This window comes from Stegostoma tigrinum, chromosome 32 (assembly GCF_030684315.1).
Source record: "Stegostoma tigrinum isolate sSteTig4 chromosome 32, sSteTig4.hap1, whole genome shotgun sequence".
NCBI lineage: Eukaryota > Metazoa > Chordata > Chondrichthyes > Orectolobiformes > Stegostomatidae > Stegostoma > Stegostoma tigrinum.
The window spans coordinates 434,118-538,872 of record NC_081385.1 but is presented as its reverse complement, the minus strand read 5'-3'; the positions used below and the strand labels follow the sequence as shown (position 1 = coordinate 538,872).

At 46.1% G+C, this 104,755-nt stretch overlaps 2 protein-coding genes across 9 annotated transcripts; one reads left to right on the top strand and one right to left on the bottom strand.

Annotated features, from left to right (window-relative positions):
* The first annotated feature begins 5,089 nt into the window (after positions 1-5,089).
* Positions 5,090-79,593, top strand: LOC125466940 (T-cell surface glycoprotein CD3 gamma chain-like). 8 transcript variants are annotated; one of them, XM_048562144.1, is made up of 7 exons: positions 5,090-5,257; positions 6,112-6,169; positions 14,688-14,708; positions 16,051-16,242; positions 17,962-18,093; positions 20,770-20,819; positions 22,260-23,476. In XM_048562144.1, exons 2-7 carry the CDS (start codon positions 6,115-6,117, stop codon positions 22,311-22,313), a joined length of 504 nt encoding a protein of 167 aa, XP_048418101.1. In that variant the 5' UTR covers positions 5,090-5,257; positions 6,112-6,114; the 3' UTR covers positions 22,314-23,476. The 8 variants fall into 8 exon arrangements, with proteins under 8 accessions (XP_048418101.1, XP_059494938.1, XP_048418100.1 ...); XM_059638955.1 differs by lacking the exons at positions 5,090-5,257; positions 14,688-14,708; positions 16,051-16,242; ... (1 more) ...; positions 20,770-20,819; positions 22,260-23,476 and adding exons at positions 5,902-5,991; positions 40,572-40,592; positions 42,456-42,644; ... (1 more) ...; positions 44,751-44,803; positions 46,324-46,465; XM_048562143.1 differs by lacking the exon at positions 5,090-5,257 and adding an exon at positions 5,902-5,991.
* Positions 79,594-90,118: 10,525 nt separating this feature from the next.
* LOC125466982 (T-cell surface glycoprotein CD3 epsilon chain-like) lies at positions 90,119-96,085 on the bottom strand. The gene is made up of 5 exons (XM_048562243.1): positions 95,860-96,085; positions 92,997-93,203; positions 92,428-92,556; positions 91,755-91,843; positions 90,119-90,334 (listed from the first exon to the last, which is right to left on the bottom strand). The coding sequence occupies exons 1-5, from the start codon at positions 95,924-95,926 to the stop codon at positions 90,287-90,289; spliced, it is 540 nt and encodes a 179-aa protein (XP_048418200.1). The 5' UTR covers positions 95,927-96,085; the 3' UTR covers positions 90,119-90,286.
* Between the last annotated feature and the right edge of the window lie 8,670 nt (positions 96,086-104,755).

The window sequence follows — 104,755 nt, the reverse complement described above, 5'->3', positions numbered from 1 at the left end:
TGTATGGGTTGAGTTGAGAAGTATCAAGGGACAAAAACATTAATGGGCCCTGTATACAAACTCCCAAACTATTGGGACTAGCATTAAGGAGAGGCGATGGCCTAGTGGCATTATCACTAAACTATTAATGCAGAAACCCAGGAAATGTTCTGTGGACGCAGGTTCAAATCCCACCACAGCGGAATTTGAATCCAAAGGAAAATCTGGAATTAAGAGTCTAAAAATGACTGTGACTTCATCATTGATTGTTGGGGGAAAGCCCATCTGGTTCAGTAATGCCCTTTAGGGGAGGAAACTGCCATCCTGATCTACATGTGACTCCAGACCCACAGCTATGTGGTTGACCTTAACTGCCCTCTGGGCAATTAGGGACAGGCAATAAATGTTGGTCCAGGCAGGGACACCTTCATCCCATGAATGAATTTTTAAAAAGCAGGAAGTCAAAGTCGCGTGCAATAAAATACTTACAAGAAATAAAGTTGCAATTATGGGTGACTTTAATCTGCATATAGCTCAGGCAAATCAAATTACTAACAATAACATAGAGGGAGAAATCCTGGAGTATGTACGCGATAGTTTTCTGGATCTATATGTTGAATAACCAAATAGAGAACATGCCATTCTAGACTGGGGATTGTGTAATGAGAATGGAATAATTGGCACTCTAGCTGCATTCTGTTGGGGATGAGTGACCATAATATGTCAAATTTCCTCACCAAGATGGAGAGTGATAATAGTCAATTCTGAGACTGGGGTTCTGAATCTAAATAGAGGAAACGACGATGTAATGAGGCATGAGCTGGCTGATGGACTGGGGGTGTTACTTAATGGATTGATGATGGACAGAAAATAGCAAACGTTCAAACAGCACATTGGTGAGTTGCAATAATTGTTCATTCCCGTCTGGCACAAAAGTTAAACGGGGAAGGTGGCCAAACCATGGTTCACAAAGGAAACTAGAGAGTAGAGATAGTATTGGTTCCAAGGAAGAAGCATACAAATTGGCCAGAGGAAACAGGAGACAGAGGAGTGGGAGCAGTTTAGAATTCAGAAAAGAGGACAAAGGGATTGAATAAGAAATGGAAAATAGAGTATGAAGGAAACATTAAAAATTGTCAAAGTTTCTATAGATTTGTGAAGAGCAAAAGATTGGAGAAGACAAATGTAAGCCCTTTACAGTCAGAAACATACATTTATAATGGGGAACAAAGAAATGACTGACCAACCAAAGAGTTACTTTGGTTCTGTATTCACAGGGGAGAACAGGAAGAACATCCCAAAAATGTTGGGAAATGGGGTTAATTGAGAAGGAGGAACTTTGGGAAATCATTATTACTAGTGAATGGTTTTAGGGAAATTGATGGGATTAAAGTCTGTTAAATCCCTAGGGCCTAATAATCTATATCTCAGAGTATTTAAGGAAATGGCCCAGGATATTGTAGACAATAGACAATAGGTGCTGCAGTAGGCCATTCGGCCCTTCGAGCCAGCACCACCATTCATTATGATCATGGCTGATCATCCACAATCAGTATCCTGTTCCTGCCTTATCCCCATAACCCTTGATTCCATTATCTTTAAGAGCTCTGTCTATCTCTTTCTTGAAAGCATCCAGAGATTTGGACTCCACTGCCTTCTGGGGCAGAGCATTCCATATACCTACCACTCTCTGGGTGAAGAGGTTTTTCCTCAACTCTGTTCTAAATGGCCTACCCCTTACTTTTAAACTGTGTCCTCTGGTCCTGGACTCACCCATCAGCGGAAACATGCTTCCTGCCTCCAAAGTGTCTAATCCCTTAGTAATCTTATACGTCTCAATCAGATCCCCTCTCATCCTTCTAAACTTAAGAGTATACAAGCCCAGTCGCTCCAATCTTTCAACATATGATAGTCCCGCCATTCCAGGAATTGACCTCGTGAATCTACGCTGCACTCCCTCAATAGCAAGAATGTCCTTCCTCAAATTGGGAGACCAAAACTGCACACCATACTCCAGGTGCGGTCTCACCAGAGCCCTGTACAGCTGCAGAAGGACCTCTTTGCTCCTATACTCAATTCCTCTTGTTATGAAGGCCAGCATGCCATTAGCTTTCTTCACTGCCTGCTGTACCTGCATGCTTGCTTTCATTGACTATGTACAAGAACACCTAGATCTCGTTGTACTTCCCCTTTACCTAACTTGACTCCATTGAGATAGTAATCTGCCTTCCTGTTCTTGCTACCAAAGTGGATAACCACACATTTATCCACATTAAACTGCATCTGCCATGCATCCGTCCACGTCACCCTGTATTCTAATAACATCCTCCTCACATTTCACACTGCCACCTAACTTTGTGTCATCAGCAAATTTGCTAATATTACTTCTAATGCCTTTGTCTATATCATTAATATATATCGTAAACAGCTGTGGTCGCAGCACCGAACCTTGTGGTACCCCACTGGTCACTGCCTGCCATTCCGAAAGGGACCCGTTTATCACTACTCTTTGCTTCCTGTCAGCCAGCCAATTTTCAATCCAACTCAGTATTTTGTCCCCAATACCATGTGCCCTAATTTTGTGCCCTAAGATATGTTGGTAGCCATCTTCCGGGATTCTGTAGGTTACAGAAGAGTTTCTGTTGATTTGAGGAGAGCTAATGCAACCCTGCTATTTAAAAAGGAGGAAGAGAGAAAACAGGGCATTATAGATCACTCAGCATGATGTTGGTAGTGGGGAAAATGCTAGATTCCATTATAAAAGATTTAATAGCTGAGCACTTGGAAAACAGTGACATGATGTGATGAGTTAGCACAAATTTACAAAAATGAAATATTTAGAAACTCTACTGTTTAGGAGCAGGCCATTTGGCCCATCAAGTGCGCACTAATCCTCTGATGAGCACCCCACCCAGACTCCCTTCTCTGCATTTCCCATGGCTAATCCACCTAACATGCATACTCCTGGACACTATGGGTAAATTAGCATGGCCTATCCACCTAACCTGCACTTCTTTAGGCTGTCAGAGGAAACTGGAGCACCCAGAGGAAACTCCATACAGACAGTTACCTGAGGGTGGAATCAAACCCAAGTCCCTGGCTCTGTGAGGCAGCTCTCCTAACCACTGAGCCACCGTGCTTCTCCAATTCTTGTTAAATCTACTTTGAGCATTTAACTAGTAGAGTTGATTGGGGGAACCAGTATTTGAACTTTCAGAAGATTTTCAACAAAGTCTCATGTAAGAGATTAATGTATAAAAGTAAAGCACATGTGATTGGAAGTACTGTATTGAAATGGATAGAAAACTAGTTGTCAGTCAGGAAACAAGCAGTAGGAATAAACAAGTCTTTTTACAAATGGCAGCCAGTGATGTGGGATACTGCAAGGATCAGTGCTAGGATCCCAGCTACTCACAACATATTACTGATTTGGATGAGGGAATGAAACATAATATCTCCACATTTGCAAGTGTCACAAAGCTGTGAGGAGGGTGAGCTGTGTGGAGGGTGAGCTGTGTGGAGGGTGAGCTGTGTGGAGGGTGAGCTGTGAGGAGGATGAGCTGTGTGGAGGGTGAGCTGTGTGGAGGGTGAGCTGTGTGGTGGATGAGCTGTGAGGAGGGTGAGCTGTGAGGAGGGTGAGCTGTGAGGAGGATGAGCTGTGAGGAGGATGAGCTGTGTGGAGGGTGAGCTGTGTGGAGGGTGAGCTGTGTGGTGGATGAGCTGTGAGGAGGATGAGCTGTGAGGAGGATGAGCTGAGTGGAGGGTGAGCTGTGTGGAGGGTGAGCTGTGTGGTGGATGAGCTGTGAGGAGGATGAGCTGTGAGGAGGGTGAGCTGTGTGGAGGGTGAGCTGTGTGGAGGGTGAGCTGCGTGGAGGGTGAGCTGTGTGGTGGATGAGCTGTGAGGAGGATGAGCTGTGTGGAGGGTGAGCTGCGTGGAGGGTGAGCTGTGTGGTGGATGAGCTGTGAGGAGGATGAGCTGTGAGGAGGATGAGCTGTGTGGAGGGTGAGCTGCGTGGAGGGTGAGCTGCGTGGAGGGTGAGCTGTGAGGAGGGTGAGCTGAGTGGAGGGTGAGCTGTGAGGAGGATGCAGAGATGCTTCAGTGTGAACTGGACATGCTGAGTCTGTTGGAAATGCATGACAGTTGGAGTATAATATAGATTAATGTGATAAAGGCAGATTATTATTTCAATAGCTGTAAATTGAGAGAGGGGAATGCAGTGAGAGCTGGGTATCGTAGTGCACCAGTTATTACAAAGGTGCAGGTACAGCAAGCAGTAAATAAGGCAAACTGTAGATTAGCCTTCAAAGCGAGAGTACAGAACAGGGATGTCTTGCTGCAATTGTACTGGGTATCAGTGAGGCTGCACCTGGAGTGGTGTGTGCAGCGTTGGTCTCTATAACTGAGGAAAGATGTTCTTGCTATAGAGGGAGTGCAGTGAAGGTTTACCAAATAGATTCATGGGATGGCAGGACTGATTTATGGAAGAGAATGAGTCAGTCAGGATTGTATTCATTGGCGTTTAAAAGAATGAGTGGGATCTCATAGATATCGATAAAATTTAAAGACCAGTCAGGGTAGAAACAAACAAAAATATTAATTGCTGGACAATCTCAGCAGCATCTGTTGAGAGGGAAACAGAGTTAGAGACTTTTACTTAGACCTCAAACATTCACATTGGATTTATTCTCTTGAAAGAAGATTCAGGGAGTGTTTAGGATCGATGTCAAAGAGATGTTCTCATTTACAGGGGAGGCCAAACGTGGGCCATAAATAGAATATGGTTTCTAATAAACCCAATCAGGAATTAAATAGGTCAGAGATAAGGGGAACTGCAGATGCTGGAGAATCCAAGATAACAAAGTGTGAAGCTGGATGAACAAGCCCTAAGAGAATCCCCCCTCGTCTTCATATACCACCCCACCACTCTCCAGATACAATGCATCATCCTCCGACCCCACCACCCAAGACATTTTTCCATCCCCACCCCTGTCTGCTTTCCGGAGAGACCACTCTCTCCGTGACTCCCTTGTCGGCTCCACATTCCCCTCCAACCCCACCACACCCACTTGTGGAGTGGAAAGCCCAGCATCGGGCTGGGGGCCCAAACGGCCTGTCTCTGTAACCAATACTTGCTGGATGCTGGCTCTATGGCAGGTGAATGAGTCAATGGCTGCCGTACTACGTGAGCACAGTTGGATTTGACTGAGTCTGTTGGATTATTCAGTGGGAAATAAGGCGGAATGAGAGCTGGTGTAACTGCAGTTCCGGCTCTGAACGGTAAGGGGCTCCAGAGGCTGTGACTTTGCTGCATGAATGTTTTTAAAAAAACCCTTTCAGGGTCAGAGATCATGGGAACTGCAGATGCTGGAGAATCCGAGATGACAATGTATAGAGCTGTATAAACGCAGCAGGCAGGCTGACGTTTCTGAAGAAGGGTCTAGACCCGAAACGTCCGTTTTCCTGCTCCTATGTTCATCCAGCTCCACATCTTGCTATCCATGGGAGAATGTTCTCTGTAATCCTTGCTGGAAATTCATCAGCTCCCAGTTGCTGTCCGTCCCAGACACAGGCTGCAATCCATGTTAAATAATCCAGAGATGGTATTTTAAAATAAAATGAAGCAAGAAACTGCGGATGCTGGAAATCTGAAACTAAAACAGAAATTGCTGGAGAAACTCAGCAGCATCTGCGGGAAGAAAGCAGAGTTAGTATGATGAGAATGAAGAAGGGTCGCAGGACGCGAAACATTTACTGTTGTCTCTCACCACAGATGCTGCCAGACCTGCTGAGTTTCTTTAGCTATTTCTGTTTTTGTCGTTAACAGTTTATGCTTCACTTCAACATCTTGTAGATTAAAAAGGTAGTTTCTGGGGTTTAGAGAGAGGCTGTATCTGCAGGGAAACAAAGTGCGGTTCTGAGTGATTGACGTTGGAGTGAAATGAGAATCATCTTAACCACTTTTTCCTGTTTCTATGTTTGCGACCTGTTTCTGGACCCAGCGGAAAAATTGAGTCAGTCTTTTTTTTTAATCAAAATTCACCTACCTTCCTTAATTGAAGATAGTCTTGGGCATCTTTTTAAAAGAAACTAACATTTTAATTTCATTTTAAATTTCTCCAAAAACAATTCAGAAGATGAAGTGTTACATTCTCCTGGTAACAGTCACAGCTGTGGCTCTGCAGTTATGCGGTGAGTTAAATATCTTTCAGCGACGGCTTTTGCATTCTTTCGTTAAAATTTGCCAAATTGCGCCGTTTCTTTCATGTTATTGGCTTCAATGCACCAGCGCTGAGGAAAATAACACTCAAAGTTACAATTTTTGCTCTCACTGCCGATTGCGTTTAATTATTTACCAAAACACTTGAGTCCACTGTGCCCTGAAATGGTTATAATTGTAAACAGGTGAGGGGTCTCCTGATAATTCGTGTAAGAAATAGTATAAATTCCGAATGAGATTAAAGAAGCCTTTGCAATTTAACGCCACCTTGCAGAAACTAAACATGGGCGCTACAGGTTTTCTACAAAATCCCACATTTATATCTTTAACATTTGTCTTGAGGGACGGGAAGAAACACTTTCAGAAAAAAACGTCTGGAGTTCGAGGCTGGGGTTAGATCCCGAGCGCTGGGAACACTCCTCCGCCTGAGATTTAACAGCAAACACAATTTCAATCCAAGGGTAAAGAAAGTTTTCAGCTTCGAGGGGAAAATAGAAATGTATTACTGGAACTCTAGGAGCGAGTCTGCATGAAGTTCTGAAGATGCTAAATCCATCACTTTCCAAATGGGGCTGACGTTGATCCCAATTGGTTTAAAGTTTGAACAATTTAAAAGTGACTTTGAGAGCAGGAATTGAAATATTCCCCAAGTTGGGAAAGTGAGGAGAGTTTGTGCAACTTTGTCACGAGTTTCAGCTCCGAGCCCGCGGCGGCTCGGCCCCCAACTCTAACCCTTTACCCGCGTACACGTCCCACGCCGCCCCTCGGCGCGCACTCCGGCGCCGGCCGCGTCCACGATCCTGTGCGCGCTCCTGAGGCCGGCCGCCCGGCGCGCGTGCGCAAACACCACGAGGACGTGGAGCGGAAATTGAAACTGTTGGGGGTGTGGGAGGATCAGTGACACTGAACTACCCCCCCCCCCACTGACCCTGCACTACCCCCCCCCACTGACCCTGCACTACCCCCCCCACTGACCCTGCACTACCCCCCCCCTTACTGACCCTGCACTACCCCCCCCCCTTACTGACCCTGCACTACCCCCCCCCTTACTGACCCTGCACTACCCCCCCCACTGACCCTGCACTACCCCCCCCACTGACCCTGCACTACCCCCCCCTTATTGACCCTGCACTACCCCCCCCCACTGACCCTGCACTACCCCCCCCCTTACTGACCCTGCACTACCCCCCCCCTACTGACACTGCACTACCCCCCCCTTACTGACCCTGCACTACCCCCCCCTTACTGACCCTGCACTACCCCCCCCTTACTGACACTGCACTACCCCCCCCTTACTGACCCTGCACTACCCCCCCCTACTGACACTGCACTACCCCCCCCCTTACTGACCCTGCACTACCCCCCCTACTGACCCTGCACTACCCCCCCCACTGACCCTGCACTACCCCCCCCCACTGACCCTGCACTACCCCCCCCTTACTGACCCTGCACTACCCCCCCCTTACTGACCCTGCACTACCCCCCCCTTACTGACACTGCACTACCCCCCCCTTACTGACCCTGCACTACCCCCCCCTACTGACACTGCACTACCCCCCCCCTTACTGACCCTGCACTACCCCCCCCTTATTGACCCTGCACTACCCCCCCCCCCTTACTGACCCTGTGCTCCCCCCCAGCTATGCAGGAATTACCTTCCCTTACTGACCCTGTGCTAATCAACACACACCCCCCCACCCCGTAGCCCTGTAGGATTACCTCCCCCTCCCATTCTGACTGACCCTGCGGTAACCCCTCCCAGCCATGCAGCCATGCAGGAATTACCCCTCCTTACTGACCCTGTGCTAAACCACTCTTCCCCCCCCCCCCCCCAGCCCTGCAGGAATTACCCCCCACTGACCCTGTGCTATCCAACCCCTGACTGACCCTGTGCTAACCAACCCCCAGCCATGCAGGAATTAACCCCACCCCTCCCTTACTGACCCTGTACTACCCACCCCCCCAGCCATGCAAGAATTATCCCCCCCTTACTGACCATGTGCTACACCCCCCCCCCCCCAGCCATGCAGGAATTACCCCCGCCATACTGACCCTGCGTTAAACCCCCCCAGCCATGCAGGAATTGCCCCCCCTTACGGACCCTGCGCCACCCCACCCCAACCATGCAGGAATTATCCCCCTCTTACTGACCCTGCACTAACCGCCCCCTTCCTGACCCTGCGCTAAACCACTCTTTCCCCCCCCCCAGCCCTGCAGAAATTACCCCCCCACTGACCCTGTGCTAACCCTGCAGCAATACCTCCCTGACTGACCCCAATCCTCCCGCAATCCCATTTCCCACGTGATCCCACTCAATTTCCCGTTCACTTGGCCAGTGGGATGTATGGCCTCCATGGGATCTTGTGTAAAATTGGAGAATTTTTGTCACGATGAGGGAGACGGGTCTCCGGGAAAGGGGAAGGATTTTGGGGTTTTACAGTTTGTGCCTATTTGAAAGCTAGACACAACAAAGATAGAGAAGCGATATGGGCTAAAAAGAGGGTAAGGCATGGACATTTCCAATGAGAACGTGGGACATCCCAGGCTAAAGAACAGGCTCTGTATACAAATGGAATCCTTGGGGGTAAGAGATGACTCCTTCCAGCCAGCTCCCAGCTGAATTCAAGTTCTGACAGATGCAACAGGACAGCCACGTGGAAGCAATCGGCATTTTCCAGACATGACCTTTGGATTTTTTTCCCATCTGGGATTGGGTGCCATGGATTCCCAACAAACGTGTAGTTTCATGAAAAATATTTAAGCTCGTGACTAGTCAAAGGAGGAATGTGGGGGACATTGTAAAAATACAACTAACATCCAATTGTACATTCTTGTTTTCTACAGCACATTGTTGTTGAAAATATGAGTCAGTGAAGGAGACGGTTTGGGGCTTGGGAAAGGTTGCAGGTACCTGGTTGCAACTCAATGGGCTCTGAGAGCGATGAGGATATTTCTGGGGATTCTGTGGCTGGAAACTGGCCCTCAGTGAGTAGGAGTAACGCTGAGAGGCAGCAGGATGGAGATTGGACCGAAGCAATTACAAAGATTCACGTCCCAGCCTTCGCAGAGAGAACAGGCCCTCAGCATCAGCTTGCCAGCACAGCGGGCCCCCTTGATTACTTCACTTTACTGTGGCCTGACAGCGTGTTCGACATAATTGCAAAGGAGACCAACCGTTATGCTGCTCAGTGCCAGGCCCGAGATGGTAAAGAGGATTCCTCCTGGATTCCCACTGATTCCCGTGAAATCAAAGCTTTCCTGGCTATCAACATAATGATGGGTATCAAACAGCTGCCTCGCATCTCCCTGTACTGGAGCCAGGACACTGCCCTGCGCTGTCCCTGGATTTCCTCGGCTATGTCCAGGGATAGGTTTTGGAAAGTGAACAAATATCTGCACTTGCGAGACAACACGGAGGCACTGGAGAAATCCCACCCCGACCATGACCCAATATTCAAAGTGCGAACTCTGATGGAGATTGTGCGCAATCACTTTGGCCAAAGATACCGGCCGAAATGTGAGCTCAGTGTGGATGAGGGCATGGTCGCTTACAAAGGGAGGCTGTACTTCAAACAGTACTCCCCTGCCAAGCCAACAAAGTGGGGCCTGAAAGTTTGGATGTTGTGTGAGGCAGCAAGTGGCTACTGCCTGAACTTTAACATTTACACTGGGCGGCGGCGGATGGCATCAAGGCACAGCCTGGGCTATGACGTGGTGACCGAGCTGTGCCACCCATACCTCCATCACAATCACCATGTTTACTTTGATCGGTTTTTCAGCAGCCCTGCCCTCCTGCAATATCTGCAGCTCTGTAACACGAGAGCATGTTCCACCATTCACCTGAACCGCAAAGGACTACCCTCAGCAGTCAGGAAAATTCAACTAACTAAACAGGGAGATATCCGCTTCTTCCAAAAGGACTCCTTATTATTAACCATTTGGAAAGACAAAAGACAAGTAGCAACACTTTCAACAAATCAAAATGCCACAGTGGTTGAGTCTGCTGGGACAGTCAAACCTCAAGCTGTAGTTGAGTACAATAAATACATGGGTGGCGTTGACCTCTCTGACCAAATGAGGAGCTATTACCCTGTGGGTCGTCCTTCTAAAAAGTGGTGGAGGTGTGTTTTGTGGTATTTAATGAACATCACCATTGTGAATGCTTGGCTGATTTTCAAAAGGTCATCTCATGACCCTCCGCTTCCAAGTCGCTACGATCACCTCAACTTCAGAACGAGTCTGGCCAAACTGTTGCGAGGAGATTATTCAGCAGGAGCCAGTAGGAAAGGCAGATTGTCAGCATCGTCAGACACCAGATACCCAGTCACCTTCTGTAACCCTAGCGCACACAATCTGGTAAAAATTCAGGGCCGTAAGAAAGTGTGCCGTCAGTGCTCGAAGCAAAAACGCAAGACTGCATCTGGAAGATCAGTGGAAACATCGTTTCAGTGTGAATTCTGTGAAACTCCGCTCTGCAGGGTCGGCTGTTTCAGCAGTTACCATCAGTCACTGCCTTAACTCCAGAACAGTAGATCCAAAGTCAACTCATAATAGACTTGAAACATTAACTGTTTCTCACTTGACAGATGATCCCAGACCCGCTGAGTTTCTGCAGCATCTTCAGTTTTCTGATTTCCAGCATCACAGGTTTTTGCGTTTAACCAGGATTAAGCTGGAGTTTCCGGAAATTCCAAATGAATTTAGTTTAGATTATTTTGGAATTTAAAAATTGGTTTTCTTCAAAGCCTTTCATCCAAGATTTAGCAAAACAAGGTGTGTTGAGGGGTTAATTTGATTGTGAAGTGAACAGCCTCCAAAGATATGTTCACCCTGAGTTGGGTGTACTGCAGTCATATGTTTTAATCTGCAGTTTGAGAGGGAGAAGGGAGAATCGGAAGTGTCAGTATTGCAGTTGAACAAAGGGAACTATGGAGCTATGAGGGAGGAGCTGGCCAAAGTTCAATGGCTCACTACCCCAGCAGGGATGGCAGTGGAACAACAATGGCAGGTATTTCTGGATATAATGCAGAAGGTGCAGGATCAGTTCATTCCAAAGAGGAGGAAAGATCCTAAGGGGAGGCAGGGCCGGCCGTGGCTGATGAGGGAAGTTAAGGACTGTATAAAAATAAAAGACAAGTATAACGTAACAAAGATGAGTGTGAAGCCGGAGGACTGGGAAGCTTTTAAAGAGCAACAGCGGATAACTAAAAAGCCAATACGCAGAGGAAAAAAATGAGCTATGAAGGAAAACTGGCCAAAAATATAAATGAGGATAGTAAAAGCTTTTTTAGGTATGTAAAAAGAAAAAAATGGTTAAGACTAAAATTGAGCGCTTGAAGTCAGAAACGGGTGAACTTATTATGGGGAACAAGGAAATGGCAGAAGAGTTGAATCGGTACTTTGGCTCTGTCTTCACTAGGGAAGACACAAGCAATCTCCCAGATGTAATAGTGGCTGAAGGACCTGGAGTAATGGATGAACTGAAGGGAATTTATATTCGGCAGGAAATGGTGTTGGATAGTCTGCTAGGCCTGAAGGCTGATAAGTCCCCGGGACCTGATGGTCTGCATCCCAGGGTACTTAAGGAGGTGGCTCTAGAAATGGTGGACGCATTGGTAATCATTTTCCAGTGTTCTATAGATTCAGGATCAGTTCCTGCGGATTGGTGGGTGGCAAATGTTGTCCCACTTTTCAAGAAAGGACGGAGAGAGAAAACAGGAAATTACAGACCGGTTAGCCTGACGTCAGTGGTGGGAAAGTTGCTGGAGTCAATTATAAAACATGAAATTACGACTCATTTGGATAGCAGTAACAGGATAGGTCAGAGTCAGCATGGATTTATGAAGGGGAAATTGTGCTTGACTTATCTTCTGGAATTTTTTGAGGATGTAACTATGAAGATGGACCAGGGAGAGCCAGTGGATGTAGTGTACCTGGACTTTCAGAAGGCCTTTGATAAAGTCCCACTTAGGAGATTGGTGAACAAAATTAGGGCACATGGTATTGGGGGCAAAATACTGAATTGGATTGAGAATTGGCTGGCTGACAGGAAGCAAAGAGTAGTGATAAACGGGTCCCTTTCGGAATGGCAGGCGGTGACCAGTGGGGTTCCACAAGGTTCGGTGCTGGGACTGCAGCTGTTTACAATATCCATTAATGATATAGACGAAGGCATTAAAAGTAATATTAACAAATTTGCTGATGACACAAAGCTGGCTGGGAGTGAGGAGGATGTTATGAGAATACAGGGTGAATTGGACAGGCTAGGTGAGTGGACAGATGCATGGCAGATGCAGTTTAATGTGGATAAATGTGTGGTTATACACTTTGGTAGCAAGAACAGGAAGGCAGATTACCATCTCAATGGAGTCAAGTTAGGTAAAGGGGAAGCACAACGAGATCTAGATGTTCTTGTACATCAGTCAATGAAAGCAAGCATGCAGGTGCAGCAGGTAGTGAAGAAAGCTAATAGCATGCTGGCCTTCATCACAAGAGGAATTGAGTATAGGAGCAAAGAGGTCCTTCTGCAGCTGTACAGGGCTCTCGAGTATTGTGTGCAGTTTTGGTCTCCAAATTTGAGGAAGGATATTCTTGCTGTTGAGGGAGTGCGGCGTAGGTTCATGAAGTCAATTCCCAGAATGGCAGGACTATCATATGTTAAAAGATTGGAGCGACTGGGCTTGTATACACTTGAGTTTAGAAGGATGAGAGGGGATCTGATTGAGACGTATAAGATTATTAAGGGATTGGACACTCTGGAGGCAGGAAGCGTGTTTCCGCTGATGAGTGAGTCCAGAACCAGAGGACACAGTTTAAAAATAAGGGGTAAGCCATTTAGAACAGAGTTGAGGAATAACTTCTTCACTCAGAGAGTGGTGGATATATGGAATGCTCTGCCCCAGAAGGCAGTGAAGGCCAACTCTCTGGATACTTTCAAGAAAGAGATGGATAGAGCTCTTAAAGATAATGGAATCAAGGGTTATGGGGATAAGGCAGGAACAGGATACTGATTGTGGATGATCAGCCATGATCATAATGAATGGTGGTGCTGACTCAAAGGGCTGAATGGCCTACTGCAGCACCTATTGTCTATTGTCTACTGTCTATTTTCCCCTCGGAAACTCCTTTGCCACTGTCTCAAAAGGATCAGCTGCCCATTGTTTACAAAGGTATTTGAATTTTTAGTAGATGATCTGTGCCATTCCTAATGGCTGTGTCTTGTTGTGACTCTGTTGTGGTGTTTATATGCTTAGGCTAAACATTGAACACACAGAACAGTCCAGCACAGTACAGGCCATTCAGCCCATGATGTTGTACTGACCTATTAAGCTTTTGCTTAGCCATTGCTTTTCAATGCTGTACCCACATGGGGGAAGTGACACCCAGTAATGTGTAGTGAGACATTTCTGTAACTGGGTTGATGCTGTAAATCACTGACTTCTGGTCTTTGAGAGTAGTTTGTGTTTGATTTGTATTAGTTGTAATTGTCTTTAATGAGATGGAGGTATTATTTACAGCAGCTGCATTTTCTGCCGGTGCCTTATTTTCTGGTGTGGAGAATGGGCGGTATTGTGTGGGCCCTGGTTGCTGGTGTATTTTTAACCAGACAAGAACAAGCATCTGATAATCTCCAGTGACTGAAATGGAGACCCTTTTGAACGGAATTTGTGCTTCAGGCCATTATATCTGCTCACTCAATAACTACTGGATTGGAGAGGATTTTAAATTAATTCATCACTGAATTCTGCATGTTCCATGATGTGCTTTTTGTTGACACTTGTATATCTGGGGTCTCATTCTGTGAACAAACTTTCATTGACTGGTTGCTGGATTCAGACAATGCAGTAATGAAGTTGGATGGATAAGTACCGGAAGATGATCTAACTGAAAATGAACAATCAAAATCACCAAGACATCTGGCAAGAGTGTCTAATTAAATTGTACCAAACTTATAAAGTGCTAGCTCTAAAACAATTGTTTAATAAAAATTAGTTGTGATCAAGGTGTGATTGGTTTACTATGATTGCCTTTAATGTTTTTTAACCACAAATTTTTCAGCTCAGGTGATGATTTAGTCTTTAGCACTGAGTTTGTTTACTCAGACCCCACCCTCAGCTTCTTTCCTAAACTTCAGTCCAACTTTATGGAGATTTATCACAGAATCATGCAGTTTATAAAGACATTCTATCACTTCTAAATATTACTTTTAAAATTGCTCGAAGTTCTTGGATCAATATGAAGTGAGAACTTGAACAAGGAACTGTTGAATTGAACAGAAGATGTGACACTTTCACAATGATCTGACAAGATGAAGAATTGGTTTTTGCTGAGATTCTGTGATTAAACATAGTCACTCCTGGCCTTATTGTTCCATCAGTGTGTGTATAAACACACTGGCACCAGAGTTCACTATTACTTTGTAAATTAAACCTCAACTCTAAAAGCTTTTGCAATTCTAATGCCTGATTTTCTTGTTTTTTTTCAATCCAGGCGTTTCTCAAGCATCACTTGGTAAGCGAACTTTTGACGTTTTTGTTTTTTGTCAGGATTTGTAATGTTGATAAATGTGAAATCTGAAGGTTTGGATAAAGATGAGAAACTCTGACCGTTTACTGTTGTGTAGCTGCATTTCCCTGCCCATCACTGAGCTCCCCTATTGTCAACAACCTAGAGTCTACCATCAACCAGAAACTGAATAAGACTTACGACATAAACACAGTGGCTACAAGAGCAGGTCAGAGACTGGGAATCCCACAGCAGTAACTCACCTCCTGACTCCCCAGAGCCTGTCCACCATCTACGAGGCATAAGTCAGGAGTGTGATGGAACACTGGATGGGTGCAGCTCCCACACTCAAGAAGCTTGACACTATCCAGGACAAAGCAGCCTGTTTGATTGGCACTATGCCTACAAGCATTCACTCCCTCTACCACTGACGCTCACTAGCAGCAGTGTGTACTATCTACAAGATGCTCTGCAGAAATTCACCGAAGATCCTCAGACAGCTCCTTCCAAACCCACAACCACTTCCATCTAGAAAGACAAGAACAGCAGGTACATAGGAACTTCTCTATCAGCAAATTCCTCTCTTCCAAGACACTCATCATCGTGAGTTGGAAATATATCGCTGTTCCTTCACTGTAGCTGCGTCAAAATCCTGGGGTTGTTCCCCCTAATAGCATTGTGGGTCAACCCACAGCAGGTGGACTGCAGTGGGTCAAGAAGGCAGCTCACCCCCACTTTCTCAAGGGCAACTAGGGATGGCAGCAATGCTGGTCAGCCAGCCTCACCCATATACCATAAATAAATATTTTATTAAAAAGCTAAGTTTAAATTCTTCCCAACCTCCCTGGAAATTTGAATTCCGTTTTGAAAATTCTCAGCTGCAAAGCTGATTATCAATTGGTCTGAGTAATGAAGCTTCTCAAGTGTTTGGGCTGCACTCATCCAGGCAAGTGGGGAGTATTCCAGCACACTCCTGACTCATTCCTTGTGGATGGTGGACAGGTTTTGTGGAGTCAGGAGGTGAGTTACTGCTGTGGACCCAGGGATTTAGGGAAGCAGTGGGATGTTGATAATTTCAGCAGCTTCTCTCATCATTCCATCATAATCTCAGCAGATTTCATGAAATAAATTCTCAACATGTCCTGACTCACGGTTAGAACTTCCAACCTCAGAGAAGCTTGTTGAGTGCCATAATCATTGCCAAATGGCAGTAAAACATTGAGGTTTCTTCATTTTCTTTCTGTTCTTAACCTTTCCTCTTGATATTTAACGTGAGCCTTGAGCTAGGATTCAGGAGTTAGAGCAGCTCAATCTTGGTGTTGCTCAGTTGCTGTGCTTTGTTTCTCAGTGATCAAGGAGCAGACAAATGGAATCATTTTGGAATGTCCACACAGTAAATCATGGAAAAAGGATGGGATAACGTATGATAAGGTGATGGACAATGGGAATGTCATACTCTCGACGCTGTCAGACAGTGATTCCGGGGAATACAGCTGTACAGGTGATCATGGAACGTCTTCAGCTTTGGTGTTTGTCAGATGTAAGTTGTATGTTATTTTTTCTGAGCAGAGTTTTGAAGCGATGTAAAGGGTGCTGTTTGTCACTGTGTAACACTGACTGCGTCACCAGGCTTGGAGACCGTTCCCCAGGGTGAGACAGTTCTTGATCCCACGCATTGCTGGCTGGAAGGTGCAAGCCAGGCCCCAGAAGTTAGGGTTTTAGTGATGGGGTGTGGGGAAAGGGAGTGTTCTCTGGTAAAGGGAGGCACTGAATGAGGGAGGGGCGGGGCCGCCCAGTGTGGGTCTCGGCCGAGTGGAGAGTGCCTGCCGGCTCTAGCTCTCTGCTTCGGTTTAACTATTAACGGGAAATCAGTTACCGCCCCCACCCCACGCATGCTCCCCTCCTGCACGTCTTCTATGCCCCACCTGAGCTAATTACCTTGTGCCCCACACTCCCTTGTAGCCCCTCATAGCCTCCATGCCTCTGTACAGCCCCGTTATCCCCTCAGGACAATTCACTCACTGTCCACCCTCCCACCAGCCACCTTTTGCCTTTACACTAATTATTATCAACTCAGCACATATCCACCATGGACAAACTGCAAGTACCCAATTCTGGCACTAAATAACATGAAGTTCCAAATGTCTATTGCAGACTTCGTTTAAAAAAAATTAATTTATACAATCCCATTCACAACATTTACCCTTCTTCCTCTGCAGAATCCTTTCTGACAACAACTGACATTTTAATTACCTAATCTCTAATAAAACCAGGTTTTGGAATTTATATAAAAGCAAATTACTGTGGATGCTGGAAATCTGAAACAAATGGAGAAAGTGCTGGAGAAGCTCAGCAGGTCTGGCAGCATTTGTGGAGTGAGAAACAGAGTTAATGTTTCAGGTCTGATTCTGTGAAGAGTCACACCAGACTCAAAGCCTTAAATGTCTTTCTCTGTCCACAGATGCTACTGGACCTGCTGAGTTTCTCCAAGTTTATTTGGAATTTATAGTTATGGACCGTCTTAATTGGAACTACTTGGAGATGTCAATTAAACAGAGAAATGGCATCCTACTGTGTTAAAGGAAGGTTATGAGATCAGTCACATTAGCTGCCATCAAGTAATGGTAGCCCTTTACCTAATGTTGAAGGAATGAAACAGCAATCAACTTTTTCCATAAACATTTTACAAAGTTTGTCCCAAATATTTAAAGGCAGGAGTTTTAAATGCCTTGACAATCCTTTTGCCATTGTTAGAGCTGTGTTTGACTGGTTTCACTGCGCGATTCTACTCTAGTGATTCCGTGCACTTTTTACACACATTCATCTTGATTTTTAACAATCCTGAAGAATACATGACCTCTCCCAGAGCTGACCCAGGACCATAGCCAATAGGCCACCTCACCGCTTCAAGTGATACCCTGGCTATGAAAATGAATCCACAACATTCTCACCTGATCTCCTTTCGCACTCAACTTCCCAGTTTCAGACACAAGTAGAGACAGCTTTCTCTGAGAAATGTAATGTGCTCCCATTTCCACTCCTCTCAAAATCAGTGTGGGTGGGGTTTGGGGAGAGGGCTAACCTCCATTGCTGTGAGGAGGGGAGAGGCTCCCCTTGTGAAAGTCCAGCTCGCAGCTTCTGATGGTTTTGAGAATTAAACAGTTGTTGATAACTGTCTGAATTGTGGAGCTGATTATTCTCTCAGACAAAAAGCAACAGAGAAGTGAAGATGATATGTGTTGCCTGTTGCTGATTTCAGTTTGTAGGAACTGTGTGAAGCTGGATCCTGGTACCATCTCAGGGATTGTGGTTGGGGACATCATTGCCACCACCTTGATCGCTCTGGCTGTTTACTTTGTGCTATCTTCCAACAAGGACAAAGCTTCCAATGGTATGATCTTCTTATTAATTTTTCCAATTTCCCCCATTCTGCTGCTGAAAACATTGACTTCCATGTCCCTTGTTGTGAGAGCTGATTATGTTCCCCAAGGGGCCTGTCCTTGGTGATCAGGATCAGAAAACTCTGGCTATGGTCTCACTTCTCTGAGTGAATCCTTAGCCACTTTCTCCAGTCACATTGGGATTGGTAAAACTGCGCAGTGGGCAACCAAATCCAGATCCTCTCCATTATCACCCCCACCCCACCCTGTGTTTTCAAAGCCAACAGGAACAGGAGGCCATTCCACCCGTTGAACCTGGAACATAGGAAAGGGAGGTGATGGTCTTGTCGTATTATCGCTGGACTGTTAATCCAGAGACCCAGATAATGTTCTGGGGACCTGGGCTCAAATCCCACCACAAATCCCAGCAGATGATGAAATTTGAGTTTAATAAATATCTGGAAATGAGAGTTTAATGATGACTGTGAATCCATTGTCGATTGTTAGAAAAACCCATCTGGTTCACTAATGCCCTTTAGGGAAGGAAACCGCTGCCCTTACCTGGTCTGGCTTACATGTGACTCCAGGCTCACGGCAATGTGGTTGACTCTTAAATGGCCTCTGGGCAATTAGGGATGGGCAATAAATGCTGACTTATCCAGTGAATGAATAAAGGAACAGGAAGAGGCCATTCTGCTTCTCACAAGACTGCTACACATGCACAGGAGGAGGCCATTCGACCCTTCTGGACATTATTACACAGGAACACGATTAGGCCATTCAGCCCCTCAAGCCTCTTACATAGGAACAGGATAAGGCCATTCAGCCCATTTGGATTTGTATTTGTACATACATTCATATTTATGTGAAAAACTAGAACTGTTTTGACACTTAGATAACAAAGTGTGAAGCTGGATGAACACAGCAGGCCAAGCAGAATTTTTGTGCTCCTGAGATGCTCCTTGGCCTGCTGTGTTCATCCAGCTCCACACTTTATTATCTTGGATTCTCCAGCATCTGCAGTTCCCATTATCACTGTTTTGACATTTAATGGAATAGACAATGTTCTATTGAAGAATGTTTAGCTGTGAGCCATCTGCTGAATACTGAGTGAAATGACTTTGGGAAAATAGTCAACCAAAGCTTTGTGTGAGACAAGAGGTGGGTATGTCACCTGTGCTGATGCCTAGCAATCTTTTCTGGTTGTTGATTCTGTTTCAAACCCTAGAGAGTTGAAAGGAAGACAACGTCAACATTTGCAAATCTCTTTCTCTCCTCTTGGTTGAAATAGTTGGGAATCTGATGAAGTTTCCATACCTCAGTATTTTGACTACCTTGTTAACCCTGCAAAGCTAAACTGTGAGCACTTTTCAGAGATTTAAAACCCCCCAGTTTTCCAACTCACCTGCTTGGTCTGCATCTGTCAGCAATTTGATTTCAGCAACAAGAAATTCAGTGGACTACAAGAATTCATCAAATTCTAGCTTATGTTTTTAAAACCTTTGGTCAATAGGATGTCTTTCTTTTTCAGTCAGCCCTTCTGTTGCACATTAACAAGAAGAGGCCATTTGGCCCCTCGAACCTGTTGGATCATTCACTATGAGAGCAGGTAGCGGGGCTGAGGTCAAGCCCATAACAGGGGAGTCGAGCCCTTGTGAGGGAATGCGAGCCCAGCATGGCCAGGAGCATGTGCTGAACTATTAGCTGTTTCTTTGTTTTTTCACTTTTTAGTAAGAAGGACTGTAATTTATAACTTTGTTTTCCTTAATTTTCTGTTTTGCACCCTCAGTTTTGTTCCTAGGTACCTTTGGACCTAAGATGGTGCAGTAAGTGGCGATTTGTAAACCTTTCACTGTACTCACATGAGTACATGACAATAAAGCTAATTCAATCCATTTACCCCTTTGCTCCACCGTCTCAATTCCTTTATTCAACATAAAGTTACCCATTTCAGTCTTAAAAACCCCAACTGCCCCTCATCCTGCACATGGGGCAGAACTCCTGATTCCATTCCCTTTGTGTGAATCAGTGCTTCCTGACATCACCCTGAGCGAACAGTCTCTCGCTCTCTTTCTCTCTCTCTCTCTCTCTCTCTCTCTCTCTCTCTCTCTCTCTCTCTCTCTCTGCCCTATCAAGTTCTTTTTAACCGTCTCTATTAGATCACCCCCTACACCGTATCAAACTAATCAGGAATAAGAACTTAGTCTGTGCAGCCTGACCTCATACATGACTGGGATTATTCTGGTGACTGTGCTGTGTGCCTTCTTCTTGAGCTAGTGTATGTGAGGAACTCACCAGTGAATCTTTCTAATCAAGATGAACCTGAAATTGAAATGAACAGTAGATCCCACTTGTCTGTAACACAGCTGCTTTGAGAAAAAGGCCATCCATTTGACAGTGAATTGTCTCTGACCCTAACTCTGAAACATCAGAATCCTCAAGAATTTGCCATTTTGTCTGATTCCCTGACACTTGGTGAGGTGCAAGGTTGAAGTATATTTCTGTCACAGACTGTTGCATAGCGAGTTTTGAGAAGATTTGTAGCTCAGGTTGAGGTTCTGGATGTGAGTTTGCTCGCTGAGCTGGAAGGTTAGTTTTCAGACGTTTCGTCACCATTCTAGGTAACATCAGTGAGCCTCCGACGAAGCTCTGTTGCATCGTTCTCACTTTTTGTATTTTTCTCTTAGAGTCTGAGAAGCAGAACCTCGTTCCTCTTGATCACAATGATCTTTATCAGGTACGGACAGAAATAGCTTCAATCTATAAATCAAAGACTTGAATTAGCTTCTTAGAGTCACAGAATCCCTACAGTGCAGAAAGAGGTCAATTGGCCCATAAGCCCACACCAACCCCCAAAGAGCATCCCACCCAGACCCATGCCCCTACTCTATCCCTGTAACCCTGCATTTCCCATGGCTAACCCAGCTAGCCTGCACATCTCTGGGTAGTTTAGCATTGCCAATCCACCTAATCTGCACATCTTTGCACTGCAACCCAAATAGACAGTCACCTGAGGCTAGAATCGAACCTGGATCCCTGATGCTGTGAGGCGGCTAAGCACTGAGCCACCCTGCTGTCCTGTTAAAGTGCAGCATCTCATTTCGCCAACCTTTGAGCATTGTTTGTGAATTTCTCCAACGGTCCCTATCCCAAACAGTTTGGGTTTCATTAGCACCAGCACAGGCGCTACACTCTGATCCCAATTTGGGAACCAGTTGATGGTAATGGCTGCAGGATTCACCTAGACCCAGTGTTGCTGGGACTACTGATGGTTGTTCTTCGACTGGTTGTGTTGGTACCCGTTGCCGTGTCAATTAACAAAGTCGGGTTTTGGTAATTAGCTGGCATCAGGTTTGGCACATGTGGGGTGTCTGTATTCAGCTGCTCCTCCCCACCCTGAGAGAACAGGTGAGAATAGGCCTGTGCCAGACACACCACATCTGCTGACAGCGAAGTCAGTTGATAGAACTCGCAAGTTTGTGTCCAAATAACAGAGCTTCTGATACGGACACAAGATGAATTAAGTGATTAAAATGTGATCTGTGTAGAAATTGACCAACTCAGATATGGGCAACCAATAAGCATTTGACATTGGAACAGATGTTCTACTGCACAGTGGAATCAGTTACTGTCAAGTCTGACAGATAATGCTAACTGATTCTCCCAAAATGGAGAACCCAAACCGTGTTTCCACGTGGAAATCAAGTGAATTAATGAGTATTTCCTGTAAAAAGCAGTCAGGGCCTTGAATTAATGGTCCAGGTAATTGCAGCTGATGGGGTCCAATGTTATGAAAGGACCCTGTTCCCAGGCAACTGCAGTGCCTTCTCCAAGTCCAATGCAAGATTGAAATAAACACAGAAATTGCTGGAGAATCTCAGGAGATCTGGCAGCAGCAGTGGAGAGAAATGTTTTGGGTCCATTGACCCTGCAGAATGAGGGATTGACCTGGGCTGATCTTCCTGCGCAGAATCTTGGTCCTGGGCTGGGAGCGGTACGATGGTCCACGTGACAGAGAGTTGCCTGTTGGAGGGATTGTGCTCTGTTGTTGAATACTATGGGCTGATTGTGAAAGAACAGCTGTGTAAAACTGTCGCTGCATCTCAATGTGAGGTAGCACTCTTGCACACTTATCTTTGAATTCTGAGTTGTAACACTGTCTTTCCTATTTTATCAGGATCTTGGGACACGAAGGGGAAGCTGTGAATACAGCCAGCTTTCCCCCGCCTGAAAATCTAACCCACTCTCCTGAGACTGGCCCAACAGCAACGCTTCCCACCTCGATCACTGCTTTTCTGTTACTCAATAATGCCTTTCATGTTATTCAGTAATGTTTTTCTGACCTTTGGTTGTTGTTAATGAGTCTATATAAGATCAATGCAAATTCAGTGACTGGTTCAACTCCCAGCCTTATCCCTGTTACCTCTCGTCATATAGCACACTGACAATTACAAACAGGTTAATAGTTTGCTAAGAGCTTTTGTGAGCATTCTGTGGGGTAAACAATTGTTTAGGTTTCACTTCCAGCAATCTCTCATTCCAGCTGTTCATTTGATATTTTTTGAGAGAGTATAGAATGCTTTACCAAGAGTGAAGGTCTGGAAGAGGAGTAATGATGGGGGAAGACATTAGACAGGGTGACCTTCAGAGGAAATAACTCTACTCTATATTTCAGCACAGCAGCTGGTTTCAGTTTCCTCCAGATCCTTTTAGTCACTTGATTTGATGGAACCCAGGTCTTGCTTAAAACAGAGCTATGCTGTTGAAGCTTTTCACCTTATACTCATCAGGACAGAATCACAAGAATACTAAATCCCAAAGGGAACACCAATTTATACTGCATGAGGAAAAGTTGCTGATTGGTTTGCAAATCAGCTCTGCCAATGCCTTGACTTATCAAAGGTAACACACTAGTTAGCTCTGATTCTGCATTTGGACAGCACCTGCTGGACAATCTGGAGTGTGCCAAGAATTTTACTCACAACCAACTGAAGATTGGTCACATTGTAGCTCATGTATACTTGCTGCAAGCTGCATCTATTCATACACAGTGACTTGCCTTTTGCAGGCAAAGAGATTTTGTCCAGAGATTGCAGTTTTTTACAATTAAACAAAGGGGTGGGACAGTCGTTCTCTGGTGCAGTCTGTGGCAATGTCTCAATTAACCTGATTTAATTTGCCAGCCCTTCAGCACTCTCTCATGCAGTATGAATTGTTGTTTACTTTGGGATTTGGAATTTTTGTGATTCCGTCCTGATAAATAAGAGATGAAATACTCTTAACAAGGTGGTTTTTTTCAGCACTAAAGATGCATTTCATTTTCAGACAAGTTTAGGATTTTAGCTTAAAAAAAACCAAAAGAACTGCGGATGCTGTAAATCAGCAACAAAAACAAAGTTGCTGGAAAAGCTCAGCAGGTCTGGCAGCATCTGTGGCGGAGGAAAGAGTTAATGTTTTGAGTCCGGTGACCCTGCTTCAGAACTGTTCTAAGGAAGTGTCACTGGACTCGAAACATTAACTCTGTTTTCTCCTCCACAGATGCTGCCAGACCTGCTGAGCTTTTCCAGCAACTTTGTTTTTGTTAGGATTTTAGCTTGCTGCAATCAGCACTGTTTTTTATTTGTTGCTTCATAAACACAGTCTGCTCTTTATTGACTTAATTCCATGGACTGAGAGGCAGCTTTCTGAAATGGAACATATGTTTAATTCTTTTTGACTAATGACTCGTATATACTTCCTTTTAGAATAAGCAGGGAGCAAGAGCTATCCATCCCTAACAGCATTTAAGATTTGATTTGATTTATTGTAGTCACATGAGCATAAGTACAGTGAGAAGTTTTGTTTTGCGAGCAGTACATACAGATCACAGGGTGCTGAGACAAATGAGGCTTACAGGTTACACTGCACAGGACGTGCACAAAGCAAGATAATAATTAGATGTGAAATTAGAGAGGTTGTATCTAAGTTTTGCTTTGAAAAGTTATTTTGGATTTTTTGGGCCCTTTTAAGATGCTGAGAAACATGTGGATTTAAACAGTCTATTCAGCTTAAACCATAAACCTATTGACAAGGAGATAATGGTTTGTGCACCACTGTCCCGCAGTCCTGATCCTAACTCCCTCTGCAGTCGTCGGGGGAGCAGGCCAGGATTAAAACTGTCAGGGATTAGTGAGTGAAATTGACAATCACAGCGATCAGTGGAGGCAGTGAGAACCATTCCATTTATTCCACATGACATGGATCAATGGCCAGTGAAGTACACAGGACTGTGATCAGGGTCCCATCCTGGAGGATTTTGGAAAAAATAAACATGGCCATTAGGGCATCTCGTGATAGTTAGAGATCCTTGCTCTCTCATACACATCCACCACTGGAACATAAGAACTAGGAGTAGGAGTAGACCATTCAGTCCCTTGAGCCTTTTCATTCAATATGATCCTCGCTGATCTCCTGTCATCCTCAACTTCACTTTCCTGCTCATTCTCAAAACCCTTTAACCTGTTACTGCTTAAAAATCTGCCTATCTTCTTCCCAAATTTACTCAATCTCCCAGCATCCACAACACTCTTGGATAGTGACTTCATGGATTCATGGCCCTTTGAGAGAAATAATTGCTCCTCGTATCTACTTTAAATCTACAGTTTCTGTACAAAAATAACTCCGATGGCTGGATAATCAACTACTGTTGTACTTACCCACTGGTTACACACCCATCTATTACAGCACTACCCATTACACACCCATCTATTACAGAACAACCGATCCATTACATACCCATCTGTTATAGCACCACCCATTACACACCCATGCAGTACAACACCACCCATTTCAACACCGTCCATCCATTATAGCACCACCCAACCATTATACACCCATCCACTATAGCATCACCCATTACATGCCCATGCATTACAACACCATCCATTATAGCACCACCCATCCTTTATACACCCATCCACTATAGCATCACCCATTACATGCCCATGCATTACAACACCATCCATTATAGCACCACCCATCCATTACATGCCCATCCATTATAGCACTATGCATTACACGCCCACACATTATGACGCCATCCATTACAACGCCATCTGTGTTGGCTTCACCCAAGATCCATTCAGTAGAGTATGAGATGGGCAGTTGATCTGAAATTGCTTGATGTCATTTATTGGCGATGTTTATCCTCCTGTGTGTCTGACTTTCTGAATTTGTTCAGGCCAGCAGTGGATTTTCCACCCACACTTACTGCTTTTTTATTTTATGTTGCTTTGTCATGGATTTGCTGCAGTTAATTTGTAACTATGTAGATTATGCCATTTCTGAAATAAATAATTTGAGACTTGCACTTGTTGCCTCTGATTTGCGTTTGATTTATTTAACTATTCACAAATAATGTGGAATCAAAATACAAGATACTGAAGGTAGTGTATAACCCTTGAAAACCTCAATTTAAATTTGTCTGTAACAGGTTCCAGAGTGCTCATGCTCTGTTAGAAAACAGGCTGGGATCCTTCAGAATGGTCGGGTTATGACACTGAGTCACTGAAACATTGGTTCTAACCTGAAGGTCACTCAATGGACACAGAATGCTGGAGAAACTCAGCAGGTCTAGCAGCATCTGTAGAGAGAGAAGCAGATTTAATGTTTCCAGTCTGGCATGACTCTTCTTCAGAACTGAACATTGGACTTGAAACATTAACACTTTTTTTTTCACGACGCATGCTGCCAGACCGAATGTGTTCCTCCAGCACTTTGTTTTAACTCCTATCTTTAGCATCTGCAATACTTTGATGTGAGCAAACAGTACATTGAGTGAGTCAGGACTGAGTGATCTCTGCTCAAACAGGAAGCTGCTCAGCGAGTACCGAGATGCGGCTGACTGTATGGGAGGTAAACCGCTCGAGAGAAAGCAAGAAAAGTCGCATCCATCCGTGCAGTCAGTGCAACTTCAACGAAATCAAGTACAAAAAAAAAAGCCAGGCCCAAACTGACACCTCTGGCAGAGACCAATCAGGAGGTCTGCTCTCAATGGCCGTTATCAGTTGTAGAACATAGAACATTACAGCACAGTACAGGCCCTTCGGCCCTCGATGTTGTGCCGACCTGTCATATCGATCTGAAGCCCATCTAACCTACACTATTCCATGTATGTCCATGTGCTTGTCCAAAGATAGAGAGGTGGAAACAGGGGCACTTAGTTAAACAGGACACACTAGAAAGGAGATTAAAAAATGTGAGGCTGGATGAACACAGCAGGCCAAGCAGCATCTCAGGAGCACAAAAGCTGACGTTTCGGGCCTAGACCCTTCAACAGAGAGGGGGATGGGGTGAGGGTTCTGGAATAAATAGGGAGAGAGGGGGAGGCGGACCGAAGATGGAGAGAAAAGAAGATAGGTGGAGGGGAGAGTATAGGTGGGGAGGTAGGGAGGGGATAGGTCAGTCTAGGGAAGACGGACAGGTCAAGGAGGTGGGATGAGGTTAGTAGGTAGGAGATGGAGGTGCGGCTTGGGGTGGGAGGAAGGGATGGGTGAGAGGAAGAAAAGGTTCGGGAGGCAGAGACAGGTTGGACTGGTTTTGGGATGCAGTGGGTGGAGGGGAAGAGCTGGGCTGGTTGTGTGGTGCAGTGGGGGGAGGGGACGAACTGGGCTGGTTTTGGGATGCGGTGGGGGAAGGGGAGATTTTGAAGCTGGTGAAGTCCACATTGATACCATTGGGCTGCAGGGTTCCCAAGCGGAATATGAGTTGCTGTTCCTGCAACCTTCGGGTGGCATCATTGTGGCACTGCAGGAGGCCCATGATGGACATGTCATCTAAAGAATGGGAGGGGGAGTGGAAAGGACCAGTTTCTTAGCCTCAGCCAGACACTGAAACATTACCGACTATGTCCTGCTAATAGAAGTCATGTCAGACGGTCAGTGCTGAGGGAGCACTGCGCTGCCAGAGGGTCAGTGTTGATGGAGCACCGCACTGTCGGAGGGTCAGTGCCGAGGGAGCGCCGCACTGTTAGAGGGTCAGTGCTGAGGGAGTGCTGCACTGTTGGAGGGTCAGTGCTGCGGGAGCGCCGCACTGTCAGAGGGTCAGTGCTGAGGGAGTGACGCACTGTCAGAGGGTCAGTGCCAAGGGAGCGCCACACTGCCGGAGGGTCAGTGCTGAGGAAGCGCCATGCTGCCGGAGGGTCAGTGCTGAGGGAGCACCGCACCGTGGGAGGGTCAGTGCTGAGGGAGTGCCGTGCTGTCGGAGGGTCAGTGCTGAGGGAGCACCGCACTGTTGGAGGGTCAGTGCTGAGGGAGTGCCGCATTGTCAGAGGGTCAGTGCCAAGGAGCGCCGCACTGTTAGAGGGTCAGTGCTGAGGGAGCAGGCACTGTCAGGTGGTCAGTGCTGAGGGAGTGGGCACTGTCAGAGTGTAAGTGCTGAGGGAGCGCCACGCTGCCGGAGGGTCAGTGCTGAGGGAGTGCCACGCTGCCGGAGGGTCAGTGCTGAGGGAGCACCACACCGTGGGAGGGTCAGTGCTGAGGGAGTGCCGCACTGTCGGAGGGTCAGTGCTGAGGGAGAGCCGCACTGTCGGAGGGTCAGTGCTGAGGGAGCGCCGCACTGTTGGAGGGTCAGTGCTGAGGGATCGCCGCACTGTTAGAGGGTCAGTGTTGAGGGAGCCGGCACTGTCAGAGGGTCAGTGCTGAGGGAGTGGGCACTGTCAGAGGGTCAGTGCTGAGGGAGTGGGCACTGTCAGAGGGTTAGTGCTGAGGGAGCGCCGCACTGTTAGAGGGTCAGTGTTGAGGGAGCCGGCACTGACAGAGAGTCAGTGCTGTGGGTGTGGGCACTGTCAGAGGGTCAGTGCTGAGGGAGCCGGCACTGTCAGAGGGTCAGTGCTGAGGGAGTGGGCACTGTCAGAGGGTCAGTGCTGAGGGAGCGGGCACTGTCAGAGGGTCAGTGCTGAGGGAGCTGGCACTGTCAGAGGGTCAGTGCTGAGGGAGTGGGCACTGTCAGAGGGTCAGTGCTGAGGGAGCGGGCACTGTCACAGGGTCAGTGCTGAGGGAGTGGGCACTGTCGGAGGGTCAGTGCTGAGGGACCTGGCACTGTCACAGGGTCAGTGCTGAGGGAGTGGGCACTGTCAGAGGGTTAGTGCTGAGGGAGCGCCGCACTGTTAGAGGGTCAGTGTTGAGGGAGCCGGCACTGACAGAGAGTCAGTGCTGTGGGAGTGGGCACTGTCAGAGGGTCAGTGCTGAGGGAGTGGGCACTGTCAGAGGGTTAGTGCTGAGGGAGCGCCGCACTGTTAGAGGGTCAGTGTTGAGGGAGCCGGCACTGACAGAGAGTCAGTGCTGTGGGAGTGGGCACTGTCAGAGGGTCAGTGCTGAGGGAGCCGGCACTGTCAGAGGGTCAGTGCTGAGGGAGTGGGCACTGTCAGAGGGTCAGTGCTGAGGGAGCGGGCACTGTCAGAGGGTCAGTGCTGAGGGAGCGGGCACTGTCACAGGGTCAGTGCTGAGGGAGTGGGCACTGTCGGAGGGTCAGTGCTGAGGGACCTGGCACTGTCAGAGGGTCAGTGCTGAGGGAGTGGGCACTGTCAGAGGGTTAGTGCTGACGGAGCGCCGCACTGTTAGAGGGTCAGTGTTGAGGGAGCCGGCACTGACAGAGAGTCAGTGCTGTGGGAGTGGGCACTGTCAGAGGGTCAGTGCTGAGGGAGTGGGCACTGTCAGAGGGTTAGTGCTGAGGGAGCGCCGCACTGTTAGAGGGTCAGTGTTGAGGGAGCCGGCACTGACAGAGAGTCAGTGCTGTGGGAGTGGGCACTGTCAGAGGGTCAGTGCTGAGGGAGCCGGCACTGTCAGAGGGTCAGTGCTGAGGGAGTGGGCACTGTCAGAGGGTCAGTGCTGAGGGAGCGGGCACTGTCAGAGGGTCAGTGCTGAGGGAGCCGGCACTGTCAGAGGGTCAGTGCTGAGGGAGCGGGCACTGTCACAGGGTCAGTGCTGAGGGAGTGGGCACTGTCGGAGGGTCAGTGCTGAGGGACCTGGCACTGTCAGAGGGTCAGTGCTGAGGCAGTGGGCACTGTCGGAGGGTCAGTGCTGAGGGAGCGCCGCACTGTCACAGTTTTATTTATTCATTCAGTGCATGTGAGTGTCATGGCTAGGGCAATATTTGTCCTCCGTCCCTAATTTTAGGAGTCATGGAGATGTGCAGCATGGAAATAGGTAGTCCAACTTGTCCGTGCTGAACAGAGACCATAAATTAATCTAGTCCCATTTGCCAGCATATTTCCCAAATCCCTCTAAACCCTTCCTATTCATGTACCCATCCAGGTGCCTTTTAAATGTTGTAATTGTACCAGCCTCCACCACTTCACCTGGCAGCTCATTCCACACACGCACCACCCTCTGTGTGAAAAGAAAATGCACCTCAGGTCCCCTTTAAATCTTTCCCTCTCACCTGAAACCTATGCCCCTCTAGTTTTGGACTCCCCTACCCTGGGGAAATGACCTTGATTATTCACTGTATTCATGCCCCGCATGATTTTATAAACTTCTATAAGGTCACCCCTGAGCATCTGACGCCCCAGAAAAAATAATCCCAGCCTATTCAGTCTCTCCTTATTGCTGAAAGCCTCCAGCCCTGACTACATCCTTGTAAATCTTTACTGAACCCTGTCAAGTTTCACAATACCTTACCTACAACTGGGAGACCAGAACTGCAGGCAGTACTCCAAAATTGGCCGAACCAATGTTGTGAAAGGCCACAACACGTCCTCCAAACTCCTATAGTCAATGGCCTGACCAATAAAGGCAAGGCAAACAAACACCTTCTTCACTATCCTGCCTACCTGCGACTCCACTTTCACGGAACTCTGAACCTGCACTCCAAAGTCTCCTTGTTCAGCGACATTCCCCACGACCTTACCATTAAGTATATAAGCACTGCCCTGATTTGCCTTTCCAAAATGCAGCATCTCACATTTATCTATGATTTGATCCGAGGCTCCCAGAACATATTTTGGGTTTCAGGATTAATAATTTCGTGATGATACCAACAGAACACCCCCTCCCTGAGAGAGCTGCACTTTGTTGGAGGTGCTGCTTTTAAGATGAGAACTGAAACTGAAGCTATTTCTGTTTCCTTTTGTTGATGTGACAATCCTGCAGTAATTTGTTGAAGAAATCAGGGAGAGTGCCCTCAACAGTATTTGTCAGTCAAACAACAGCTTATTAAACAGTTTATCAGAATCATTATCATATGGTTGCTTTTGCAATCATTCTCCATTGGCTGTAAAATGCTTTGGGATGCCCGATAATATGACAGGAATAAACAGCTGTTTGCTTTGACAGAGCTAGAGCGTTGCTGAACACAGAGACAAACTATCTGTCACTTTTTATGTTGAACTCATCAGGACACATTGCAAGAATAACAAATTTCAAAGGGAGCAACTATTGATTCTGCATTAGAAAAGGTATATTGATTGGTTGTCTTATTGATGTCTTATTTGTGTTTAACTTGGAAATGCAATTGACCATTTACATACACAAAATAAATACTGGGGACTAACCAAATAAATATGAAATAGCTGTGATCAGAGATAATGGGAACTGCAGATGCTGGAGAATCCAAGATAACAAAGTGTGGAGCTGGATGAACACAGCAGGCCAAGCAGCATCTCAGGAGCACAAAAGCTGACGTTTCGGGCATAGACCCTTCATCAGAGAGGGGGATGAGGAGAGGGTTCTGGAATAAATAGGGAGAGAGGGAGTGGCAGATCGAAGATGAAGAGAAAAGAAGATAGGTGGAGAAGAGAGTATAGGTGGGGAGGTGGGGAGGGGATAGGTCAGTCCGGGGAGGACGGACAGGTCAAGGAGGTGGGATGAGGTTAGTAGGTGGGAAATAGAGGTGTGGCTTGAGGTGGGAGGAGGGGATAGGTCAGAGGAAGAACAGGCTAGGGATGTGAGGACGAGCTGCGCTGCTTTTGGGATGCAGTGGGGGAGGATCATCCTCCGACACTTCTGCCATCTACAATCCGACTCCACCACCCAAGACATTTTTCCACCCCCACCCTTGTCTGCCTTCCAGTGAGACCACTCTCTCCACGACCCCCTTGTCCGCTCCGCATTCCCCTCCAACCCCACTACACCCGGCACCTTCCCCTGCAACCGCAGGAAGTGCTACACTTGCCCCCACACCTCCTCCCTCACCCCCATCCCAGGCCCCAAGATGACTTTCCATATTAAGCAGAGGTTCACCTGCACATCTGCCAATGTGGTATACTGTATCCACTGTACCTGGTGTGGCTTCCTCTACATCGGGGAAACCAAGCGGAGGCTTGGGGACTGCTTTGCAGAACACCTCCACTCGGTTCGCAATAAACAACTGCACCTCCCAGTCGCCAACCATTTCCACTCCCCCTCCCATTCTTTAGATGACATGTCCATCCTGGGCCTCCTGCAGTGCCACAATGATGCCACCCGAAGGTTGCAGGAACAGCAACTCATATTCCACTTGGGAACCCTGCAGCCCAATGGTATCAATGTGGACTTCACCAGCTTCAAAATCTCCCCTCCCCCCACTGCATCCCAAAACCAGCCCAGCCTGTCTCTGCCTCCCTAACCTGTTCTTTCTCTCACCCATCCCTTCCTCCCACCTCAAGCCACACCTCCATCTCCTACCTACTAACCTCATCCCACCTCCTTGACCTGTCCATCTTCCCTGGACTGACCTATCCCCTCCCTACCTCCCCACCTATACTCTCCTCTCCACCTATCTTCTTTTCTCTCCATCTTCGGTCTGCCTCCCCCTCTCTCCCTATTTATTCCAGTTCCCTCTCCCCCATCCCCCTTTTCTGATGAAGGGTCTAGGCCCGAAACATCAGCTTTTGTGCTCCTGAGATGCTGCTTGGCCTGCTGTGTTCATCCAGCTCCACACTTTGTTATCTTAAATATGAAATAACTGTTTTATTCTAAGCCACTCAGCTCAGAAAAGGCAGGAATCAGGGTGGTTGCTGCCTCTTGCTGGTTCTACCGAGTGATGAAGGTGGCCACTAACCAGAACAGTTCACCCACTGATTGAGATAATGCTCACCCATCAGTTTCAAAACTCCTCTACGCAGTCACCGAACAAGCACCTTTAACCAGCCTTCAGAAAAATTAGGCTCGTCATTGGTACGATCGCTAGGAGGGAAAAGGTTAATTACCTTTGCTGGTTTCTTTTCACTTAAAAGCGAACATCTAATCTTCTAATCAGATTATCTCAAATGTTGAAGTGTTTGCTTCTTTTAAATATTCTTTAATGATTTTTTAAACTGAAATGTCCTGTTTAACAGCAGTAAATACATCTCAAAAGAAAGCTTCATTAATTGTAGAACACCTTGGGCTGTCTGGAGATTGTGAAAAGTCTTTCTCTCCTTTTGGGTAACATCGTTTTCTCTCCTGGTTCATTGATTGCTGGGTCTGCTGTACTCGAAGATTATTGTGTGTTCATTCCAGAGCAGGATGTAAAATTGATGAATAAATAGCTAACTCTCCAGGTAGATTATATCAGAAGTTTGTGGAGAAACTTTATATCCTTTCTGTCTAATATTTTTGAATTACAAATTCTTTGTGAAACAATTGTGACAATGTATTAGAGAGAAAGTGCTACAAGGGAAGCAGAATTGTTCAATATACATCTGGGAATTTCTCTATGGAATGTATGAGAGAGAAACTGTCACAGAGTCCAATGCACGGAACTTTTAATCAACCTGTTCAAAGCTGTCATTACACACCCCTGGAACAGTGGGACCTGATACTGGCTCTTTGAAGTGAGTGGCAGAGTGACTGCAGAAGTGACAGTCTCATTACTCCACTCAGTCAATGGGAATGTTCTGATTCTAATGTTCAAAAGCCTGTGAGTTCAAATCCCACTGTGGCTATTTGAGAATTAGAAATTCAGAATTGAAAGGTTGATTTTGGTAAAGAGTGAAACTGTTGGATTGTAAAACCCTGAAGTAAAAGCAAAAAGCGCTGGAGAAAGTCAACAGCATTTGTGGAGATTGAAGCAGAATTAATGCTTCAAATCTGATATGACTGTTTTTTTCCAAAGGTTCTGAGAAAGACTCATCCCAGACTTGAAATGTTAATTCTGTTTCTCTCTCTATCTACAGATGCTGCTGACTTTCTCCAGCATTTTCTGATTTTATTTCAGATTCCGGCACCTGCAGGATTTTTGTTTTTATTGAATTCGCTTCCAAACATCCTTTCTGTCCATATCCTGTCTTTGACTCTGATGTCCTTTTCCAAAATTTCAATCCACAGTGGTCCAGAAAGCCAGTTCTATTTTCACAGAAATCACTTGAACCCTTCCATTGTTATCATTCAGTCTGTCTCACATTGCGATAGATCCATTAACTGTTACACGTTCATATAAATAAAGCGAAAAAAGCCAGTCTGAAATATCACTTGTTTTGCAACCATGACCAGCACTGAGTTGCAAAGAGGCCATTCAGTCCATCAACTATGCATTGGTGTAAAGTACATTTTATCTTTTGCATTGAGTCTTTTTGAGGCCTAAGGGAATCTAGGCTTTATAAATTGAGATGGCAAAGTGTGGAGCTGGATGAACACAGCAGGCCAAGCAGCATCTTAGGAGCACAAAAGCTGAAGTTTTGGGCCCAGACCCCGAGGTAGAGAATGCAAAAGGAAAGTGGACTTTTAAGATAAAAACAGAGGCTGTGTCTCATCTGATGGACTGAGCCCAGTTCTGGGCATCATCCTTTAGCAAGGAAGCTGTGGTGGAGAAGGTTAATGAGAGCTAGATTTCAGTCCCGAAGGATAGATTGGAGTAATTGGATTGTTTGTCTTGGAGAATGCTGAAGGAAGAGGTGAGAAAGCTGATTGATGCCCTGAGCTTGTCACTGGCAGAGAGATGGAGGACCAGATGTCACAGGAGGAAGGAGGTTTTAATGTAGTAAGTGGTTAAGAGTTTGAATGCACTGCCTGAGCATGATGGCTTTCCAAAGAGATAGAAACTAAAGGACTACGAAGAAAGGACTGGGACGTGAGGTTAGTTACTGTGCTTTTGCAGAGCCGGCCAGACAGAACGGCCTCTTGCTGTACTGTACTATTCTTGAATTTATCTTTTTAATTAATTCAAGCTCATGCAACATAAACTAGTTTGTATTTCCTGTCAGTTCAAATGCCTCCCTTACATTTATGAGCATGTGTCGAATGCCATAGCAAGTAACTCACCTCCTGGCTCCTCAAAGCCTGTCCACACTCTACAAGGCACAGATCAGGAGTGTGATGGGATACTCCCCACTGACTGGATGGGTGCAGCCCCAACAACACTCAAGAAGCTTGACACCATCCAGGGGAAAGCAGTTTACCCGATTGGCACTACGCCCACGAGCATCCATTCCCACTACCATCGACGCTCAGTTGGAGCAGTGTGTACTCTCTACAAGATGCTCTGCGGAAATTCACCAAAGATCCTTAGACAGCACCTTCCAAACCCATGACCACTTCCATCTAGAAGGACAAGGGCAGCAGGTACATGGGAACACCACCCCCTGCAAGTTCCCCTCCAAGCTACTCACCATCCTGACTTGGAAATATATTCCCTGTTCCTTCACTGTTGCTGGGTGAAAATCCTGGAATTCCCTCCCTAAGGGCATTGTGGGTCAACCCACAGCAGGAGGCCTGCAGCGGTTCAAGAAAGCAGCTCACCCCCACCTTCTCAAGGGCAACTAGGGATGGGCAAGTAACAAGCCCCTTGTTGGGCCCAGCTAGCAATGCCCACATCCCACAATGTGAACAGATAAAAATAGACCAGACAGGCAATGGAATACATGAGACTTATTGATCCGGGACAAACTGGGGATGGTCACTTACCCCAGCTGCTGGTGTTAGTCAATCTGGCTTCTGCAAGGCAGGACTTTTCTCTTCCATATAAGCTTCAAGAGGGTCAGACAGACTGCATTTTGTCAGACTGGTACTGCACCATTAAAATCTAGATGTAGTATTTTTGTTTGTGGCTGGTGGTCTCTTTCTCTTTTCTGCATTCACAACGTGCATTGTGCAAGGAAGATGTGATCATGAACCTGTAACTGCAAATTAGGGGACCAGCTTTCTAAAACCAGTCCGAGATTTATGAGAAATCTTAGCAATCTTTTGGAGGAGGGGGAGTGTCTTGTTGGCTTTTTCTAATTAAAAGATGTATTTGACCATCATCAATAACAAGGTGCATGGCACACAGCAGGTGCCTGGCTCATATAGTGTGATTGTCCTGTTTGCCGAGCTGTAGCTAGTAGGACACTTGGACTTTGTTTCAAAACTAATGATCAAATTAGTTGTGATTTAGTAGAATGTGATTTAGTTTGCAGGATAGTCACAGGTTTTTGTATAGTAAGAAGGGCATTTTTTTTATTTGCCTATCTTTCTGGCCAGCCTTTTCAGGGATGTTATTACACACCTCTGGAGCAGGGAGGACTAGGACCTGGGCCTCCTGGGCCAGGGTTAAGGACACTACCACTGTGCCACAAGAAGGTCAAAGAACAGTATTTTATTCAATCACTACAAAAGAAAGCCATGTGTTTGGTTCTTGGTTTAGATTTTTTAATGCTGTCTATTAAGTGCTATGAACTTTCTAGTTAAGTGTGTTTTATTAATTTTCCATTGAATGAAGTATGTTTGCGATGTGTATACAGTAATGTCACCTATCATAGCACAACATCTGGAATTAAGAGTCTAATGATGTTCATGAATTCATTGTTGATTGACAGATTTCACATGTAACTCCAGACCCACAGCAATGTAGCTGACTCTTAACTGCCCTCTGGGCAATTAGAGATGTGCAATTAACGCTGGCCCAGACAGCAATGCCCTCACCCTGTGAAGTAATTTAAAAAACCTGATTGTAAGCTACAAATTCTCAGCTCAGGCACTCACTCACTACAATCCGACCCCACCACCCAAGACATTTTCCCATCCCCACCCTTGTCTGCCTTCCGGTGAGACCACTCTCTCCGTGACTCCCTTGTCCGCTCCACACTGCCCTCCAACCCCACCACACCCAGCCCTTTCCCCTGCAACCGCAGGAAATGCTACACTTGCCCCCACACCTCCTCCCTCACCCTCATCCCAGGCCCCAAGATGATTTTCCACATCAAGCCGATGTTCATCTGCACATCTGCCAATGTGGTATACTGCATCCACTGTGCATGGTGTGGCTTCCTCCACATTGGGGAAACCAAGCGGAGGCTTGGGGACTGCTTTGCAGAACACGTCCGCTCGTTCGCAGCAAACAACTGCACCTCCCAATTGCAAAGCATTTCCACTCCCCCTCCCATTCTTTAGATGTCATGTCCATCATGGGCCTCCTGCAGTGCCACAATGATGCCACCCGAAGGTTGCAGGAACAGCAACTCATATTCCGCTTGGGAACCCTGCAGCCCAGTGGTATCAATGTAGATTTCACCAGCTTCAAAATCTTCCCTCCCCTCACTGCATCCCAAAACCAGCCCAGCTCGTCCCCGCCTCCCTAAACTGTTCCTCCTCTCACCTATCCCTTCCCACCCCAAGCCACACCTCCAGTACCTACCTACTAAACTCATCCCGCCCCCTTGATCTGTCTGTCCTCCCTGGACTGACCTATCCCCTCCCTACCTTCTCATGTACACTCACCTTTACTGGCTCCATCTCCGCCCCTTTAACTTGTCTGTCTCCTCTCCATCTATCTTCTCCTCTATCCATCTTTGGTCCATGAAACGTCAGCTTTTGTGCTCCTAAGATGCTGCTTGGCCTGCTGTGTTCATCCAGCTCCAAACCTTGTTATCTCTGTCAATGAGACTTATAATTAAAAGTGTGGTTTTGGGCTCCAGTCAGTTTAAACCAGATGAAGGACATTTGGAGATAATGGGAACTGCAGATGCTGGAGAATTCCAAGATAATAAAATGTGAGGCTGGATGAACACAGCAGGCCAAGCAGCATCTCAGGAGCACAAAAGCTGACGTTTCGGGCCTAGACCCTTCATCAGAGAGGGGGATGGGGAGAGGGAGCTGGAATAAATAGGGAGAGAGTGGGAGGAGGACCGAAGATGGAGAGTAAAGAAGATAGGTGGAGAGAGTATAGGTGGGGAGGTAGGGAGGGGATAGGTCAGTCCAGGGAAGACGGGCAGGTCAAGGAGGTGGGATGAGGTTAGTAGGTAGCTGGGGGTGCGGCTTGGTGTGGGAGGAAGGGATGGGTGAGAGGAAGAACCGGTTAGGGAGGCAGAGACAGGTTGGACTGGTTTTGGGATGCAGTGGGTGGGGGGGAAGAGCTGGGCTGGTTGTGTGGTGCAGTGGGGGGAGGGGACGAACTGGGCTGGTTTTGGGATGCGGTGGGGGGAGGGGAGATTTTGAAGCTGGTGAAGTCCACATTGATACCATTGGGCTGCAGGGTTCCCAAGCGGAATATGAGCTGCTGTTCCTGCAACCTTCGGGTGGCATCATTGTGGCACTGCAGGAGGCCCATGATGGACATGTCATCTAAAGAATGGGAGGGGGAGTTGAAATGGTTTGCGACTGGGAGGTGCAGTTGTTTATTGCGAACTGAGCGGAGGTGTTCTGCAAAGCGGTCCCCAAGCCTCCGCTTGGTTTCCCCAATGTAGAGGAAGCCACACCGGGTACAATGGATACAGTATACCACATTGGCAGATGTGCAGGTGAACCTCTGCTTAATACGGAAAGTCTTCTTGGGGCCTGGGATGGGGGTGAGGGAGGAGGTGTGGGGGCATGTGTAGCATTTCCTGCGGTTGCAGGGGAAGGTGCCGGGTGTGGTGGGGTTGGAGGGCAGTGTGGAGCGAACAAGGGAGTCACGGAGAGAGTGGTCTCTCCGGAAAGCAGACAAGGGTGGGGATGAAAAAATGTCTTTGGTGGTGGGGTCAGATTGTAGATGGCGGAAGTAAAAACCTGATGGGTGTTTACAATAAGCAACAGTCCTTAACTCGTCCCTGTTAGACTATCTTTTCAATTCCATATTTTTTGTATTGAATTTGTGCAGGGCAGGTCATGTCTTATTAACTTGATTGAATTTTTAGGAGGTGTTGAAAGTGATCAATGAGGGTACAGCAGTGAATGTTGTTGACATGAATTTTAATCTGGCTTTCAACAAGGTCCCCCATGGTAGGCTAACCCAGAAGATTACGATGCATAGGATCCGCAGTGACCTGGCCGCGTGGATTCAGTATTGGCTTACCCATAGAAGACAGAGGGTAGTGGTGGAAGGGTGTTTTTCAGGCTGGAGGTCCATGACTAGTGGTGTTCTGCAGGGATCTGTATTGGGGCCTGTGCTGTTTGTGATATATAAATGACTTGGATGAAAATATAGATGGGTGGGTTAGTAAGTTTGCTGATGATACAAAGATTGGTGGAGTTATGGATATTGTAGAAGGTTGTCAAAGGATACCATGGGATATAGATCAGTTGCAGATATGAGCGGAGAAATGGCAGATGGAGTTCAATCCGGGTCAATGTGAGGTGCTACACTTTGGGAGATCAAATTTTAGGAAAAGTACTCAGCTAATGGCAGGACCCTGAACAGATTGATGGACAGAAGGATCTTGGGGTTCAAGTCCATATCTCCCTGAAAGTGGCCTCACAAGTAGGTCGGGTGGTAAAAAAGACATAAGGCATGCTTCCTTTTATTGGTCAGAAGACACAGGGTGGTAGTTGATGGGAAATGTTCATCCTGGAGACCAGTTACTAGTGGTGTACCGCAAGGGTCGGTGTTGGGTCCACTGCTGTTTGTCATTTTTATAAATGACCTTGACGAGAGTGTAGACGGATGGGTTAGTAAATTTGCAGACGACACTAAGGTCGGTGGAGTTGTGGATAGTGACGAAGGATGTTGTAGGTTGCAGAGAGACATAGATAAGCTGCAGAGCTGGGCTGAGAGGTGGCAAATGGAGTTTAATGCAGACAAGCGTGAGGTGATGCACTTTGGTAGGAGTAACCGGAAGGCAAAGTACTGGGCTAATGGTAAGATTCTTGGTAGTGTAGATGAGCAGAGAGATCTCGGTGTCCATGTACACAGATCCTTGAAAGTTGCCACCCAGGTTGACAGGGCTGTTAAGAAGGCATACAGTGTTTTAGCTTTTATTAATAGAGAGATCGAGTTCTGGAACCAAGAGGTTATGGTGAAGCTGTACAAAACTCTGGTGCGGCCGCACTTGGAGTATTGCGTACAGTTCTGGTCACCACATTATAAGAAGGATGTGGAAGCTTTGGAAAGGGTGCAGAGGAGATTTACTAGGATGTTGCCTGGTATGGAGGGAAGGTCTTACGAGGAAAGGCTGAGGGACTTGAGGCTGTTTTCGTTAGAGAGAAGAAGGTTGAGAGGTGACTTAATTGAAACATATAAAATAATCAGAGGGTTAGATAGGGTGGATAGGGAGTGGCTTTTTCCTAGGATGGTGACGGCGAGCATGAGGGGGCATAGCTCTAAATTGAGGGGTGAAAGATATAGGACAGATGTCAGAGGTAGTTTCTTTACTCCGAGAGTAGTAAGGGAATGGAACGCTTTGTCTGCAACGGTAGTAGATTTGCCAACTTTAGGTACATTTAAGTCATCATGGGATAAGCATATGGACGTACATGGAATTGCGCAGGTTAGATGGGCTTGAGATCGGTATGACAGGTCGGCACAACATCGAGGGCTGAAGGGCCTGTACTGTGCTGTAATGTTCTGTGTTCAATGATCAGAGAATTGAGTGCAAGAGAAATCATGTTGCAGCTTTATAAGGCTTCAGTTAGGCCACACTGGGCTGGAGTGAGTGACTGAGTATGTTCAGTCTATGTAACTGTGTCTCAGGAAGGATGTGGAGGGTTTAGAGAGGGTGCAGAAGACGTTTACCAGGATGCTGCCTGTGTTAGAGGATATGAGCCATAAGGAGAGGCTACAAAAACTCGTGTTGTTTTCTCTGGAGCAGCACAGGCTGAGGGGAGAATAGAAAGAAGACTATAGAACTATCAGATGCATAGATAGGGTTGATGGTCAGAATCTTTTTCCCAGAGTCAAAATGTCTAAAACTAGGAGGCATGCATTTAAGGTGAGGAGGAAGCTCAAAGAAAACGAGTGGCGCAAGATTTTTTTTTAAAACACACAGAGTGGTAGGAGTAAGGAATACTGCCGGGGTGGTGGTGGCAGAAGCAACAGGGTCATTTAAGGGACTTTTAGACAAGCAAATGGGTATAACAAGGAATGGAGGGATATGGACTAAAGGCAGGCAGAAGCGAATGGTTTAGTTTGGCGATTATGTTCAGCCCAACATTGTGGGCTGAAGGGCCTGTTCTATGCTGCACAGTTGTAAGTTTCATGTTCAAATTCATGCATCACCATCTGCCATGGTAGGGTTTGAGCCCCTGTCCCCAGAACATGTGCCGAGGGTTGGCGATTACTGACTCCGTGGTAATCCCCTGGGCTCCTCCACCAGGATAGGTATCACAGCGAGACTTCGAGGGTGTGACTCCACATCTGTGACTAATTCTCTGCCTTTTATTTACAGGAAATGCAAAAGCAGAAATGAGTAAGTGTCATTTTCTGGCTCACTGTTGGTCAAGTTCAGAATTAAACTCAGTGCCAAGTAATTCACAGGTAAAATTCTGTCACAAAGAACACTGACTTCAGCAGATTGCACGGAGAGAGACAGAGAGAAAGACAGAACCAGGCAGAGCCCTCGAGCAGAGATAATGGGAACTGCAGATGCTGGAGAATCTGAGATATCAAAGTGTGAAGCTGGATGAACACAGCAGGCCAAGCAGCATCTTAGGAGCACAAAAGCTGACATTTCAGGCCTAGACCCAAGATGCTGCTTGGCCTGCTGTGTTCATAGAATCCTCGAGCAGGGCCTGCCCTGCCCCTGCTCGGGATCCATCACAGATTGGGACAGGGATCCCCCACTGACTGGGCTGGAGTGAGTGACTGAGTATGGGAGAGAGTTGAGAGAGAGTGTGTGAATGTGAGAGAAAGAGTGTGTGAGTGTGAGAGAAAGAGAGTGTGTGAGTGAGAGTTGAGAGAGTGTGTGAGTGTGAGAGAAAGAGTGTGTGAGTGTGAGAGAAAGAAAGCGTGTGAGTGATAGGGAGAGAGAGTGTGTGAGTGAGAGGAAGAGAGAGTGTGTGAGTGAGGGGGGAGAGAATGCGTGAGAGTGGGAGAGAGAGTGAGTGTGAGAGTCGGTGTGTGAGTGAGTGGGAGGAACAGTATGTGAGTGTGCGAGGGAGGGACAATGTGTGAGTGAGAGGGGGAGGAGGAATGTGTGAGTGTGAGAGGTAGGGAGAATGTGTGAGTGAGAGGGAGGGAGAGAGAGTGTGCAGGTGTGAGGGAGTGTGAGAGTGGGAGAGAGAGTGAGTGTGAGAGTGGGAGAGAGAGTGAGTGTGAGAGTGAGTGGGAGAATGAGTGAGTGTGAGAGTGAGTGGGAGGGAGGGAGAGTGTGTGAGTGTGTGAGTGGGAGACAGAGTGAGTGAGTGAGTGAGTGGGAAGGAGGGTGTGTGAATGAGAGGGAGGGTGTGTGGGTGAGAGAGTGTGTGAGTGTGAGTGGGAGGGAGAGTGTGTGAGTGAGAGGGAGGGAGAGTGTGTGAGTGTGAGTGGGAGGGAGAGTGTGTGGGTGAGAGAGGGAGGGAGAGTGTGTGGGTGTGAGAGGGAGAGAGTGGGTGTGAGTGTGAGTGGGAGGGAGAGTGTGTGAGTGTGAGTGGGAGGGAGAATGTGTGGGTGAGAGAGAGAGGGAGGGTGTGTGGGTGTCAGTGGGAGGGAGAATGTGTGGGTGTGAGAGGGAGAGAGTGGGTGTGAGTGTGAGTGGGAGGGAGAGTGTGTGGGTGTGAGAGGGAGAGTGTGGGTGTGAGTGTGAGTGGGAGGGAGAGTGTGTGGGTGTGAGAGGGAGAGAGTGGGTGTGAGTGTGAGTGGGAGGGAGAGTGTGTGGGTGTGAGAGGGAGAGAGTGTGTGAGTGTGAGAGGGAGGGAGAGTGTGTGGGTGTGAGAGGGAGAGAGTGTGTGAGTGTGAGAGGGAGGGAGAGTGTGTGGGTGTGAGAGGGAGAGTGTGTGAGTGTGAGAGGGAGGGAGAGTGTGTGAGAGAATGTGTGTGGCAGTGAGTGGGAGTTCTCAGTGAGTGAGAGTGAATGAGAGTATGAGCAAGCATGTAAATTTCAGAGCCCCTCAGTGGAGAGTGCTGCAAGAGGGTGGGGAGGAGAGAATTTGGCGGGGGTGGGGGGGCGAGATCGCTTGGGTCAAAGTGGGGGAGGGGTTGCTTGGGGTTGAGGTTGATCCCCTCACCTTTGCTGTATGGCAACAATAATGTGAAGGTCAACATCGTTTCGGATGTGACAACAGTGAGAAAGGCCTGATTGGCTGTGAAGCCCTGAGTGTGAAACGCTATTAAAATGAAAGTCTGTTTTTGTCAGCTTTAATAACCTGGAGTGAGGTCATTGGGATCCAGTGCACAGACAGTACCATAAGACGTGGACCCACTGAGGATCAATTGACAGACACCTCCTTGTCTTCCTTGAACATCTCAAGGCTGGAGGACAGTCACTCAGACCTGTTTGACTGTGGCAGAGATTCCAAAACCAAGGCTTACATCTTCATCAGAAGTACGTAACTAACTCTTCTCTCTTTCTGAGCAAGTTATATTTCAGAGACTTATTCAGAACACAACGAGGTTACTCACGGGTCTCTGCCCAGTAGGGGATGCTACTGTGAAGACGCTGTCCCCATTGTTAGTGCTAACAACTTGGAGCTTCGCTGCTCACCCAGGCCCTTACATCCAGACCAAAAACAACCCTGTATCCCAGGGAGGGTCAGCACCTTCAGGAAGGGAGAGAGACCCCGTACCCAGTGAGAATCTGTGTGTGTGTGTGTGTGTGTGTGTGTGTGTGGCCCTGTACCTCAGTGAAAGTCAGTGTGTGTGTGGGATACAGCAGAATATAGATGGACTGGAGAGTTGGGCAGACAAATGGCAGATGGAGTTCAATCCGGGCAAATGCAAGGTGATGCATTTTGGAAGATCAAATTCAAGGGCGAACTATACAGTAAATGGAAAAGTCCTCGGGAAAATTGATGAACAGAGAGATCTGGGCGTACAGGTCCATTGTTCCCTGAAGGTGACAACGCAGGTCAATAGGGTGGTCAAGAAAGCATATGGCATGCTTTCCTTCATTGGGCGGGGTATTGAGTACAAGAGTTGGCAGGTCATATTGCAGTTGTATAGGACTTTGGTTCGGCCACATTTGGAGTATTGTGTACTGTTCTGGTCGCCACATTACCAAAAAGATGTGGATGCTTTGGAGAGGGTGCAGAGGAGGTTCACCAGGATGTTGCCTGGTATGGAGGGTGCTAGCTATGAAGAGAGATTGAATAGATTAGGATTATTTTCATTAGAGGGACGGAGATTGAGGGGGGGACCTGATTGAGGTCTACAAAATCATGAGGGGTATAGACAGGGTGGACAGCAAGAAGCTTTTTCCCCCCAGAGTTAGTGACTCAATTACTAGGGGTCATGAGTTCAAAGTGAGAGGAGGAAAGTTTAAGGGAGATATGCATGGAAAGTTCTTTACACAGTGGGTGGTGGGTGCCTGGAATGCATTGCCAGCGGAGGTGGTGGACGCAGACACATTAGCGTCTTTTAAGATACATCTGGACAGGTACATGGATGGGCAGGGAGCAAATGGACACAGACCGTTAGAAAATAGATGTCAGGTTAGACAGAGGATCTTGATTGGCGCAGGCTTGGAGGGCCGAAGGGCCTGTTCCTGTGCTGTAGGTTTCTTTGTTTCTTTGACCCTGTACCCCAGTGAGAGTCAGTGTGTGTGTGGGACCCCGTACCCCAGTGAGAGTCAGTGTGTGTGTGTGTGTGTGTGTGTGTGTGTGTGTGTGTGTGTGTGTGAATGTACCCAGTGAGTGTGAGGATGTGTGTGTTAGTGTGGGTGAGTGTGGGTGGGTGAGGGTAGGTTGTGGGTGGGTGGGTGAACGTGTGGGGGTGACAGGGTGGGTGAGGGTATGATGTGGGTGAAGGTGTGGGGGAGAGAGGGTGGGTGAGGGTGTGGTGTGGGTGTGTGGGTGAGGATATGGGTGGATGTGGGGTTTGTGGGTATGTGAGATGTGCCTTGACCCCTGGCTGAGATATTATGGTTCTTTCTGGCTGTAGATTGTCTGAACTGTGTCCAGGCTGACACTAGGACTATTCTGGGAATGGTGCTGGGGAATCTAATTGCCACAGTTCTGATCGCAGTTGCTGTTTACTGTGTGTCTGCTCCTGGGAAAACAAAACTGCACCAAGGTAGGAACCCCCTCTCCACCGCCTAGAGCGATCCTGTTGGGAAGTTTGGTCTGTATCTTTGTTGGGTGGGGGGGTGTGGAAGGAAGGGTAGGAAGTAAAGGGAGCCAGGGTGGGGGTTAGGGGTTGGAGGGGGTGGACAGTTTGTGGGTTGGAAAGGGAATGGGGAGAGGGGCCGGGGTGTGTGGTGCCTCCTTTGGGATCTCTGATTGCTCCCGGTATCTGGGAATCTTGGCCCTTGTACAGAACCCTGCTGTCTGAAGATGCAGGGATCATGCAGCATTCAGTGGTTGGTGAGATTGTATTATAGTGCTGTGTGCTGCATTATCTCTGACACGTGTTGGGATGGCCTGAGGTGGGAAAGGGCGCTATCGAAACACAGGTTTTGTACTTCTGACCTTTGGCTTTTCCTATGCCTCCACAGCCTCAGATCGCCAGGCCCTGGTCCGGAGTGATGAGATTGGTGCTGTTTATTCCGTAAGTGATCGATGAGGGTAGAACAGTGGATGTTGTCTACATGGATTTTAGTAAGGTTTTCCACAAGGTGCCTCAGGCTAGGTTAAGACGCTTGGGACCCACGGTGACCTGGCTGCATGGATTCAGTATTGGTTTGCTTATAGAAGACAGATGGTAGTGGTGGAAGGGTGGTTTCAGGCTGGAGGTCCGTGACTATTGGAGTTTCACAGGGATCTGTACTGGGGCGTGTGCTGTTTGTGATATATATAAATGACTTGGATGAAAATATAGATGGGTGGGTTAGTAATTTTGCAGATGATACAAAGATTGGTGGAGTTATGGATAGTGTAGAACGTTGTCAAAGGATACCAGGGAATATAGATCAGTTGCAGGTATGGGCTGAGAAATAACAGATAGAGTTTAATCTGGGTAAGTGTGAGGTGCTGCAATTTGGGAGATCAAATTGCATTCAGAATTGAAATGTCTAATACTAGGGGGCATGCATTTAAGGTGAGAGGGAGAAAGTTCAAAGATGACGTGAGGGGCAAGTTTTTTTTTAAAACACAGAGAGTGGTAGGAGTCTGGAATGCACTGCCAGGGGTGGTGGTGGAAGCAGATACAATAGGGATGTTTAAGGGACTTTTCGATAAGCACATGGGTATGCTAGGAATGGAGCAATGTGGACAAGGGCAGGCAGAAGGTATTAGTTTAATTTAGCATCATATTTGGCACAACATGGTGGGCTGAAGGGCCTGTTCCTGTGCTGTACAGTTTCATGTTCTATGCTCGAGGGGAATCATCCTGACTCTGAACTCAGACGAATCAAGATGGAAAGTCCCAGGCTCCAAGGCGCAGTGGGCTGTGGTCCCCATTCCATGAGGTTTGGGGGATTCTGATCAAAACTGAAACTTTTCTCACACAATGAGGCTTCATTTCAGGGGAAGAACACTGAGGTCAACTCCAAGTGAGAGAGGAAGCAGGTTGGATGTAGACGTGGGAGTTGTGGAGGGGAGGGGTAGGCCAGATGGAAATTCAGGTTGGGGGAGGAGTAGGAGGATGGAGGAAGTGGAATGAGGGTGACGATGGGGATAGGGGATTGGGAGTGGGCAGTCATGGATGGGGAATGAGGAGGTGGAGGGGATGGGGAAAGAGATGTGGAGGGTGATGGGAGTACCCCTGGAGTGAGGGTGAACCCTGCAGTGAGTAGGGTTGTCCAATGGCAGTAGGAGAGAGACGTCAGTGGGTCAACTGCAGGAATGGGTTAGCTGGATCATGCAGGGTTTGTAATAGCGGGTTTTGAGAAGATTTGTAGCTCAGGTTGAGGTTCTGGATGTGAGTTTGCTCGCTGAGCTGGGAGGTTCGTTTTCAGACGTTTCGTCACCATACTAGGTAACATCATCAGTGAGCCTCCGATGAAGCTCTGGTGTTATGTCCCGCTTTCTATTTATTTGGTTAGGTTTCCTTAGGTTGGTGATGTCATTTCCTGTGTTGGTGATGTTTGTAATGCTGGGATTTTCAATTTCCTTCCCTTTTTGTTCCAGGGAATTGAACAGTCAGGCCGACAGGAATACAGTCATTTGGAATTCAGGAACAAGAAATGAATCTACTCCCACCTGAGTTAGAGAGACAGCTCCATGAAAACTTCCTGTTCAAACCTCACAGCAACTGGAAAAGCTGACTGAGCCCGGGGCAGTTGGGGGGGGGGGGCGGGGTGTGGTTGGGGGGCTGGGGATAGTGAGGGGAAGGGGGGTAGTGAGGGAAATAGAAGTAGAGAGGGAATGGGAGGGTCAAGGGGATGAAGGAAAGGGTAGGAGGAGAGGGGAGGTGGTTTATGTTCCAAAGCTGTTTGGGCCTCCTGGAAATCCCATGTCGATCTCCGAGTGGGTGGTTTCTGTGAGATCAACTGGATCCTCCCTCTCCCCCAGCTCTGCCCCAGTCACTCTCTGAGGGTCTGACCCCCAGCTGTGAGCTACTTCTGGGGCCATGAGAAGCCAAAGAACAGCTGGATCACATCAACATTCAGTTTTCTGCTCTTGCCCCATGCCTTCCCAACATTTCAGCAGCCAATTGCCTGGCCACATGGAGATTCAGCAAAAGATCCCAGCTGACTGGGGATTGGGTGTCCCAGGTCCTTGTGAAATAACACCCAGGCCCCAAGGACACATGAGGAACAGAGAGAGGGAGAGAAAGTGGTGGGTAAACAGGACTGTCTCTCTCTGTCTCTCTCTCTCTACCTCTACCTCTCTCTCTATCTCCCTCTCTATCTGTCTCTATCTCTATCTCTATCTCCACCTCTCCTCATCCTAGAGTAGGGACATTCAAGGAGTCTGTGACTGTGAGTTCTCTGCCCCTGATCCCTCAGGAAGTGTTTGAGCCGCTACTGTCAGTGTGAGTTGGGAATATATTTTAAAAATGCTCTTTGTTCTGTAATGCTCTTTACTGGGGAGGCAGAATCACAAACTTGGTCTCTCAGGTTAAAACAATCTGCCTCTATCTTTGATCATCTGTGCTTATTGCTTTAATAAATTCCTGCTGCTGTCTCTGAGTGATGTTTCCTTGGATCTTGTATTCATATTTCTGGCCAGGCTCCAGGACGATGGTGTGAACTCAATCCTAAAGGTGCCCAGCAGCTGGAGAGAGAGCCCAAACAGCATTGAGTCACTCAATGAGGGCCTGTGCCACTCTGTCCTAGCTCATAACAAAGGCAGCTCCCGCACTCAATCTGTTTCCAGTCCAGTGGTTATTGGTGGCAGCTGCAGGGATACAGGAGGAGCTGTCACATGAAATTCTCAACAGCCAATGCCAGCCCTCACTCCTGTGATTTGGTGCCTGTCAATTCTGGCCCTGTATCATCAGTAGAATGTGTGGGATGGGTATGTGGTGAACGGAAGATAATCTATGCTGCTCCTCCTCTCTCAGGTTCTTTGTGATCTCCACCCTCACATCCCGTGTGGGTACTGTGCGGTACGGAGAGTTCCCCTCACGCTCTGTCACCCCAGCTAGGCTCATCAACAAGCAACTAATCAGGAGGGAGAGTGTTAACAACTGCTGGCTTCTCTATGTCTGTAGTGACTGCAAAAGCTCTCCAAAGGCCCCCAAATCTTTTGTCCATTTACATTTTAAATAATCCTGGTTTTGCTGAACTACATTCAACTTAAGAAACATTACTGAGAATTTGAAATTTAAAAAGTTAATTTTTGGGATGTGGATATCACTGGTTGGGACCAGCATTTCTTGCCCATCCTTAGTTGCCCCTTGAGAAGGTGGGGGTGAGCTGCCTTCTTGAACTGCTGCAGTCCATGCTCTCGGCTGACACACAATGCCATTCAGGAGTGAATTCCAAGAATTTAACCCAGTGACAGTGAAGGAACGATGATATGTTTCCAAATCAGGACAGTGAGTGGGGTCTGTTTCCTACTGTACAAATTCCTAGGCTCTTTGGATGGAAGTGGATTTACAATGCAGTTACCCTGACCTTCCCAGAGAGAGTGGTCACACCAGCAGATTCAGAAACGTCAGAGTTCCTCTTCATTAGATAGAATCAACAGAGGGATCATGGCACTTTTGTCGCCATTATAAAATGGAGGGGAGGGGTTCACTGGGGGCTGGGCTGGTTTGCATGGGAGGTAGAAAGGAGCCCAGCTGTGCTCTGACCTGGTTCAGCTGACATGAGGTTGGTGAATAAAGCACAAGAGGAACTCACCCAGAGCTAACAACAAAAACACCCATCTAAAACCAAAACTCTGAGGCACAAGGGGTTAGAAGCACCTGGGTCTATAATTCAAGAGAGACTGAAAGAAGAGGCTAAGCTCCTGTTCACCTTCGAGGATTCCTGTTGGAACTGGCCAAGGACCATCCTCAATAATTATACTGTCATCTTGTGGATTCCCACATTGCCAACTGCCTCATATTCCTTAACTTACGCAGAATTATCCCGTTTTACAACATCATGTCCAGAACTTTCTAAATCCTGCCACAGAATTAAAACATTTGTTCAACAAAAACCACTTTTCTGCTGGCTTCTCGCGTTTGGAAACATTATTAATTAGAAAGTTTTTTTTGTTACTAAGTTAATATTTTTCAGAATAAGGCAAACCTCTGTAAAACAGCACAATTTTCTGTTAACCAGGTATCCCTCATCATTTCTGTCCCTCTCCCTCACACTCCCTCTCCCTCCCTGGCCACGTTCCTCGCCACCACCCTCATTTTCCTTCTGTCCCTACCTCAATGATTCCTCACTGAACCCTTCTCTCACTTCCTAATCTTCACAACCATTCTGTTCCCTTCATTCCTTTATGTTCCTTTATGCCCCTTCCTCCCCAGCTCTCTGTTCTTTCCCATCCACTTGATTGCTCCTACCTTCATTCTTTATAACTCCTTTCAGCAAAGTGTACAAACTGAAAACCCCCCCGAAGTCATCCTTACCACTCAGGGCATGTTCCTTGAATTGATCCCATTATCTGAAACTAAGGGAATTCAGTTTACTACAATCCCATATCCAGCAGTTTGTGTATGTGCAGAACAACTTCAGAATCTGCACACTGTTTGGGATCATCCATGACCTGTTTTTCACAAGTTTTTCTCTTACTTAGCCAAAATACTTAATTAACATTCTGTGGTGTTTTCATTCTTTATTTCTCCTCAAATATGTGAGTTGATTTTTTTTAGAAGAATAGGCATCTGTTTAAGACCATAAGAAATAGGAGCTGGAGTAGGCCATTCAGGCCTCTCAAGCATGCTGTACCATTCAATAGATCACAGTTGATCAAACATTCTTCACGTCCACTCTCCTGCCCTTTCCCTTTAACCCTTGATACCCCGACTGATCAAAAATCCATCTACCTCCACCTTAAATATTTATAAGGATTCTTTCCCCATAGCTCTCTGTGTCAAGGAGTTCTGAAGGCTTATAACCCTCTGAGAGAAGATATTCCTTCTTATCTCAGTCCTAAATTGGTGCTCCTTTGATCTGAGGCTTTGACCTCTTCTCCAAAACTTTCCCATGAGGGGAAACATCCTCTCAGCATTTACCCTGTCAAGCCCTTCTCATTCTCCTTAATCCCAGTGAAGAGTCCCAATCTGGTTAACCTTTGCTCATCAAACAATTTCTTCATACATAAAGGGGTCATCCTAGTGAGCCTTTGCTGAACTACCTCCAATGAAATGTATCCTTTCTTAAATAAGGGGACCGAAACCGATCTCACTATGCCAGATTTGTCTCACCAACACCTTGTACAGTTGCAGTAAGACTTCCCTATGCTCATACTTCAACTCCCTTGAAACAAAGGCCAACATTCCAATAACCTTCCTAATTACCTACTGCCTCTGGGTGCCAGCTTTCTGTGTTCCGTGAACAGTGCTACACTTGCCCCCACACCGCCTCCCTCACCCCCATCCCAGGCCCAAGATGACTTTCCACATCAAGCAGATGTTCACCTGCACACCTGTCAATGTGGTATACGGCATCCACTGTACCCGGTGTGGCTTCCTCTACATCGGGGAAACCAAGCGGAGGCTTGGGGACTGCTTTGCAGAACACCTATGCTTGGTTCGCAATAAACAACTGCACCTCCCAGTCGCGAACCATTTCAACTCCCCCTCCCATTCCTTAGACAACAAGTCCATTCTGGGCCTCCTGCAGTGCCACAATGATGCCACCCGAAGGTTGCAGGAACAGCAACTCATATTCTGCTTGGGAACCCTGCAGCCCAATGGTATCAATGTGGATTTCACCAGCTTCAAAATCTCCCCTCCCCCCACTGCATCCCAAAAACAGCCCAGCTCGTCCTCACCTCCCTAACCTGTTCTTCCTCTCAACTATCCCCTCCTCCCACCTCAAGCCGCACCTCCATGCCCTATCTACTAACCTCATCCCACCCTCTTGATCTGTCTGACCTCCCCACCTGTATGCACCTCTACAGGCTCCATCCCTGCCCCTTTAACTTGCCTGTCTCCTCTCCACTTATCTTCTCCTCTATCCATCTTCGATCTGCCTCCCCCTCTCTCCCTATTTATTTCAGAACCGTCTCCCCATCTCCCTTTTCTGATGAAGGGTCTAGGCCTGAAACGTCAGCTTTTGTGCGTCTAAGATGCTGCTTGGCCTGCTGTGTTCATCCAGCTCCACACTTTGTTATCTCAGATTCTCCAGCATCTGCAGTTCCCATTATCTCTCCCCGCAAGTCCCTTTGCATCGCAGCTTTCTGGTATTTTTTCATTTAAATAATAGCCTGTTCTTTTGCCCTCCTTTCCAAAATGAACAACTTCATGTTATCCCACACTATCCCGATTTGTCAGTTTTTTGCCCACTTACTTAATCTAACACTAATTCCTGCGCAACCCCACTGCTCACAGCTCACTAACTTGAAAAAGAACCCCTAATCCCCACTTATTCTTCCTGCTCATTGACCTATTCTCTAGAATGGCCCCTCCACCACCATCTTTCTGTCTCCCTCCCTTTTTGAATAGAGCTGTCACTTTAGCAGCTTTCCAATCCTATGGTACTTTTCCAGTACTTTTTCACTCCACCTGACACAGTCGTGACTGCGCAGTCTTATTATTCAGCCTGTGATTTTTTGATCTCTCTGCTTATAAATTTTGAGCCTGTGAGCTTTTCTTCACTCCACCTGATGAAGGAGCGGCACTAGGAAATCTCGTGATTTCAAATAAACCTGTTGGACTATAACCTGGTGTCACAAGATTTCTGATCTTGTTCCACCCTACCCCAGTCCAACAGCGGCACCTCCACATCGTGGTATCCTATCTTTACAACCCTGCTCCTCCCATGGCTGATCCACCAAACTCACACACCCCCAGGCACTATGGGCAATTTAATTTTCAAAGTATCTTCCACTCTAAAGGCTGATGCAAAATATCTGTTTAACTCTTCTGCCATTTTCTTGATTTTTCTTCATATTTATTCATTTTCTGCGATGTGGGTGTCGATGGTTGGGCCCAGCATTTCTTGCCCATCCCTAGTTGCCCCCTTGAGAAGGTGGTGGTGAGCTGCCTTCTTTAACTGCTGCATTCCCCCTGCTGTGGGTTGACCCACAATGCCCTTAGGGAGGGAATTCCAGGAATTGGACCCACCGACAGTGAATGTATGGCGATATATTTCCAACTCAGGATGGTGACTGGTTTGGAGGGGAACTTGCAGGAGGTGGTGTTCCCGTGTATCTGTTGCCCTTGCTCCTCCAGTTAGAAGTGGCCATGGGTTTAGAAAGTTCTGCCTGAGGATCTTTAGTGAATTTCTGCAGAACATCTTGTGGATAGTACACACTGCTGTTGCTGAGTGTCGGTGGTGGAGGGAGTGAATTCTTGTGGATGTGGTGCCAATCAAGCGGCTGCTTTGTCCTGGATGGTGTCAAGTTTCTTAAGTGTTGTTGGGGCTGCACCCATCCAGGCAAGTGGGGAGTATTCCATCACACTCCTGATCTGTGCCTTGTAGATGGTGGACAGGCTTTGAGGAGTCAGGAGGTGAGTTGCTCACTGCAGTATTCCCAGCTTCTGGCCTGCTCTTGTAGTCACTCTGTTCATGTGGTGAGTCCAGTTGAGTTTCTGGTCAATGATAAGCCCCAGGATATTGATAGTGGAGGATTCAGTGACGGTAACACCATTGAATGTCAAGGAGCAGTGGTTAGTGATAATGGGAGCTGCAGATGCTGGAGAATCCAAGATAACAAAGTGTGAAGCTGGATGAACACAGCAGGCCAAGCAGCATCTCAGGAGCACAAAAGCTGACGTTTCGGGCCTAGACCCTTCATCAGAGAGGGGGATGGGGAGAGGGAACTGGAATAAATAAGGACAGAGGGGGAGGAAGACCAAAGATGGAGAGAAAAGAAGATAGGTGGAGAGGAGAGTATAGGTGAGGAGGTAGGGAGGGGATAGGTCAGTCCAGGGAAGACAGACAGGTCAAGAAGGCGGGATGAGGTAGTAGGTAGGAAATGGAGGTGCGGCTTGAGGTGGGAGGAAGGGATAGGTGAGAGGAAGAACAGGTTAGGGAAGCGGGGACAGGCTGGGCTGCTTTTGGGATGCAGTGGGGGAAGGGGATGAGTTGGGCTGGTTGTGTGATGCAGTGGGGGGGGGGGGAGGGGAAGAACTGGGCTGGTTTTAGATTGTCTCTTATCGGTGATGGTCATAGCCTGGCATTTGTGTGGCACGAATGTCACTTGCCACTTGTCAGCCCAAGCCTGGATATTGTCCAGATCTTGTTGCATGTGGACGTGGACTGCTTCAGTACCTGAGGAGTCACGAATGGTGCTGAACATTTTACAATCATCAGCGAACATCCCCACCTCTGACCTTATGATGGAGGGAAGGTCATTGATGAAGCAGCTGAAGATGGTTGGGCCTCGGACACTAGCCTGAGGAACTCCTGCAGCAATGTCCTGGAGCTGAGATGATTGACCTCCCACAACCACAACCATCTTCCTGTGTCTCAAATATGACTCCAACCACCGGAGAGTTTACCCCAATTCCCATTGATTCCAGTTTTGTTCAGGCTCCTTGATGCCACACTCGGTTGAATGCAGACTTGAGCTCTCACCTCACTCTGGAATTCGGCCCTTCTGTCCATGTTTGAACCAAGGCTGTAATGAGGTCAGGAGCTGAGTGGCCCTGGCAGTACCCAAACTGGGCATCACTGAGCAGGTTATTGCTGAGCAGGTGCTGTTACTGACACCTTCCATCACTTCACTGATAGAGAGGAGATTGATGGGACAGTAATTGGCCGGATTGGATTTGTCCTCCTTTTTGCATACAGAGCATACTTAGGCAATCTTCCACATTGTCGGGTAGATGCCAGTGTTATTACTGTAGTGGAACAGCTTTGCTAAGGGAGCAGCAAGTTCTGGAGCACAAGTCTTCAATACTATAGCTGGGTCCATTTCTTGATTTCACGTGGAGTGAATCGAATTGGCTGAAGACTGGTATCAGTAATGCTGGGGACCACTGGAGGAGGCCAGGACGGATCATCCACTCAACACTTCTGGCTGAAGTTGCTGTGAATGCTTCAGCTTTATCTTTTGCACTGATTCGCTGGGCTCTTCCATCATTGGGGATGGGAATATTTGTGGAGCCGCCTCCTCCAGTGAGTTATTTAATTGCCCACCAGCTGTGGCAGGACTGCAAGATATGATCTGTTGGTTGTGGGATCGCTTAGTTCCATCTACCACTTGCTGCTTCCGCTGTTTGGCGAGCAAGTAATCCTGTTCGGTGGCTTCAGCAGGTTGACACTTCCTCTTCAGGTAAGCCTGGTGCTGCTCCTGGCCTTCCCTCCTGCACTCTCCATTGAACCAGGGTTGATCGTCTGGCTTGACGGTAGTGAGTGTGTAGGGGATATGCCGAGCCGTGGGGTTACAGATTGTGCTGGAGTACAGTTCAGCTGCTGTTGATGGCCCACAGCGCCTCATGGATGCCCAGTCTTGAGTTGCGAGGCCTGTGTGAAGTCTATCCCATTGAGCACAATGATAGTGCTACACAACACAATGGAGGTTGTTCTTAATGTGAAGGTGGGACTTTGTCTCCACAGGGACTATGCAATGGTCACTCTTACTGATACTGTCATGGACAGATACAACTGTAACTGGCAGATTGGTAAGGATGAGGTCAAGTATGCTTTTCCCTCTTGTTGGTTCCCTCACCACCTCCCACAGACCCAGTCTAGCAGCTATGGCCCTATAGGAACTGACCAGCTTGATCAGTAACACAGCTGTAGAGCCACTCTGGGTGGAGGACATTGAAATCCCCCACCCAGAGTACATTGTGTGCCCTTACCATCCTCAGTGCTTCCTCTAGCACTGTTCAACATCAAGGAGTACTGATTCATCAACTGAGGGAGGACGGTATGTGGTAATCAACAGGAGGTTTCCTGTCCCATATTTAATATGAAACCATCAGACTTCATGGGGTCTGGAGTCATGTTGAGGACTCCTACAGCAACTCCATCGTGGCTGTATCTCACTGTGCCGCCCCCTCTGCTGGGTCTGTCATAGATCATAGAATCCCTACAGTGTGGAAGCTGGCTATTCAGCCCATCAAGTCACACTGGCCCTCCAAAAAGCATTCCACCCACACCCACTCCCTTCCCTGTAAGCTCACATTTCCCATAGCTAGTCCACCTAGCCTCCACATCTCTGTAACTATGGCCAATTTAGCATGGCCAATCACCTAACCTGCACATCTTTGAACAGTGCGAGGAAACTGGAATATTTGGAGGAAACCCACGCAGACACGGGGAAGAACTGGGCTGGTTTTAGATTGTCTCTTATCGGTGATGGTCATAGCCTGGCATTTGTGTGGCACGAATGTCACTTGCCACTTGTCAGCCCAAGCCTGGATATTGTCCAGATCTTGTTGCATGTGGACGTGGACTGCTTCAGTACCTGAGGAGTCACGAATGGTGCTGAACTGGAAGGGGACCAATGTCCTGGGTGGAAGGTTTGCTCGAGTAGTTCGAGAGGGTTTAAACTAGTATGGCAGGGGGGTGGGAACCTGAGCTGTATACCAGAGGTGAGCGTTGATGCAGGTGAGGCAGTAGCAAGAGGTAGACCAGCTAGTGGGAAGGATTTTCCTGGGAAGGAACCAAGGGATCGGTTAAAGTGTGTTTGCTTTAATGCAAGGAGTATCAGGAATAAAAGTGATGAACTTAGAGCATGGATCAGTACCTGGTGCTATGATGTTGTGGCCATAACAGAGACATGGGTTTCTCATGGGCTGGAATGGTTGCTGGATATTCCAGGGTTTAGAACATTTAAAAAGAATAGGGAGGGGGGAAAAAGAGGAGGGGGTGTAGCACTACTAATCAGAGAGGGTATCACAGCTACAGAAGCTTCCATTGTCGAGGAAGATCTGCCTACTGAGTCAGTATGGGTGGAAATTAGGAACAGCAAGGGAGTAGTCACCTCGTTAGGGGTTTACTACAGGCCCCCCAATAGCAGCAGGGAGATTGTAGAAAGCATAGGTCGACAGATTTTGGAAAAGTGTGGACGCAGTAGGGTTGTTGTAATGGGTGACTTTAACTTTCCTAATATTGATTGGAACCTCCTCCGAGCAGAAGATTTGAATGGAGCTGTTTTTGTAAGGTGTGTTCAGGAGGGTTTCCTAACGCAGTACGTTGACAGGCCGACGAGGGGAGAGGCCATTCTAGACTTGGTGCTCGGAAACGAGCCGGGGCAGGTATCAGATCTTGTGGTGGGAGAGCATTTTGGTGATAGTGACCATAACACTCTCTCATTCTACATAGCTATGGAGAAGGAGAGGATTAGGCAGAATGGGAGGATATTTAATTGGGGAAGAGGAAACTATGATGCGATTAGACACGAGTTAGGAAGCATGGACTGGGAGCAGTTGTTCCATGGTAAGGGAACTATAGACATGTGGAGATGGTTTAAGGAACAGTTGTTGGGAGTGATGAGTAAATATGTCCCTCTGAGACAGGCAAGACGGGGTAAGATAAAGGAACCTTGGATGACGAGAGCGGTGGAGCTTCTAGTGAAAAGGAAGAAGGTAGCTTACATAAGGTGGAGGAAGCTAGGGTCAAGTTCAGCTAGAGAGGATTACATGCAGGCAAGGAAGGAGCTCAAAAATGGTCTGAGGAGAGCCAGGAGGGGGCACGAGAAAGGCTTGGCAGAAGGAATCCGGGAAAACACAAAGGCATTTTACACTTACGTGAGGAATAAGAGAATGGTCAAAGAAAGAGTAGGGCCGATCAGGGATAGCATAGGGAACTTGTGTGTGGAGCCTGAGGAGGTAGGGGAAGCCCTAAATGAGTTTTTTGCTTCTGTCTTTACGAAAGAAACGACCTGTGTAGTGAATGAAACCTTTGAAGAGCAGGTGTGCATGCTGGAATGGATAGAGATAGAGGAAGCTGATGTACTGAAAATTTTGTCAAACATTAAGATTGACAAGTCGCCAGGCCCGGATCAGATTTGTCCTCGGCTGCTTTGGGAAGCGAGAAATGCAATTGCTTCGCCACTTGCGAAGATCTTTGCATCCTCGCTCTCCACTGGAGTCGTACCTGAGGACTGGAGAGAGGCAAATGTAATTCCTCTCTTCAAGAAAGGAAATAGGGAAATCCCCGGCAATTATAGACCGGTAAGTCTCACGTCTGTCGTCTGCAAGGTGTTAGAAAGGATTCTGAGGGATAAGATTTATGACCATCTGGAAGAGCATGGCTTGATCAAATACAGTCAACACGGCTTTGTGAGGGGTAGGTCATGCCTTACGAACCTTATCGAGTTTTTTGAGGATGTGACTAGTAAGGTTGATGAGGGTCAAGCTGTGGATGTGGTGTATATGGACTTCAGTAAGGCATTTGATAAGGTTCCCCATGGAAGGCTCATTCAGAAGGTCAGGAGGAATGGGATACAGGGGAACTTAGCTGCTTGGATACAGAATTGGCTGGCCAACAGAAGACAGCGAGTGGTAGTAGAAGGAAAATATTCTGCCTGGAAGTCAGTGGTGAGTGGGGTTCCACAGGGCTCTGTCCTTGGGCCTCTACTGTTTGTAATTTTTATTAATGACTTGGACGAGGGAATTGAAGGATGGGTCAGCAAGTTTGCAGACGACACAAAGGTCGGAGGTGTCGTTGACAGTGTAGAGGGCTGTTGTAGGCTGCAGCGGGACATTGACAGGATGCAGAGATGGGCTGAGAGGTGGCAGATGGAGTTCAACCTGGATAAATGCGAGGTGATGCATTTTGGAAGGTCGAATTTGAAAGCTGAGTACAGGATTAAGGATAGGATTCTTGGCAGCGTGGAGGAACAGAGGGATCTTGGTGTGCAGATACATAGATCCCTTAAAATGGCCACCCAAGTGGACAGGGTTGTTAAGAAAGCATATGGTGTTTTGGCTTTCATTAACAGGGGGATTGAGTTTAAGAGTCGTGAGATCTTGTTGCAGCTCTATAAAACTTTGGTTAGACCGCACTTGGAATACTGCGTCCAGTTCTGGGCGCCCTATTATAGGAAAGATGTGGATGCTTTGGAGAGGGTTCAGAGGAGGTTTACCAGGATGCTGCCTGGACTGGAGGGCTTATCTTATGAAGAGAGGTTGACTGAGCTCGGTCTCTTTTCATTGGAGAAAAGGAGGAGGAGAGGGGACCTAATTGAGGTATACAAGATAATGAGAGGCATAGATAGAGTCGATAGCCAGAGACTATTTCCCAGGGCAGAAATGGCTAGCACGAGGGGTCATAGTTTTAAGCTGGTTGGTGGAAAGTATAGAGGGGATGTCAGAGGCAGGTTCTTTACGCAGAGAGTTGTGAGAGCATGGAATGCGTTGCCAGCAGCAGTTGTGGAAGCAAGGTCATTGGGGTCATTTAAGAGACTGCTGGACATGCATATGGTCACAGAAATTTGAGGGTGCATCCATGAGGATCAATGGTCGGCACAACATTGTGGGCTGAAGGGCCTGTTCTGTGCTGTACTGTTCTATGTTCTATGTTCTATGTTCTAATGTGCAAGCTCCACACAGACAGTCACCCGAGGTTGGAATTGAACATGGGTCCTTGGCGCTCTGAGGCTGCAGTGCTAACCACTGAGCCAGCATGCCACCCTCACCCTGCTGGTGAGACAGGACATATCCAGGGATGGTGTTGGTGGTGCCTGGGATATTGTCTGTCAGGAATGATTCTGTGAGTATGACTATGTCAGGCTGTTGCTTGACTAATGAGACAGCTCTCCCAATTTTGGCACAAACCCTGAGATATTAGTGAAATGGAATGTGCAGGGTCAACAAGATGTTTCTGTCATTGTCTTTTTCAGTGCCTAGGTCAATGCCAGGCAATCAGCCTGGTTTCATTTCTTTGACACTTTGTAGCGATTGGTACAACTGAATTTACAATTCATTATATTTTTACTGCTCCCTTTTTGGATTCTGAATTTATCCCTGCCTTTGGGGCCATCACTGACTTTTAGCTCCTTATACACTTTGTCTTTCAACTTAATGCTCTCCCTAATAAGAAGAGGTCCATAGTTTTTTTGTCATTTACGTAATTGATTTAATGCTAACATAGGAGGTAGGGTTTGTAAGTTTGCAGGTGACACCAACTGGAGGTGTAGTGGACAGTGAAGAAGGTTACCTCAGAGTAAAATGGGATTTTGATCAGAAGATGGGCCGAGGAATGGCAGATGAAGTTTAATTCAGATAAGTGTGGCGTGTTGCATTTTGGAAAGGCACATCAGGGCAGGACTTGTACACATAATGGTAAGGTTCTAGGGAGTGTTGCTGAAACAATGAGACCTCGGAGTGTAGGTTTGTAATTGCTTGAAAATGGATGCACAGGTAGACAGGATAGTGAAGAACGTGTTTGCAATGCTTGCCTTTATTGGTCAGTGCATTGACTATTGGAGTTGGGAGGTCATGTTGCAATTGTACAAGACGTTAATTAGGCCCATTCTGAAATATTGCATTCAATTCTGATCTCTCTGCTATAGGTAAGATGTTGTGAAACTTGAAAGGGTTCAAAAAAGATTTACAAATATGGGTTGGAGGGCTGGAGCTACAGGGAGAGGCTGAATAGGCTGGGGCTATTTTTCTTGGAGTGTTGGAGGCCGAGGGGCGACCTTAGAGAAGTTTATAAAATCATGAGAGGGATGGATAGGGTGAAGAGTCAAGGTCTTTTCCCAAGGATATGGAAGTCCAAAACTAGAGGGCATAGGTTTAGGGTGAGAGAAGAAAGATTTAAAAGGGACCTGAGCGGTAACGTTTTCACACAGAGGGTGGTGTGTGTGCCAGACAAGTGGTGGAAGTCAATACCATTACAACATTTAAAAGGCATCTGGATGGATATTGAATAGGAAGGGTTTAGAGGGATTAGGGCCAAATTCTGGCAAATGGGACTGGATTAATTTAAGATTTCTGGTTAGCATGGATGAGTTGGACTGAAGAGTCTTTTTCCATGCAGTACAGCTCTATGACCCTACGACGCAATTAACTTCCTTAGTTAACCACTCTTAGAATCTTTCCCCTTTACTGGGATAGGTTTTTGCTGACAGTCAAGAATTGTCTCCTGAAATGTCTGTCATTGCTTGCTTACTGTCTTTCCTGCTAATCTATCAACCGAGACCACTTTAACGACTCCACCCTCATTGAATTGTAATTCCCTTTATTCAGGTTAAACATAATTGTTTCTGACCCATGTTTCTCATTCTCAAACTGAATATTAAATTCTATCACATTATGATCACTCCTTCCTCAGGGATCTTTTACCTAGTGGTCATTTATTAAACCTGCCTCATTCTCCATTACCAGATCCAGGATAATCTGTTCCATGTTTGGCTCCTTGACATACTGCTTTTGGAAACTATCCCTAATGTACTCTGTAAATTATTTGCTGTGGGTATACTTTCCCACTTGATTAACCCAATCAGCATGAATGTTGATGAGAGATTGCAAGAACTGCAGATACCAGGGTTAGAGTCAATACAGTGCGTGGCTGGAGGAACACAGGAGGCCAGGCAGCATCAGAGGGGGCAAAGAAATCGACTTTTGGGTTGTGTCCTGATGAAGGGTCTTGACCTGAAACATCAGCTTTCCTGCTCCTCTGGTGCTGCCTGACCTGCTGTGTTTGTCCAGCTCCACACTGTATTGACAGCATCAATGTTGAAGTTGCGCATTATTGTTGTTCTATTCTTTCTACATGCTCCCATTATTTGTTAATTTATAGATTTTTATACAGAGAGGCTAGAGTATGAGGATCTGTATATTACTCTAACCAAAATCTTCTTTCCCTTGATGTTTCTTTAGCTTCTACTCGAATGGATTCTACATCATGAAAACTTAGATCATCTCTCACAACTGTCCTCATTTCACCTCTTAGAAACAGTGCTACCCACCAACTTTTCCATCCCTCCTATCTTTCTGCAAGGTTAAATATCCCTGAACGTTAATCCCCCAGTTTCTATCTCCTTGTAACCATGTTTCGGTAATGGCTATGAGATCACATCCATTTACCTCAATTTGTGCCATCGGTTCAGCTACCGTACTCTGATATAAAAGTTTTACATTTGTTCTATTGCTGAGTTTTCCTGCACTTTTATGGTTCCTTTGTACAATATGACATTCAGACACCAGGTCTCTTCCTCTTATTTTCTGCTAACAATCAGCTCCCCCTCATTAACAAACCATCCTCCCTTCTCTTTTACCTTTGATTATCTGATATCTATGCCAGTGTGCGTAATCCAAGCTGATGGTTGATAATATCTGCATCTTTCTTTAAGTTTGTTTTTAGTCATTGTTAGGATCCTTGATTTTAAAGCCAAATTCATGTTACAATCTGGCTAGAGACCAGAAATTTTTTTCTGAAATAAACAAAGTGTGAGATCCAGGGAATTTGTGAAGAGAATAACATTATAAGACTCCAAGATAATAAAATGTGAGGCTGGATGAACACAGCAGGCCAAGCAGCCTGAGATGCTGCTTGGCCTGCTGTGTTCATCCAGCCTCACATTTTATTATCTTGGAATCTCCAGCATCTGCAGTTCCCATTATCTCTAACATTATAAGACTCCACAGTTTTGAACAAACAATAATGAATCTTGCTATACAATGTTAGTACAGTAATATAATCTACAATTGATCAATATCTTATTACAACAAGAATTAACATGTAGTAAATATGGTAGCCTGTGACTGACCGTTCCACAGAGCATATAAAACAACAAATGTGAACAGTACAATCCCACCGGTTTCATGCTGGGTCATCAAATGTCACCAAGCTTGTCAAAGGATCACCATTTTTTACTTATGCCATCTGGCCTCAAAATCCCTCTCAAAAACCTCTCCACCATGAACTGCTGCTCCTGTTCTGGTTGGTCACCCTCATTTCCTGGTCTGCACCATCCTGCACTCATGCCCATGATATCTCCAACTGCTCATTCAGGCTAGCTTCACTGAGCCGGTCCACCCAGAGGTTTTCCCAGGTTCTAAGCTGGCTCAGTTGTATCAAGTAAATATATCATTCTCTTAGATACACTGAACTATTAATGCTTGCATTTTCCTTCTGAGCTCCTCCCAACACAAAGCCTTTCCACTTTCACAGATCCCAGGACCTCTTATAAGCATTGATTCTAACATTGAGCTGTCTACTACTTGCTAAAAACATCCTTCTGAGTTCTGATAGCAGCGAGCCATCACTGCTGTGGACTCCAAAATCATTTTTCTACACCGTAGGTGCCATACAGCCAACTACCGCACTCTCAGTCTGGAGTATGCTTCACATTCTGTCTGTCTCTATTGCTTCTCTGTAACCTTTGAACTACTCTTTGAGATCCTGTACTGAGTGTGACTATCAAACAACTTGCTTTGAGTCCCTCCCCTTATTCTGGGTAGAATTGAATATCATCACCTAGTAACTCCTGGAGCTGAGTGTATCATGAAGGTTCCATTCTCACAGAATGCTGGAAATGGATTACATGTTGACTAAAGTAACCAGACTGACTTGTTCTTAACTGAGGCCTGTCTAACCTAAGACTATCTCCAACCTGGTTATAGGTGGTGACCAATGGGCCATACATTATCTTGTAAGTTTCTATTAGATCTCCCCTCAACCTTCTAAACTCTAATGAATACAAACCCAGGATCCTCGCCCGTCATCGTACATTAAACCTATCATTCCAGGGATCATCCGTGTGAATCTCCGCTGGACACGCTCCAGGGCCAGTATGTCCTTCCTGAGGTGGGGGGCCCAAATTTGGACACATTATTCTAAATGGGACCTAACTAGAGCTTTATAAAGCCTCAGAAGCACATCACTGCTTTTATATTCCAACCGTCTTGAGATAAACGACAACATTACATTCGCTTTCTTAATCACGGACTCAACCTGCAAGTTAACCTTTCGAGAATCCTGGACCAACACTCCCAGATCCCTTTGTACTTCTGCTTTGTGAATTTTCTCACAGTTTAGAAAATAGTCCATGCCTGTATTCTTTTTTCCAAAGTGCAAAACCTCACATTTGCTCACATTGAATTTCATCAGCCATTTCCTGGACCACTCTCCTAAACTGTCTAAATCTTTCTGCAGCCTCTCCACCTCCTCAGTACTACCTGCCTGTCCACCTATCTTCGTATCATCAGCAAACTTCGCCAGAATGCCACCAGTCCCTTCATCCAGATCATTAATATATAAGGTGAACAGCTGCGGCCCCAACACTGAACCCTGCGGGACACCATGTATCACTGGTTGCCATTCCGAAAAAGAGCCTTTTATCCCAACTCTCTGCCTTCTGTCAGACAGCCAATCCTCAATCCAAGCCAGTAGCTCACCTCGAATACTTTGCAACTTACATTAATAATGATGAAAGGCAGAGAATATTTTTTCGAAGTGTACTGAAAATAGCAGCAAGGTGGCCACTGAAGGAGAGACTACAGAATGATGTAGACAGGTTGCATGAGTGTGCAATAAGGTGGGAGTTTTAAACAAAATTCATTGACAGGCTGTGGGCATTGCTGGCACTGCAGGCATTTATTGCCCATCCCTAATCACTACTGAGAATGTGGTGGTGAGTTATCTTCTCAAATTGTTAATGTCCTCCAAGTGCAGGTTCTCCCACAATGCTGGTAGAGAATTCCAGGATTTTGATCCAATGACAGTGAAGGAATGGTGATAAAATTTCAGTTCAAGTTGTGTGTGATTGAAAGGAACCTGCAGGGGTAGGTGCTCCCATGTATCTCCTGTCCTCGTACTTCTAGATGAAGTTTGTGGTGGGTTTGGAAGGTGCTGTCAGAGGACCCTTGGTTCTGAGGAAGGGTCATTGGACCCAAAATGTTAACTCTGTTTTCTCCTTCACAGATGCTGTCAGACCTGCTGAGCTTTTCCAGCAATTTTGTTTTTGATCCTGACTTATAGCATCTGCTGTTCCCTTTTGGTTTTTATTGACCCTTGGTAAATGTTTCCTGTGCATCTTGTAGATGGGACTCACTGATGTTAGAGGTAGAGGGAGCGGATATTTGTAGACACAGTTCCAATCAAGGGAGATGCTTTGTCCTGGATGGTGTTGAGCTTGTCGGGTGTTGTTGAAGTTGCATTCATTCAGGGAGTATTCCATCACATTCCTGACTTGTGCCTTGTAGATGGTGGACAGCTGGTGAGCTACTCACTGCAAATTCCTAGCTTCTGAACTGCTTTCATAGCCACTGTATTTATCTAGTTGGTCTAGTTCAGTTTCTGGTCAATGGTCCCCAAGCATGTTGATAGTCCGCATTCAATAATGGTAGCAAAATTGAATGTCCAGGGCTGGTGGGTAGATTCTCTCTTGTCGATGATGGCCATTTCCTGGCATTAGTGTGGCATAAAAGTTACTTGTCACTTTTCAACCCAAACCTGAATATTGTTCAAAACAAACAGAAAGAAAGTTGGAGAAACTCAGCAGGTCTGACAGCATCTGTGGAGAGAAAAACAGAATTAAGGCTTTGAGTCTGCTATGATACTTCTTCAGAAATGGATATTGTCCAGGTATTTGGCCACAGACTGTTCTAGTATCTAAGGAGCAATGAGTGGTGCTTTATGGAGTATAATGCAGAAAGTGTGAGTTTATTAATTTGGTCAGAAGAATATAAAAGGAGAATATTTTTAAAACATGCTGAAACTTGTAAACATTGATGTTCAAAGAGATTTGAATGTTCCTCACATAAGGAACTCAAAAAGTGAGAATGGGTGGGCAGGAAATGCAAATTACAGATGGACCTTTATTGCTGGATCATTGCGTTGTAGCTGTAAATGTACGAAGCGTTTGTGAGGTCAAACCCAAAATATTGTGCCAAGTTCTGATCTTGAAACTGAGGCGGGAATGGATTTACATTGGAGGTGAAGGTTCACTCAATTAGTCCCTGGGATGATGGAGATGTCCTTTGATGAGAGGCTGAGTGAACCAGGCTGACATTCCTAGAGTTTAGCAAAATGAGAGGAGATTGCTTTGCAACAGACAAGATTCTGAGGGGACCCAACTAGATAAATATGGAGAGATTGTTCCAATCTGCCTGGGAAGTCTTAAAACCCAGGTGAATAGTCTCCTGAAAAGGGACCAATCATTTCGGGCTGAGGGGAGGGCAAGAAATGCCTTCATTCAGAGGACTGTGAATCTTTGGAATTTTGTATCCAGAGGGATGTGATGTTCCATTGTTGAATATGTAAGGCTGAGATCAAAAGATTTACGGTCTCTCAGGGAGGTGAGGATATGGGACTGTGTAGAGTTGAGTGGAGTTCAGCCAGGAGGATATTCAGTGGGGCCGAATGGTCTCCTCGTGCTCCTATTGCTTCAGGTCTTGTGAAGAGATGCACGTGGCCCAGGCTCTCACATTCTTTCATACAGCCCTCTGCTTCTCTCTCCTTTAATCAGACTGGTCTGGTCAAGTACCAGATAAAAACCAAAAGAACAGTTCTGAGGAAGGGCCACTGGGCCCGAAATGTTAACTCTGTTTGCTCCTTCACAAATGCTGCCAGGCCTGCTGAGCTTTTCCATCAATTTTGTTTTTGCTCTGGTCAAGCTCTTGGTAATCTCCCCTAACAGTACTCAGGGGTCCTTATATCCCAAGGGTTATAGTAGCTCATACAGGCAGCTCACCACCACCTTCTTAGGGGTAATTAGGGACTGACAATAAATGCTGGCCCAGTCAATATTGCCCACATCCCACAAAATTAATAAAAAAGAACAGTCTGTAACTCACTCCTGGGCATCTGTTATTCTACATAAATCAGTGGTTGATTCTTAAGTGCCCTCTGGGCAATTAGGGATAGGCAATAAATGCTGGCCTAGCCAGTGACACCCACATCCCATGAGTAGATGAAAACATCTCCTTAACTAGATGCTGTAAAATGTGATTAGACGATTCTCTTGTTCTTGGAAAGTTTTGTTTTATCAGAGGCATAATATAAATGCAACTTGCAATGTCAGTTGTTGAAAATCTGGTGCGTTTGGAGAAGCATCAGACAGAAAGAGGGTATCGTGGAGGGACATTAAGCCAGGGAGAAGGGTTTAACCTGGGGAGAGAGGTTTAACCCGGAGACAGGGGTTTAACCCAAGGAGAGGAGTTTAACCCGGAGAGAGGGGTTTAATCTGAGGAGAGATGGTTTAACCCGGGGAAAAACAGTTTAATCCGGGGAGAGACGGTTTAATCCGGGGAGAGGGGTGTAACCCGGGAAGAGGAGTTTAACCTGGAGAGAGATAGACTAACCGGGGGAGAGAGGGTTTAACCCAGGGAGAGGAGTTTAACCCGGGGAGAGAGGGTTTAACCTGTAGACAGGGGTTTAATCTGGGAGAGAGAAATTTAACACGGGGAGAGAAGAATTAACCTGGAGAGAGGTGTTTAATCTGGAAGAGAGGGTTTAACCCAGGGAAAGGACTTTAACCCGGGGAGAGACAGTTTAATCCGGGGAGAGGGGTGTAACCAGGGAAGAGAGGCGTTTAACCCAGGGAGAGGGTTTAACCCAGGAAGAGGTTTTAATCTGGGTAGAGAGGGGTTTAACCCGAGGAGAAGGGTTTAACCTGGGGAAAGGAGTTTAACCTGGGGAGAGACAGTTTAATCCGGGGAGAGGGGTGTAACCCGGGAAGAGAGTGGTTTAACCCAGGGAGAGGGTTTAACCTGGGGAGAGAGGGGTTTAACCCGGGGAGAAGGGTTTAACCTGGGGAAAGGAGTTTAACCCAGGGAGAGGGTTTAACCTGGGGAGAGAAAGGTTTAACACGGGGAGACAGGGGCTTAACCTGGGGAGGGGTGTTTAACCCAGGGAGAGGGTTTAACCTGGGGAGAGTGGGGTTTAAGACGGGGAGAGAGGTGTTTAACCTGAGGAGGGGTGTTTAACCCAGGGAGAAGGTTTAACCTGGGGAGAGAGGGGTTTAACCCAAGGAGAGAGGGGTTTAGCCTGGGGAGGGGTGTTTAAGCCAGGGAGAGGGTTTAGCCTGGAGAGAGAGGGGTTTAACACAGGGAGACAGGGGCTTAACCAGGGGAGAGAGGCGTTTAACCCAGGGAGAGAGAGTTTAACCTGGGGAGAGGGATATAACCCGGGGAGAGAGGGGTTTAACTTGGAGAGAGAGGGTTTATGCAGGAAGTGTTGCTGCAGAATGCTCGAATCACTTTTCTCTCACTTTTCTTTCAGAACCTGTTGCAGCTGATTGGGGTAAGTTCTGTCTGCAACAAAGCTGACTGATTTCTCTCGTTGTAAAACTCCCCGACCACAGGCTCCTGACTAACAGCATGCAGCAAGAGTTCAATGATTTCTCAGCTGAGAGAATGGGATCTCTCCTGTAGACGCTATCAGTCTCTGCTTCCGTCTGTTCTGTCCCACAGACCTGGCTCTGGGAGAGAGATCACTCACATCTCATCATCCTGCTCAGAATCCTCAGAGAATCTGACTCAGACCCACAGGAATCCACCAGGAATCCCTATTGTCCTCCATCGCTGCCCTCATAACCGCCACAACTAGCCCCACATCCACCCAAACCCCACCAAAGCCCCATCTGCACCCAAATCCCAACCCTATCCAATTCACATTCCTAACCAAACCCCAGCCCCACCCCCTCCCACACCCACACAAAACCTGGGGCTGGAGGGGGTAAGTGTCCGGGAGGGGAAGTAGATGAGAAGTGGGGTTGAGGGATGGGTGAGGGTTGAGATGGGATTGAGGGTGAATGGATGAGGTGTGAGAGATGGGTAAGGGTTGGGGAGGGATGAGGAGTGAGGGAGTTGGTTGAGAGGTGGGTGTGTGGAATGGTGGGGTGGGGGAAAGGCAGTGGTAGGTGAGGGGAAGAAGGGATGGGGAGATAGGGTGGAAAGGGAGCTGCTGGAATGGAGCAGGTGACCCCTTGGCCAATATTCCTGTCAGTGGCAAAATGCTTTTGGGCCAAACTTGCATGTCCACCACCCCACCGCCACCCCAGCCCGTTCATCAAATTCCAGCTGGAATCCCCAACTGTCCACTAAGATGAAGCTTTCATATTTTTTTCAGAGATTATTGAAGATGATGAAATCCCAAAGCTGAAATGTACTACACAGAATATTACTGATAAAAATGGTAAAGATATGAAGACTAACACTTTGATATTGTCTGATCCATTCTCTGGGATTTATAAATGCTCAACTGTTAGCATGTCTGTAAGTTATTCAGGTAAGTTCCTTGGTCTGTTTGATTAATGGGCACCTCACTGAAGTCACTGAGATCACTCATATTGCTTTCCCGGGAGCTAATTGGGATTTTGTCCAAGTCCAGGATCCTGGGGGCAGGTTGAGTGACTCTGCAAATATTGTCTATCACATGACAGCCCTTTTTTAAAATTTGCTTATGGGATGTGGGCATCACTGGCTTCACACTAATTACCCAGAAGGCAGTTAAAAGTCAACCACTTTGCTGTGCGGCTGGAGTCACTTGTAGGACAGAGCAAGAAAACAGTATCCTTTCTTCAATAGCATTAGCAAACCTAATATCAATTGATAATAGTTTTGTAGTGAACATTACAGGGAGCATTTTTTTTTGTTGGGATATATTAATCAAACCAAAATGCCACCATCTACCATGTTGGGATTTGAACTCACAATAGCCGGGATTCTGTATTACTAGCAGTGCCACATTGCCATTACAATAGAATCTCTCAATAGCTGGGGGAAACGAAGTGAAAGCTTATGACAGGGGGGATGGAAACAGGAGAGGAAATAAAAAGGAAGGGAGGTGGCGTAGCTCTGTTTATTACAGATGTGCTCAATATTTGTGAGAGAAGATCTCAGGTCACAAGATTAAGATGTAGAATCAGTTTGGTTGGAGCTAAGGAACAGCAAGGGGCAAGAGATTTTGGTAGGAGTGGTTTATTAGCCATGAAACCATCATGGTAATGTGGGGCATGTTGTTAACCTACTCCTCACTAGGGTAGCTCACTGAAGATCAAACATCACTTCCCAAACTTGTCACAAAAGTTAAAGTCTTCATGAAATATGCAAAATTTCCCCATTTAACTGTCTTTTAGAACCAGTTTGACAGAAAGTACAAGATAATAAAGTGTGAAGCTGGATGAACACAGCAGGCAAAGCAGCATCTCAGGAGCACAAAAGCTGACGTTTCGGGGCTAGACCCCTCATCAGAGAGGGGGATGGGGTGAGGGTTCTGGAATAAATAGGGAGAGAGGGGGAGGCGGACCAAAGATGGAGAGAAAAGAAGATAGGTGGAGAGGAGAGTATAGGTGGGGAGGTGGGAAGGGATAGGTCAGTCCAGGGAAGATGGGCAGGTCAAGGAGGTGGGATGAGGTTAGTAGGTAGGAAATGGAGGTGCGGCTTGGGGTGGGAGGAAGGGATGAGTGAGAGGAAGAACAGGTTAGGGAGGCAGAGACAGGCTGGGCTGGTTTTGGGATGCAGTGGGGGGAGGGGATGAGCTGGGCTGGTAAGGCAGGTTTCTATACCTAACAAGAATGAATATTTGTTTTATGTAAATCGATTCCAGGTAAAAAGTTATGAACTGTTGGTGTATAATTCTACTAGGTAAAACTCTATTGCCCTTATAAACTTCCTCCCTACACATTTACTGACACAGATGGGTTAAGAACTATGGGTGTGATGGGCAGAGAGTAAGAGAGCTGGAGGCATTGACTTATCGATAAAGGAGATCATCACTGCAGTAATGAGGGAGGATGTCTTAGAAAGCTCTTGAAATGAAACCACTTGGATGGAGCTTAGAAGCCAAAAAAGGGTGATCTCTTTCCTGTAATTATACCACGGGCCTCCTAACTGTCAGAGTGAATATAAGAGCAGATGTGCAGCAAGTCACAGAGAGGTGAGAGAAGAATAGAGTAATCGTTTAGTTTATAATTAGGGGATTTGCTAACATTATCACGGATCACCTTAGTGTGAAAAGATTAGATGGGATGGAATTTTTAAAGTGCTTATGGGAGAGATTTTGTGCTAGAACATAAATAGTCCCCTTAGAGATTGGAGCAGTGATAGGCCTAATCCTGGAGATTGAGGCTGATCAGGTGGTTAAAGTTTCATTGAGTGAGCATTTCAGCAACAGTGACCCTAACTCTGTTATTTTCAAGGTGCATATGGAAAGTGATAAGGATAGTGCAGCAGTTTAGTCTTTAAATTAGGAGATGGCCAATTTCAACACCATTAGATAGGATTTGGCTAACAGACAGGGAGCAGCTACTTCCTGGTAAGTCTACAGCCAGAAAGTAGCAGGAGCCTTTTAATAGTAGGACAGTGATTGCTCAGGGCTAGCATGTTCCTCGAAAAGCAAGTCTAGGGAATGCTGGGGATGTCAAAGAATAGAAAGTTTGATTAAAAAAAGGAAGAAGTGTATGTTAAATGTTAAGCATTAATAAACAGGGGATAGCTGTACAGGCTGCTTAAAAAAATTAGGAGGGCAAAAAGGGACTACAAAACATCTTTGGCAGATATGATTAAGGAAAACCCCAAGGCATTTTATTAGTATATTAAAATCAAAAAAAAGTTACCGGGGGAAAACTGGGGCCTATAACCAAAGGGGCAATTGATGCATGGAGACAGAGGAATGGGCAAGGTCTTAAATGAATATTTTCCACTTGTATTCAAAGGAAAAGAACATTGGAGCTGGAGTTTTCACTTGGAGGCTCAGGTTCTAGAGCATGTGAAGATCAATAAGGAGATCTGAGATGTGTCAGTGGCATAAGTCCCTAGGGCCCAATGAGGTGTATCCCAGGCTGCTAGGCAAGTGAAGAGATTACTAAGGCCCTGATGAAGATATCTAATACTTCACTTGTGGCCAGCAAAGTGCCTGATCACTGGAAGACCGCTAATGTTCAAGCAGCATAGCAAGGATAGGCCAGGTAATTACAGTTGAGTTAGTCTGACATTAGTGGTAGAGAAATCATTGGAAAAAATCTGAGGGACAGGATTAATCAACACTTGGAAAGGCAAGAATTGATCAGCAATAGCCAGTATGGATTTGTTGGAGGGATAACCTATCTGAGTAATTTAATTGAGTTGTTTTTTTAAAAGGTGACTAAATGTAATTATTAGGATAGTGCAACTGATATGGTTTACATGGACTTCAGTAAGGCGTCTGACAAGATCCAACATGGAAGGCTGGCCGAAAAGGTAAGAGCACATGGGATCCAGGGTAAGTTGGAAAACTGGGTCCAAAATTGGTTTGGAAATAGGAGGCAAAAGGTGGGGTAGAACATTGCTTGTGATTGGAAGCCTGTGACCAGTGGTGCACCATATGACCTGGATGTGAATGTAGAAGATATAATTAGTAAGTTTGCAGATGACATGAAAATTTGTGGTGTTGTTGATAGTGAGGAGAATGGACTCAGGCTATATTCTGATATTGATTTGCTGGCCAATTGACAGAACAATGGCGAGTGGAATTTAATTCTGTTAAGTATGAGGTGATGCATTTTGGGATGTCTAATAGATGAAGGATTTACACAAATGAATAGTAAGTCTCTAAGAGTACTGAGGAGCCAGAAGACATTGGTGTGCAAGTCCTTGATGCCTGAAGGTGTCAGTACAGGTAAGCGGTTTGATGAAGGTGCCATATGGGATGCTTGCTTTCATTAGCCAGTGCAAAGCATATAGGAGCAAGGAAGTCTTGTTATAACTTTATAAAACACTGGTTAGGCCACAAATTGAATATTGTGTGCAGTTCAGATTGCTACACTATTGGAAGAGCATGATTGCACTGGAGAGAGTGCAGAGGAGATTCACTGGCATGTTGCCTGAGATGAAGTCTCAATTATGGAGAAGAGACTGGATGGGCTAAGTTTGTTTTCCTTGGAGCAGAGGAGGCTGTGGGGGAATCTGATTGAGGTGTACAAAATTATGAAATGTATAGACAGAGTAGATGATGAGAATCTTTTCTCCATGGAAGATATGCCTAAGAGCAGAGGTCTAAGTTTAAAGTGGGGAGTAAGTGGTTTAGAAGAGATCTGAGGAAAAATGTTTTCAACCAGAGGGTGGTAGAAATATAGTACTATCTGCCTGAGAGGGTGGTGGGGGCAGGTACTCTTGTAACATTTAAGAAGCATCTGGACAATTGGTAAAGTGCCAGGGCATGGTAGGCAATGGAGCAAATGCAGGTAAATGGGATTAGTATAGTTTGGTGTTTGTTGGTCAGCATGGACCCTGTTTCTATGCTGTATGACCCTATGTCAGAGCTTCCCCCACCTGCTTGAACAAGAAGCTGTGCAAACAGCATCTACAATGCGTGTAGGTGATTGATTTTTTTTAGGTGTGTGGTGATTCTTCAACAATCTCTAGTTTTTAAAACTGTCCTCTTCCCTTTTTGTTTCATGATTAAAAATACAGGAACGATTTTTTTAAAATGCTCCTTGCAGAGGAATGAAACGCGGTAATACAACAATCATGGGTGACCACACAGAAAATTCATAGAAATGCACAAAGTATGCATTCAGAATTTATGTAAAATGGAGTTTACCGAATAGTATGTTGAGGAACCAATCATGGATTGGGTTATTTTATCTCTGGTATTATGCAATGAGAAAGGCTTAATGAATAATCCCATTGTAAAAGAGACTCTAGGGAAGAGTGACTATAATGTTTTGGAATTTTACAATAGACTGAAGTGATGTTGTTCAATCTGAAATCTAAACAAACAAATCTGTAAATATGTGAGGGCAATGTGGCTGCGATAGATGGAAAAACTACACTGAAAGGGATGACAGTTAAAGTCAATGGTTGGTATTTAAAGAATTAGTACATGGTTACCATCAATTTTACAATCCTTTGAGAAATATCCATTAGGAAACATAATACTGTCATGGCCAGCAAGAGAACATGAAGATTATAACAAATCTATGCAGAGGCTTTTATAAAATTGCCAGAAAAAAATAGTAAGCCTAGAAGGTTTGAACCATTTCCAAAATCCAGAAAAGAAACACCAAGAAACTGATCAGGAAAGCAAAACTAAAATGTGAAAGCAAACAAGCGAATTACATAAAAAATACATTAAAAGGTTCTATAAGTATGTAAAGGGGTAAAGGCCAGCAAAGACATATGTGGGCCTGGTACAGGAGAATTTGTAATGGGGAATTTAAAAAATGGCTGAAACATTAAGCAAATACTTGGATGTCAATCTAATGAGGAAATTAAGAAAAATCTTCTAGGAATACCAGAGAGGCAAGAGACAACAAGACTGAGGGACTAAAAGAAATTAGTCTTGGTTAAAAAATAATAACAGAGAAATCAGAGATAAATTAAGGGTCTAGGCCCGAAACATCAGCTTTTGTGCTCCTGAGATGCTGCCTGGCCTGCTGTGTTCATCCAGCCTCACACTTTGTTAATAACAGGGAAATGCAGTATGGAACTGGGGACACGGGCTCACAGTAAAAGGTTGGCCGTTTAGGATTGAGATGTAGAATTTTGTTATTGGTAGGGGAGAGGGAGATCTTTGGAATTCTCTCCCCAGACAAAACTTAGTAATAGAGTAAGTTCAAGACAGAAATTGATGGGATCCAAACTAATCACAATCATGACGTTATTCTGAACAAAGACATTTCTGTGAATGATCAGCCGCGATCTGTTTGAATGGCAGAGTAGGTTTGATGGGCGTAAGGAAGTGAGCAGCAACACTTTGGATGAGCTGTGTTTATTTAACAAAGAGGAGAGGAGAATGGGTAGGAGGGATTTGGAATTGGGAAGTTCAAAGGTATCAAAGCCAAGAGGCTGTGTTACTGTCTCTGAGTAGATTTTTTACCATTTCAATCCTCCATTGCTTACGCTCTCAGTAACCTCTCTCAGCCTCTCAGCCTGTCTGGAATGATCAGCAACCCCCTTCCCGTCTCAGTAAACTCCTCCAGCCTCTACACCTTCTCCCTTTCTCTGTAACCTCCTCCAGTCCCTACATGCCTCCCTATCTCTGACACCTCCTCCAGTCCCTACATCCGTCCCTATCCCTGACACTTCCTGCAGTCCCTACACCCCTCCCTATCGCTGACACCTCCTCCAGTCCCTACACCCCTCCCTATCTCTGACACCTCCTCCACCCGCTACGCTCCCTCCCTATCTCTGACACCTCCCCTAGCCCTATTACACAGACCCAAATGTCATGGCCCATTCCAGAGGTTCAGTGGGATGTCAGGAACACATCTTATAGGATGCGTCTTCCCTGGACTGACCTATCCCCTCCCTACCTCCCCACCTATACTCTCCTCTCCACCTATCTTCTCCTCTATCCATCTTCGGTCTGCCTCCCCCTCTCTCCCTATTTATTCCAGAACCCACTCCCCATCCCCCTCTCTGATGAAGGGCCTAGGCCCAAAACGTCAGCTTTTGTGCTCCTGAGATACAGCTTGGCCTGCTGTGTTCATCCAGCTTCACACTTTGTTATCTTGGATTCTCCAGCATCTGCAGTTCCCATTATCTCTTATAGGATGGACAATTCGATTGTGCAAGGATTTCTCTGTAGCAGGTTATAACACAATTGTCAGAACTCCAGCCTCGCAAGGAGAGGTGACATTGACTTTCCTAAAGTGTCTGGTCGCATGATTATAACAGCCATTTTTGGGCTGTATCTGTTTTTTTAAAATATCCATATGTATTACCAATTTTTTTTTACCATTTATGACATCCTCAATTATTGAATTGTGGAATCTTGAAATTTTTGTTTGATTCTCTCCATCATGGTTTTTGGAGCCTAACAGCTGGACTTCCCCTCATTAAATTTCTAACTCTCTGTATCACACTGTCCTCCTTTAAGACACTCCTTACATTGAGTCTTTCGATTAAATGTCCTGATAGTTCCGTGTACATCTTGGTATCAGACTTGGTTTTTACATTCCAGTGGAGAGCCTTGGTGTGTTTTCCTGGATGATAGGTGCTATATAAATGCAACATGTTGCCACACAATTCACTTCTTTGTACCATTTCTCCCCCCTCTCCCCACCCTCAGTCTGTTTGAATTGTGTGTCCTTGGATTTCGCGGGAGTAACTGGGACTGTCATTGCAAGTCTCACCTTCACCATCTTGATTGCTGTTGCTGTTTATTCTGTGTCAGCCCAGGACAAAACGTGGAGTCACCAAGGTGAGTAAGATTGATAAGGAGACAATGATTTAATGACAATTTTTCCCACAGTGAGGCTGTGAGACACTGGGGCCAGGATCTGGGGAGGAGTGTGTTGGGGTCCTGTCACCGGGGCTCGGAGGAGTGGGTCTAAGGATCAGCCACTGTGTTTGGGTCAAGGACAGGATCAGCCCTCTGGAAAACCCTGCTCTCTCTCCTTTCACCAGTGACCAAGACACTCTTATACTGTCAGTCAAAACATGGAGGAATATCTTAAACAGGGGCTGATGCTGAGGACCGGTGGATTTCACACTTGCCTGAGTAATTTCTGTACTATTCCAGGCCACACCAGGTCTCAGACTGATTGACACACAACAGCCATTAATAAATCCAATCAGATTTTTGGGAAAAAACACTTCATCCAGAGAATGGTGATAATTGTTGAACATATTCCCACAGAGACAAAAACAGAAAGTGCTGGAGAAACTGGACAGAGATTCGAGAGACTGGGGTCATTTTCCTTTGAGCAGAGAAGGCTGAGGGGAATCTGACTGAGATGGACAAAATTATGAATGGCATAGAGAGGTTATGTAGGGAGAAACATTCCCCTTAGTAGAGACGTCAGTCACCAGGAACACCATTTAGGATAATGACCCAGCAGTTCAGAGAGGATTTAAGGAAATAATTTTCAGCCAGAGGGTGTTGGGATTTGGAACTCACCTTGTGTAAGTGCGGTAGAGATAGAAACATTCCAAGGTATTCAATAACTATTGAGACGAGCACCCACCGTTTACATGGATATTAATATAATGCTGGCAAATGGATTAGAGAAGGTGGAGGTTTGATGACCAGTGCATTGGCTGCAGGGACTCTTTCTGTGCTGTAAAATCTCTATTCTCTCTAAACTCAGCATGTCTGACAGCATTGTTGGGGAGGGAAACCCAGTTAATGTATTGAGTCCAAACACTGGATTAGAACATTAATTCTGTTTCTCTCTTCAATGATGATGCTAGACCTGCTGAGGTTCTCCAGCAATTTCTGTGTTTGTTTCAGATTTCCAGTATCTGCAGTGCTTTGCTTTTAAATCCTCAGGCAGGATTGATTGGGTGAATGGAATCGATGCATTTGAAGGAAATCTGCACAAATGAGAGACAGAGAAAAGAATAAATTGATAGACTGACAAAGGAGCAGGAAATTGAGGTGGAGTGGAAATCCAGCACAGATCCCATGGGCCCAATTAAACATGAAAGTATCAGCAATATGACCATTTGGCCCTTTGAACAGGTGCTGTTCCATGGAAGGCCTGTTTGATTATTTCTTCCGCCCCTCTTCATTCTCTATGGTCAATCTCTTTTTATTCTATTTCAATTTCCTTTGGAAGTTGTAATTGAATCTCCCAATCGGGCAGCACATGCTAGGTTAGAAGAATTCACTGTGTAAAATAACTCTTCTCATCTGTCCCTGTCATTCCTCTGTCCCTCTGGTAACTAACCGTCCTGCCACTGGTCATAGCTCCTTACTGATCCTGTCAGAAACCTGTTGTGATTGAATAAATCAGTTAAATCTCCACTTCCCCCCTCGACTCTGATGAGACAGGTCGCTGTTTCTGCAGCCTTCCTCTCAATGACTGAGTCCCTCATCCCTTGGACTGTTCTGGTGAATCTCCTCCACCTTCTTTCTTCAAGATCCTTCCTGAAATGAGTCATTCAGAATTGGACACCCATTCTAGCTGAAGTCAAACCATGAAAGATTACGAAACAACAGCACATTGCATTTATATAGCTTCATTAGCACAATAAAGCACCCCTCAGTGTTTCATAGAGTCATACAACACAAAAATAGACCCTTCAGTCTAACTAGTCCATGCCAATAAAACTTGCCAAATTAAACTAGTTTCACTCACTTGCGTTTGGCTCTTATCCCTCCAAACTTTTCTTATGCATGCACCTATCCAAAAGCCTTTTAAATATCATAATTGTGCCTGCATCTACCACTTCATCTGGCAGCTCATTCCACACACAAACCACCCTCTGTGCAAAAAAGTTGTCCTTCAAGTCCCTTTGAAATCTTTCTCCTCTCACCTTAAAAATATCCCCCAAGCTTTGAACTCCCCTACCTTAGGGAAAAGACTCTTGCTGTTCACCTTTTCTATGCCCCTCATGATTTTAAAACCTCTATAAAGTCACCCCTCAGCCTCCTATGCTCCAGTTTAATAAGTCTCAGCCAATCCAGCCTCTCAGTATAACTTGAACTCTCCATTCCCAACAACAACCTGGTAAATCTTTTCTGCACCAGCTCCAATTTAATAATATCCTTCCTCTAAGAGGGAGACCAGAATTGTACACAGTACTCAAAAAGTGGCCTCACCAACATCCTGTGCACCCTCAGCAATGAAATCCTAAATCCTATGCTCAATGGGCTGAGCCATGAAGGCAAGTGTGCTGAACATCTCTTTAACCACACTGTCTAAAAGAACATGAGCAGATATTACACCCATGGCCGTGCAGTTTGGCTGTTGTATCTTGGAATTTTTATTGGTTAATCATCTTTGTCCTTCACCCTATCACAGGCCTTTCCTTCAACTCTTCTTGTGCCCCCTGCCCCCAGTTCTACTAATTTAAAACCTCTCACTTTTCTAAATATCTTCAATTCTGATGAAGGCCCCTGATCTGAAACGGTGTTTCTCGATACAGTTGCTGTCAATGCTGCTGGTCAATTCTAGCATTTTTAGTTTCTGTATTTGATTTCCTGTACCTGCAGGTTTTGATCTTTTGAGGAGATAGTAAGTCAGGTGACCCAGAGCTTGCTCACCAAGATAGGTTTTAAGTAGTGTCCGAATGCAGGGTGGGGGAGAGGGAGTCGGGAGGGAGAGAGAGGGAGGGAGGAACGAGGAGAGAAGAAGGGAGGAGGGCAAAGGCAGAGGGAGGGACAGAGGGAGAGGAAGTGAGAGAGAGGGCAGAAAGTGAGAGGTGGGGGGGGAGAGAGTGGCAGGGAGAGAGAAGGAAGTAGGAGAAGAAGTGAGAGGGAAGGAGGAGAGGGAATGAGGGGAGAGACAGGGAGTGGGAGGGAGGGAACTTCAGAGTCTGTGGTGCAGTCAGCTGAAGGTTTGGCCATCACTGGATACCTCAAGGGGAGCTACAGGCAATTTCAGAGATCAGGAGGAGGAGGGAATCATAAAACCATGGACGGTTTAGAAACATGACTAAAATGGAGGTGATGTTAACCAGGTCCTGGTGTAGGTGAACAAGTATGTGGGGATTGAGTCCATGGATATTAGTGAGTTAAGATACAGGCTGCAGTTTTGGGATAACCTCAAGTTTACAGAGTGTGTTTGTAAAGTGGAGAATAACTGAATTACTTTTATATTCTCTCTGTATATTTATAAAGTCCAATACACTTGTCTTTCATGAATATTCTCTTCTGCAGCCTCTGACAGGCACCCACTGATGCGTAATGATATTAATGAGGCAGTGTATTCGGTAAGTGTCATTCACCTCAAACTCACCAAACACGAGATCCTGATTCAAAGTTTACCTTTCCCAAAGACACAAGGGAGCCTGAACCCACGAGTAGGGGCTGTCAGAATGTCTGACGCCAATCTTTGGTGGACCAGGATGGGAGTTCAGTCAGAGGGAGGAATTCGTTTGCTGATTGTTTCTTCACTCTGCCTGTTTCCCAGGTCCTTTCTCTGACCTTGGTTCACACAGCTGTGTTGTGCAGCGTTAGAGAGCAAAGCTAAAAGAGGGATTTTCATTGCTCTAGAACTTATTTAATATGAAGATAAACTGTAAATCTGACTAACAGTGTGAGTTCTATCGATATTGCACTCCCTCAGTGTTCACCAATAGTGACACAATGCCACCGTCAAGAGGCTCAATGTGAGACTCACTGACTCAGGTGATAAAAGTGGAAACAATGGCATTTAGGGAAAAAGTGGATGGAATTTTACCTAAAGTTTGCTCAGAGACGTTGTTCTAAATCCTTAAGGACTTGGTGCTTTAAGCTTTCTTTCAAACTTGGACTTAATCATTCACAGTTCAATCTCTCTGAACGCCCGAACAGTCCTGATGTAGCTTCAAATGCCTTCAGGAACATTTCTCCGTCTGTGAATGACAGACTCAAACCTTCATTGGGGTAGTGGCAGCCTGTTCCTGTTGCTGTGACAAAAGCCTAGATTCTGTCAGGAAGATCCGAGACAGCTTTTAGAAGAAAAGTTAAACAGATTGAAGAAATAAGAAGGGAATAAATAATCAACCATCATATTGCAACATTATGTGAATAAACTACTTGAACTTTCAATGTCTCTAATTATTCCTGCTGTGACCAATGATTTGTGCATTTTTTGCAGCATCTAAACAATGATAATCGGGCCATGTACAGTGAGCTGGGGAGAAGGGCCAGGCGCTGAAGAAATCCGCACCCAGCAGCAAAACGGCTTTATCCCCTTAGCAACCAAATCATGGAGCTCCAACAACCAACCTGTGCTTTAGAACTTCAAAATAAATAGTTTGTTGAATAGTTCTCTGAGAAACTCAGTTTTAGTTCTTTTAATTCTCTTTGCTTTTGAATTCACATTTGGCAGCACAAGCTGCCTGATTGCTGAGCTTTCTCGTGAGACGATCACACCACTCGAGGGGATGTGTTTGAATCTGTTCTCAATATTTGGAATCCTCGGGCCTGTGATGGAACACTGAATGATGGGAAAGTTTGAGAGGGAGTGAGAGGCATGACCATCAGTTAACACCAGAAACTGTCCTCTGCTCCCTTCGTCAAGTAGGTTTGTGTGAAAGATTCAGTTTGATTATTGGGTTTAATTAATCCTTACTTGTTTGTTATCAGTTACTAAATTTGAAATTAAAGTGTTTCATAAACCAAATATGTAAAATCTGTTTACTGAATCTTGCATTTTTGTCACACCCGTAACCACCTCAGGGTGTCCCATAGTGCCACAGTCAATGAAATCCTTTCAGAGGCTTTCACTGTCATAATGTAGAAAAACAAAGAAGCTCAGGAGGAACAGATCTGCCTAAAGTCCTTTAGGGAAGTAAATCTTTGTCACTCTTACCTGGCCTGGGCCTATGGATACCTCCAGACACACAGCAAAGCAGTTGACTCATCACTGCCCTCTGAAATGGCCAGAAAGACACTCAGTTGTACCAATCACTACAAAGTCTCAAAGAAACAAAACTGGATGGATCCCCTGGCATTGACCTAGGCATCAGAAAAGACGACAGCAGAAACAACCCTGTCAAGCCTGCAAAGTCCTCCTCACTAACGCCTGGGGGTTTGTGCCAAAATTGGGAAAGCTGTCTCACAGACTAGTCAAGCAACAGCCTGGCACAGTCACACTCTCAGCATCATATTTTACAGACAATGTCCCAGACACCACCATCACCATCTCTGGATATGTCCTGTCTCACTGGCAGAACGTCATGAAGTCTCTTGGCATCTGTGCAGTCATGGGCAGGAAAACCTCCTGCCGACTACCACTTACTGTCATCCCCATCATCAGCTGGTGGACCAGTGCTCCTCTATGTTGAGCACCAACTGAATAAAACCCTTGGGGGTTAATGTTCATGTTCCATTGGCTCCACCCATTTTACTGATGGCGTACCTGGCCTTTAGGTGGAAACAGGAAGTTCTATTTGAGCCATCAGAGGGAGACGATGGATTTGTGATAACTCCATCCGGTCTCAGTGATTGTGCCTTTCCAAAAGTAGCTGTTCATGTCACTACTCTACATAAACCTCCTGTTATCTTAAGACAAGTGATGTCTCCCGTGTCACTAATTACTGCATAGGACTAAGGCAAAGCAAAGGGAAGGGAGGACTGGAGACAGCGAGTGATCACAAATAACAACCTGCAGAGGTTGCTGATCTGACACAAAACCAGAAATTGCTGGAGAAGCTCAGCACATCTGGCAGCATCTATGGGAATGAAGGGTCACTTTTCAAAATATTAATGTTGCTTTCTCTCCACAGATGCTGCAAGACCTGCTGAGTTCCTGCAACAATTTCTGCTCAAATAACTCTCACCAGTCCCACTTCCTGGAGGAGGTGACAAATAACACATCATACCAGAATTGGCATTTGGTAAAATACTGCAGCAATGGCATTGGTTGGGGTGTGCGTGTTAATGGTCCATCATAAGCAATAGATGGGGTGAGGGGGTCCACTTCATCTCATGACTGTGACCCTCACTCTTGGTGACCTTCTCTTTTTCTCTGACCCTTAATCGCTGACTCTGGCCCTTAGCGTTCCCGTCTGTAGGGCCTGTCAGGGGAATCTGAGACCAGGACCTGCAGCACATTAGCAGCAGCAGCTGAGAGTGGAGCTGGAGAGTGAGCATTGTAATGATAACATTGTGGGACAAGCCACAAAGCTCAGAGAACACACAGCTCTGCTGCAAACATTGCAGCAACAAACCACAGTACAGTCTGCACCCCGCTCTCTGCAAACACTCTGCAGCCCACACCCTGAAAATGAACACAGCCACATCGAAAGACTTTTTCTGAAGAAGGGTCTAGGCCTGAAACATCAGCTCTCCTGCTCCTCTGATGCTGCTTGGCCTGCTGTGTTCATCCAGCCCCACACTTTGTTATCTCAGCACTGAGAACACTGCAGGCTAACCCATTGCTGCTGGGTCATGCATTTCTAACACATGAAACTGCACTTAATCTATCACTCTGTATCTAACCCCGTGCTGTCCCTGTCCTGGGAGTGTTAAATGGGGTCAATGTAGAGCCACCTTTACTCTGTATCTAACCCTGTGCTGTCCCTGTCCTGGGAGTGCTTGATGGGGACAGTGTAGAGCGAGATCATCTCTGTATCTAGCCCTGTGCTGTCCCTGTCCTGGGAGTGTTTGATGGGGACAGTGTAGAGCGAGCTTATCTCTGTATCTAACCCTGTGCTGTCCCTGTCCTGGGAGTGTTTGATGGGACAGTGTAGACGCAGCTTTACTCTGTATCTAACCCTGTGCTGTCCCTGTCCTGGGAGTGTTAAATGGAGTCAGTGTAGATGCAGCTTTACTCTGTATCTAACCCTGTGCTGTCCCTGTCCTGGGAGTGTTAAATGGAGTCAGTGTAGACGCAGCTTTACTCTGTATCTAACCCCGTGCTGTCCCTGTCCTGGGAGTGTTAAATGGAGTCAGTGTAGACGCAGCTTTACTCTGTATCTAACCCCGTGCTGTCCCTGTCCTGGGAGTGTTAAATGGAGTCAGTGTAGACGCAACTTTACTCTGTATCTAACCCCGTGCTGTCCCTGTCCTGGGAGTGTTAAATGGAGTCAGTGTAGACGCAGCTTTACTCTGTATCTAACCCTGTGCTGTCCCTGTCCTGGGAGTGTTAAATGGAGTCAGTGTAGACGCAGCTTTACTCTGTATCTAACCCCGTGCTGTCCCTGTCCTGGAAGTGTTAAATGGAGTCAGTGTAGACGCAGCTTTACTCTGTATCTAACCCCGTGCTGTCCCTGTCCTGGGAGTGTTAAATGGAGTCAGTGTAGACGCAGCTTTACTCTGTATCTAACCCTGTGCTGTCCCTGTCCTGGGAGTGTTAAATGGAGTCAGTGTAGACGCAGCTTTACTCTGTATCTAACCCCGTGCTGTCCCTGTCCTGGAAGTGTTAAATGGAGTCAGTGTAGACGCAGCTTTACTCTGTATCTAACCCCGTGCTGTCCCTGTCCTGGGAGTGTTAAATGGAGTCAGTGTAGACGCAGCTTTACTCTGTATCTAACCCCGTGCTGTCCCTGTCCTGGGAGTGTTAAATGGAGTCAGTGTAGACGCAGCTTTACTCTGTATCTAACCCCGTGCTGTCCCTGTCCTGGGAGTGTTAAATGGAGTCAGTGTAGACGCAGCTTTACTCTGTATCTGATATGAGTTGCCTCCCTGTAAGAGACACCACAACAGCTGGACAGGCAAACGAATGGGTAAAGATCAGTCTCAGGGAATTGTAGATGCTATTCAGTTGTTGTTGTCAATCTGCACGTTCTATCTCCATTTATTGTCTGCTCCTCTCACTTCCCTCCACCTCTATCTTCTGTTTAAATACACTCCTATTTCCTTGCTACCATCCGTTCTGAGGATGGATCACAGGTCCTGAAACATTGCCTCTGCTCTCTGTCCACAGCTGCTGCCTGACCTGCTGAGTTTTCCCAGCTATTTCTGTTTCTGTTTAAAACAGTGCTCATCCTTTCAGCAATGGTTCACCTTGTCGGGCTAAGTTGTTAAACAATGAGAAATTTAGAAAAATAATTGATGATAAGGATATAATTCTCCCTGGGCACTATGTTTGTGATGATTATGATCCAAGGAGTCAATGGAACATGATGTGGGTGTAGACACCCTTCTACCTCAGAGGTTCAGGTCTTCACTGTACCCCACAAACATTCACCATGCAGAGATTATCTTGATTAATCTTGAGCCCTTGCATAGAATCACAGGCTAGCTGTCTGTGCCTTCAGCATCACTGCATTCCTGGCGTAACATGGACACAACATCTTGGTGGGATTTTTTGGTTATTAGGGCTTGCATGCCCTTGAAAACAATTTGCCAAGTTTCTCCCTCTGACCAAACTAAACAAAATCCTCTCAGGCAGTTCTTCAATTTGGTCTGATCATTACTGGATAATAATCTTTCGCAATTGTTCACCTTCAACAATTGCTGACTGTAACTTTACATAGGCTCTGGCCAAAATGTATCAGATCAACTTTAAGAAAGTCCTCGACTTTATAATCTGGAGATCACTGAGTGGATCAAGATGATTATCTTGGTCCTTGTGTGGGATGAGTAATCTGGCCAGCGGCTCAGGTGGAATCACCCTGGGAGATGGCTTCTCTCCCACTTTGAAAACATATCTTTGCAGATCATTGACTGGCTTTATTGCATCATGTGGGTTGTTTTGCTAATGAATGTGTTCTGTTTTTGTTATCCATTCCAGGATGTGGGGTCAATGGCTAGGCCAACATTTATTGCCTGTCCCTGGCTGCCCAGGGGCAGTTTAAAGTCAACCACATCTTTATAGGTTTGTGGTTGAAACCAGTTAAGGACAGATTCCCTAAAAGACATTCGTGAACCAAATATGTTTTTATGACCATAGACAACGGTTACACAGTCGTCACTGGCTAGCTTTTCATTCCAAATTTTTATTAAAAATAAATTTCACTGTCTGGTGGGAGAATGAAGTGCAGAGGTTCAGAGAAATGTCTGTAGCTGGTCATGTGAATTATATCAACACAAGTGAATGAGAGGCAGTGGGTGAACACTTAATGAATTGCTGCCTGTGGAACCAGCTCGAAATGAGGTCAGAGTAGACAGGCCCTTGAGAAGCTCACACACACCTGGATGTGATGGTGGCCTCTTTCTGCTTTTGCAATGGCTGATTGCACACAGCAATATGTATCAATCCCTCAGGCTATCAGTCAGCGATAGGGATTAGCCACATTCTGCCTGTTAATATCTAACTATGGTTTATATGGGGAGAACAGGACTACCACCAAACCTTGTTCTGGTCCTAGCGCCTGCTTGCTTTATAATGATAGAGGAAGAATGACAAATGAGTCTTAACAAGTTGTCGTTTATTGCATTAGGAATAAGCTACATGAACTAGTTAAACATTGATGCTGAAACTTTTGGGAGACACAGATGACACATCTGGGGGCTTTGAGATCCAGAGTGATTTCCCCAAATTCCCCATCCATATTCAAACTGAGTGCAGCCTAATGCAGTCTCCAACATGAACCCTAATACAACTCACTCCCCAGTAATTAAATCAGAATATGCACAGACACAGCCTTTGAGATGTGAATATCTCTAGCTAGGAATTTATTGCCATCCCTAAATACCCAGGACGGCCCATTCCTGGATAAAATTTCCCAAATTTATTCCAGTTCCAGATAGGATAGACCAAATAATCAATCTCCTGGGTAAAGAGAAATGAAGTGGTTCCTGTTCATTATTCGTCTGTTCCCTCAGTGAGTTGCACCAAGGTTAACTAAAGAATAGGTACCTTACCTTAAGGATGCTTCTCCCTCAGAGTGAATGAATTTATATTTTAAAAGAAACAAATTTAATCAGGATTTTGAGTTCATGGAAGAATGACATTTTCATCAGCCAAAGAGAAATAATAATGCAACATATAATTAAAAATGAAAAATTAGTTCAAAAAAGACAAAAGCTCAAGGAATACAGATCAGTCTCAGGGTTGTTCATGAAGAGTAAATGGTGGAACATTGATAATCGAGCAGTTGATTTTGAGATTCCTGGCTGGCAGGTCAGTCAAAATTCTTTTGTCCACTTTAATTTTGACTGGCTTCTATTTCTCGGAGTGAGAGAAGAATGCTTTACATACACCTACAGATGGCTAATTCAGCCCATTAGCGCATGAGCTCCTCAGATTACCAGCTCACAAAGATCTAGCTTTGTACATAATTAAGAAGGGACGACATAACATGACTTGCACCCAGAATGCTCTCTTTTCTCCCATCACAATCTGAAACACCCACCTAAGATTACAGTTCAATCTGATTTGCAAATTTCCCTTTGAAGATTCTTTGACATTTTCAAGTGTGACATTCTAGGGTCTCTCTCCAAAATGCCTGAGTTCACATCTGAATGTTGTATTATATTTGTATTTCTTCTTGTTAAAATACACACATTGTGATTAGAAGCTTAATTGTGCCATAGGGGATGATCTAGGTGAATGATCCACGGTGAACGTGTATTGTCATGGGACAAGTAATCCAGACACCCAGGTGAATATTCTTGGGACAGGGTTCAAAACCCACCACAGCAACTGGTGGAATTCAACTTCAATCAATAAAACCTGAAATTAACTACTTGCCCAATTATGACCAGAGAGCCATCATTGATTGTTGTAAAAACCCTGCTAGTTCAATATGTCCTTCAGGGACGGAAATCAGCCTCCTTACACGTGACTCCAGACTCACAGCAATATGGTTAATTCTGAAACACTCTCTGAAATGGCCCAGCAAGCTGCTTAGTTGTATTAAATGGCTACGAAGCCTAAAATAGGATTGACCTGGCTGAATCACCTGATGTGTACAAACTCAATGGTTATGATACGAGCAAACCCATCCAGGTCAACCATGCAAAGTCCTCCTTACTGAAAATGCATGCTAAAAGCAGAAGAGCTACCTTCCAGTTGAGACAATCACTACCCTGACATACTCACAAAATCATACCTTACAGACAACAGGGAGGCGATGGTCTAGTGGTATTATCTCTGGACTGTTAATCCAGAGACCCAGATAATGTTCTGGGGATCCGTGATCGAAACCTGCCATGGCAGTTGGTGGAATTTGAATTCAATAAATATCTGGAATTAAGAATCGTTAATGTTGACCATGAATCCATTTCGATTGGTGGACAACACCATCTGGTTCACTACTATCCTTTAGGGAAGGAAACTGCCATCCTTACCTGGTCTGACCTACATGTGACTCTTAACTGCCCTCTGGGGAATTAGGGATGCACAATAAACATTGCCTTGCTAGCAACACCCTCATCTGCGAATGAATAAATTTAAAAAAAGACAATGACCCAGACACCACTATCGCCATAACTGGATATGCCCTGTTCCACCAACAGGACAGACCCAGAAGACGAGTTGTATACAGTCGGGAGGGAGTTGCTGTAGGAGCTGTCAACATTGACTCCAGACCCCATGAAGTCTGATGGCTTCAGGTTAAACATGGGACAGGAAACCTCCTGCTGATGTCCTCCCTCAGCTGATGAATCAGTATTCCTCAGTGTTGAACAACACTCGGAGGAAGCACTGAGAACGGTAAGGGCACACAATGTACTCTGGGTGGGGGATTTCAATGTCCTCCACCAAGAGTAGCTCAGCAGCTGTACGACTGATCGAGCTGGTCAGTTCCTACAGGACCATAGCTGCTAGACTGGGTCTATGGGAGGTGATAAGGGAACCAACAAGAGGGAAAAACATACTTGACCTCATCCTTACCAATCTGCCAGCTGCAGACACATCTGTCCATGAATGTATCGATAAGAGTGACCATCGCGCAGTCCTTCTAGAGACGAAGTGCTGCCTTCACATTGAGAACAACCTCCATCGTGTTGTGTGACACTATCACCGTGCTCAATGGGACAGACTTCACACAGACCTAGCAACTCAAGGCTGCGCATCCACGAGGCGCTGTGGGCCATCAACAGCAGCAGGATTGTACTCCAGCACAATCTGTAACCTCATGGTTTAGCATATCCCCCACTCAACCATTACCATCAAGCCAGGGGATTAACCCTGGTTCAATGGAGTGTGCAGGAGGGCATGCCAGGAGCAGCACCAGGCTTACCTGAAGATGAGGTATCAACCTGGTGAAGCCAACAAACAGGAAAAGTGGGGTTAGGGGCAGACTACCAAAAAACAAAAAAAACGCTAAAAAAAATCACTCAACAGCCTAACACAAAGGATAGGGCAATTTTTATCAATGTTTAATTCATATCTAATAATGAAATAAAAGTAAATTTAACACTTTACCTTGAAAACATGGGGGAGGAGGTTGTACTGTACCTCTCACAGAAAGCATTTGATAACGAAGTGTTTGAAATCATCATATGATACTGGTGCAGAGAATCTTTCAGGGCTAACATTGCACATATTCACAGCAAAGCCCGTGAAACAATCATGTGACACCTACACATCCTCCTCAGCACACCAATGGAATTGTGTTATATCCAACATAAGTTTGCACTTTAGAAATATCATTCTCATATTCGTCAATCGCGTTACAGCCAATTCACAATGCCAGAACACACATTATAGCAGAGCTGCCTGGACTTGCATGATAAACAGCATAAGCAGCAGTTTACAGACAGAACTAAGTGATCAGACAATCAACAAATTTATACCTAAGCTCTGCAGTCCTGCCACATCCAATGGTGAATGGGCATGAACAATTAATCAGCTCACTGGACAAGGAGGTTCCACAAATAGACACGTCCTCTATTTCACAGCAATCTTCAGCCAGAAGTACTATATGTGGCTAATCCATCTCGGCCTCCTCCAGTGGTCTCCAGTATTACAGATACAAATTTTCAGCTGATTCCATTCACTCCACATGACAGCTAGAAACGGTTGGAGATACTGGATACAGCAAAGGCTACGGGGACTGACAACATTCCAGCAATAGTACCGATAACTTGTGCTCCAGAAGTTGCCAAAACTCCAACCAGCTGTTCCAGTATAGTTACAACACTGGTATCTACCCGACAATGTGGAAAATTGCCCAAGTGTGTCCTGTACATAAAAAGCAGGACAAATCCAACCCGGCCAATTATCGCCCCATCAGTCCCCTCTCGACCATCAGTAAAATGATGGAAGGTGTCAGTAACAGCGCTATCAAGCAGCACCTGCTCAGCAATAACCTGCTCAGTGATGCCCAGTTTGGGTTCCATCAGGGCCACTCAGCGCCTGACCCCATTACAGCCTTGGGTCAAACATGGACTGAACAGCTGCATTCCAGAGTGAGGTAAGTGTGACAGCCCTTGTCAACAAGTCTGCTTTGAATTGAATAGGACCCCCCAGCAAAACTGGAATTAATTGGAATCAGCAAGCAACCTGTTTGGTGTTTGGAGTCATACCTTACGCACAGGAAGATTATGTGGTTGGTGGGGATCAATTATCTCCCCAAGGACAGTCTTGGTTCAAGAAGGCAGTTCACACCACCACTTGCCTAAAGGCAGTTAGGGATCAGGATGGCGAGAGGCTTGGAGGGGAACTCACAGGGCATAGCCTTCCCATGTCGCTGCTGCCCTTATACTTCTAGGTGGAAGTGGTTGTGGATTTGACAGGTGCTATTTGAGGATCTTTGCTGAATTTCTGCCGTGCATCTTTTAGACAGTACATCTACTGGTACCATGAAGGGAGTGTGTACGGAGCAACATGCTGGAGGCCCTGATAAATAGATTTGCTTTAATTTGGAAGGTGTTGGGTTTATTATGTGTCTCTCTCTCTCAAGTGAGTGCTCAGTGTTCCCTCACCTCCTGATCCAGAGCTTTTTGCTGACAGGAGGCTTTGAGGTGGTCAATAACTGAGGCACTTGATAGTGTCTCCAGCCTCTGAACTAATTCCCAGCTACATGGGTCCCATTAAACCCACAGCCAATGATGACTCTTAAGATGTCCACTATGGGGATTTGCTGATTGGTGGCCACAAGCAGACAGGAAGTGAGCATACTTCCTGTTGTTAGGGTCACCTGACACCTTCTCACTCCATTAACAAGAAAAACAACTCTGCTTATTAGTTATTCCTTCAACGAATTGCTAAACACTGTTCACTAAACGACATGGCTGATAGACTGCACAACTGAGCATCACAAAAACACTTTCAAACAAACACAGCCTGAGAAACAGAGAAAGATGAAACAACTGAGAAATTTTTGGAGAAACTCAGCAGGTCTGGCAGCATCTGTGAAGAGAGCAACAGAGTTAATATTTCAGGTCCTGGCAGACTGGCTGAGATTTTCCAGCCATTCTGGTCATTGTTCGAGATTCCCAGCATCTTCAGTTCTTTATTAAAACTGATTCAGATATTTGGTTGGGCAGCATCAGAAGACCAGGAAAGCTGATGTTTTGGGTTGGGACCTTTCTTCAGGAAATGGGTCCCAACCCAAAATGTCAGCTTTCCTGCTCCTCTGATGCTGCCTGGCCTACTGTGTTCTTCCAGCTCCACACCTTGTTATCTCAGACTCCAGCATCGGCAGTTTATACTATCTCAGATACTTAGCTGGTTGCTGCGGACCAGGTTTGACTTGAGCACATCGTCTGATGGAAGGTTTGTGTCTACAGGGGAAGATTGTGAATGTGCATTAACACTATCACATGGTTCTCCCAGTGAGCACAGTGGGACTGGGACATTGAGTAAAAGCTCACCTTCACAGGATACTACGCCATCAGACTGATTCATCGACAGTGTCAGCTACTTTTTTAGGAAAGCACGTAGAGTGTTGGCTTTAAAAACAAACATTAAGGACAAAATCAAAAGCATTTTAACTTAAACTAGTATAAACACTGGTTAGATTCCAGCCGGGAGTCTCTATCATGGACACCACACCCAGGTCAAGGAGATTTACAAAGATGGTTCCAGGGTGAGGGACTTCAGGGAATGTGTAGATAGTGGAGAAGCTGGGATTGCTCTCCCTGGAGAAAAGAGGGGTAAGAGGAAATTTTGTTGAGATATCTAGTAGCATAAGAGTTTCTCACCAACATCTCTCATTCTTACTGTAAATGTACCAGCATCAGTGGTACCCCATGGTCAAATGACATATTATTAGTCAGAAGAAAACAGTCCCAATGAAATACAAAGCACTTCCTTCAGAAAAGTCGAGCAGTTTAAGACAGATTTGGGTTTATATTTTTGGGTACTTGTGGGGAGGACAGTGAGAGATATCTGGGAGTTCAAGGAGATCCAAGAGGTCCAAGAGATCCAGGAAGTCTAGGAGATCCAGGATTTGTAGGAGATCCAAAAAATCTATTTTTCACTCCCTCCTCACTCAGATTTATCGCTGCAATTTGTCATAAACATCTCGCTGTCCACTTTTGATTGGCTGAAAAACAAAAATATTACGAGAGGAAAAGGGAATCAGTTTTAGAAATAACATTGAACGTAAATCACGACAGTGAATGAAACTGAGTGAGGATGGAAGTGGGGTGCTCTGAAGAGATGATCGAATGTAGGAAATGTGGTGGAAAATCTGTGGGGATCACATGACTGTTCCAACCAATCTTGCCTTAGTCCAAAACATCCCCGAGTGCTGCCCTCTTCCAATTGCACCCTGTGTGGTCTCCATTCTCCCTGGGACACTTTTGCGTGCACTCCCTCTTCCCAGAACGCTCGTGGGTGCTCAGTGTCTTTCTACATCTGCAACTTCACTGAACCCCACTCACCATGACTGCTCAATAAGGCACATTGTTCTGCTGCCCACTGAAAACTTAAGGTGAGAGGGGAAAGATTTAACAGGGACCTGAGGGGTAGCTTTTTCACACAGAGGGTGATGCGTGTATGAAACAATCCACGAGAGAAAGTGGTGGAGGCTGGTACAATTACAACATTTAAAAGGCATCTGGATGGTACGTGAATCAGAAGGGTTTAAAAGGATATGGGCCAATGTGACTAGGTCAGATTGGGATGTCTGGTTGGTGCAGAGAGTTGAACTGAAGGGTCTGCTTCTGTGCTGTACGGTTCTCTGACTCTATGATTCTGCGTCTCTGACTCCCAGACCAGCAAAACCGCGGTTTTAAAATTCTGGTCCTTGTTTTCAAATTCCACTATTTCTGAGTACACCCACTGAGATCCATGATGTGTGGAGTGCTGTGTTGCTGATGCTAATGGCATCACCCACTGAGCCCCTAAACTGAGGAATTCCCTCTCAAAATATCTGCCTCATCTGTGACCATTCTTAAAACCAACAACTTTGACAAAGAATCTCATCGCCTGACTTGGTTTTTGTTAAGACTCATTCCTGTGGACCTCCTCTTGGATGTTTTATTACACCCCAGGCATGACATAAATTTCAATGGCTTTTGTTGGTGTTGACAGCCAAAGTCCAGCCAATCGGTGTGTATGTTCGTGGAACAATAAATATTCCCACCAAAATAATGGGGAGATGTCATGGAATCATAAAGTACAGAAGAGGATCTTTGGCCCATCAAGTCTGCCAGAGTTTCTCCACATCGTGGATCCAGAATTCCTACATTCACTGTTTGGGCCGGGAACAGCAACATCTTCAACACTATTCCAAAAGACTGAGCTGTGGGTGTGAAGTGGGAGTGTGAAAACTGACTGACCCTGTTTGTTGGAAGTGTGGCCACAGAAAGGGTTTGTGGCAGACTGTTGTACGGGGAATGCTGGAGGACAGTGAGGGAGAAGGGTTTGTTGGAGATCAGGAGTTCGATGCTGGGCAGACTTAACAGATATAATGACTGCTATAATGGTCCAAACTGTGGAGAATGATTCAAAGTATTTACCGCGTAATGAGACTGTTGATGGGAAGCTGTCACATTGGCACTTCGACCTGCCGGAGTCTCCATGGGTTCAAACTGTGGATGGCGGAATTCTGTAACAGAACAGAAGTGATTCAGAAAACGGGAGGCGCCTGCGGACAGAACCCATGCCCATGGGTCACAGCTTCACCACAGAGATACAACCCACTGGCAATCATACAGGGACTGAGCCTCTCCCTCAGTGAGGATGCTACCCCTGACCATCTGTCATGGCCAACATGAAGGAGTGCTCATCCACCTCCTACACTGTCCCCCCCACCAGGGGCAGCACAGCGTCAGATACAGAGTAAAGCTTCCACTACACTGACCCCCCATCAGGGGCAGTATGGTATCAGACACAGAGTAAAGCTCCCTCTACACTGTTCCCCCAATCAAACACTCCCGGGGACAGGGACAATATGATACCGTGCAGTTTGCGGACTGGTTGCATTCCATGGCCCTGTTGATGGCTGGTTCCTGGTTGACTGGGCGCTGTGGTGATGGGGCAAGTTTCTCTCATTGGATGAGCCCTGGGCCGTTCCTGCAGGTCGTGTCAGTGAAAGATTCTCTGCTTCAAGCTCTTTTGGCAAATTTTGCAGCTTGATTCAGAAAAGCATGACCAGCAGCTTGATGACAACAGATTAAAATAAAATCCCACCTTTCGAGTTTCCTCCTCGCTTCTTGGCAAAACAATAAACGCCCATGACCACCAAGAGGGTAAATAACATATCTCCACAAATGATCCCAATCACCGTGCCCGTGTCGAGGTTAATGCAGTCTTTACAAACTGGGAAAAACAGAGAGCATTAGAGAGAGAGAGAGTTACGTCACAAGGCTGTTTACACTTCACTAGAGTATCAGATATTCCGGAACTGACACCGAAGCTCGCATTTAGCCTACCCTGTCCCTCGTTCCTCACAGAGTTCCCTCTCTTGCTGAGGTACCATTTCCTTTCTGCCTCTTTCTAAAAAGGGTACTTTCACTCAGCAGAGACGAGAATGAGGGGACTGTAGCAATGTCTGCATTACACTGAGATACATGATCTGAGAACATCTGAACACTTCATTCAGGGATTGACGGGGGATCAGGGACATGAGCAGAGTTCAAATCTGATTTGACCTGAAACTTTGTTTCCCAACAAGACTGTTGAAAGCTGCTGCCACTTTTAATCCCCTATCACCTTCCCTCCAAACTATTTTTATAAACATAGATATTTTCAGCAGTTACCTTTCATGTTGATATAAAAATGATGTTTTTTTCCTTCATGCTCACAATAGACGTGGTCCTGTGCGATGCCCCTGTGGAACAATAACTGGTGGGTTGGTCCGGAACGGATCGGTTCTTTTTGACCAGTATTCCACCGGTGCCAGGAAGTTTTAGAGAAGTTGAATGGGCAATTTAAAGTCACTTCCTTCTCATCGTATGTTATCAATTCTATGAGGAGAAGCAAATTCTCAATCAGCAAACTTGTTCAAGCCTGTAACATTAGACTGTTGTTAAATTCTTTCAGAATTGTTTTAAATTTCAGAAATCAGGATGAAAAGTTGTAGAATTTTTTTCACCATTTACACTTTCTGTGACCCCTGTAAGAGACAGAAACAACTTCAGTCACATTCCTGTATTCCACTCACACTTGCATATTCCTCATTTAAAAGCTATCGCTACAGTTTCAATTCTATGCATTTTTGGTGAAAACTGATGTGGGGGTTTTCGCCTTAGTTAGGGCCAGAGTATCTGCCAATGTCTGTGTTAAAGGCATTGGGGCTGGTTAGCTCAGTTGGCTGGATACCATGAGCGTGTGTTGAGTTCCTGCATTGGTCGAGGTTAGCACGAAGGATTTTACTTTTCCAGTGCCCATCATCAAACCAACAGAACACTGTGCAGACCAGCTCTAGGATGATCAGCAGCGGGGAGACGATGACCTAGTGGAAATATCACTGGACTATTTATGCAGAGGAAAGCCAGATAATGTTCTAGGGACCTATTAAGAATCTAAGAATCTAATGATGGCCATGAATCCATCATCGAGGAGAAAGCCCATCTGGTTAATCATATTCTTTAGGGAAGGAAACTGCCATTCTTAATGGTCTGGCCTACATGTGACTCCAGACCCACGGCAATGCGGTTGACTCTTCCCTGCCCTCAGGCAATTAAGGATCGACAATAAATGCTGCCCTATCTAACTATACCCTCATCCCATGAATGAATAAAGCATAAGAAAACATCCTTAAACAACTCGATAAAATGACAGTCACAAAGTGACTTGTTCTGTTCATGTCATTTTTTTCTAATCTTACTTTGTGTGTTAACTATCTTCTGAAAAGTGCCAATAATGTCAGTAAATCTCTCAGCTTAAAATTAAAATTGTGTACAGATCATAGAAATGAATAACAACTTTTATTCACAATATTTCGGGAATGAATAAGGTTAGACGCAAAGCAGTTTGGCTAAATTGCCTGTCGCTGGACGTTCCGTATTTCAGCAGAAATTAAACAGGACCTCCATTATTAAACTCTCAAAGTGAAAAATATTAAACCTGAAATTAAAACAAGTAAATTAAACATTTTTCAGAAAATGTAAATTAATTTTGTTTATTTATGAATAAGAAAGGAATTAGAGATGAAGAAGGCATATGAAAAAATATACTGCCGAAAACGTTGAAGAAAATCCAAAATGTTTCATAAGAAAACTCAGGACAAGAGAATTACCAGGGAAAGGGTGGAGCCCATTCAGTCATAGCTGAGATTTTAAATAAGTAGTTTGTGTCAGTATGCACTTTTCAAAATAATGACAATGGTAAGGAAATCAGGGAGAGGGACTGTGATATACTGGAACAAACTAGCACCCAGAGGGAGAAGGAATTATCAGTTTTAGCAGGCTTGAGTGTGGATAAAGCACCAAGCCCAGATGAGATGTATCCTGGCTGCTGTGGGAGACAAGGGAGGGAGACTGCCATTAATTTTCAAATCCTCTGCTCCCAGAGGACTGGAGGACATCTCATGTGGTACCATTATTCAAGAAGGCTGGTGGGGATAAACCAGGAAAATAATGCCCAGTGAGTCTACAATGTGTGGTAGAGAAACTACTGGAGAAATTCTGAGGAACAGAATTAATCTCCACATGGAGAGGCAAGGACAGTGAGCATGGCTTTGTTAGGGGGAGTTTGTGTCAATGTCACAGCATACAAGGCCGTGGGCAAAGTGCTAGGAAATGGGGTGAGAATAGATCATTGCCTGATGACTAGCACAGGTGTGATGGGTCAAAGGGCCTTGTTCACTGGGAAATGTTGATAAGTCATTAATATCGCAGTAAAAGAATTTGTGCAAGAATTGACTCCAGTTGTTGGTATTGTTAGTGATAATGTGACAAATTGGCAGTGGCACTGCCAAAAGAGAAGATCCCACGAAGAGGGATCTGAAACCACTTAACCCATAAACTCATTCACACTTGTGTTAGTGTGAGCTTTTTATTGAAAGCTCGCTCACCCTGATTCTGATTTCAGTTCCAGTTCTGACGTTTTGATTGATCCAACCTTATCCACTTTTGACGCTGGTTGAAGGTTTTATATTAATAAAGAGAGAAACACACTCTTCAATAAAATACTGTCATTGGATCTTTCACATCTATAAGGGATGTTAGGTCCTCAATTTAACATCTCATCCAAAAGGCAGCAACTTAAATGCAGCGTTCCCTCAGCACCGACCCTCCGACAGCCCGGCGCTCCCTCAGCACTGACCCTCCGACAGTGCGGCGCTCCCTCAGCACTGACCCTCCGACAGTGCGGCGCTCCCTCAGCACTGACCCTTCGACAGTGCGGCGCTCCCTCAGCACTGACCCTCCGACAGTGCGGCGCCCCCTCAGCACTGACCCTCCGACAGTGCGGCGCCCCCTCAGCACTGACCCTCCGACAGTGCGGCTCCCCCTCAGTACTGCAATCAACTCTCAAACTGGGATTATGGGATCAAGTGCTGGGCGTGGGGTCAATCGTGTGACCTGCATGTGAAAATGTTTTGGAGGCCATGTGCAAGATTCATCAAAAATAAATGCGAGTCTCCATAAATATTTCTTCAAAGTTTGTACTGGCCGTTACCTGAGCTCCCAAGTTGCAGAATTGCCGCAGTCAAAGCGATCATGTACCATTGTCCCAGCGCCTTCATGGTCACGTAGGTAGAAGCGGAGACTGCTTAATCCAGAAAGAGGTGAGGTATTGGTGACAGCAGAAGATTAACTGAAGTCTCAATGTGAATCAAACTGCAACTCGCCCTCAGTGGAGTTTGTGATCTGTTTGCAGGTTTGAGAGCTGCTGCTGATGGAGCGGCGAGTATTGCACAGGAAATAGAGCAGCAGCAACAAGGCTGAGTTCAGACCGCAAACTCGTCACCTACGCCTTAACTCAGAGGCAGAAAGCTGCTACAGACATTCCCCACAAAGCACAGTTTCCACAAGTCTTTCAACATGTTCCAATCAACATAAACAAATCTGAAATATCCGATACACAGAAGACATAGGAACTGGAATCTAATCGAGGGGTTCAGGGGCTTTATGTGCAGAACGACAGATACCCGGGAGTGAATTACAGATTGGAATCTAACTGAGGAATTTGTGTTTATTGTGAATGACAGGACAGGAGTCAATTAAGCTTGGAATAAAACGCAAGTCTCTGTGACGACCATGAAGCTACTCGATTGTTGTCTAAATCTATTTGTTTCATCCAACCTGTTGCATGATGACACACTGCTGTCAATTTGTCCTTAACGAAATATCAGAGATGCTTTCAAATAGTGGCCAATTCCTTGCAGAAGCAATGAGGAGCTGCAGGGATAATGGGAACTGCAGATGCTGGAGATCCTGAGATGCTGCTTGGCCTGCTGTGTTCATCCAGCCTCACATTTTATTGTCGAGGAGCTGCAGGGGGCGGCATTGCGCTGCGTTACTGCCTCCTGCTGGCAGTAACAACTCGAGCACCAGGTCTCTTTAAAAGTTCCTAATCAATCCAGTGATATCTCTCCTATCTCTGATATTTTTATAATAAACAGTTGAAAATGTGGAAAGCCAACGAAAAAATGATTTTAATACCTAATGATTTATTTCTGGTGCTGAACATGATAGATTAACTCCTGGATGTTTGGCCAATCAGAAAGAAAAGGCAAAAACAAGGGTATTGACTGGGGCTAGAGACTGGCAGCCGAGGGACTGGTTGACAGTACAGTCATGTATAAGATAATAGGTCTGAAAGGGTTAATAGGAAAGAGTGCCCCAAGTTCCACCTGGGTAATGATGTTGTAAGGTGAAAAGAACATAATTTTGATCCAAATTACCATCTAATGCTCCTCTTGAACCTTCCTCCATCACGTTTCCAGGCAGTGTGCTGCTGCTCGTGACTCCTCCCAGAGTGAACAGGCTGCAGCAACTCAGAAATACCCATGGCTCTCCAGAACCTTCCTCTCCCCTTCACTCCCACTCCATCTCTCCCAAATCCTACCTTCCATCATGTATTTACCATCCGCCCTGACCTTCTGCTCTCCAATGCCCAACGTTCTGTACTCAGCAAAGTCTCGGCTTTATCCATCCAAGTACCCACCTTAACGAATTTCAGGTACCTCATGACGTTGAATTCTTCGCCCATTGCCTTTGTCCCTGGCTGCATTTCTCATCCCACAGAGCCCTCTGCCCACATCCAACACTCTCCCTCCACCTGGACCCCTCCCTCCTGACTGTTTACTTACACGCAACTTGTTCATCAAGAACTGTTGCTGTGACATTGGTCACTTCAATATCTCTGACCGTGTCTCCCATTCTAACCTGTCTCACTGTGAACTGCCTGCACTCTGTGCTATCAGATCCAACACTCACTTTGTAATTAACCCTGCTCATAAGGTTGGTGCTGTTCTCTGGCGCACTGACCTCGACATTGCAGAAGCTGAGCACCTGCTCTCAGATACTTCCACTTATGCCCCCCTGGACTATGACCCCACCATAAAACATCAGGCGATAATATGCACAATGGCACTAACCTCATCTCATCTCGTAATCTCACACTCTCTCACCCTCCTGCCTCCAAGCTCATAGTCTCTCAATCCTGCAGAGCTCACTTCTACCTCCTTCCCAAAACCCACAAACAGGACTGCCCAAGCATATCCATTGTTTCTTCCTGTTTCTGTCCCACAGAATTCATCTCATCCTACCTCGACTCAGTTTTTTTTCTCTGCTTGCCCAGCACCTTCCAACTTACATCCATTATTCCTCTGGTGCTTTATTTCAGTTTCAGAATTTCCAGTTTGTGGGCTCCAGCCACCTCCTCTTGACAATGGACGTGTAATTCCTTTATCCACTCATGCCCCAACAGATGATGTGATAATGGGAACTGCAGATGCTGGAGAATCCAAGATAACGAAGTGTGGAGCTGGATGAACACAGCAGGCCAAGCAGCATCTCAGGAGCACAAAAGCTGATGTTTCGGGCCTAGACCCTTCATCAGAGAGGGGGATGGGGTGAGGGTTCTGGAATGAATAGGGAGAGAGGGGGAGGCGGACCGAAGATGGAGAGAAAAGAAGATAGGTGGAGAGGTAGGGAGGGGATAGGTCAGTCCAGGGAAGACGGGCAGGTCAAGGAGGTGGGATGAGGTTAGTAGGTAGGAAAGTTTCCTACCTACTAACCTCATCACACCTCCTTGACCTGCCCGTCTTCCCTGGACTGACCTATCCCCTCCTTACCTCCCCACCTATACTCTCCTCTCCACCTATCTTTTCTCTCCATCTTCGGTCCGCCTCCCCCTCTCTCCCTATTCATTCCAGAACCCTCACCCCATCCCCCTCTCTGATGAAGGGTCTAGGCCCGAAACGTCAGCTTTTGTGCTCCTGAGATGCTGCTTGGCCTGCTGTATTCATCCGGCTTCACACTTTATTATCCCCAACAGATGATCTCAGGGCTCTTCACTTCTTCCTAGAAAAAAGGCCTGAACCGTCCCATCCAGCACCACCCTCCTCCATTTGCCAAGCTCGTCCTCACACTGAACAACTTCTCTTTTAACTGCCCTCACTTTCCTGAGGTCAGAGGGTTGGCCGTGGGTACCCTCATGGGCCCCAGTTACTCCTGTCTCTTTGTGGGTAGATGGAACATGCCTCATACCTGTCCTATTCTGTCCCCCACCCACAGCCCTTTCTCCAGTATATTAATTAAGGCGTCCATCTCTTTTTCAAAATTGAAAAATTTATCAATTTTGCTTCAATATTCCATTCCGCTCTCATTTTCACCTGGTCCATCTCTGAATAATCCCTTTCCTTTCACAACATCTCTATATCATTTCTGGGGATAGATTGGCCACCAATATCCGCTACAAACCCACCAACTCTCACAGCTATCTTGACTATACATCCTCACACTCTGCTTCCTTTAAAGATTCCATTCCATCCTCTTAATCCCTCTGCCTCTGCTGCATCTGTCCTGATGATGTCAACTTTGACAAAATGTCAAAATGTCCACCTTCTTCCTCAACAGAGGATTTCCCAGCACCATCATCAACAGGGCCTTCAACTGGGTGCAAACCATCTTCTGCACTCTTACCCTCACACCGTCTCTTCTCACCCACAACAGCATTGGGCCCCCCCCCTTGTCCTTATCTACCATCCTACCAGCATCCACATCCAGAGAACCATGAGCCACCGTTTCTGCCACATCCAGCAAGATGCCATCACCATACACATATTCCCTTCCCATCCCTTGTCAGCCTTCCATAGGGACCGTTCCCTCTTGGACAGCCTGGTCCACTCTTCCTTCACTCCCAACACCCCTGTGGCACCTTCCCCTGTAACTGCTGAAGGTGTAACACATACCCGTTCACCTCCTCCCTCCGCAGTATCCACAGGCCCAAATAAACCTTCCAGGTGAACCAATGCTTCACCTGCACTTCCCACAATCTAGTCTACTGCATTTGCCTCTCACAATGTGGTCTCCTCTGTAATTGAGAGACGAAACACAGACCGGGTGAATGCTTTGTGGAACTGTTCACAAAAATGATTCTGAGCTTCCAGTTGCCTGCCACTTCCACACCCCATCACGTTCCCCGGCCAATATCTTTGTCTCAGGTTTGCTGTAGTGCTCCAGCAAAGTTCAGTACAAGCTGGAAGAACAGAATCTCATTTTGGAACGCTGCTACAACCTTCAGGACTCAGAATGGAGTTCAATAATTTTAGAGCCTGACTTTGTCCTCCCATGGTTTAATCCACCCCCACACACTGGTCCTGTCATGAGGGTACCCATGGTTTTAGTGCAGCCAACCCATTCCCACGTAGCCTCAGCTCTCATTGTCTCTTATTCAGCCACTCTTCTGTCCTGGCTTACTACCTATAATTCCCTTGTCTGCCTACCCCTTTCGTATGTCTCTGGGACCCACATCTCTACTGACCTCTTCTTTCCCACCAGCCCATGCCCAATGCTACTTTTTCCCTGCTACTATCACTTATGATGAAGGGTCGCTGGGCTCAAAATGTTAACTCTGACTTTCCCCCCCACAGGTGCTGCCAGACCTGCAAATTTTCTCCTCTACTTTTCTGTTGTTATTTCAGATTTCCAGCATCCACTGTTCTTTGTTTTATTCTTGTTCCTGGAACTATTCTTGTAAATCATTTCCACACCCTCTCCAATACATCTTTCCTATAAAGTGGTGCCCACAGCTGTACACGATACTCCACCTGAGGGTCAAACAAGTGTCTTGTACAAGTTCAACATCACCTCCCTGCTCTTGTACTCTGTGCCCCAGTTAGTAAAGCCCAGGGTACTGTCTGCTTTCTTCACCCGGCCTGCCACCTTTGGTGATCTGGGCACGTACACCCCCAGCTACCTCTGCTCCTGCACCTCCTGTAGAATTCTAACCCCTACTTTTTATTGTCTTTCAACGTTCTTCCAACCAAAGTGCATCACTTCAGGCTTCTCTGTATTGAACCTTATCTATTTATTTTCATTCGTTCACAGGATGAGGGTGTTGCTGGCTAGGGTCGCATTTATTGCTCATTCCTAATTACCCAGAGGGCAGTTGAGAGTCAACCACATTGCTGTGGGTTTGGAGTCACATAAAGGTCAGATCATCTAAGTATGGCAGTTTCCTTCCCTAAAGGGTGCTGGTGACCCAGATGAATTTTTCCTGACAATTGACAATGGATTCACAGTCATTAGAATTAGAATTAAATTTTTTGCTGTGTGTACTCAAGTACAGGGATGCAGGAGTACAGTGAAAAGTGTTGAATGTCACTAGTCCTGACACCATCTTAGGTATAAAGGTAACGAGGTACAAAATCTTGGGTGTAAAGTAGAAGAATAAAGAAATAAAGTTAAAGGTCCAACAGCCTGTTTTAAATGCTTAGACACATTGGCCTCACACCCTCTACAAACATTTAATCTACTCCACTTCATCTTGCTCTCAGGCTGCCTGTTCTTGCTGTTCACTGCCATGGATGCTGGGACCTCCCTCACAGTCACATTGTGTTTGCACTTCCCACACTGGGCTCGATCTCCGACTGCCAAAGTCCTGCTCCAGGCCCCCAGCTGCTACGATGCTCTGAACCTAACAAAGCTACAATGTCATTGTTGCTGCTGCCTCTATGACCAAGCTCTGTGCAGAAGATTAGTAAGTAGACAAAAAAACTAAAAAATATAACATAAAGAAAAAATAGAAAAGAAGGAAAAAAATAAAAGATGAAGCAAAGTGGACAAGCCTACACTGCTGCCACTATCTTGTTAGATTTTTAATTCCACATATTTATTGAATTCAAATTGCATCATCTGCTGTGGCAAGATTCAAACTCAGGTCCCCAGAACCTTCCCTAAGTTTCTAGATTAGTAATCCAGAGATAACAACACACCACCAAACCCCCAACTCTACCAACTTGTCATTGTCCTTCTGCAGTTTAACACTAGCCTCCTCGCAGCTTATAATGCTTCCAAGCTTTGCATCATTTGCAAACTTTGAAACTGTCCCATGCACACCAAGATCCAGATCATTAATATATTTTGGAAGAAGCAAGAGTCCCAGTACCAACCCCTGGGGAGCTCCATCCAAACCTTTGTCCAGCCTGAAAAATATCCATTGACAATTACTCAGAGATAATGGGAGCTGCAGATGCTGGAGAATCCGAGATAACAAGGTGTAGAGCTGGATGAACACAGCAGGCCAAGCAGCATCAGAGGAGCAGGAAAACTGATGTTTCAGGCCTAGACCCTTCTTCAGAAATGGGGGAGGGGAAGGGGGTTCTGAAATAAATAGGGAGAGAGGGGGAGGTGGATCGAACATCGACAGAGGAGAAGCTATTGGAGAAAATACAGAGGCATGGGATTAGCAGTTTGGATTAGAAACTGGCTTTCTGTGAGAAGGCAACGAGTGGTGGTTGATGGAAAATATTCAGCCTGGAGTCAGGTCACTAGTGGTGTGCCTCAAGGATCTGTTTTGGGACCACTGCTGTTTGTCATTTTTATAAATGGCTTGGACGCAGGCATAGGTGGATGGGTTAGTAAGTTTGCAGATGACACTAAAGTCGGTGGAGTGGTGGACAGTGTAGAAGAATGTTTCAGGTTGGATAAACTGCAGAATTGGGCTGAAAGGTGGCAAATGGAGTTCAATACGGATAAATGTGAGGTGATTCACTTTGGGAGGAATAATAGGAAGGCAGAATACTGGGTCAATGGAAAGATTCTTGGTAGTGTGGAAGCGCAGAGGGATCTTGGTGTCCATGTACATAGACACCTGAAAGTTGCCACCCAGGTTGATAGTGCTGTTAAGAAGGCTTACGGTGTGTTAGGTTTTATTGGTAGAGGGATTGAGGTCCGGAGCCGTGATGTCATGCTGCAACTGTACAAAACGCTAGTGCGGCCTCATTTTGGAATATTGCGTGTAGTTCTGGTCGCCCCATTACAGGAAGGATGTGGAAGCATTGGAAAAGGTGCAGAGGAGATTTACCAGGATGTTGCCTGGTCTGGAGCACAGGACCTATGAAGAAAGGCTGAGGGACTTGGATCTGTTCTCATTGGAGAGAAGGAGGCTAAGAGGGGATTTAATAGAGACATACAAGATGATCAGAGGATTAGATAAGGTGGACGGTGAGAGTCTTTTTCCGAGGATGATGACTTCAGCTTGTACAAGGGGGCATAGCTACAAATTAAGGAGTGATAGATTTAAGACAGATGTTAGAGGCAGGTTCTTTACTCAGAGAGTGGTAAGGGCGTGGAACGCCCTTCCTGCCAATGTAGTTAACTCAACCACATTAGGGGCATTTAAACAGTCCTTGGATAAGCATATGGATGATGATGGGATAGTGTTGGGGTGGGGCTTAGATTCGTTCACAGGTCGGCGCAACATCGAGGGCCAAAGGGCCTGTTCTGTGATGTATTGTTCTAAGTTCTATGTTCTATGTTCTAGAAGATAGGTGGAGAGGACACAGACAAGTTAAAGGGGCAGGGATGGAACCAGTAAAGGTGGGTATAGGTGGGGAGGTAGGGAGGAGATGGGTCAGTCCAGGGAGGACGGACAGGTCAAGGGGGCGGGATGATGTTAGTACGTAGGAAATGGAGGTCCGGCTTGAGGTGGGAGGAGGAGATAGGTGAGAGGAGGAACAGGTTAGAGAGGCGGGGTCAAGCTGGGCTGGTTTTGGGATGCAGTGGGGGGAGGGGAGATCTTGAAGCTGGCGAAATCCACATTGACACCATTGGGCTGCAGGGTTCCCAAACAGAAAATGAGTTGCTGTTCCTGCAACCTTCGGGTGGCATCATTGTGGCACTGCAGGAGGCCCATGATGGACATGTCGACTGAGGGACGGGAGGGGGAGTTGATCTGGTTCGCGACTGGGAGTGCGGTTGTTTATTGCAAACCGAGCGTAGGAGTTCTGCAAAGTGGTCCCCAAGCCTCCGCTTGGTTTCCCCAATGTAGAGGAAGCCACAACGGGTACAGTGGATACAGTATACCGCATTAGCAGATGTGCAGGTGAACATCTGCTTAATATGGAAAGTCATCTTGTGGCCTGGGATGGGGGTGAGGGAGGAGGTGTGGGGGCAAGTGTAGCACTTCCTGCGGTTGCAGGGGAAGGTGCCGGGTGTGGTGGGGTTGGAGGGCAGTGTGGAGCGAACAAGGGAGTCACGGAGAGGGCGGTCTCTCCGGAAAGCAGACAGGGGTGGGGATGGAAAAATGTCTTGGATGGTGGGGTCGGATTGTAGATGGCGGAAGTGTCGGAGGATGATGCGTTGTATCCGGATGTTGGTGGGGTGGTACGTGAGGATGAGGGGGATTTTTTTTGGTTGTTATTGCAGGGATGGGGTGTGAGGGATGTGGTGCGGGAAATGTGGGAGACACGGTTGAGGGGGTTCTTGACCACTGCGCAGTGGATTTGCGGTCCTTGAAGAACTTGGACATCTGAGATGTGCGGGAGTGGAATGCCTCATCCTGGGAGCAGATGCAGCGGAGGCAAAGGAATTGGGAATAGGGGATGGAATTTTTGCAGGAGGGTGGGTGGGAGGAGGTATATTCTAGGTAGCTGTGGGAGTCGGTGAGCATGAAATGGACATCGGTTTGTAGTGGGTTGCCCGAGATGGAGACAGAGAGGTCCAGGAAGGTGGCTATCACTCCACTAATTTTGTATCTTATTTTGCTAGTGGCTGTTTTACACTGTAGCCTATAATTCTCGTCACAATTTTGTTGTAGAGTAATAGAGTACGGAAATTACATTAGATTCCCTACAGTGTGGAAACAGGGCCTTTGGCTCGACAATTCCACACCGCCCCTTGAAGCATCCCACCCAGACCCATCCCCTCTATAACCCACACACCCCTGAACCCTACGGGAAATTTAGCTTGGCCAATCCACCTAGCCTGCACATCTTTGGACTGTGGGAGGAAACCGAAGCACCCGGAGGAAACCCACGCAGACATGGGGAGAATGTGCAAACTCCGCACAGACAGTTACCTGAGGCTGGAGTTAAGCCCTTTGGCCCAACTCATCCATATTG

What these genes read in the sequence shown, in the direction of transcription:
- LOC125466940 (XM_059638955.1), top strand. Translation starts at nt 6,115, where the DNA reads ATGAAGTGTTACATTCTCCTGGTAACAGTCACAGCTGTGGCTCTGCAG. An exon ending in GAAAACAAAACTGCACCAAG is followed by an intron (nt 44,330 to 44,750) that starts GTAGGAACCCCC and finishes ATGCCTCCACAG; the next exon opens with CCTCAGATCGCCAGGCCCTG. An exon ending in AGATTGGTGCTGTTTATTCC is followed by an intron (nt 44,804 to 46,323) that starts GTAAGTGATCGA and finishes TTTTTGTTCCAG; the next exon opens with GGAATTGAACAGTCAGGCCG.
- LOC125466982 (XM_048562243.1), bottom strand. Translation starts at nt 95,926, where the DNA reads ATGAAGGCGCTGGGACAATGGTACATGATCGCTTTGACTGCGGCAATT. An exon ending in TCTGCAACTTGGGAGCTCAG is followed by an intron (nt 93,204 to 95,859) that starts GTAACGGCCAGT and finishes TTCTCCTCATAG; the next exon opens with AATTGATAACATACGATGAG. An exon ending in TTTTTATATCAACATGAAAG is followed by an intron (nt 92,557 to 92,996) that starts GTAACTGCTGAA and finishes TGTTTTTCCCAG; the next exon opens with TTTGTAAAGACTGCATTAAC.